The following is a 144,179-nucleotide window of genomic DNA, read 5'->3' on the forward strand; positions in this document are numbered from 1 at the left end:
TACTCCAAAATGGCCTAAAGGGGTTGCTCGAACCAAAGGCAAGGAGAGGTTAAGCCAGTCTAGAAACACATGACCCCAAAGGGAGAAGCATCTGGCCAAGTGAGAACTTCAAGTTCGAAAAGCCGGGTCGTACCCATCTTTCTAAAGAGAAAGTCATCCGAGGCTAAGCGACAGAAGGTCGCCTATCGATTCGCACGGTGCATGCGAGTGCTGCCAGTCTACTTCGACAATCCTGAAGCAGAAGTGGTAAGAAGGTTTCCATGCCCTAAGGAAGAGTGGTTCGGCTACTACTCTCGCTATTTTGGACGACGGGTAGAGGGTCTTCCTCCTCTCCCTGTACAACTTATCCTAAAGAAGCTCTCCACCACGGGTGAGACCCAGTGGGCTGGAGACGAATTATAGTTGAGTGGAATTCATGCAACACGCCAACTACGGTAATTATCTCCAGTTATTGCTAGCCAAAAGGTTGGGAGTGATCAGATGCGTCGCCATCACCCCGTACGTGCTGAGCGACGAAGGAAAGGTAGAGCCCATGAAAGGCGATGACCTCCTGTGGATATGTCGACTCATCAACACTAGCACGGTAAGAGTATAAGTAAGTACTCCACCCTCTCTGCATGATGGAAAATGGCCCGACAGCATTCCCGTTTAGATTCTTGTAGCATATGCATTTGAATATCTATGTAGATAGGAAAATCTTCTACCAACAGAAGATCGTGTATCTGTTCGGTGCGGCGGTGCTAGGAGAAATCCTTAATTCCCCAAACCCTATCATTCTTCCCATACTAGATTACCACCACTCCTTCAATGTTTCTATCTTTATCTTGTTTTAATCTATCCACCCAACTTTGTAAAAAGCCACTATGAGCCGCTACTGTCATTAATATAAAAGGAAAAAAAAGAAAAAAAAAGTTTTTAATTTCCTGAGTCACTACCATGGCAAGTGTTTCTTTCTCCACGTTCAGTGGAAAGAAGGAAGAAGATCTCACCACCGACTTTCTGGATGATTTCAACATTGCTTGTGTGGTTTCCAACAAGGATGACGACGCCTCACGGCTTCAAATTTTTCCTCTACTGATGAAAGTAGAGTCCAAGTCCTGGTACAAAGCTTTGTCCCAAGATACCAAAAATGCATGGGATGTGTTACGTGCTGCCTTTGTGAAGAGGTTTGGTGGAGGCACAACCTCAGAGAAGCTATGGCAGCTACTGATGGAATTGAAGCAGGGAGGTCTGTTAGAGTATGCCACCTACGAGTCCAAGTTTGTGGATTTGTGGGAGAGATGGGTTGCCTCACTGGATGAAGGTGAAGGAGCGCCTAATTTCCTGAAGAAGGATCGTTTCATTGCTTGCCTGTGGTCGCCGCTTAAAGAGAAGGTGAAGGGAAGGTTTCTTGCAACGTATGAGTTGGCAGTAGAAGTAGACCGCCTTAAAGACAAGAAGCTACACATGCAAGCAAGAGTCAATGAGTCAGAGGAATCAAGCTCAATCCGACTAACCTCAGTGATTGCAACATCCATTCATAGAGCCCAACCACAAGAGGCATCAGAGGAGCAACAAGACCTGCTGAGTCGCATCACTACCCAGCTAAAGAGTTTATCTGTGCATCTGGTGCAGCAAGGGCATACACCTGTCAGAAATCCAGAACAAGGAAGAGGACAACAAAGGCAAAACCAAGAGTACCACTGCTACAATTGCGGGGAAGACGGCCCATGGCATGTACTACTGCCCACATCCAAGGAGGCAGATTTTCAATAGAGGAGGGAGACAGAATCAGATCTCTACACCAAGGGCGAGACCACCACCACCCAAGCAGCCAAGACCGATTCCACCGGTCCAAATCCTTCGACCACCTGTACAACAACAACAACCACCACCACCTCTTATTCTACCACTACCCCCACCACCTGTTGTAAATCAAGCAATGAGTGTTATTAGCTTGGAAGCTAAAGGGAAGGCAAAGGTAGAAGAATCAGTTCAAGAGAAGCACAAAGGGAAAGCAAAAGTAGAAGAAGTGGATGCTATGGGAGTGAAGCGTGCCAGGCACGAAGAAACCTCTCAAAAAGAGGAGAAGATGAAAGAAAAAGGCAACTCTAGCAAGCAAGCAGCTAAACCACGACGGAAGATAGACATCGTGGATTTCTCACTAGGTAAGTATGCTAAACCCTATGACTTAGTTCAGGATGTGTTGATGCAGGGCCCGAAGATAACCTGGCTCTAATTATTGCACCTTGCACCAAGAATGAGGAAGCAATGGACGAAGATGGTGAGTACAAGGAAATCAAGACCAAGGATAGCTGGGGCTATCTATGGGAGGGATCTCGACAACATCCTACCAACCATGGATGCCCACATCAAGGGGCAGAGAATCTCAAACGTCTACATAAATGGTGGTGCACAAATATACGTCATGAGTGAAAAAATGATGCACCATCTAGGTGTAGAAGTGAGTAGGTCGGCACCTTGCCGAGCCAAAATGGCAAACAACGTAAGAGTGAAATGCGTAGGCATTGTGAATGCGGTCAAAGTAAAAGCATTCAACACAGAAGTGGAGGTAGACATTTTTGTCATGCCACACGAAGGGGAGGGCTACCCTATCATTCTTGGGAGACCTTGGCTCATGGCTATGGAAGCTAAGCAAGACTGGAGTACCGGAATGATTCAGATGACGGACGCTAAAGGGAAGTCCATATTCTACGACATAAGAGCTGGGAAGCAACGCAACATGATTTTGGAGGCTTCAGAAGATGAGTCCACCAGTGACTATTCATCTACCTTAGGAGATAGAAAGAGCTCAGTCTCTTTTCTTTGACGGAGCATACAAGAGAACAGTGGACCAATCTGCAACTGGCATAGTCATTTTCAATGAACAACAGGAAAGGGTATTCTCCATTGGGCAGCTATTACACTCCCGCTCCAACAACGAAGCAGAGTATGCAACTTTAATTCTTGGGTTGGAACAGTGTATTTCACGAGGAATTCAGCGCCTAAATGTGTTTGGCGATGCTTTGCTTTTGATAAGGCAGATAAACGGCACTTGGGTTTGTAAAAATCAGGTTTTACTTGGTCAACTATGCCAAGTTAAGGATCTTTTAAGAAAGTTTGAAGCAGTGCAATCATTTCATGTCCCTAGAACAGAAAATCAAGAGGCAGATGCTCTAGCCAAAGAAAGAATACAAGAAGTTACCGTAGGAGCAATCGAACTGAAACTACTCCTCTTTCAAGGTAGTGATGCTATGCCATATATCATCAGCTTTCTAGATACAGGAGAATGTCCGAAAGGGTACACTAAAGGCCGGAAACAGTGGCTGGTAAGGAAGGCTACCAGATACCACCTTGTAAACAACCACTTGTATTGTAAGTGCAAGGATCAAATTCTCAGGCGAGTGCCAACCTCCAGTGAGATCACAGAGGTAATTTCAAGTCTCCATGATGGCGTCTGCGGCGGTCATTTTGCTCTAGATATCACCAGTAGGAAGATTCTACAGGCAGGATACTCTTGGCCTAGTCTAAACAGGGATGTATATCATTGGTGTAAAACATGCAAGGCTTGTCAAACGGCGAGTGATTGCACATTAACCTATGAGCCACAGACTCCTATCATCTCATATGGTCCATTTGAGAAGTGGGGAATAGATGTAATTGGTCCTCTACCAAGGGTCCAATTAGGTAAACTGTACATTATAGTGGGTGTAGACTACATGACCCGATGGGCGGAAGCAACAGCCCAAGAGGTAGCAAAGTTCATTTTTGAGCACATCTGTTGCCGTTTTGGCACTCCTCTAGAGATAATATCAGACAGGGGACCAGGTTTTAGAGGCGATCTGGTGGGAGAACTAATGAAAAAGTTAGGCATCACATGGCGACATTCCACACCATACTATCCACAATGTAATGGCCTAGTAGAAAAGGTAAACGTAATGATCTGCAAAATCATCACAAAAGGTGAATAACCACATAGGAGATTGGGATAAACATCTCATGGCCGCTCTATGGGCCTACCGAACGACGTTCCGAACCTCATTAGGTTTCACCCCTTTCCATCTATTGTATGGAAAGGAGGCAATTCTACCCATTGAGGTATAGATAGACAGCTTACGAGTCATGGCTAGCCAGATACAACACCCAATTGTAACTCCACAACCACATCTTGGATCTGGAAAGGCTGCAACTAGATAGGGAAGAAGCAATCAATCACTATGCAGCACAGGCAGAATGACGCCGGCTCACCTTCAATCAAGGGCTTAAGGAAAAGGGCTTGGAGAAAGATATACTAGTATTGAGATACGACAACATATTTGACACCAGGAAGGACAAGAAATTTCAACCCAGATGGGAAGGACCATTCATTGTCAAGAAGCACTATGACAACGGTAGCTATAAGCTGATGGAAGCAGATGGGAGAATTCACAAGACTAGAGTCAATGGATGGAGGTTGAAAATGTATTTCCTTAGGTTTGATCCAGAGTTCATGATAGAGATTCTAGAAGAGGGAGAACCCTCCAATTCCACAACTAAAGATGCAGAGGAAGGGCTAGAAGCATGAATGCCTCTAGCTAGATGGGAGGGCTAATGACGGCTGGTTTTCGAAACCGCGACCGCGAGAACCACACCCTAAGAAAGGGAAGGCATATTACCAAAGAGAAGGAAAAAAAACAAAAAAAAAGAAAGCTCTTTACCATTCACCACCCCTCTAAGCTTAACCACTAGCGGGGCGCCGCCAGTTTGGCCACACCTCTCCATTATCGCCAAAAGACAGACTCTCTCTCTCCTACTGCTCGGCTCCGCCAATATTCTCTCTCTCACCTACTCTGTCGCTGCATCACCGGGCCCAGTGGGAACATAAGACGCTGATGCCTCTGTCACACCCTCTGGCGGGCCGCCACATATATTTTATATACTCTATCTCTCTCTTTCAAATATCCTCTCTCTCCCTCTCTTTTTGCTCATCCACACCCCAGCCCCCGACGGGCCATCATATTATGCCCCATCTCCCTTGTCCACACCCCCTTCGGTCTTATACCCCCCCCCTATCTTCACCTAGCTCTAGCTCTCTCTCTCTCTCTTTGGAGAACGGCCCCGCAGGCCATGGAAGGAATCTCTCTCTCTCTCTCTCTCTCTCTCTCTCTCTCTCTCTCTCTCTCTCTCTCTCTCTCTCTCTCTCTCTCTCTCTCAATTCCCTTCTCCACCACTCACCCTATCCCCTATCCCCTCTCACACTCTCACACTCCCTCTCTCACCGTTTTTTTTCCCTTGGTGGGAACGGCTGCTAGACACACTCTCTCTCTCTCTCTCTCTCTCTCTCTCTCTCTCTCTCTCTCTCTCTCTCTCTCTCTCTCTCTCTCTCTCTCTCTCTCTCTCTCTCTCTCTATGTAAGCCCCCTTTGTTGACTAAGTACCCCCCCCTTTCGGCCGCTGTCGAGCCCGCCGGCGCTCTCTCTCGCTCGCACCCCCGGACCCGGCCCTCGCGGGCGCTTTAAAGCAATACAACCCCCCCCCCCCCCCCCCCCCCCCCCCCCCCCCCCCCCCCCCTACTCCACACCCTCTCTCCCTCACACTCGCGCTGTCCCGCAGGCGGCCGCCCCTCTTACTCGCGCACCCACTCCCTTCGCAGCTTGTACAGGCGCCGTTCCCAGCACCACACACACACACACACATACACACCACACACACACACGCTGCGCACACACCCTCTCTCTCATTCACCATCTCCCCCCCGTCGCTAACAGGTCCGAAAACAAAACAAAATAAATAAATAAATATATTTATATATATACATACACCCCCCGTTCCCACGCACGCTCGGGCACACACCTACACATATACATGTTCACACACGCATCCATACATACACACATGCATATACACACACACAAATGGTAAAAAAGATACAAAAACAGAGGATTCATCGACTACAACACCGTCAACAAAGGAGGAAGACCCGGATCACACGACACCGACAACAAAAAGAACAAATGCGTCGAAGGCATGCCCTGGCCGACCCCGAAAAGATGTACGCACTACACCGACGCACCGACAAAGCTGCCATTCATCGGCATCATGCGACCACGATGCCATCTTTAGTAAATCGTAGGTTATTATCATCATTTTTAGTTTTCACCCAAGCCTTGTAAAAAGATTCCAACTTGTAATTTTCCTCTCTCTAGGTGATGGTCACAAAGGCCCACCTAGAGGTTTTTCATTTTAATAACTCCCAAGACAAAGCAAGGGTCAACCACCCGAGGCCCACCGCCTTACTTTGTCTCCTCACTTAGCTTACCCTAATCAAACCGGATTACCTTGATCTAAGCAACCAACACCTATAAAAGGGCACTGAGAGGTCACTATCGGAGGGGGGGGGCAGCTCATGAGAGGTCAGCACTTGGTAGAGTTTTAGTGGGAGAAATTGGTAATGTTCGCATCACAAGAGGGGGGATTTAGTGTAATGGTTTGTTTGGGAATTGCATGCACCTCTTGACTCTGTTAACCCTCGTGGCTCACGGACACCCTATCGCCTACGACGAACACTGTAACCGTATTATTTATTTAAGTAGAGTCAGGCACCGGGCTTGTCGGTCCAATAGGGAAAGGTAGAGTGATCGCCGATGAGAGGCGCACTCTAACACGAACATGCTAGGGTTAGTTGGCTAAGCATGGGCGCCCAAGTGTGAATGGGGTGAGCTCACATAAAAGCCAATTAAACCTAAAATTGAGTCATTCTTTCATGTGTGCAATAGAGAGTGCTCTTGCTCTTGCTCCATCTCCATCTCCATCTCCATCTTCTTCTCCTTCACCTCCTTGTGTGTATGCGTGTGTGTGTGTGTGTGTGTGTGTGTGTGTGTGTGTGTGTGTGTGTGTGTGTGAGAGAGAGAGAGAGAGAGAGAGAGAGAGAGAGAGAGAGAGAGCGATCGAGCATTGCGACGGCACGGCGGCGACGAGGCGGTTGAGCGCGGCGTAGCGGCGTCTCCTTCTTCTTCGCGGCGAGGAATCCTCTACGGCAGGAGCATAAGGCGGTGAGTGACACACCATTGCCTTCTTTGAGCTTACTAGTTAAACTAGTTGTGTGCTTGGAGCCGTCTGCGGCTCGCACACGGTGCATTGACAAGTCCCTTGCTTCGACACTGCGGAAAGGAGCGCACATTTTTGGCGCCGCTGCCGGGGAAATGCCCTGCACTAAGCCCAAGAGGCACTTTGTGCTTCTTCCATGAGTTGTTTGCAGTAGGAAAGAAGAGGGAGAGGAAGGCGTTATTTTTTCTGCAAGTTGTTAATTCTGTTTTTCTGTTGCACACAGTTTGCATTTTTTGTTTTTCTGCTGCGTACAGTTAGTATTAGTTAGACAGTTAGCAAAATTCTGTTTTTCTGTTTGCACACAGTTAGCATTAGTCACACAGTTAGCATTTTACTGTTTTCTGTGAAAGCTTGCATACACAGTTTTTTGCACACACAGTTTTTTTTGCACACAGAGTTAGCATTTTCCTGTTTTCTGTGAAAGCTTGTATGCACACAGTTGCACACAGTTTTAGACAGTTAGCAATTTCTGTTGCACACAGTTTTCTGTTAACACAGCAAGGTAGTGAGAGAGGAAGCAGGTAGACAGTTAGCTCACTGTCAGTAAGGAGTTAACAGAGTGGTTAACAGAATAGTTAGTGTTTAGCAGCACTGTTAACTGTTAGTAAGTAAGGTAGGTGAGCTGTGAGGTGAGGTGTGGACAGAGAAGTTAGGTGTTGACCAGTGTGTGACGGTCACCTCAACCGCGGCGCGGTCGGCGCCGAAAATTTAACTATATAAAAATAAAAAAATAAAAAAAATAAAAATTTATTTTTTTTTAAAAAATATTAAAAAAAAATCCGAAATAAAATTTTGATCGGGATCATTTCCCTAAGCCCAAGCCCAAGCCCAGGCCCAGGCCTCAGTCCTATGATATATACTAGACTCACTCTTATATATATACCCTACCCCCTCAAGAGGAAATGAGAGTATGTGGGGCAAGTCCTCCACTCTCCTCCTTTCTCTTCCCACTTGCACCCTTAGACTTTCTAATTTGGGCCTAGTTTCCTTTTGGAAATTGACAGTTTTAGGGATTCCGAGGGCATAGAGTGACCAAACGGAGGGCTGTAAAGCACGGCACGACCCTCTGACCGAGACGCTCGTTTTGAGCTATCATACGTTCTATTCTATAGCCGGGTCAAAAAAAAAGGACCAAAAAGTCAAATTAAGGAAAGACTTGGGTTGCAAAACACCCAAAAATACTAGGTGAGCAGCCTTCATGGGCACTCACTGACACTTCTAGGGGATCAAATTCATATGAATCTACGCTCTGGACGAGTGTTAGAGCACGAGAATATTGGTAGTGTCTCCATTTACGCGGGCACCCATTATTCCTCCACCCTAGGTTCGGGACCTTTGGCTGGGACTCAAGGTAGCGCGACCCAAGATCCTCATATCGCGTCTAGTGATTCTTCCTCTGACTACGAAGTCATGGAGGGGTATCCTACACCAAACCCTAATAGTTCAAGTCAAGACATGCATGCCATGGGCCCAAGGCCCGGGTCCAGTGTGTTTAGCCGCTTAAAAGAGACCCTTAGTAGAGCGACTCGCTCCGAAAATGCGGTAAATGAAATAAACGAAGGGAGTGGGGAAGTAAATTCTTCATTCATGCCTAAAATAGACCCTATGCTTCTTGAGAGTGTGCATGTGAATGTTCCATCCACTGCACCTCCTGATCCTTTAGGACTATCTCCCTCTGAGGTTCTACTACCCGATGGTAGGAGTCTTGCCGAAGCACAAGAGATCGAACGCTATATGCAAGCAACAAGGGAGAGGGAAATCGAGAACCTACGAAGGCTAGAACAAAGTCGAGCCCTGAAAGCAAAGGCTCCTATGACAAAAATCATGCCATCCGAGCAACCGAGTGCTCCCAAGGTAGCAGTCACGGAGGGGCAAGCGATGGGGAGCAATAATGCTTCCACTTCGAGGGAAACCCCCAGCACGCCAGGCCTAGATGGGATATTCCTAAACAAAAATTGGGAGTATGACCTACAAGCAGAGGCTTTAACTGATAGGTACACAGGACACACATATCATGTGGGTTGGTTAGATGTTCTACAATCCACCTCGGGTGCTACTAGCATAGATGAGCAACAACAAAAAGTCTGTGATGTCCTTCATAGGATTGTCGAGTTAGAAAGACAGAACACAGGGATCAACATGCCTTCAACAGGCCTAATGCGATTCTTAGATACGGGAAAGGCTAAACAACCGACCCTATCACAAATGGAGACTCCCTCAGTGAGCCCCATTGATCCTCCATATGTTGTTTCGCCAGGGGTCTCAATGCAATCTGAGCGCATAAGTGATAGCTTTACTTTTCCAAGTCTAGCTCATCTTTCTCTGGATGACACCACGGGTACCATGCCTACCCCAACGATGGGCGTGCCAAGAAACACACCATGGACCTCATTTGTTAGTAAAGCACCGCTACATGGTAGCTCAATGCCTGCAATAGTACTTGCAAGTGCGTACCAATCATATGCACCTATGGGTCCACGCACTAATGTAGTCCCTACCTCTCCCATGGTGTCAACAACCTATGCTCCACAACCACAACACCCAAGATCCTATCACCACGGGACCATACCAGCTAGCATTAACATGTCAGATCCGACGTCTGCTATGCCTAGAGCCACACATATGAACTTTGGGCCGCCACATGGCACAACACCGCACCAAACATGGAACCCAAGGGCTTCCTATACGCCAAGCCCAATGCCAATACCTACTCCACATGTAGTCTCTGGAGCGCCTTCACCCATGGTGCCGGCTCACCTAGGTGACTTGGCAACATTTGCTCAAGCTATCGGGCGATCTATTGCTCAGAATATGCGTAACACGCCTGATAGAGAGCCAAGAAGTAAGGTAGTACAAATAGCCAAGCTCACACAAAAATTTAGTGGAGACGGGGATGTGAGAAAGCATATCGAGGTCTTTGAACAAATATGTGATTCTCTAGGAGAACACAATGACCTCCATAAGAGTAATGCTCTAAGCCTAACCTTAAGTGGGAAGGAAGGGAATTGGTATAGAACCCTAAGGGTGGAAGAAAAAACGAGTTACCCTACTCTTAGGAGACTGTTCTTGAAAGAATACATACGAGAGGGAGTGCTTTGGGGTGTAGCCTCTCAGCTCCAGAAAGCTGAACGAGAAGAAGGAGAGTCGGTGAGAGACTTTATTAGTCGCTTAAAGCATCTGAATTCTCGTTGTAATCCAAATGAGCGCTTCAATAATAATCAATTGCTTGATAGATTCATTAGAGGATTACGACATGAGGATATCTACAATGGCCTAGTCATTAGAGGTATCACCACTTGGGAAGCAGTCACCACCAATGCGATCCAATTGGAGGATAATTTAATGATTCAAGGAGAAAGAGTGTCTGTTGAGCCTAAATATTTTAGCTCGCAAGCATCGGGGCATCAACCAATGACCCTAAAGCCTATTGCTAAGGAGCCAAGGATATCTGAGATGACTTTAGCAGATCTCACCAAGGCTATTCAAGAGAGTCTGAGAGACAATCGTGCTCCACAAAACAATCACATGTATCCAAGAAGGGAGCAACAATGGTGCTCAGTATGCTATGGTCCGCATAGTACCAGTGAATGCCCTACTTTTAGAGTGAAATTCAATGGGAATTGCAATGCCTGTGGGAGGTATGGTCATCAAGCTAAGGATTGCATAGTATTTAAGCGTGCGATGGCCAATAGACCAACCTTAGCATGGACAGACACACCTCGAGTGCCTGCATTGATGCCGGCCCCACCTCTTGAACAAACGTCACAACACATGGTCCCTAGGGCCCAAAATGTTGTTCAAACAACACCCTTACCACCTCCAGTGCTAGGACCGCAGCCACCACATCCGAGAATCACTTCTGTGAATCAAGTGGGTTGTGAGTCGTCTACTTCTTGTTTGGAGGGTTGTGAGGAAGATATAGACCCTAATATTGCCTATGGGATGGATGCGCTTGAAGAAAGTCCACAATACTACATGGAGGACTATTGGGGACAAGTCAAACCTGTCTATCAAGTAGCTGCTCTTGCTGCAAGAGGCCAAAATATCAATTACATTGCCAAGAGACCACCTCTTCAATGCTATGAGTGTGGAGGTCCACATCGTGTAGCCGAGTGTCCTATTAGGCTACAAAAGAACGCCACATTAATTCAAACCAATCAAGCGAGCACGTCTACAATGCCAATACTCATGTGTAATAGATGTGGCATAGATCATTTGATTGCCCAATGTCCAAATAATCCAAATGCGCCGAAGATCACGCCCTTAAAATTGATTGAGGTTACTGAGGCGCCATCACAAAGAACACCTGTGGTACCAGTGAACGTACTCACACGATCGATGCTCCAAAAGAAAAATTTTATTCTTGAAGAAAGAGACACAGCATCAATTGTCCAATGTCAGAAGAAGAAGAAAACACGAAGGAAGAGATCGCAAAGAGCAGTGAAGTCAGACCCTAGTTTGAAGACCAACATAGGAACTAGTGACGACCCCGTATATATGAACGACGCTGAAGAGGATTCTGATTCAGGTGAAACCATGGAGACCAAAACGACCACTAAGATAGAAACCAACAAGGAAGATCTTCATGAGCCACAATGGCCAGGATCCAAGAAAAAGATAGGAACTTATCCAAACCCTACAGAGGAGATCGAGCAAGTCAAGCAATTAAGGAGTTTGGTAGAAGATACCCAAAGGGATCTAGAGCCAACACCTAGGCAGATCCAGATTATAGACACAATGTTCCCTACGCAACAACAACCTCAGAAGTTCCATAGACCCTTAGCCATACCTAGTGTCATCCAAGAAGAAAGTGACTTAAAGTCATGGGAAAGTGGGCGTACTCACTTCTTGTTGGAAAGAATGTTTACAGAGGGACTACCTGACCCTATTGAAGAAATGGAGATCCCATCTTCCCCACGTCAAGGGACTGAAGCCCAAAAGATGCCATTAAATATTGCCAAATTGATGGATTTCATGGCTTCTGAAGTTAGAACCACCATCATGTCCAAACTATATGGAGACCCTGAGCTATTCTTAGCTCTTCGAGCTTTTCTCAATGGAGAACTGAAGGTCGGGCTACCACAATTTGCACAGGTGGATGGAGCTAGGGAGACGCCAATAGAGGAGGAACACTTAGATCCACAATCCAAGCTAGATGAGAACCTTGTTATAGAAATACCTGTTAACAAGTTGGGACAATACTTTGAGGGAGATGAATCCAATGCAACCATACCAATCACTACCAAGGGATTAACTGTGAAGGGAATCCTTGATGGTGGCGCTGGGGTTAGCATTGTGACTAAAAATTGCTGGGAAACTATGGGAAAACCTCACCTTGGAACTACAACCATAGTAGTAAAGATGGCAATTGGGTCTATTGTTAAACCTATTGGGATGCTAGAAGACCTCAAGATCAAGGTATTTGGACATAAAATAAGAGTTACCTTCATTGTTATGGATTTCTCCAAGCACACTATGGCATCTGAGATGATCTTAGGACGTCCTTTCATGAGGGAAGCAAAAATGGTGCATGACTGGTCAAAAAACCATGTCTACTTGCAGTTCCAAGATTCTGCCATTCGCGTGGATCTTGTAACTGGTCGAGCACATTCTCTAGGAAACAGGTTTATAATTGATCATAGATCTGACACCACAGTTTCACTCGGCCCCGTTGAAATATTGCTACACTCGTAAAGCGGACACTGATGTTGGGAAAGATTCTCCTTATATGGATGTACTACCTGGGATGACTGAGTCGGACAATGTGGATTGGGTCCACCTAGCAGCAACCATAGACACTTGGGGAAACAGGGGGACGACTTGGGTAACACCTGAGGGGGATGAAATGCCACCACTCGTACCCTTAAATATGCTACAAGTAATACATATAGCTTCTGAAAAGACTCATCCTCATATAACGAAGAAAACATACAAGTGGGTTCCTAAAGCTTCTTTAGCGACCATGGATGATGCTAAAAAACAAAAGCCTCATAAGAAACATCCCACTCGCTCTAAGAAAAGTAAGAAAATGTTGCGATGGATTCCTAAAAAACTATTGGAAGCCCAAGGATACTATGAAGGAAATGATCAAATCTGGGTGCCCAAACGTAAATTGTACTCTTACCTGTCACCTGACCCATGTAAGCCCAATCCTGTAGCTCCAAAACAAATTGAAGATCGCGGGAAGGAAAAAATTACAGAATTCTATACACCCGCTCCAGAGCTAGTTTGGGTACCGAAGAAAGAACGATTTGTTCTACCTAGCTCAGGAAGGGGGGAGTCCCATGAAGCTTCTAGTTCCTCATGTAATGCATCCATAGAGGTAAAAGCTTCTCCACAGCCTCCACCTACAATAGTGGACCTCCATGAAGCTACAAAGGAATCCACACCTCCCAGTGTTCAAGAATCACCTGATGAACCACTTCAAGTTCGATCCTGGGAGAGTACCTTACCACCCTTGCAACTCGATGAGGCACCTAAGGTAATGGAAAACTACTGGCAAAAATCCTCACCTATTACCAACTGGAATAATTGGTTTCAAAGGGTGACGAGCTCATTTCAAACGGTATGATCTACCCAAGGAAGGGGGGAGTGTTTGCTTACAGTCATCATTCACTTACTCCCCTCTCAACCTTCTTCCATGACCTTTCAATCTCCAATCTTAGGGAATGTATATATAAAGCCTTATACTCACAAAAAAGAAAAGAAAAAAAAAAGAGCAAGAGAAATTAGCAAACGAGTATGCACAATAAAAGTCATAACATTGACTAGACCTACACATTCACATCCGGTACACTGAAACAGAAACCTATGTCATCAAACACCTTTGATCTTCATCACTCAAGTGATGAAGGGTAGGTAAAATTAGTACAATAGGAGTGTTTAAAGTTGAGTGATTAGCAAAGTTATTTTTCACACTGACATGCCTCCTAGAGGTATAGTGCTTGTTTTTGGATGTGTTAGGTAGGACTTATATGGATCTCCATCCACATGGCTGAGGACATCTGCTTCGACGAAATGAGCCACTCCATACCTCCAGGTGTACTACTTTCCATCATTCATGTTGGTGGATATGTGTAATTGCTAATAATGATTTTTCATGCTTTGTTTGAGTGCAATAGTTATGATTGTTATCTGCCATTATAGAATGTTAAATTTGTCTTTGCTTAAGTTGATTGAACTCGAGTTCAATCTTATGGATGAGCTTGGAGATTAGGAGACCGTGACTTTAGGTTAACTCATTTCCTTGACCACTAGGCCTAGCTAATAAAATTATCTGAGTATTTGAGACCTTAGGAATGTTTTAGGCAGAGAAAGGCTTGCTCACTTAAACAACAAAAAACACTAGTGCGAATACCAAGGAAATGGAAGCAAAAAAACATAAGTGTCACAAATGAAAAATCTTACGCTGGAAGAGAAATCATGGCTTGAATTGGTACTTCACTCACATGTATTGTCTATGGTACTAGATCCCTAGAGGTTCCCAGTGTGGGCGCTTTTCCTTGAGAAGCAAAAAACCCCGGACATACAAAATAAGCACACACGTCACATGATTGTGACCCAAAGTTAAAAAGTAAAAAAAGAAAAAAAAAGAAAAAATAAAAAGAAAAAAAAATAAAAATAAAAGACTTCCATTGAGCTTACAGTTAACATTTCAAGCTTTTGTTTGCAGTTGTGAGAGCGAGTTGGCTAATCAAAGCTGAAAAGCATAATTAGGGAATCTTGCATTTAGATAATATTCTTAGCTTAGCTAGTACTAGAGTAGTTGTTTTAACCTTAGTCATAGCTAACTAATTGATCGACTCACCCATAAGCTCAAAATTCTTGATTAATTAATTTACTCAAAGTGCAATTTATTTGTCCTTAATGGCCGTCTAACATTTCATAAATCTTGCATTTACTCATTTCCACATGTACTTTACATTCCCCTCATGATTTATGGCAATATAATTCCGCTTGCTAAAACAGTGACTTTGCCGTGCAGATTCAAATCCAGATGCTCTACAACATGGACATACCAAGCTTCAACTCAATAGCTTCCGAGGAAGGAATCTACATCAGGAAGGGGGGCAATGTTAACCCTCGTGGCTCACAGACACCCTATCGCCTACGACGGACACCGTAATCGTATTATTTATTTAAGTAGAGTCAGGCACCGGGCTTGTCGGTCCAATAGGGAAAGGTAGAGTGATCGCCGATGAGAGGCGCACTCTAACACGAACATGCTAGGGTTAGTTGGCTAAGCATGGGCGCCCAAGTGTGAATGGGGTGAGCTCACATAAAAGCCAATTAAACCTAAAATTGAGTCATTCTTTCATGTGTGCAATAGAGAGTGCTCTTGCTCTTGCTCCATCTCCATCTTCTTCTCCTTCACCTCCTTGTGTGTATGCGTGTGTGTGTGTGTGTGTGTGTGTGAGAGGGAGAGGAGAGGAGAGGAGAGAGAGAGAGAGAGAGAGAGAGAGAGAGAGAGAGAGAGAGAGAGAGAGAGAGAGAGAGAGAGAGAGAGAGAGAGTGTGTGTGTGTGTGTGTGTGTGTGAGCGATCGAGCATTGCGACGGCACGGCGGCGACGAGGCGGTTGAGCGCGGCGTAGCGGCGTCTCCTTCTTCTTCGCGGCAAGGAATCCTCTACGGTAGGAGCATAAGGCGGTGAGTGACACACCATTGCCCTCTTTGAGCTTACTAGTTAAACTAGTTGTGTGCTTGGAGCCATCTGGGGCTCGCACACGGTGCATTGGCAAGTCCCTTGCTTCGACAGTGCGGCAAGGAGCGCACAGACTCCAATGGTCGATGTGCACACACACACATTCTTGGTAGCAGGTTTCACATCACCGAGTCGTCTCTAGAGAACGCACCAAGTAGGTTCACTATCTCTCTCTCTATCTCTCTATCACCACGGTGTGCCACCTCGTTGGAAAGAAGATCATTTGTAAATACGGCAAGAAGTAATTCTCCCTCACACCCCTGAGGGCTTCATCATTTGTTCATTCTCTCTATCTTCTCATTCTCTGTGTGTGTGTGTGTGTGTGTGTGTGTGTGTAAGCTCGTGAGATCTCACATCACCGTTGTCCGTGTCCTAGCCGCTCAAAGCTAGGTGGTACCCACTGTTCGCTTTACCGTGATTGGCTTGCGGTGTGCATCGGCTCCCGGCATTTTAGAGGCCTTCGGGGTCCGTGTCTCGCTTTGATCCCGTCAATACTAAGGACAGTGGTGGCTAGTCACACTGCACCATGATTTGGTGATCGATGTTGCCTAAATTGGTGAATCTACACCAATAAGACATGCTGTCTAAATCGATGAATCTGCACTAATGCTGCCTAAATTGGTGGATTTGCATTTAATTTTGTTTAAAATAATGAATCTGTAAATTTGCGGTGTACTGCCTAAATCGACGGATCTGCATGGACAACTGGTGTTGCCTAAATCGGCGAATCTACACCAGGATGAGCATTTACACACTTCCTTTACCGGCAAATCTGTGTGCTTGCGACCAATGGACTAGACAAGACATAAAGGAGAAAAATACTTACTATGTGTTTGACACCACTTTGGAGTATATCAAAGTACTTACAAATTGTTGTTCAGTATCCGAGAGCACCTTAACTCACATGAGTAGCTGCGTAGCTTATTGACAAATCATCTGAATAAAAATTCCTTTCAATATAATTAGAAGCCATGACATTAGTAGTGTTTGAGTATTTAGCTTAGAACACAATGCAAAGAAATGAAATATGAAAAGAGGAATGACGTATGTGATGTACATACCTGAAGGATATTTTGCATCTAAATATGTACATACCTATGTGTGTGGCGAGCATGAGGCTCTTTTAGTACTTTAACTCATGTGTTTAGCAATGTAACTCTCATACTACTTGAAATCCTGTTCTTGTAAACACCATTTTCTATACCATCATGAGGGTGGGGATAGAAGGGTAGGAAAAGAGCGTCCGCATGAGGATTCGATCAATCGACTGGGATAATGTATTGCCGTTTCTTGCGGACAACAAAAGTGATGACGTGGTCGTGCTGGGGTGATTGATGGCGGGAGCCATTGCTCTGTTGCTATGGAAGCTCGGATTATTTTCTCACAATCATGCCATCTCCTACTTCCCTGGCTTTGTCCGCCCTAGTACTTGAAATGTTATGCCTCTGCTTGTCACGATGCAGTTCCCAACAAATTCATTCTCGTCTATTAAAAATACACTTGTTAATTATAGATTTTCGAGCTAACTTGGGGTCAGTTCCCCCATCAAAAACTTCCTTTCTTTTTTCTTCTTTATCCCCTTCTAATACGATTCTAACAATGTCCCTTCGGGTTGATTCCTATGAAAAAACAAATCCTCTTTTTCCCATTCTCCTTCTTCTACAATCTCTGTCTCTACTTTATTCTAATTCACCTTAGTCAAGATCTTAATTAAGTTAATCTTGTTCTAAGTCTATGTTACATCACGATTCAAGTATTTGGGAAAGAAAAAAAAAAACATATAACTTTTGATTGAGAATCATGTAAACACATAGAGTAAACACACAAGCTTAACTGCAATACTTGATCATCACAATTTGCTTCAAGGCCATGATTATTTTGTTCATGTTGCTAGCTCTGATACCACTGCTACAAACGGATAGCACGGTGTTCCTAAAAAATACCCAAAATAGCACACTGTAACCCATAAACGAACAAATCTGCATACTTGACGACTCGCACAAATCCATGATCGAGCTAAACGTGAATAGAGAGAATGAGAGAGCACGTGCAACATACCTCCTAGAGTGGAGTGCTATGCCAACACGATGAGAGAGAAGGGAGGAGAGGAGAGAAGAATAACACAGACACTGATCTCCCCCGTGCAAGAGTGAGCATCTTCCTCTTGCACGTATTTACTTATAGATTTTTGAATTCTCAAAGTGAGTACAAATTGGCCGGCTGGTCATAAATGACCAAAGTTCATAAAGAGCACTTGAATAATAAAATATACATAAAATGCCATATCCTTTCACATAGTCCATTAGATGCTAATTCTTTTTCCACTTGTCAGCTACAATAAATAGTAAAATATCAATTCCATTACATTGCTACAAACTAAGAACGTGGTGGCCCTGCACTGCAAGCCATAAACAAACAAATTTGCATACCTAACGACTTGCACAAAAAATCCATGATTGAACTAAATGCGAACAGAGAGATACAGAGAGCGAGTTAGAGTGAGAGAGCACATACAACGCACCTCCTAGAGAGGAGTGCTATGCCGGCACGACAAGAGAGAAGGGAGGAGAGAAGAGAAGAACAACGCAGACATGGGTGCAATCTCCCCCCATGCAAGAGTGAGCATTTTTCTCTTGCACGTATTTACTTAAAGATTTTTGAATGCTCAAAGTGAGTACAAAGTGGTCGGTTGATCATAAATGGCCAAAGCTCATAAAGAGCACTTGAATAACAAAATATACATAAAATGCCATATCCTTTCACATAGTACATTAGTTGCTAATTCTTTTTCCACTTGTCAGTTGTCAATTCCATTACATACCTCTCCATTGAAAAGCAACTGTCCTTAGTTTTGCAAAGATAAGAATCTGCAAACTATGCTGGTAAAAAATAATGATTATTAGTATTTGTGTTAGGAACATCTCATAATAAAAGAAAAAGATTTATTAAACTAAACAACGTTGTTTATGCATGTCATCATCCATATACTACCTATTCTAGTGTCCCATACCACTAGAATGAGGAGTATATGTCATACGCTGAGATGAATCAGGATATCATCGATCACACTCATCATTCAATAATCAATTCTAATCAATCTCAAGCTCAATTCCATAAATACTATCGTGACAAGAGAAAAGCATCATATACCCATTCCAAATCCAATTTCAAATCCAAATCCAAATATCCTTCATTTTGTATACCCGGGTAACAAAATCATAATGATATTGACCACATCTTGTACGCTGACTAAGTTTCCACCAACTCCCTTGGTGCTACCTCTAATTTGCAAGTTCCTTCTCAATTGTGTTGTCCACAGTAGTAGGTAAGTTTCTCATCATTATGGCTTGATCGTCTTATACCCCTTGTTGCATTGCTACAATACTATCCGCTCCAAGATAAATAAGTGATTGCACCTTGCAACACATGCCACATAGTAATCCATGCAAATGAATATCTGCATCTAAGAAGGATAATTGTAGCCATGGAGCTTGAAACTTTTGATCTGACAGGAAACACATCGATTGCTATAAGTTTACGTAGATTTTTGCTTAGGCAGCTCAAGTCTGACTAGGCCCAACAAAAAGGTTGTACATGTAAGATTGAGCATGGAAGCTACTTGGCACATGGTAGTAGTGATAGAGCCACTAGATATTGAGCAGCAAATTGACAATGGCAATGGGTCTGGTGTGTGAAATATTATGGTGCCCACAAAATTGCGTAATGTGTTGGGCACATTGGTAGACATTGCTAGTGTTTTCAAGACACTTATGTTTGCCAGTTTTCTCCAGTTGGACATAGCACGCTAATGAGTACTCTTGCATATGGTGTAGTGTTTCTCCAAGATGAAATGAATGCTTTCCATGCTAAGGATCCAGCTCCATAGCTTTGCTGCAATCATCGTAAGCCTTGATCCACCTGACTAGCAGCAAAAGGCACTGTGCTTATAATAAGCCAATACAAGCAATTAGCATTGTTGCTTAAACTTAATAGCACTTGTTATTTTTAATAAAAGGAGGGATTTTTTAGGGTGTTTTTCCCCCACTTCGAATGTCTCTGCTGGGAATTGAACCTAGCCCGCACCAAGAAATTTGCAAATGAGCAATGAAGATGCTTTTGAAGATAAGGTGCTGCATCAACCCAATGGCCCAGGATCTCTACTTTCCAATAAGCCTTCACCTCACTTTATTCCATCCTCCCAAATTAATTTTTGTACGAAAGTTGAGTTTGCCTTTTATAATCCATGATTAGGAAGGTGTGTTCAGTGAGTATTGACACTCAAGGATCCTGTTATCTTAATAGAGAATTTTAAGCATGACTTGTGAGTGGAAATTATGATTTGTTTTTAGACACCTCATCTTTGTAATGTATCCTTCCAAGTCTCTCAGTTGGACTATCCCATTCTGCAAGTAACTCTCAATTCAAGTAGGGTTTTACTTTTCCCTTCTCTTGGTTTCATGTAGTCATTGATTTAAAGAAGTGAATATTAACTAGACTCCTCTAGATGACAATGCATTTTATTTTCTCTAGGATGGTTAGCTTGCTATCTATTTCAGCTCTCTTGCTTTTATATGATGTTTAAAACATAACTTTTTGAGCCAAACAACTTTAAGGATTTGAACATGTTTTTTGTTTTGCCCAAGAGAACATTTTAAAGGCAAGTGATTGCTTGCAATGGTCTTTATATTTAGGGAGTGTATATAGAGATGAATCACGATGGTTGGGATGGAACATTAGGAAAATATTTTTGTATAGAATGAGTCAACTATTACAACTAATTACCTTGATTGTCTAATATCATTTTGGAAAATAGAAGAAGGGGAGGGATTCCACTTGGAATTGATTTATCACTTGAAAAGGGAATGGTCTTTATTATTATTATTTTATTTTAAAGATACACCAACTGTCTATCTTGTATGAAGTTGAATAAAATGATGATTTTTTATGTTGACATTTATTTTTAAGAACGTATTTAGCATCTGGCGATTCACAAGCACAATGTAGAACATAGTGTGGCCCACCTACCCGTCTGAGCTTAATGAATGGATACCACCGACTACAAACTTCATGAGAAAGAAGCATGCAAGATACATCCTCTCCTCCTCTCAGTGTTCTTTTATTTTCAATTCCAAAATCCAGATAATGAGACTCTAGTGGCACTGTATAGGATTTTAGAACTCACTCCTTGGTTACTTTCATATCAAATATCTAAATTAGCTTATCATTCATCTATAAAGATGACTTGTCATGAAGCTACTTACATGAGCTAAGTTGATTTGGGATAATCGTCAACATTTAGTACATACTTTAGTATTCTCACCTACTTCAATTTTGTACCCAATACATGTTTTGTAAGTTTTATGTCTTGTCTAGTCCATTGGTCACAAGCACACAGATGCTCCGGTTTAGGCAGTGTTGTATAAATGCTCATCTTGGTGAATATTTTTCAATTTAGGTAGCACCAGTTCTATGTGCAGATCCACCGGTTTAGGCAGCACACTGATAAATAAGACATTTACTGTTTCCAACAATATTAAGTGCAGATTTTCCGGTTTAGGCAGCACAAGTATCGATTTGCTGATTTAGGCAACACATCTTATTGGTGTAGATTTGCCGATTTAGGCAACACCGATCACAAAATCATGCTGCAGTGGCTGGCCACCACTGTCCTTAGTATGATTTTGTTACTCGGGTACATGTTGGAAGATATTTGAAATTGGATTTGGAATGGGAACATGATGATTTTTTGTCGTGACAGTATTTATGGAACTGAAATTGACATTGATGAGAATTGACTTATTGAATGATGAGTGTGACCAATGATATCCTGATTCATCAAGGTATGGCATATAGTGGTTATTTTAGTGGTATGGGATACTAGAATAGGGCTGACAAGTAAAAAATTCATAGCTTCTCTATGTGCAAAGGATAGGATATTTCTTATCATTGTATTATTATAGAGCTCTTTGTGAGCTATAGTCACTTTATGTCTAGGCAGACAATGTGTATTCATTTTTTAGCATTTAGAAATGTATAAGTAAATACGTGCAAGAGGAAAATGCTCACTCTTGCATGGGGGGAGATTGCACCTAGCGCTTGTGTCTATTCTTCTCCTCTCTTTTCTTCTTTCTCGCTGTGCCGACGTAGCACTCCGCTCTAGGAGGTGCACCTGCACGCACTCACAAGATCTCTTGTTCTCTATCTCTCTCTATGTCTATCTTGTGCTAGATTGGCTATGGATTCTCAATGTACACGATTGTGTAGGTACGTGGGTTTACTTGATTTATCATCGATTTTGTGTTATTTGTATGTTTTGCATATGTGCTACGCTTCTGTTTGTAGTAGTGCATATGAAACGCCATACACGAATAGAGAGAGACAAAGAGCGGGAGAGATAGAAAGAAAGCGTGCGGGCGCACCTCCTAGAGTGGAGTGCTATGCCGGCATGCAAGAGGAGAAGTGAGGGAGGAGAAGAATGACACAAATGCTGGGTGTAATCTCCCCCAGTGCAAGAGTGACCATTTCCCTCTTACAAGTATTTACTTTATAGATTTCTTGAATGGTCAAAGTGAGTACAAACTCGCACGTCGGTCATAAATGGCCAAAGCTCATAAAAGAGAACTTGAATAGTAAAATGTACATAAAATATATATCCGTTTGCATAAGCCTAGATCAATCAAGCCTTTTCCACCTGTCAATTGCAATAAATAGTAAAATATCAATTCCATTACACCAATAACCACACTTTCTCTAGTAATAATCTCATCATGAATTATTTACTCACATCAAAATCTTGTGTTAGGACACAGGCCTTCAAGGTGTAAGCATAGGTGGTTGCATCTGGAGAGAGTCCTTCCCTTTGCATTTGGTGAAAACTAGCACAATGAGCTTCCTTGTCACAACTATGTTGGGAAGATCATCCAATCAATGGGTTCTAGCAGATGACATTTCAAATAGAAAGCCCATCAAGTAACTTTGTGTGCTTTCCTATTGAACCCACATTTGCCATCCATACCGACCAAAGAATTTCCCATCATAACATGTTTCTCCATTGATCCCTGACGCAATCTCATTGTGAATTCTCTCCCCCCATGTGAAGGTGATGTGTAAGGCTACAAGCCTTCAAGATGTAAGCATATGTGATCGCATTTAGAGAGTGGCATTCCCTAAGCATCCCAAGAAAATGGTATGGAGCTTCTTTGCCATGTACATCTTTCAACGCATTCCAAAAGATGACATTTTAGACCAAAAATATCATCAAGATCTTTTTGTGCTTTTGTAAGGCCCAAACATTTAACATACATATCGACCAAGGCACTACCAAACAGAACATGCTTCTCCACCAATACTTGACAACTAATCTCATTATAAATTCTCTCACCCATGTAAAGGCCTCGCATAAGCCCACAAGCCACATGCCACGTGCCTTCAAGATTCAAGCACAAGCAATTGCATTCGGAGAAAGTCCTTCCCTTTGCATCTAGCTAAAACAACCATTAGGTTTCTTGCCACATCCATGTTGGGAATATCCTACAATCAACAGGCTCCAAGAGACGACATCTCCCAAAGGATGCTCATCAAGAAATTTTTATGCTTTTGTGAGGGTCCCACATTTGACATACATATTGAATTGTTGGAAGGTGAATATCGAGTGGAGACAATTGCAATAGAATCCTCTCCAACACCAATGTATACACCAAGGATCAATGAAAATGTGTCGGAGATCTCACAAACATCGAAGGGAAGCGAACATTCTAGCACTTGAGATGGAGTCAGTTTTGAGAAATGTACATCGATTTTCATGGAAGCAACATGAAAAATTGGTTTGGTTGTGGCTTTGAATGCAAGGGTGACATATGAGATTTGTCGGGCCGAAAGGGGTACATGAGATTTTCAAGCTGGAGAGCCATGGAGATGATGACCATGTGGGGATGTACGAGATGCAGGTCCCAAAAGCAATCTTTAGTTCTCGGGCAAAAGAATTTTTTTGCTTCAACTCTTCAAAAACATTCCACTTAAAGGGGGCTTTAGCTTGCAATAGATTATTCATAAGGGGTACTATCAAAGAATATGACTGAATAAACGTTTGGTAGAAGCCTAAAAGACTAGGTAAAGTTCTCAAAGCAATGATAATGCGTAGCACTCACCACTCTAAAATAACAACCACTTTCTCAAGATCCATCTTGATTCATCTGTAAAAATGATATGAACAAAGTACTCTATCTAAGTCATACATGAGAATGTTTTATCCACACTAGCATACAAAATCTTCTCTCAAACCTTAAAAGATAGCAAATAAATGTGGTTCATGTTCTTGCATATTCTTGTTATAGAACTATCACATCATCACAAAATCAAGAACAAAAGGACCCATCAATGATCTCAAAACACCATTCATTAACATTAATAAATTTTCTAGAACATTAGTTTAATCAAAAGGCATCATTGAATGCTCTTAAGGACCAAAAGTATTTTGAAACTTGTTTTATATGCATCTTCTCTCAGTCTAAAGTTGTCTTTATGAGAATCATTGAATGCTCATAAGGACCGAAAATATTCTGAAAGTTTTTTTATATACATCTTCTCTTACTCTAGTCCAATATTTAAATAATCTTACTAAATACCGTGACTTCATCACGGTCTCCATATAGAGTGTGTAGAAGATCATCTATCTTTGGAATAGGATATATCTGCTTTATCGTAAATTTATTAAAGGCGTCATCTCCACACATTGTGAAAGAGAAATCTTTCTTCTCTACAAGAAATACTAGAGCAGTGAAAGGTGAAAATTTGTGTCAGATCAATCCCTTCTCTAGAGACTTGGAGATCGCTTCCTTGACTCCATTCTCATCTTTTAAACTCATCCTCAAAGGAGGCCTATTGAATGGAAACACTCATGGTGAAAGCTCTATCCTGTTCTCCACATTTCTAGATGAAGGGACATCCAAAGGCGATTCAGATTTGAAAAAGAATCTACAAAATTTGCTCTTAACTTTTTTTAAAAAGCCTGAGAATATTGATCTTTACCTCGACTATGTGCCATGTTCACCTTTGGAGATACACATGAAATATTAGTAATCAATTAAAGATACAAATACTGACACTCTAGCTTGAGAAGCAACTAATAGGAAATGAGTTAAAATTTGTATAAGGTACTTCTTTCTAGCATGCAACTGCTTAATTAGGCCGTGCTAGGCAAGAAATCTCAAAATCAAGCTTCTCCTCACAGGATGATCTTTTTGAAAGGAAGATCAACAAGTACTTTGAAGTAGTTTCATTTTATCTTTTTCTTGTCTTTGTTGCCAGCTTCCTCAAATATATTATTTTTCATGGAAGGTACAATTATCGGCTTGCTACCCAATGAAAGAATGTTTACAAGTGGCAACATTGGAGGCACAAAGACTTGATTGACAACACACTTGCTTGTCCTTGGTTGAGTCCATTGTTTAAGGCATAGGGTAGTCATAGCCTCACTCTCCACCCAATCAAATGCCAATATATAAGCAACCCTTGATCTAGCTTCACACTGGCCCTTGGACTTACATTACTCCCCCTTGGAGGAGTGTTTTCATCCTCAAAACAAAAGTGGGATATCTCTTCTTAAGAACACTAATGTTTTTCCAAGTGACACCTTCTTCATGTTGGTCTTTCCACTAAACTAATTCTTGATGACGCACATGATGATGAGTACGCAAATCATGATAGTCTAAAATGTGCTCGGATTTATGCATCTAGGTTTGAGGCTCAATGAAATCAACAAAATTTGTTGGTCAAGGACATTGTCATCCCTATGCAAGCATTTACGTAAACAATGTACATAGGAAACTGGATGAATACAAGAGTGTACAGACAAAGAAAGTTTGTAAGCCATGTCTCCAACTCTCTTGAGTATCTTAAAAAGTCCACAATATCTAGGAGATAATTTACATATTGACGTGGATTTGAGACTTTTTGAATATTTTGGCACACATCAAAAATACCTCTTCTCCTTCCATGGAGGTTAATTGCCGATGTTTTCCATCAACGTACTTTTTATTTCTATCATGTGTTTGTCAAACATTTTGATGAGAAACTTTTAGCATATCCATAGGATCTTGGAGAAATTCCTTGACTTGTTGAAGTTTTTTAGTTGCGAAGCCCACTATAACTAGTGATCTAAGTTGAAAACCATACATAAGCATGAAAGGGCTAAATTGAGTCGTAACATACTTTGCATTATTTTAAGAAAACTCTAAAATAGGGAGATAATCTTCCCAATCAGATTATGTTAATGTATGCTCTTAGCATATCCTCTAGCACCTTATTAACACATTCAATCTAACCATCTGTCTCTGGGTGATCTACAATACTCATGTTGAGTTGTGTGCCCAATTGTTCAAACATGGCCCTTCAAAAATGGCTGCTAAACTTGAGGTCACAACCACTCACAATATTTTTGGGCAATCTGTACCTATACAAGTTATCAACAAAGAATTTTGTTAAATTTGTAGTCTTAATCGTGGACTTGGTTGAAATAAATTTGCAAAGTTTAGCCAATCGGTCTAGCACCACCCATACCAAATCATGAGCTTGTACAATGGTTGATAAACCCACAATAAATTCAGATACTCTCCCATTTACCATTGGGAATCTCCAAAGGATGCAACATACCTCCTGCCTTGACGTGATTTGCTTTATTAATATCACATTTTTGGCAATGCAAGACATAGTCTTGAACATAGTCATGTAAACCTGACTAGTAAAACTCAGTAAAAATATCATCGTATGAGTACATAAGTTTTATTTATACATGTGGGCTGTGCATTGGGACTATCATGATATTGATAATGAATTTGGCGCCAAATGTCTGCAGTCGTTCAGGTCACAAATTCTCCACTTGTGGAGTACTTACCCATCGTCCATGCAAAGATTCTTTAATCTCTGCAACTCATCACTTGAAAGAGGAGAACTGGGTTGGAGAAAAAGGATGCACTTTCAGCATTAGAGTGAGAAGGATCCTTGATTTTCACATGGCTCCACACTTTGGAGTATGTTTCATCATGCTCAAATTTTTCCTTAGAGTCCAAAACCTGACTTCAAAGTTCTATGAAGAGAAGAGAGTTGATCTTAGGTATATGACTAAGAACATCAACTACGACATTGTGTCATCTTTTATGATACCAGAGCTTTGTATCATAATCTTGAAGAATCTCAACCCACCTGGCCTTTTGACCTTTCAAATCAATTTGTTGCGTAAACCATTTAACACTTTTGGATAGAGTTGTCTTTTGTAAACCGAATAATTTTTCTATGTAGAATCAAGTATTTTGCTTCCAAATGCAATTGGCCCTCCCTCCTTCAGAAAGACTACTCCAATATCACCATTACTAACATCGTTTTTGAGCACAAAAGGTTTCATAGGGTCAACAATAGCTACAATAGGTGCAATAGCTAGAGCGACCTTGAGTGCATAAAAAATTTGTTGTTGAGGTTTTCCCTACTAAAAGGTTTTTCCCTTGGCTTTCAGTTGGTCCATCATAGAAACGACAAATCGAGCATAGTTTTAAACAAATCGTCAGTAAAACATGCAAATCCCAGAAGCTCTTCCAAAATTTTTGGAGAGGTCCATTTACAAATGGTATCCACTTTGGATTTATCCATATAAATGCTGGAAATTGGAATTACATGCCCCAAATAGTGAATCTCATCTTTCAGAAAGTCACACTTGGATTCTTTTGCATATAAGTTTTTTTTATTGTAGTCAATCAAACACTTGCTTTAGATGTTGTAAGTGCTCTTTCTTAGAGACACTATACACTAGAATTCCATTGAGAAAAATGATGACAAATTTACCCAAATATGATTTCAAGGCACTATCCATAAGTAGTAGCTGGCGTATTGGTTAACCCGAAGGGTATAACCAAAAACTCCTAGTGTCCAAACCTTGTTCGAAAAGAAGTTCTAGGTATATTAGCAAGCCTAATGCATACTTGATGATACCCTGACCATAAATCTATTTTTATAAAAATACAAGCATGTGTGAGTTTATCAAATAACTCATCCACTCGTGGCAATGGATACTTATTCTTAATAGTAACCGTGTTCACACCATGATAGTCTACACATATTTGCATATTATCGTCGTTCTTTTTCACTAACAGAATGGGAGATGTCCATGGTGAAGAACTAGGTTGAACAAACCCTATATTGAAGTAGTCAGCACCCTAACGTTCCACCTCAATAACCTCAAAATGATGCATTCTGTAGGGTGGTTTACTAACAAGCTTACTACCTGCAACCACACCTATGCCATGTTGCACAAAACATGTCGACAGTAACCTTGGTGGTAAGTCTTTTGGAAACATATCTTTGTATTCCATTAAAAGTTCTTTTGATTACTTACAACATTTTCTTGTTCTGGTGACATAGTAGTAGCAAGAGATGGAAGAGAAGAATACCGCATTGAGGAATTGTCATTTATTAAACTATTATAAATATTTGAAAAAAAAATACATAACTAGTAACACAAAAAGAGTTCTTCTATTTCATCTTTAGAAGAGAGCTTTACAAATAAGTGGTGAGAAAAGAACATCCTTTTCCCCCAACAACAACATCTGCACACCATTGGATTCAAACATTAAACTATTGTGCTCATGTAGCTACGCTTTAATGGGGACCCTAACCCGTATAACTATATTCACAACTTGAAATCCAAGGATGAATGATACCCTTGAATCTCTAGCGTTACACTTTTCACTTATGTATCTCACACCTCAGCATGATAGACGTTAATCATGGCTACCTTCGAGCGGTGGGAACTAGGGGTTTGGGGCAAACTGATCCATTTTGATTTATAGTTATTGAAATTCTGTGAGGCACCATCATCTACCAAGATTCTCACCTTGCGACCTTGGATAAAGCCTTTCATATGCACCTACTCATGTGGAGCAAACGTCGATTGTTGCCACATAGAGGCTGTAAGATAGCACTCGTTAGCCGCTTTGGTATGTGGTACTTCCACATTGGAAAAGCAAGAAGAGGACTCTAGGGGAAGCAATCGCACCATGTGCACTGCTTTCGCCCTACCTTGGGCCATAGATTTCTCCTTGGGACAATCCTTTTTGTCAACAGTGCAACGGACTGTGGCTATACTCACCATGCCATCATGGCATCTCCCTGCCCCTGCCTCCTTCCCTCCCCTCCCGTCCCTGCACCCGTGCCACACGTCCTATCGCTCGACATTGTAGCCTCCCTCTACCATTGTCACACGTCCTATTGGGACATTCGAACGATGCACAACATCGCACAGGACATGATGGAAGATGGACAATGTCACCTCTTTCTTTCTCTCTCTCTCTCTCTCTCTCTCTCTCTCCTCCCCTCTCTCTCATCCATGTGCCATCCCCGCCCACTGTACATTATACCTATATTTTTCAAACGTATAAACCAAAACCTTTGAGATAATAGACATGAATCTTTTTTTTTTGTAGAACTCCCAATTGTGGGTAGTATATATATTAATCATAGCAAAAATAATTACAAGAGTAGCCATGCTTAAAACGAGCCATGGCATCATATTAGCATAAAATCCAGACAACATTAGCAAAGTCCAACTTTACAAGGAGCCACCCGCACAAAACCTTGGCAAATAACAATGCAACATACCAGCCAGAACAAGGGATGCCAACCCTAACTGCTTTAAGATCGAACATAACATATTGTTGATGCATAATGAAGAAGTCCAAAAGGAGCATCATGCATGGTGGGTCACCTCACTTTTGGCTCATAAGGAAAAGAGGGAAATGCCAAGCCAATTTTCTTCATTTTTCTCCATTTTTTTGAGGGAAATGATTCCCCCACCCCCCAAAGGTCACCCTAGACCCCCTCCACGCCCTCCCCTTGTCCTCTATCAACAAAATTTGGGCAAAGCAAGTGGGGACCCATATTGGAGCCATTTGTGGTGGAAAAAGTCTTTTTTTTTGTCATATTCATCACCTAGTCTTTCCCCCTTTCACCCTAGCCACCTTCTTGCTGACACACACACTTAACATTATTCAAAATGCAATCATTTTCCACTCCTAATCAGCCCTCTCAAGCTTCCATGGCTGCACTTCATCTTCCTCCTCTTACTAGTGTGTGTATGCACTAGTTAATTACACACAGTATCACTAATATCCTACACATATTGAGGATCCATAATGGATTTCTATTCTCTATTATAATCTCTACCTAATTCCATTAAAATCAGCCACAAAAAACCTTAAAACAACTCCATAGCTTCACCCCTCTCCACCCAATTCTCATTCATCCTCACACACATGTATCTATCCCTCTAAGTATGGCCCATTCCTCTCTCCTTTTCACCACAATTTGTAAGATAGGTGCTAGTCACTTCACAATCTCCAAAGAAGAAGATGAATTGCTGAAAATAATGACCTAGAATCAACCTCTCAAGTGGCAAGGTGAAGGCATCAAGAAGGTCAAGGTTGCGGCTCCCAGGGCATCCCAGTTTGTCCCCCAATTCAAGCCCTTAATTGTAATTTTCACTAATTTTAATGGGGTGGGAGAGGCTATATAAAGAGCCCCCAATCTCAGCCCAAAGATACTTGAGCCCCTCTCCATTGTAGCATGCCCTAATTAGGCTCTTTGTGCACCTCTAGGCTACCATCGATTTGACAGGGTGATAGTGTTTACATTCCCATGATTGTAGCTAGCATGCTTGATTTGTGTGGATGCTTTGTGTGTGTAATCACTCCCTTGGTGGAGGTGTGAAATTTTCCATTTGATTTCCCCTCAATGAATGATTAATGCTCAAGTTTTTATTTTGTTGTGATGAATGCATTTACATTGGCGTGGGTGCGTGTAGCAAGTTTTGTTAAGGCTTGATCAAGGCAATTCTAGTTATACGTGTTTCATCCTTCTCCCACATCCATTATCAAGCACATTTATTCTCCACTTTCTCTTCTCTTTCCTTTGTCCCTTCTCCTTCCTCTCTCTGTCACCCTCATACGTATATTTGCTCTGCATGCATACTTGCAACCATTCGTACTGTTAGCTAAGAGAGGTTTTGGAAATAGGCACCCCTTCAAACCTCTCACTCCAATAATTCATTCCTTGGATCCTTGTTGGTGGCTCTCTTCCTCTCTCTCTCTCTCTCCATTAAGGTTGGTTGAAGATGTGTGTGAGCACAACTCCTTCCATATACTCAAGGTGATTCTCTCCCATAAAGATGTCATTCTCAACAATAGAGCATCAACTCTACTAGCTCTTGGTCGCGTCCTAGCCACATAAAATGCTAGGTGGTGCCCCTTCAATACCCCCTCACCATGAGGCATCCAAGTAGTACCTTGGTGTAGAGGCCACCGGGTGCGCTTTGTGTGTTTCACCTTCTTACAAGGGATGCCCAAAAGCAGAGCCCCAAAATTTCAAACTCAAAAGCTTCAACTCAAAAGCATTATGCCCAAAAGCTGCCAAAAATCAGCCATCATAATTTGCGGAGATCGTACGAACTACCACGTCATCAGCTCGGGAGTGGCTAATAAATCCGAGGCAAGGACACAAAGATTCTTTGATAAAAAAAAACTAAGAGAGGTTCTTTGGGTTCTTGGTTTTGCTTGGGTTCTTGGTGGTTCTTCCCTTGAATTTGCAGAGCCGAAGCACGCACAGAGCTCTGATACCAATGTCAGGTGCAACAGAAGTGTTTAAGGATTTAGCTCGGATCTAGTACTCAACACAAGCACAAGGTTACTTTACTTCACTTGAAGAGAGAAACTGAACTGAAGACTATGAAGGGGAGAGAGTGAGAGCGAGAGACAACATTGCATGTCAGGTCCCAACCACCCTAGTCGGTTTTGCATGTTCATTCCTTGGCATGACACAATCACAACAAAAGCATGAGCACGATTGTCCATCAAGCATTGGCATTTCCGTTGTGGTTTGCCATAGTTGATAGCTTTAGGTCAAAAAGTCACGATTAGATCACACTTTTGGCATGTGTTTGGTGAACAGTTTGGCACTCCGTCACATTGTTCATCAACATTCCATGTTCAGTCATACTCGACATGGAACGCATATGTTTATGGTTTTGTGTTTGAAGTGGTTTCAAGAATATTCCTCGGCGGAGATTTATGAAGAAGATGAACCCAAGATCATAGACGAAGTTGAAGCATTGTAGCCCAAGCAGATTATCTTGTCTCGCTTTCGGCGTGGCCCAAAGAAGCAAGCATTACAGACTTTCATGAAGTTCAAGTATTGCGCGGCCCACGCAGCAGAGTGGGCCGGCGAAGCGTACTTCATAGGATCTCAAGAGTTGTTGGCGGACTCTACGGACTCCATACAGCTCGGTACCAGTACCTCACCATGAAAAGGGGGGGATGTCTTGTGCACATCTAACCCTATGTGCATGTGGACAAGCTATTCCTACTTCTAGGGTTTAGGTAGCCTAGAAAGTGTTTTGGAAACCTTATGAGCCTGTACAGAGGCCGTACATGTCCAGGCACTTAGAGTAGCTGCATACCCTCAGATTGCACAACCCAGAATCATTAGCATCAGTACCTAGTACCAAGCATAAGCAATTTCCACCGCATGAACCCAGTTTTCCCCAAGCTGCATGTGAGCGACCTCCTATGGCATTATTAATAATAAGTGACATTATTATTATTATTATTTTCAAATCGTGGGAGGCTGTAGGAGTGCTCGACCCATCTCTTGGCACCTATATAAGCAAGGCAGGGGGCGCCCAGTAGAAGGCGAAAGAAGCAGTGTCACAAACGGGAGTGCATAGCAATATAAAATAGACTCGGATAAATAGAATTTATCACTTAATACTGAAGCCAGAGGATATAGAGAGAAATAGATAGGGAGCGAGAGAGAGTGAGAAGATCGACACAGTACTGGGGAACAGAAGATGGGATGGTCCCCCCTGTAATAGTATCTTTATTACTGAGGAGAAGTCTATACAAGCACTTGAACCGAACGTATTACCACGTTCGTTCTAGAATAAGACTTGATGGTTCCTGGAAGCCTCAGCTTCCTATTCCTAGGGCAAACCCTATTCCAAGGAACTTATGTTGCTTATTCCAAATCCTCGAGAACCAAGGTTCTCGCCTTTGGATCTCACATTCCAGACTCAGGGCACGGCATCCCTGCAACTCTTTTCCGACTCTGTTCCCAATCACCTCTTCTTGTAGAACAACTCTGCTTTCCTGGACATGAAGTCCTTCCCTTGGGAATTTCAACTTCCGGATCACATCTTGAGAGTCTACCACTCTCGGATCCGTGGATCTACTTCCCAAACTCGGGTACGAAACCCTTGGGCTGATCTGGCTCTAGTTCCTCATAGCGCTTTTATCCTGCAGAGGCTCGTGCCTTCCTCTGCTCATACCCCCTCACAAAGAGGAAGTATACCTGCAATCAAATACTCAGAGATCATAACATGAAAATCGTTACCTTCACAATCTCGACGCTTGAAACGCAGCTCGGTTCTCAAAAAGCAATTCCCCGAAAGAGATCTCTACACAGAAAATCCTCTCTTCCAATCCTACACACAAAAGGGGTGTGTTCTCGGGTTCCTTCTCGTAAATCAGGGTGTCTACGACGTTTATGGACTGAAAACAGAGAAAAACAGCACCTTGATGCGATGGAAACACGCTCCGTAGGCACTTCTTCATGAGGGAACTCGCGCACTGGGTCCTGGCGACATCTGGTACACTTGGGGCAGCCATGGGCATCACCGGCAAGGTCTTCTTTGCGGATGAAATCTGGAGCAGCATCTTCTTCTTGCAAAAACTGATCTTTTTCTTTGGGAGAGGGTGTGTGATGCTTTTATAGCTCCTTGGCCACAGCAAAGATAACAGAGCATTGGCTGCTCGCGTAGAGATCGCGGCCAAATTTTTTTTTTCCTTTGTTTTTTTTCTTGTTTTTTGCGCTGTAAGAGAGAAAAATCGCTCGTTGGTTTATACTGCTTTATTTAATCATAGGCTTCCCACTTATTAAGTGGACGGCCGGTCACCTTTAAAAATGGTTTGAATCTGTCCAAAAACTCAATAAAACCTTATAAGTCAAAAACAATGCTTTCACAACACTTCCCAGGCGTCCCTGGATGCAATCACATGGACAATTGCAATGCAGACATAGACTTCCTCACGGGAAAGCATCTGCTTTCCCGAAAAGCAATTTCGCTTACTTAGAAAGCATCTGTTTTTCCTCAAAGTTTCCTCTGAACCCATCTTCATTCAAGTACTTGCTTTTCCTTGTGCACAATTCTAACACAGTTTGGAATTTCCTCTCGACTATGGATTTCATCTTTCCGATGCACCTGTCACCCACCTTGTGATGCATCAGGAATACCCATCACCTAGTCACTTCCTACCAAACTTACGGTACAATCTCCTTCACAATGCTCTATGTCACCCATCCTATGACGCATCAGAGATGTCTTCTTGGATGGTCAGATACCATTTCCTGATGCTCCCTGTCACCCATCCAATGTGACGCATCAGAAGTACCCATTCCTGGTGGCCTTACAAATATTCCCGTTCTCAGTGCTCCGGTCATTACTATGAATGATGCACTAGGAATACTCTGTACTCGGATGTCTCCAGTGAGAAAAACCCTCTCACTTAAAATTCCAATAATTCATTTAGAATTATTTTTCTTGGTGTTCCAAGCGAGAAAACCCTCTCACTTATAAATCCAATAATTCTTTTAGAATTATTTTCCTGTCAGATAAAGCCAATTTATCAACAAGCACAGACACAAGGAGGGCATGTAACAAACTGCTGACGTGTCAAAGCCCTGAAGAATGGAGTCAACTTGCAGATGCCGGCCGAGGGGCCTAAACCCTAAGAAGAACAAGTAACAAAAGAAGAAGTCCTATCAACTTATGGGGACCCCGTCCGATGGGGCCCCAAGTGACATAAAAGGAAATAAAGCAAGACCCACACTGTTAGGTGCAGCAGAATGAATGTTTGCGCTTTGCTCAAGATGAGTGCTCCATAGTGTGCTCAAGGTTCCTTTTTGTTCTTATGGAAGGTAGAGCCTTCCGTTCTTAATGAGAGAATGCTTTAAAATTTACCTTTTGTTTTCCTGAAAAATTAGGGATCTAAGACTTTGGATGACAAGGATGATGCCCATGATGATGAGGAGGAGGAGGATGATGATGGATCCTTGGATGAGGAGGAGGAGAAGGTGAAGAGAGAGATGGTCTACTCTACTTGTATTTGTAGTCTACATCTATGATTCCATGTTTGGTGGTTTTATTTAGGTTTAAGGCTCCAACTTGTGACACTTATATAACTATTGTTTGGTCATAGATTTCTTTTATTTATGATCAAGGATTGTTTTGGGTTTGAATGGTCCGAAGTATGTGAAAAAAGCTAAAAAAAAGAGCGTCATGGTTTATTTGATAAAGAGGGTCGAATCAAACTCGTTTTGTAATTTCAAACTTGTATACATTTGACATTTGATTGTCATTTGAAAAACTTGTGTGTGTGTAACATTTTCTGAAGTTTTCCCTAGCCTTCTGTGAAGTTGTAATTTTCCCTTGACCCTTACTTTAGTGAAGGGAAAAACTGCAAAGTTGCTCTATTGGATTGGTTGTTCCATTATTTTGGTCAAAATATTCTACAAGGATAAGATGTTGCACATTAGTTGTGGCTCTAAAATCATCTTGTTACACACATAGAGCCAACATAAAGCAGTATTCTTTGCCACCTAATTATTGGCCCATTGCAAAGGGGATACATGTCTTGGTCCTCTCATAGGTGCTTTTTGCATGTTGTTCATCATTTTGTTCATCCTTTTTAGCATATCTTCTATGGCTGAGAGTGGTGCTGCAGCAGCCGTTCCCACTTGTGCCGGTTTTGTGGATGTTGTTTTCTTGCTTTGATTATCCTTAGGGACATCTTCTTTGTTGAAAATTTTGCAATTGTCTCCTAGGTCAATAGCATCAGACACACAAGCTTCTAGGGTTGTATGCTTTTTTCTATAGAGTATAACATGGAGTTCCTTGTTTAGCAGTCTCTCTAGAAACAAAGATACAAGTCGTTCTTCTGGAGGTATCTCCATCTCTGGGCATCTGGCAATGTATTGTTTCATTTGAGTTACACAATCCCTAACAGACTCACCATGTTTCTGTTTAAAGCTGTAGACATGTTTTTGTTTAAAGCTGTAGATTTGAGCTACCGTATTATGTTTGATCCCTGTTTTGGAACATGCAGCTACAAATCCTTGAGCTAAGGTGTTCAAGTCCATGATTGACCTTGGTGGAATGTTTTGGAACCATGTCAATGCTTTTCCTTCTAATGTCATTCCAAACCCCTCGAATTCAGTATGGAAATCGAATATACGTTCTGCTCTTAGCACTTGCTTAAAGCTTGCTAAATGGTCGTATGGATCCCCTGATCCACTTTATTTTCTAGCCCATTTATGAAAATCAGCTGGTCTGACGCGTCTGTTTGGTTCAACTCCCGGTCTTGTTCCGAGTCCTTCAAACCAGTCTGTTGGAAATAGTGACTCATGTAGCCCTGGATTGGCCTTAGTGTCACCCGGTTTTCTACGTGATGAAGTGGTTTCTGGTTTCTTCACATTACTCTTAGATGATCTCTCACGGTGTTCATCTCTTGAAATTGTTTCTGGTCCTTGTCCCAATATCCAATCCCATATAGAATACCCTTGGTATTTGGTTTGTTCTACCTCCTCAGGAGTCATCATAACAAAGTTGTTGTTATAACAATCCCTAAACAGGTAGGTTGGGAGGTTTGCTGATCCCTTATCTTTGATCTTAAAGATATAGATGATTTTCATGGCCGTTAATTGTCCTGGTTTGGCATGAGAGGTCCACAGAAGATCTTTTATGTTTCTATCTTCTCAACAATAGACTCCGATCCTAGGATTATGCGTACTAAGCCGTTTCAAAGGCTTCAAGTCTACTTGATCGTATCCCTCGAAATCTAGAATTGGTGGTCCTTCTTTTGCTGACATATATGGGATTATGGTATTTACTTCTAACCCCCATTTTTCTATCACGTCAGGGTTTTCAACTTGTAAGTACTGAGTTCCGTTTCAATCCATGTACATTTTTCCTTGTTTGTTTGCCCTAACCTCTTCTTCGAACTCAATACCATGGTCATCAATGCGAATAACATACTCCTCGTTAGGGTCCAAGTAAACCTGGGCTCCATGAGGGTTAGTCTTGTAAAAAGATAGTATATGCTTATAGCGCACTCTCGTTCAAGTTTCAGAGTGAGTCGAATAAGAAGACATTTCGGGTGTTGAATTTGAAAAAGTGTCTGAGACTTCTTCAGGAATTGTGTGCAAAGAATTTCCTTGATTCACGCTTTCTTCGGTAGATATTCTACTGGAGGTTTCTCCGAGTATGTCCCGATTTCCTAGTACACGACCACATCTAAGATTCATATAGACTTATAAAGCCTTGGATAGAGTACTCACCTTTGGATAGACTTGTCGTCAATTTCCAACTGGTTCAATTGCAACTTTCTATCAAGACACTGATTCCTTGTCTACAACCTGATTCCTGTATAAATTTGATCAAGTTAGCTATTCTTCTATAAAGACAGTAGAGTTTTTGCTATTCTCCTGATTGGTCTCTGTGTATCACTTCAGATCGAGTTAGGAGAGTCAAAAATTTGGATTTCAGATTCGACTCTCGACTTTAGCAAAAATCAAAGGTTTAATCTGCAACCTATATACTGAGTGTATTGATACCAATTTTGATATGATTGAACCCAAAATTGTCCTGTGGCTTTATATTGTGTTGTTCTATCACTGTATAAGTTCAAAAGTAAAAAATGATGTCTTTGGATAGCAGAAGTAAATAATCGCGATTATTTACTTTTGTCAGTTTTTTGCACTTTTTTGATTGGTTTGGCAAGTATACAACTTGTTAAAGTCCCTGGACAAGTTTCAACAAGTTTGGACAAAATTTGATCAAGTTTATCAACTGTTTGGTGTCCGCAGACTCTGATTTTGAGAATCTGGCTTAAGTCTCAATTTTGGGATCCAAATTTCACCAAAATAGATTTGTGAGGTCTATTTGATGTGCTTGACCTGGTGGTATACTCAAATATACAAAATCATCAAGTTTTGAAGCAGAAGTAAATAATCGTGATTATTTACTTTAGCTAGATTTTTGTACCTTTTTGCCCCAGCTTTGACACAGATCTTTTAAGCACCTTAAGTTAAGGTTACTAGCCAAGTTTCATCAAGTTTGGATAATTTTTGGTCAAATGGTCATCAATTATTTGTCCGTTGACTAACTTTGCAGTTTTAGTCACAATTTGCAATTTAATGATCCAAATCTTACCAAATTTGGTTTGTGGGATTATTACAACATGGTGAAACTAATGGTATGCAGAGTTGGTCAAAAAGTCAAAAATTAGGACAGAAATAAATAATTATGATTATTTACTTTTGACAATTTTTTGCAAATTTTTGGTCAACTGAGCATGTACACTTGTTTATCACATCAACATAAGCCTATGAATCAAATTTCAACAAGTTTGGATATATTTTGTCCCAATTTATACTCAAGATTCAAAAAGTTAGTACAAATTTTAGTTTTTACCCAGTTTTTTGCCAGTTTAGTGATCGAAATCTCTTGGGCCTTTACAAAAGTTGTTTGTACACATGCAATGAGTCAATGCTATGAGCCTTGGCCAATTTAGAGCAAAAGGTTAATAATCGTGATTATTGACTTTAGGCTTAAGATGAGCCAATTTTCTCAAAGAAAGTCTTTATATGGTGTATTTTAAGCCTATGAATCAAGTCAAAACTTAATTTGGCCTAAAATGTCAAGAAAAAGTAAATAATCTGAGTTTCGGCCAACTCTTGAAATTTTTTACCTTGAAGTGTCTTTGAGCTTACCAACTGGTTCAGACAACTCTTAGGCTTACTCTCCAGTTGGATTGAGTGGATTCAAGTCTTTTCGAGCTATTTCTAGCCGTAGACCTGAAATTCTGCAACTTCCAATAACAACTCACACTTGATTCTTTCAGAGAGAGCAATGTTTTGAAATCCACCTCGGATCCTACTTACCCTACTCCTAGATTCTCATGCAAAGGGGTTGTGGAACACTCGTTTTCTTGTTTTTTTACGATTTTCAGAGCGTTGATCTTAAGACTTGTCTTGTCTACCAATCATTCTCCAAATCCTAATCTAAATCTACAATCCTACAGTCCTAAAGGTACTCAGAAAGTACGATTACTTCCAAGATACCTCTACACAGCAAAAGACGCCAATCTTAAGCTATGCGGTTTCTAAAAGAAAGTTTTTGACTCTAGGTGAACCTAGAGGAAGTTAAAGGACAACTACACAAGATGCTCGTGTTTTTTATTAGTTTAGGTCTCTTCGATCCCCGACAACGGCGCCAAATGTGGGACGCATGTCTAACCTCACCATCCTATCTTATTGCAGTATTAGCAAGAACCACGATTAATTTGTCAAACCATGGGACAAAGCTGACTCGACTAGTGCATAGAGGCTATAAGAGGTTGTCAACCTCTTGGAAAACAACTAACAACTCGCATCTAACTCAAGCTACACTCAAGTGACTAAAATCACCAAAAGCCAATCGCTCATCGACAAGAAAATCACATCCGTTACAGCATCAAATGACATCTAAATGTAACGAAACTTCTAGGACAAGTTTAAAAGACCTAAGCACACATGCCTATGGCCTCAAACCCCACTTTAGGTCAAGTTTCAAAATCGTGATTATTAACAACAGTGGATTTTTGACCTAGTCGTTTTCGACCCAGAATGCATTTAAATGCTTAGCAATGATGCCCCAATACCCCGCCTATGCTTAGTTTTTGATTTAAAAGTGTAAATCCCTAGTTATGATGAAATTAGGCCGTGAGTTGGCGACGCCAAAAGCTACGAAATATTGCGAATGGCTTACGTCAATGCGTAGAGCTCTTACCTGTGGTTGTAATACAACAAACATATTCGCAATGTGACAACTGGAGAGGGAGTAGGAAGCGGGAGAAGGAGAGAAGTGAGCACCGTTAGATGACGCTGTGTATTTCTTATCCAAAAAACTTAATAAAAACTTACAAAAATTGGATTTTATACCTTAGCCAAGGTTTTTGGATGGTCAAAACTAATAATCTGGAGTTCTACCAAAGCTGGGTAATGACTAGCTGATACAATCTGGAAGCTTGTAGCCCCGGCTCATTAATTACAAAATTTATCCGAGAAAATAGGATTTACAATATTCCCAATTTATCAAAATAATACATGTTTTACAAAGAGAACTCCGAAAAATGGTGTCCGTGTTAGCTTGCTACTAACATTCCCCCCTCCTCGCCTGTTTCGTCCCTTGACACAGCTTTATGGGCTGAAATAGTCTTTGGGTTGACGGTTGGCGAGGCGGTCTTTTAGCGCATCCAGTGCCTTTTGGTATCTGATTCTTCTTTCTTTGTCTGGCACTTGCAAAAATTGCATTGTTATTTTATTCTTGAGCTCTACCGCTGAGTATCCTACAAACTTGGATGTTAGGTTGCTGATCACCGGCGCAAATATCTTCGTTCGCTAGGTGAAGAATCCAGTGTGGAAAGCTTTTTCAAAGGCCGACATATTATTCGATGGTAGAAACATGCATTTGACATAGAATCCGTAAAGGATTTCTTCTGAAGGCTGTCCATGCAGATTGTAGCATAAGCCTTTGTTTTCTTCCAAGAATGATAGCCATGGGGCCCCTGTTTGCTCAGGCTCATTAAAAACTTGTATACATGTTAGTAGCATTCTGCAGATTTTATACAGCATGGCACAGGAGAGATTTCGTAGACTCTTGAAGAAAGACATGGCGCCCATTAGGGTTTTCACCATGTATTGCTCTGTTGCTTGGCCTCTCTCTGGAGCTGGCAACCTGGGGAAGTTAAGCCAAGTTGGCCTCTTCTTTTGTAGTGCTTCATGCGCTTCCCATGTCCTTACTCTGGGTACATGACAAAATGTTGGATCTCTTTGGAGGGCTGCAGGTGCTCTTGTGAACAGAATCAGGTATCTTAGATTCTTGTTTAGCCAGCTTAACCTCCACTTCGGGTAGTCTTTATCTGCACCATCTTCTTGCATATCTTTGTACAGCCTTTCTTTCACCTGTAATAGTTCCACTTTGATGAGAGGGTACGACAAGGATTGTTGGTACCATTGAGCGTTGATCTAATTGGGAGTGATTGTTAATGCCATTCAGCATTGATCTAATTGGGAGTGAGTTGAGTGACATTGATAGAGTGTAAAACTCTCAACTCCCAATCAGTAGCGGCTTTCCACTGCTCATCCACCTCTAGGGTGATCTTCTCTTTCAATGCGTCTTCTTCATTCTTTGACAGCTGGACCATTGGCACTGTGTCTTCATCTGTTATGTTAATATGAAAGTCTTCATCACCACTTGGCTCTGATGTGGACTGTGTCTCAAGTTCAACAAACGAGACCGAGGGTATGTCCATCTGTGGCGGCTCTGAAGTGCCTGCCTCTTCTTGCATGTCTGGTTTCCCATCTCTTAGGAGTTGATTAATCCGCTTTAGTTCTGGTATCTCCTTTAGAAGGTCCTCTTCTCTCTGAATACGCATGAGTGCCAGGTCCCGGCGCTGTGATTGTTCTAGCTTTAATTCCAATTCAAGGTCCTTGTTTTTCTTCTCGAGTTCCTTATACGCTTCATCAGTTTCTATGATTTGCCGTAAGAAAATGGCTTGATCATTGATCCTTTGTTCCGAATACTGCAGAGAAGCATTGGCAACATCTAATTGCACCTGAATTTTTTGAGCTGAGAGGGATGTCGTAAGAAGTTCATTCGTAACTTCTGTCAGCTGCTCATCTTTTGCTTTGTAGACATCAGTTAGTTTGGTGAGCAGATCACCTAACTCCTCCATTTCCTTTTGTTGCCTATCTCTGGCTAGCTGATGTTGTGCCGTTCTATCTTCAGTTCTTGCACCTGCCTTTGGAGATCAGTGATGAAAGTCATCCGATCTTCTAACTCTCCTTGGAGAGCATCAATTACCATTTCAAGATCCTTGGATTTTGTGTTGTGGTTTAGAGCTACTGAACGGAGTCTCTCCGTCATTTCTTGCTAACTTGGACTATTACCTTGTTACTTGACGACCACTCCTCCTGTCGCTCCAACTGAGATGTGCTTCTTCTTGCTGTGTCGTAACTGCTGGTGGTTCTTGTGTGGAGGTAGATGGTTTGTCTTATTCTTGGCCATCTTGAGGCTTTGATGCCTTGGCAGTTTGTGGTTGAGTAGAATTAGAGGGTGTGGGCTCCGAACTTGTTGTCTCCTCAGGTGCCGACCTTTCTTCCTTCTCTGGCTCATGTTCTGTCTCCTTTGCAGTGGTAGAATCTTTTTCTTCATCTGCTTATTTACTTGTCTCTTGTTCAGATCCAGTTGCCTTTTCCTCTTTTGGCTTTGGAGTATCTTCTACTGCCTTCTTCGTTTCAGGCTCGGCATATTTTTCTTTTTGTTCGTCGGGGTGTCAGTCTCTTGTGTAGATTTTGTTTGTTGGATGGACTCAGAATCTTTCTCTTTTTCAAGCTCCGCAGGTGATGGTGACAGGCTAGGCATGGGATGGTCTTGTTGTTCTATAGGATGTGAGGTGGGTAGGGGAGATCCATAACTTTGTTCTTGTTCAGTTGTTTCCTCGGCTTGCCTTTGGTCTTCCGCTTCCTTGGCTTTGTGAGCAGCTTCCTCTGCCTCCTTCAGCTTTAGAGCTTCAACCTCTTGGTATAGTCTTTCTAACCGTTGTGTTGGATCATCCGCCTGTTTCCTTGTATGATGCTTTGTTTGAGGGCCTTTAAGTCCAGCAGGTACCCATTTTTCTGGGACCTTCCCTTGTGCTTGCCTACTGCGATGGTATGTCTGTTTTTCTCTTTCAAAGCGTGCTTGTTTTTGAACCGACTCTTCTTGGTGTGTGGCCACAACTTGAAGAGCCTTCAATCTTATCTTTGCTCTTCAAAATTTCCTAGGAAAAAAGAGCTTGTACCTCCTCCATCAGGTGCTCAACCCTTAGCTGTACACTTGGATGATCTGACATGTCTTGCTGTCCTACACTTACTTGGGGGGCATTCCATCACTTGCAAGCACCCCAATTAGGTGAGGGACGTTTTAAAAATGTGAAACAAGTATCAGTGGCTCATCCTCTCGTCAAAGATCTTGTCTATGTGGAAAAGATCTACAATGACCATATAGGAAGCAAGCCGACATTATAGATCATGCTACATGAGGAAACTGCTACAACTGTTCAACATTGTGGCATGATATTTCCTCGTGCTCTTGTTCGGTATAGCAAAAGACCTATGTTAATCTTCAAGCTTTGGAATGGAGGTCATCTTGAGCAGTGGATTCAGGCATGTCATCATGATGGAAGCAAGCCCGCAATCAGAGAGTTGCAACACATGTCTGGAACTATACAGCAGTTTACAGACAACATTTTGCCAATTTGTAATGCTCTTCTGTAGACGATTAAATTTTTGCATAGTCACAAATTCATTCACAATGATCTACACACTAGAAATATTCTACTTCATTTTGGTGAGCGAGGAGTGTATGCTGGCATTGCGGATTGGGGGCAAAGCACACCATCAAGCACATCTGCAATATTTTCCAAGCTGCCAAATCTCACCTCTCAATGTAGAGCTCAATTTGAATGAGATTATCAATGGATTTCCCCTGAAAATATCAGCACCAATCCTCCTCCATTCACCAAGGCATCTGATATATATAGTCTCTCATATATTCTTAGACGCTTGATTGCGTGTATTCCAGTGCCCGATGAGGTTCTCAAGCGCGAATTTTTGAGAAATGTAGATAAACATCTTGTTAGTGGAAAATCCCCCAAACCCTTAGATAGACCTAAGATATGGGATTTAAGCCTTTTTTTGAATGGACGACATAATGTTGGCTATCATATTGTAACCGAATCTGGCTTCAGGCCTGTTGATGATTAAACCATTAATCAACTTTTTTGACATTAATGGTGTGCAATGTGTGGTGATATTTAAAGTGTTTCATTAATGGTGTTCAAATACATTAATGGTGTTCAAATACGTCTTTAAAGTTATTCAAGTTGAGGTTTTAAAGTATTTCAAGTTGGATCACTCAATTCTCTAAAATAGCTCTCTTTTCCAATTGTTAAGACCTATTTCACTAAAGTTTCTTATTTTGCATTTCAGTTATGGAAGATATTGCTCCCGACCAGAATGCACAACATCATAATGATCCTTTGCTTAATCATGCATTGGCTCAACAAATTTACAAAGAGGAAGAGATTTGGGTGGCTCAAGGAGATCTCAACGCTTTGGCTGCAAACCAACAAGACGAATCAAAACTTCAAGGGGAGCCACTGAACTACAGGCAATGCAAACAGCTATGCCCGAATCACTTCGTACGCAACACATTATTTTGAGTCAGTGGAAATGCTAAACCTTCCGCTCCCTTGAAGGTTTCAGATTTGCAACACAGTGTCCTCGCAAGAAATATCCTTTCAAGATTTATCCAAGTGTACAGACCGCCACCAAACAAAATCAAGTGGCAATTTACTTTGTACAACAATGCCATTGCTACTATGTATTGAGGCTCAAAGTTGATTGGAACAATCATCCCACTATAGGAGGTGTTGGCAAAGGACACCCAGTTGAGAAGATTCATGCACAAGAAGCTAATCAAGAAGATCCTCCTTGAAAGAGAGGATATACATACTTGCCCAAAGAAACCACAATCATTGAGCAGCTTGCAACCCAAGGCGTGGATTTGGCAAGTCAAGGAGAGACCCCAGCCATGCTGTGCGCTCGTATAGCAGTTCTAGAAAGAAAGTTGTCATGGTACAATCATTAGATAAATCTAACCTAAGTTACTTCCAGGTGTGAACATAGTTCAACACACAACAAGTAAATCCTCACTGTAACTATCTAACTTAAGTCACTTCTAAGTGTGAACATAGTTCAACACAAAGCAAATAACTGCTAACTTTACTTTTATTGAATCAGTTCCAAGTGTGAGTTTCCTCTACACAATGCAAGTAATCATTAACTACCTTACTTAACTTACCTCGCAATGTAAGATATACTTCACACAGAGCAGATAAAGACTAAAATCAACTTCAAAACATAAAAACACATTTTATTTAAAGCTCTAAATTTTTATTAAAAAAATTTATAGCATTAAAACTAATTTTTTAATATTTTTCTTATTGTTGAGGCTCACCTATAGATGAGAAGAGGAGAAGAGAGCTCAATGGAATGAGCAACACAAGCCATTTTCACGGTATATAAAGAAACTTATTTCGATCGTAATATTATTTTGATTGAACTAATATATAGATTAAAATATTATTCAATCGAAATGCTAATAAATTATACGATATGGTAGTTTTGCTAATGTGACACCGTATAATATGGCCGAATAAAAATAGGTATCGTATAATACGTCCATTTAAAGCGTATTATACTTACACCATATAATGTACAATTCAACTTAGAATTATCTATCTAGTCGCAGACCCTCAATAAGACACGCTTCCTGGCTGTCCACTTGATCTCGAAATATCCTCTTCCTGGATCCACTTAAGAAAAATGGCCTCTTTAGTCGCAACTAAAGCAAGAAACCATTAGACAAGTGTTATTAGGATTACCTACACAAGTCCTTATGTCCCCAATAGTGGTGCCAATGTTGCGGGAGCAAATTACACAACCTATAAAGTGCATGCAACACTACCTAGATCAACATAATGTCAATCAAGGAAACATATGACACGATAGGTGCATGCAAGCAATCTCTTTAGCTTGTCAGGCTGAGACAATCCCACACATACAACCCTCTGGAAGGCTAACTAAACCACAATCAAGAGTCTCACTACTCTCAACTACACCACCCAACCCACATACACACAAACAAAAGGAAACTCACCAAACCATGCAAGAATCGTACGAAATTTAAGGAGCACCATCCCCTCTCTAGGATACACCTGTCTCAAAGCCTTTACACTCAAAATCCTCACTCCAAACCCATATTAAAAAAAAACACGTATGAAGACAAAGCACAATTTTGAAAGTGCTCAAAACTAAAATATATGACTACCTATGCGTAGCTTATGTCGCCACAATTCTAATGACTACTTGCATGCAGAAAACAGACATTTTTGATACACTTACGACCACAAATAGCTCGTAGATGCATGTTGCGTAGCTCTCTCCGAGCCTATCATGATGGTGTAATGGAATATGTGATGAGCAAGGGGGAAGTAGCATCAGGATGAAGCTCATGCTCTCTCTCTTTCTCTCTCTCACACATAGTCGACGGTAGTTCAAAAACTTGATTATGATAACGTTCTCTTTTCAAAATGACCTAAGCACCTTATATACTAAGGCTACCATAGTTTAAACAAAAAATAGAGTTCAAAGGGTCAAATGGCTTTGTATTTACAATCTGGAACTTCCATCACACCCGGGATTTTGCAACTAGAATAACTACTCATTACAAATGATGTATGATTAACCATAATTCACATTATTTCATAACTCTCAAAAAATAAGACTTTGGTATGGAAATTGAGTTATGTCATACTGTTGACCCGTGGGTCAACAAGTTTTCAATAGAATGGCTTCTTTAGGCTTGCTTTATTTAGTGAAAGGTGGAGTAGGTACTTGTGCAGTAGCTGGTGATGGTGGAAAATAATATTTCTATGTTGTAGGCAAGTTGGAGGCTCCAACTTCCTCTTGATCTCGTTCCATCTTCACTTCCTAATATATTTTCTCCAGCTCTACAGGGGGATCTTTTCCATACAATGGCTTCTTGGTTCAAAGCTTGGTGCGAGGGTTCGATTGCCAAAATTCCTCAAAGTCCCCTTGCACGCCTCATTCCCTTTCAAAGTCTTCTTTCTCTCATTCCGACCTAGCTTCTCTTTGTGATGGTTCTTTGATGATTATAAGCCTTGCACACACATGGAGAAAGAGAGACACACACGCCTTCCACCTGCCATGCATTGCATCAATTCATTCGTTAATAAATGTGAGATACAAAGGTTATTTAAGTAAGCAACGGTTGATTTCTAGGACTTTGCAACTTTCCAAATCCCATGACCTTTCCATATCCCTAGGCTCCTAAGCCCACATTCCCACATGGATACACTTTCGGATAGTCATCCCCCAACACAGGCACTGCCTGATGGCTTGAAATTTTCTCAAAATTTGACTCAGTTCCCACAATCCCTTGCTCCATAATCAAACTAGATAGGGTAGACTATGCAGAGCAAAGTGCCTCGAACTTAATCCAAGATTCACAAATACACCTCCTAGATCCATCAAGTCCCATACATGTGCAGTACCATATAGTGCATCTCCTCAAGTGCTGAATTTTTTTACAACATGCCAAGGCTGGGAGCCTCTCATATATAGATACATCCAAATCAGCTCATACAAAATAGACTTATGGAACCAAAACTAAATTAGGAGTTTCTACTCCAAAGAAAGAGTGTAGGCAACCATTCGGCCTTGGTGAAACAATTCCACACAAGCTCCATCGGAACATCCTCTTTGAAATTTTGCATATCTAGTAATTTTCCATTTGCAAAATATTGCTCTATGGATTTTTGATAAATCTACTACACTACTGACTTTTTGCACTGCAGACTTTCCATACTTCCAATGAAATTTTGCCAAATCCATATAAAAAAAGTCAGAACATACTCTTGTGTAGGCCACATTCTGCTTAATCCATTTGTCAAATTTGCTTGAATGTTATGAACATCCATAAAAATCAAGTAAATAAGCTGCTTATAATCCACAGAGATCCTCTTAACCAATTTAATTGTAATCCAATCTATAAACAATAAATAATGATAATTATGTATGTTGTAACACCTTCCTCTTCCAAAAATCAACAAGGCCAAAATTTGCAACACATGAAAATCTAAATTTTAATAATCCACCATCCACATCGTTTGACAGTCCATTTGTAAGAGTCCATTTCTACTGTCTCATCAGCTTTAAAACACACATCTTCTAAGAAAAGTATGTTTGGATTGACAAAAACTTGTCCCACATCAATTTCAAAAAGCACATCCATTGAACTTAAGATTGAAGTTTCATCGTACTGTATGTTAAACATCATTGTTTGCTCCATAAACCCTGTTAAACCTATTTCATACTTCTCAAATACTTACTCTTGACAATCCACTTGTTGAATGCTCTCAGTGAGAATTCAGCTTGATCCATTCTCATCCAGATTAATTCACTTGGTTAAATTATCTGTACCTAAAACATATTCTTGCTTGACATCCACTTGTGACATCAAAATCTATCCTTCAAAACATCCAGTATCAATATTCTGATTCTCATGATCATATGTAACATCTTAGACAATGGTCTGATTTTTCGTCCGAATTTTCCATCTATCAAAATCAATATTTGTAAACTCCTCTGGTATTCTTGCAACACCTGAAATGTAACCATAACATTTTTCTATAACAAACATGCTTTTATGTCCAAGAACGGATGCTCTTGCTCCTCCATATTCCTCTTGAATAAATGCATACTATCGGAAATTCCTCCTGTGTGGATCTTTCTGGTGGAAATTCCTCTTGAACATATAATTTCACACTTCCACTTCATGAGCATGCTCTAGTGGTAGGGTAGGGGTATCTAGGGGTTCTTCTATGCTTTTTGGGCCAACCTCCTTATGCACCTCCTTCTCCTCCATCTTTGGTATCCCCATTTCACGGATTAATGGAAACATACAAACCCATCCATCATCATTATCATCACTTGAATCCCCGTTGAACCCATCCTCATATGCATCCCTCAATATCTCACATGTTTTTTTCAAAATGCAAACCTTCTTTCTACCAGAACATGATTTCCTCCTCTCCCCTTTGTAATCATCTAACCATTTATATGCATTTACAAGGTCATTCTCAAAATCATATAACTTCTCTAAAGCTCTTTTCCTCTTCTTATAGCACGATTCTCCATGTAGCTTCCCAATTATTTTATGAAACTTCGTGCGCACAAATCAACCATGCACCACTTCCAACATGCATCTTCCTTTGAGCACTTATTAACTACACATAAACGATTCTCCAATTCATGCTTCCAACTCATGCAAACCTCACATTTCTTCTTCTTCTTTTTACTCCCCCATAAAACATACTTCAATTAAAATACCACAATCATGTTCAACCCTCAAGATTAGTGTACCACACCAATCCAAGAACGATCAAACTTGCTAAACGGAGAGCCACATATATTGCATTGGGACCCAAAAAGTCCATTTAATTGGCTGCGTAAAATGATGGAGATATTTTTGTTTAGCGATGTATTTTATGTGTTTGGAAAATTAGTAAAATATACCGTTCTTGAATTTTTTTGCTTTGAGATGTTGGATTATCCGCTTCCCATCATGAAATTATGCCATGTTGAATTTTCCACCACTTCCAAGTTTGCTCCAAATAACTGATTACCCCTCAAAAAATGACCCCCCCCCCCCTCCCCCCCCCCCCCCCCCCCCCCCCGGCCCCTCCCCAACTATGTCATGCAGCAGAATGTTTTTTGGGCGCAAGGATTATTTCCACCCCCAAAATCGCTGACCATTGTGTATAATGGGAAGGGATTCTTCTCACCCTTTGTTCTTTTACACTTCTTGTCGCTGCAAAATCCATTGGTTGTCTGAAATCTAGATCGCAACTCCGCCTTGCACCTCCAATTGTAAGAATTTTACTTGTTGCAAAAGATCTGCCTCTGGGTGTATGCAAGCTAGAGTGTACCCACTTCCCGCAGTTCGCACCCAAGCGTGACCTCTGCAATGCGGCTAGCTCATCGAGTTACCCTTGTGCCCGAAACAGGAAATTGTCACGCGTGGCATACTTATAGAACTCGGCAATTTACTGGTAAGAAGCTCCACGTAACTCACCGAGTGACGTGGTCATGCCACAAAGGCGACGTGTTATTTCCATGTACATGCACACACGGCATCGCCACGTAACTCACCGAGTAACATGGCTATGCCACCATAGGCAAGCCATGTAACTTGGCAAGTTACGTGGCAAAGCCTACTAGATTGATACATAGACTATCCACGTAACTCGGTGAGTTACGTGGAAGTCTTCTTGTAATAACTCTCAACAATGGCGTGGCATACACGTCATAAGTCCATGTAACTCGGCAAGTTACGTGGACACGTCTCCAACCGTTTGCATTCCACACAACTCGGTGAGTTATGTGGCACTCGATGTGACTTGCAGAGATGATTGAACATGGACCCACATGCGTGCATGGACTTTTTTAACGAGAATCATACCAAGTGTATAGCTCAGAGAATGTCTCGATCAAATCTATGTCACTCCTTGTCTCTATTGAAACTCTTTTTCTCTCTCTTTCTCTCTCTCTCTCTCTCTCTTACTCCTTGTCTCTATTGAGACTCTTTTTCCCTCTCTTTCTCTCTCTCTCCTCATACAATGTGTATAAGAGTCTCTCTACCACATGATAAATATCATATCATTTTTTTAAAAATTATATACAATTCATATCCAAAAATACGTCTATTTCCAACCTTCAGGGGCGCTACCCCCAAATTCCCTCGCCAAGGGGGGACTAAAGCCGCCCCCCCTTGGATCCCCTTGGCGACAGAAAGAGAGAGAGAGAGAGAGAGAGAGAGAGAGAGAGAGAGAGAGAGAGAGAAAGAGAGTTTTCTTTTCTAATTTTAGTTGATAAAAATCTAGTTGTCCATATAGACAACGAGCTAGTTGTCTAAGTATACACCAATCTTGTTGACCATTGGAAGGACATGGGTCCTATGGGCAAGGCCACCCGCACGGCCAAACAGTGTGTACGCTAGGGGGAGGCTATAAGATAGCACAATTGGGTGGAGACTAGCACACACATTACCACCATCCTTTCATTGGTATCAGAGCTATTTCTGGGAGGAGAGAAAAAGCGGATTGCATGTGCATGCGATGTGCTTTTTCTCTCACACGTTTTGCAGACAGCAACGTCTCCATTGTGCAGCAAAAAGAAGACAGTTACGTTTTCTCATGCGCAGTGCGTGCAAACAGATAGCGACAACCGACCGCCACCGCCCCACCTACGCCGTCCACAATGGGCGACCAAGGCAAACTCGATCGGAAAATCGACGGCACCGAGGCTCCGAAGGCTTCCATTGGTTGCATGCGTAGGAAGACCTTCTTAACCCTTGCGTAAAGGAGGGTTGAACCCACCCCATGAGGGTAAGAGGCAAACACTTTTCCATCAAGCTATTGACCCTTATTATGTAGAACAAGAAAAGATAACATACTTGTACTGAAATGAAAGGAAAACTAGAAGGAAAGGGAAAGATTCAAACTTCAAGGAAGTAGCTTCATCCTTTCTTTTCACTTCTTGGAGGAAGGCAAGTTTTCCTCCAAAATTTCTTTTTTCCTCAAGGAGGTAGCTTCAAAGTGAGCAAACGCCTTCACAAAAATGATGAGTTTTTGTGAAGAGGCAACAAAGGTGTTCTTACAATGAACGGCACGTGAAACGCTCCAATTCCCACAGGGCGAGGTTCGCATGCGACGCAAATCGCGGAGCATACAAAACACAAAGACTTCAATTTCACACAAGGTACAAGTTGACGTTTTTTTTTTTCTCTCTTTGCATTAGTGTGTGTTTACCATGGCTAGTGAGGATTTACCACCTACACACACGTTTGATTTTGAGCACATAGATCAAAATCAGGGCACCACGGGTGCGGCTGACACTAATATGCATGATGGTGATGATCTAGGAGATCACTGTCTCATAGATATGGATGCTTTCAAGACTTTGGAAAATCGCCAAAGCGTACTTGAACACAACCTCTCTGTACTCAATGCAAATGTTACCAATCTTACGGAGTTACTTGTGAAATTTATGAATTCACAGATGGCTCAACGAGCCACAAGTGGCACGGTTCAAGGGAACCAAGCTTGCATGACTCAAGGAGTCCAAGAGACAAGTGTGTCAGAAGATGCAGAAGGTAGCAATGCATTACTTAAGAATATCACCATTCCTGAGTTTCACAGGGAACAACGTGATCGCAACAAGGATGTGGTCAATACGTTCTTACACAAATGGAGTGATATTCATAGATTGAGATACACCCCGGATATAAAGACGGCTGTGGAAACAAGTCTATCTCTTAAAGGCAAGGCCTATAAGTGGTAGATGACATTTCCAATAGATGCCCGTCCTTCGGTGTTGGGGGGATAAGTGTTCGAAACTTGAGCCAGGTCAGTGCCGGGCGGCTGGTTGTGGAAAAATTGAGAGCAAAAATTTGTCGCACCGCACAATACAGCAGCTTTTAATCACTTGGTAATGCTAACGACGCACAAAACTTGCTCGAAAACCGGTAACATCGATGAATTTGATGCATAATTATGAAGAAGTGTTGTTAACGACACCGTTAATTGATACTAATGACGATTTAGGAGCTTAAACTCCCCTTACAAAATACTCCGGGCCGTTAATGGCTCCGCGACTCATAAAAAAAAACAATTAATTTAAGTTCCCTGCCGATGAACAAAATCCTAATGTGCCGGTTCCATTTGATTGACTTGTCTTCTAACACTATCTTGGCTTTTCTTTAGCACTAGACTTTCCAATTTCCCTTCACGGTCGGCTTACTCCGAGTTCTCAAAACTTGTCCTACTTGCTATGCCAAAGCTTGGCTTTCTTTCTCAAAGGCTGCTTACGATCCTTGTTTGCCCTGTCCTTGCTTGAGCCGGAGATCAAGAGAGAGGGAGAGAGAGCTCGCCTTGAATTGGTGAATGAGAGAGAGGACTAGCCCTTGCTTGTGTGCCGAGGACGAGCCGAAAGCACCAGATTGTGCAAGCCCGAGAGAGAGAGAGCACGCCTTTCTTCTTGCACGCTTCCCCCACTTTCCTCAACTCCCTTCCTTTCCTTTGCTTTGCTTGCCGAGCACAAGCCAAGAGCACCTTTTTGATTTTGTGCAAGCTCAAGAGAGAGAGCACGCCTTGCTTATCTCCTCGCCTCGCCTTCTTGATTCACTTATAATTCTCAAGCTCCTTCTCGCATGCAAAAAAAAAAGACCCCCCTTTCATGCAAAAACGGTGCTATTAATAGCTCTCTCCCTATTTTCACAACGACGGCGCCGTCATTGTGGGAATAGGGGCAATGATGTGGCAATGGGTAGATGGAGCGACGCGGAATTTGACGGGAGTGGGGCCGAAATTGTGCGCCCTGGAGTGATCTCCAACACTCCTCTCTTGCTCGCTGTCTCTCGAGCGTTAGTGTGGCCCGTGCGAGCAAGATACTCCCCCCCTTCGTCGCTGTTTGTTGCCTGCAGCGCCATGCTTTTTTTTTTCTTTTTCCCCCCTTCACACTCAAGCCCTCCCTTAGTTATTTGGGCGGCCTTTAATTTGGTGGGCGGCCGGTCTAGTGGGCGACCATAGACTATGGGCCGTTGGCCATGGGCGGCCATAGTAAAGGGCACCACATTTGGCATACATATCATTCAAGTGTTACCACACAGTATAACTTTCTCGAGTAGTCATTGACTAACAATCTCATGAGGGATTCTCTCTCCTTGGGGTAAATCCCGCAATCAATGCATTCCAAGAGACCACATTCCGAACACGAAGATCTTCAAGTACTTTTTGTGATTTCGTAACGACATCACATTTAGTATACACATCGGCCAAGCATTGCCCAAAAAATATTTTTTCTCCAACAAGCCATAGCAGTGTTGGCCTTTCTGCGCAATGATTGCATTCCAAAACCCGTACGAAAGTCAAAAAATCCCAGATGGCACTCCGGCCGAGCCGACTAGACTAGCACGGAATCGACCCCTGGTGAATCTTTAACGACCAATATCTTGGCAACCAGAACTCTGATCGCTAATCTGTAAAGACCAATGCACTCCACAAAGTAAGCACTTCAGGCCCGTGCATTCATTTCTATTCTGTCACACCAGCTACAGTTGCCCAATCCGACATCTGGCATACATTAATCATTAAACTTGATCTATTATCAAGCCCGGATCACTGCTCAATAATCATGTAGGATTCAGACATGCATTTTTATGGTATCTTTCTTAGCATGGGAGCGGAGCTGCACGACATCCACCCCCTCTGAACTTGCACAGCCTCTGGTTTGTGCCAACCGTACTTATAAAGCATCATCAAGAGCATCATCAGACTCATCGTCTGATGCATGCATAACATTGTCTTCAGGAGGTTGATCTATGTTGAAGTCTCCAATATTAATCTCACCATCTCGTTGCTTAAACAACTTAACTCTTTTCCCTGCAATAGGCACCTTGAGCTCAATGCCATCAAGCTCGCATAACTTGTAGGTTGCATTATCATAAACATGAAGTACAACATATGGTCCAAACCATCGTTTAACCATCTTCTGCATAGCAGTGTACTGGTTCTCCAGGCTACTGTCATATACAAGGACCCAATCACCATCTTTAATAGCACGAGGTTGTAGTCTGTGCTTACCATCAAACGCTGCTTTGTTCTTCAACCTTGCTTCCTTAAGCATTACTTTAGCCTGTTCAATATCTTCTTGTTGCCTCTCAAGCTGGCGAATGCGCAATGCAAGAAAATCTTCTGTAGACATACCTTCTTCCCCTGGCATTACGGTCTCAAGAGATAACCGCTTCCTCTGTAGGCATAATGGGTTTTTGCCCGTACATTAGCTCAAATGGCGTAAAACCTGTAACAAAACTATGTGTAGTTCGATCAGCCCATAAAGCAAATGGTAGGAGTTTAGGCCAATCAACAATATGTCCTTGGCATGCCTTTGCTAAAGCTTTCACAATAGGCAGATTCCCTCTTTCACTTTTGCCATTACCCTCTGGATTGTATGTTGTAGTGAGAGCCAATTTAATGCCCAAGAGAGCAAAGAAATTCTGAGCTTCATCTGCATCCAACTCTCCTCTATCAGCAGTAATTCTACCAACACATCCATACCTGGAAATAACATCCTCAAGCAAGAACTTGCATACGGAACTGGTAGATTTGGTATGCAAAGCTCTGCCTTCCACCCGATTAGTAAGATCCTCTCTAGCAAGAACAATATACCGCATCTGCCAGACACCTACTGGCATGGTAATCAGGTCCACCACCCACTTGTAGTGCATAGCCAGTGGATAGGTGGGATGCAATCCATCTTGATGTCGTACGTTAGAATACTGTTGGTATATTAGGCATGTTTCCACAAACTGAGCCACATCTTTATACATACCTTTCCACCAGTAACGATCCTTAATCTTGACAAAAGTTTCCCAGACCCCTCTGTGTCCAGCCCATAAGCTTTCATGAAACTCTTTGATAACCTGCTGTCGAGTCGCTTTATCACAAACAACTTGGCTGTTTCCACAAATGTCCATCCTTCAAAAAATAGCCGTAAGCTTTCTTCCTGATCTTTTTGTACTCTTGATCCATCCACCCTTCATGCTTAGTAAGAGTGCTAAGGTAGTGACCAATCAAAAGCCATTCTCCTTCATAGAACTCTTCAGAAAATACCTCAAAAGTATGAGAAATATTTCCACAATTTGCATGTAGTTAAGAAGAAAAATAGAACTTCAAGCCAACATCATCACTTGTGGTCAACATCTCTTCTTCATCTTCAAATCTAGCTCTTGATAACATATCTGCAACAGGATTATCTCTACTTGCAATATGACAAAATTTAGGATTAAGAGATTTAATATAGGCTATCCATCGTAGCATAGCAATATCCGGGGTAGAGCAATTTGCAATCATCCCTATCAGTGGCAAGCAATCTATCTCTACCACGACTGAAGCTCCAATAAAGTATTCTTTATCAGACCTTAGAGCAATAGCAACGCCCCAAAGTTCTTTCTTAACCTGTGGGTAGCCTCTTTGGCAAGCATTGAGCACTTTTGCTCCAAATCGAACCACATACCTGTTCCCTTCTTCCTCATCTTGACCTATAGCCCATCCAATACCTGTCGGGCTAGTGTCAACTGTTAAGATTACTGGCCTTTCGCATTTGCAGTTGACTTTCCTCAAGATCGGAGCCTCAAGGAGCATCTTCTTTAATTTCCTCATAGCTCGTGTGTGAACTTCTTCCCAAACAAATCTTTAACCTTTTCTCAACAGTTGATAAAGCACTTCTGCAACATGAGAAAAATGTGGCAACCAAATAAGATAGAAAACACATGCACCTAGAAACCGATGAACTTCAGTAACCGAAGAGCATGTTTCCTTCATCTTTTGAATAGCTTCAACTTTAGCCGAACTTGGCCTTCTACCTTCTGGACTGCACATGTGCCCTACAATTAGAACCTCTTTGGCACCAAAAGTTGATTTTTGCCCTGAAAGTGTTAAGTTAACTTCTTCAAGCCTGGATAAAATAGCATCACAGTCAGCAATATGTTGAGCCACAAACTGTCGGCACCCCCTCTGATCTTTTACCTCATCTTTTGAGCCTTCCTCACAGCCCTTAATTGGTAGATCATCAATGAAAGGCATAGTAACATGTGGGATAAAGTCCCTTAATACCTTATTCATGCCGTTCATCATATGAGCTACAAAATTAGTAGCACCCCGTTGTAGAGTGCACATCCTTACCAATCCGAGAGGTGTATGCATCGTAGTAAGATCCTTGCTCTCCAAAGCTAACTGAATTTGATCATATCCAGAATAAAGATCACCCATAGAGTAAATTGTCCTACCTGCAAAAGCCTTAGCAAATTCATCCACAATTGGGCCGGTACCCACATTGCGGATTGTTACCTTGTTAACAGGCTACATATCCTGTATAAACCTTAAAGTACCATTTTTCTTCGGAACAGTGAACCATTGGTTAGAGTATGGCGCACATGATGGTTCCAAGATTACCATTTGTATCTTCTCATTAAGCAAATTGATAATCTTTGGCAAGTGAGCTTTAGGAACTGGAATAGGACGTAAGCTCCATGGCATGTGAGGAACAGTGAATATAACCATAGGTGCAACAACACTTGGATCCACACACCCAATCTCACTTGGCTCAAAAGCAAAAGCTTTACCATGTTTTTTGAGCATACCTTGAAAACACTTGATTTCCTCTTCGTTGAGAAAACCATCTTCTCCAACCTTCAGTTGCTGCAATGTCTCTTTAGTGAATTTGTGCCCAATGTTCTTAGGAATCCTGAGCATAGGCTGTCAAGAAGCTTCTTTAGTTACTCCATCACTTCCCTCTGGTAGAGGTGTAGCCACATGCCTCACTTTCTTTGCAATTCTTTTGTACTTCGTCTCTACCTGTGCTTCAACTTCTTTATCCAATTCATCCTCCATATGCATAAGTGCCACGTATATGTCCAGCTCTTCGTACATGTCCATTGAGTGCACTTTAACAACTTCAGTTCCACTTTCTAACCTGTTCTACTTGATATCCTCAAGCTCTGACATAGTATCAACATAAGAGATCTCTTCGAAGATTCCTGAAATCACATCATCCGGTTCTAGCACATCACATCCCTGCAAGTCACTTTGAATGCTTGAAACATATTGTTTCTCCCACTTAGTTAAATCATTAAATTTCCTGAAGATACTGAACCCTCATATGTCAACCCCAAAAATCCTGAAGAGAAGGTTTCTCTTTGCGATAACTTCTCCTCACTTGCACCACCATAGTCCCGCTTTACAGTGGCACCCCAAGAAAATCCTGAGAAAATCTTTGTTCTTTAAACTCCTTACGTATCTTTGGCATTGGATGATCACGTAAACTATCTTTGTTTCTAGCATGATCAACACATACAATTAGAAATTGAACCGCTTTCTTACAATCTCGGCTTCAAACCCTGGCATAGGCCGAGCCATCATCCGAGCCATCATCCAGCACCTTAGTTTCCATTTGCACAGCTGTAATGTAGGGCTGTCCCATAATCAATGGGTTGGAAGAATGCTCTTGTATAAAAACGTTTTGCGAAAAAAATGGCAATTGTACCACCCTAGACGGACGACATGGGAGTGGATGGCCATGAAACATTGCAAGGGTAGGGAAAGAGTTTAAAAACCTGCCCCTCCAAAGTTTCATGGCCATCTTAATCCATCTCGGCGGGCTACGGTGGCACAATCGCCAGTTTTTTACCATTGGACCCTTAACGAAGCCAAAACAAAAAAATTGGCGATTGTGCCACCCTAGATCAATGAGACGAAAATGGATGGCCATGAAACATTGCAAGGGTAGAGAAACCACCTAAAACCCTGCCTCAATAAAGTTTCATGGGCATCGCAATCCGTTTCAAGGGTCTACGGTGGCACAATCGCCAGTTTTTACCATTGGGCCTTAGCGAAGCCAAAACAAAAACATTGGCGATTGTGCCACCCTAGACCGGCGAGACGGGAGCAGATGGTCATGAAACATTGCAAGGGTAGGGAAAGCACCTATCCTCGGGGGGAAAAACCTCCTAAAGAGGGCAAAAATGCTCCGGAGGTCCTAGTGTGTTCACATACATCACTACCACATGTATATGGTAGCAAATCCCCCCTGGAGTGATGCAGTGAACAAGAGCCAGCACATGAGTAAAGGGAAGTGCCATGCCCTGAGGACATGATTAGTCCACAAAGGGGAGTAAGCCCAAAGCTTTGCGGAAAGCTTCAAGCTTCTCACGAGACAATGCCTTTGTGAAAAGATCTGCAAGGTTGTCCTGTGTTGGCACATAAGCCAAGCTGATCTCTCCTGCTGAGAGCCTCTCCCTGACATAGTGGTAATGCACCTCAATGTGCTTTGTGGGAGCATGAAAAACTGGGTTCCTCGCAACTGCCAATGCGCTCTGACTGTCAGTGTAGATAGTGTTGGCAGTGTCTTGTCCAACACCCAAATCAGCCATAAGGCGTCTGAGCCATACACACTCAACCGTAGCTGTGAAGACTGTCCTGTACTCAGCCTCACAACTCGAAGTGGCCACAATAAGTTGCTTCTTGCTCAACCATGATTATATACATGAACTGCCAAGCATGAAACAAAAACCACTTGTGGACACTCCAATCTGAGTCCAAAAAAGCATGTAAGTCTGGCAGCACTGATCCCCCGTTGGGATAAAACAAGCCAAGATGTAAAGTGCCACTAAGGTAGCAGAAAATCCTCTTGACAGCCTACCAATGCTTACACCCAAGGCTATGCATAAATCTGCTGACCTATGAGACTGCAAACTAAATATCTAGCCTCGTGTTGCATACATAAATGAGGCAACCAACAACAGTTTGGTAAAGAGTGACATCAGCAGGATCACCAGCATCATGTAGACTCAACTTCAAACCTGTTTCCATGGGAGTGGCAATAGGTTTGCAATCCTCAAGTCCAAACTTACATTGCAATGTCTCTATGTAACTTCTTTGACACAAGGCAATACCACCATCACACTGCTTAAACTGTATACCCAAGTAATGCTACAACATCCCCAAATCTTTCATCTTGAAAGTAGCATTCAAATCAGCCTTAAATTCAGCAATATGTCTCTCATTTGGTCCAATGATCAACAAATCATCGACATAAAGAACCACAATGAGAAGTACATCACTATCACACTTTACATACAATGTGCTTTCTGTTGGACTGTTACAAACGACTCATTTAACCAAATGAGTATCAGCTTTCTCATACCAAGCACGAGGAGATTGCTTCAACCCATAGAAAGCCTTCTTATATCTACACACTTTGTCCTCTTGTCCTTTTATGAGAAAACCGCAAGGCTGCGTTACATAAACTTCCTCAAATATGTCACCATTCAAGAAAGCAGTAACAATGTATGATTGATGTACATCCCAACCAAAATGAGCTGCCAATGCACATAGAAAACGCACAGTAGTCATACGACAAGTGGGAGCAAAAGTCTCTTCATAATCTATGCCTTTTTGCTATGCATAATCCTTTGCAGCAAGTCGAGCCTTATGGCGATCGATCTCACCATCCGGCTTGCGTTTCAACTTGTAAACCCACTTCGTACCAATGGCCTTTTTGCCAGGAGGCAAATCACATGAGGTCCATGTGTCATTTTCTATAAGCATCATATTCTAATTGCATGGCAGCCATCCAATTTTTTGAATTTTGTGCTTCATCAAAAGAGAGAGGTTCCTCAACATCATGTAAGCTAGACACGGCCAAAGCATAACAATCTGATGCATAAGATGCATGGCGAGAGCCTGAGAGAGTACGACTAGACAAAGGTGCATCCAATTTACTGTCACGCAAAGTGTGCACCAACCATTTTGGCATACCTTTAGCCTGCTCATTTTCAGCCCTTTACTCATGAAGTACATCATGTACATCTGCATCAGTAATAGGCTGTTCTATATTATATTTAGAAACCCCCATAGGCTATACATTTGCCTCATTGGAAATTACATTCGTATTTCCACCATTGAAAAGAGGCAACAAAGTGTCATAAATTTCCTGTGAGCTTACATTACTGTCTCTAGTACATGACAGCAAGGGCTGAACAGAATACATTTGACAACCTTATCATCCAATTTTCTGCGCTGTGTTTGTGGCATCAATGCATATGCCAAACAGCCAAAAACACGCATGTGCTCAATAGAAGGCTTTCTATCATGCCATGCTTCATATGGAGTAATAGACTGTAAAGCTTTCATAGGACACCTCTTTAGTACCTAAGTGGCACACATGATGGACTCAAGCCAAAAAGAACGTGGCAAAGCTCAACTTTTGACCATACATCGTGCCATTTCCGTAAGTGACCTGTTTTTCCTCTCAGCAACACCATTTTGCTGAGGTGTATAAGGCACTGTACATTGGTGTTTGATCCCACGACTAGCCAGAAATGCATTAAATTCATGAGACATATACTCCCCCCCTTGATCGGAATGGAGGGTGCCCATAGTACATTTCGAGACATTTTCAGCCGTAGCCAGAAATTGTTTCAAGCACCTAGAGTAATCATCAATGAAAGTCACGAAGTAAAGGTTGCATGGGCCCACAAAACATCACTATGCACAAGTTGCAACCTGCATGTGGCCCGAACTGAACCATCCTTTGGAAACTTAGAACGCTGCATCTTACCCAAAATACAGTCTTCACAAACATGTTTGACAGGTGCTTCAAGAGGCGGCAAAGAAGCAACCATATCAGATTTCTACAAACGCAGCAAACTGGCAAAATTCAGATGCCCAAAACGTGCATGCCAAAGATTTGTATCTGAAATAGACCTTGAATCTGCAACAGCATTTGGAAAACTTTGTCCACACTTGTCATACAAATTGAGCTTATACAGCCCACGGCACAAAAGGCCAGATGCAACAATTTCATCACCAAAACTGAGATCATGAACTGTACATCTCTCATCCACAAATTTGACTAAAAATCCAAGTCTAGCAAATGCGGATACAGATAAGAGATTCTTCTTGATCCCAGGTACATAAAGTGCATCAACAAGTGTAAAGGAGCTGCCATTTGTAGCAGTAAGCACAATCTTTCCAACTCCCCGAACCGGATAAGAGGCATTGTTGGCACAAGTGACTGAATTCCCATGAGGGACAAACTCGAGAGAGGTGAGCAATTCACAATGTGAGGTAATGTGCTTTGTAGCACCATTATCAAAATACCACACATGTGAATCTGTAGCAACTGACAAGCATACATCATGGACAACAAGATTGTAAGTGCACTCTGCACTAAAATCCCATTCTGCATCCACATCAACATCATAGTCTCCTTTCAGAGAAGACTCAACAATGGCTGCATTTGTAATGGATCCAACATTTTTAGTGGAACCACCCTCTTTCTTCTTAGCCTCTTTGGCCTTCAACTTAGGACACTGCTTGATCAAGTGATCATTAGCTTTACAATAATGGCAACGCATCTTCTTTTTGCCCTTATCACCATAATTTCCAGACAAATTGCTACCAGTAGAAGCATTAGGAACAATAATTTTGCCACCCGCAGCAGAACCATAAGTAGTGGCTGCATTGCTGTTACCACCCTTTCTTTGAGAAGCAATAAAAGCCTGTTCAACTGCACGCTGCCTAGTCCTATTTTTTTTGGAAAGTGACTCTTGCAACAACATTGTGCATAATGCATCAGACTGGACAACTTCTGGATTTCCTTGGGTCATAAGTCTCCAAGTACTAGCAAAAGTCTGGTAAGAATCTGGTAAGGTATCAAGAACAGTCTGCACAAGGGAACTATCTGAAATGGCTTCACCTGCAGAAATAAGTTTCTCATTGATATCCTTGACACTAGCAAGGAAAGTGTCCATATCATCTTCCTCATGCATAATCTTCGACTCCAACTCTTTATGCAACAAAGAAATTTTAGCCTCATTGCGACTTGCATAAAGCCCAACCAAATTATCTGAAGCTTGTTTTGCAGATTTTGTTGAACCGATGTGAGGAACAATGGTGAGCTTCACAGACAACGCAATCAATGCATGAGCCTGCACATCCTTTACATCCCAACGAGCTTGTTCTGCCGTAGGCAAAACAACTCTAATAGCAGCAATCCTTGCAGCAAGACCTGCAACATCCTCAACATCGCTTGCATCCTCAGAACCAGGACGTACATCAATGCCTTGCACAATATTCTAGATGCCCTTTGACACAGAAACGTGTTGCATCATATAAGCCCACATAGGGTAATTGTCCCCATCCAACCTGTCCTCTGTAGAAAACATCTTGAACACATCTGTGTTGTTGTTGTCAGCCATGGTAAATGTTGTACCTAATGTGAAAACTGTCCGAAAATAAGAGAAACGAAGCGGGAACAACACGTGCTATATAGCACAAACCATAAAATACTGTAAGGCACATGTTATGCAGAAAACGGCACTGACAAAAATTCTGCACAAAATGATGAAATAGCTTGTGCAATATTGTCTGTAGTGGAAATGGAGGCCGAAATGAGCCCGAATAAAAAATCTAAGCAGATCGAGCTCTATGCGCTGATGGGGGCTTTTCACAAGCCAAGCTCCCATACCCCTCTTCTCTCTTCCCCACCCCATGGAAACCCCCTCTTAGGGAGGGAGTGATAAAAGGCATTGGAAAAGTAAGAAAAAAAATAAAGTATGAGTATGTAAATAAGTGAGAAAGATAAAATAGGCCACCTCGTGCCTGCGGGGCAGCCCATCCCCACCCTGCCTCCTTTTTCTTCACTGTTGTCCCACCGTGTATCCCTTTTCTTCTCGTCCACTCAAAAGGTCAACCCCCTCTCTCTTCCCCTTGTCCTTTCTCCTTTCTCTCTCCCCTCAAGCTACCCCACCCCTGTCCTCACCAATAATACATTCTAACTCACATGCCACCTCTCCTATCTTCCAAAACAGTATACCCCACCCCCCTTTTCTCTCTCCCCTACACTCTCCCATGATCCAAATACCCCCCTCTCTCTCTAAAATTCGAAATCTCTCTTGTCTTGTAGCCAGATGGCCTCCCCCACACTCACACACACTCAGTTTCACTGAAAAAAGTGCCCACAGACCCATCCCCACCCAGTGGTTACCTGATTTTTCTTGTGTTCACACACATCTACACACAGATTCACCTCTGAACACACTCCCCTCTTTGCCCTCTTGTAATTACTTTATTCTCCATGTCACCTCTCCTTTTTCCATTCACACATCTCTCTCTCTTAGTCTCTCTCTCATGAGACTGCTGTTCTAGCACATATACACACAGCCAGACAAGTGGGGCCCACAGTCACATGGCCTGTGTAGATAATGATTTCTTCATTTCTAAATTCTAGAATTTCTCCCCCCTCCTCCCCTATATAAGGAGGGTCACCATCACACTAAGACACACACAACATCACCAGAGAGTACACTATGCATTGTGTGTGCCTAGCGCACACACACACGCACACCCACACCATCACCATCACCGCAGTCACCATGCTTGACTTGAGCATGACCTCTACACCCTTGGGCTATGGAAGATGAAGGGCATCTAAATGAAGGATGATGGCCATAACCCTCGTGCGAGTCTTCGCCATCAGCTCCCATCTATCCGCCATGTGCTCTACCACTCTCTCCCTTCTCTTTCCCCTACCCTATGCTCCCCATTTCATCGCCTTATTCTCTAAATAAAGCTTGAGGTTTTGTGAGTATGTTTCTTGCAATGTTTTGCCCATGTGAGGTGTGCGAAATCGCCACCTAGTCTTGTGTTTGGAGTGAGCTTGTGTATGTGTGAAGGGTGTGCGGATTCGCCATCCTTCTGGTGCCTAAGTACTAAGCCGTTATACTCTCTCTCTCTCTCTCTCTCTCTCTCTCTCCAACTTGATCTCATTCCCCTTCCTCTTCACCATTACTTCCAAGCATCCATCTCTCTTGGATGAAAACTTTGTTATGGTGGTGTGTTGTTTGCGTCCTAGCCGCGCAAAGCTAGGTGGTGCCCCCCCTGTTCGCTTTACCGTGATAGGCTCGAGGCGTGCCATTCGATCCCCGGTGTTTTAGAGGCCGTCGGGGTTCGGGGTTCGCTTTGCTCCCGTCAGTGCTTACCCAAAATTTTTGTCGACCTGCGAATGCTTGCCAAAGCTCACCTAAAATGGGAGAAAGTGAGCAGGCATGTGCTGGAGCAGCTGGCGACTAAGCTCGTGAGGATGCAACCTGCTCTGATACATTTGGTCTTTGTAGAAGCCTTGGTTGTTGACCAGTTCCTTCACCTGCATTCATCACTGGGTAATTCAAGTTAGGTCTCCCTGGCTCCCCACGGGGCCAAGGACAATTATACATCCCATGTCCAGACTCTCCGCAATTCCAACATTGCAAGACTCTCCTAGGTCGTGGATCTCGCTCTTCAGACTTCTTTGCTTGTCCCTTTGGACCTACAGCTTGTGCAAGGTGAATTGACAGGCTGCTTAAAGATTCGTTTAACTTCTCTATTACTTCCGCCGTTACCTCAGGAAGCTCCCTCGATGTTGATGCTTGTGACTTACCTTTGGGTCTAAGACCTTCTATTGGAACCTCTCCCCTTAAGCACTTGAGTTTCCTATATTTCTCAGCAGCCCTAGTTTCAGCTGCATCAAAGGTAGCACGTGCACCCGCCTCAACTTTTACCTTAAGTTCAGGAAAGAGTCCGGCTATGAACCTCTCCTTCTTTAGAAATTCTGCACCATCACCAGGGTTAGCAACGTTTCGTATCCATAGAGCCCAAAGACGTAGAAACTCTTGCTTGTACAAGTAGTACTCATCTAAGTCTTTTTGCTTATGAGAAACAATGTCTTGCCATAATTTTTGAGTGTTTTGGGGATCAAAGAAGTATTTATTGAAACGATTCAAAACTTCTGTGTAATTCCCCTTAACTTCCTCAGGCAAAGAGTCAAACCAAGTGCTAGCATCTTTCCTAAGGACTACCTCAAACATTTCTACACGTTCTTGATCAGTTATTATCCTCTTGATACGGCAAAACATCTTGAAATTCGCTAAAAATAATTCAGCATCCTCTCCAGGCTCTCCAAAGAAAAGAGGATACCCAGACATTTGGCGTTGGCTTTCCATTGAATTGATTTCAAAGTGACACCCGTTTTTGTTTTTCTTTCTTAAAAAGATTTACACAATAATGTATCTAGCTTGCAATCTATTCTACAACAAAATAAAGATATTCACATCAAACGACCTATGATAATCAATAAGAGGTAGGATGACAGGGTTTGGTGATGCGAGAATTTCTCCTACTCTTTGGGCACCAAACATGAACACCATACGTTGTTGAAAATGGATTTTCCTACTAATTGCAATGTTTATTCTAATGTGTGGAGTGAAATGGAAGGGGAAAACCTCTATTCTTGGGCCATTATCCATGGTCTATGCATGACCTAATGCTTAAAACAAAACAAAAATATAGACGTCCAAACTAAGGTCGTACCTAATGAGAGGCAAAATAAAAGGATTTACTGAAGCGTTTATCTCGGTCAACCTAAGAGGACCTAAAATTCTACGAATGACACGTTGAAATTGCAACTTAGTACTAACGATTATGTGTACCTTTTGCCTTGCAATGGGAATGAAGGGATCATACAAATTTTTGTGATTCATGCAAACTACTTGACTATGCTAAAGGTTCATTCTACACAAAAATACACAAGCAGTCCTCAGTGGGGGCACCAATTTGAGGCGGTCCGGGGCGGGCAACAAGAAGAGCGACCTCTAGACACCCTTCAAGGCTCCCGTGCTACTCAATGGGGCTGGGGCACAACACAACACAAACCAAAACAACAAACCCCCAGCCAAATCCCAACTACACAAGGGGCACCACCTAGTTTAAAAGCGAACTAGGACGCAAAAGAGGAGAATCGTTAGAGCAACCCACAAACAAGCAAGGAATTTACACTAACCCTAACACCAATGGAACACTCTCACACACTAAAACACGAGAGAGAGAGAGAGAGAGAGAGAGAGAGAGAGAGAGAGAGAGAGAGAGAGAGAGAGAGAGAGAGAGAGAGAGTGCTCGGGCTGCTTTGAAATGTATCGGCAATGATCAAGCAAACACAACTATATATTTAAGAAAGAGAGAGAAAGGGGGAGGGGGTGCTTGTTGCATTAATACCTTCTTACAAATCTGTCATGACAAATCAAAGTGAGATTAGTATTTGTTCACATAGCTTGCGTAAATTTCACCACAACACATCACAAAAAAAGCCACCCCAATCACTGTCTTAAGGCCAGGGGAGTCCTCTCCACCCTGTCGCCCTCTTACAGTATGTGGGATTTATGGCTAGATTGATGACAACACCAGAGACAAGCTATCAAGAACTTAACAAAAAACACCAAGACACTTACGCATCATTGTTGTCCATTACTTCACGTTGGAAGGGAGACAAAATATCCAAGCTTAGTCCAAATCCACCCTCCTTGATTCAGCAAATGTTGGGCTTACACTAGTAGGAGAAATGATAGATTTCCTACTCTCAATTGAATTATCACTCTCTCTCTTACAATGGCATAGAGTTCCCTTGCTAATCCCCTATTACAACACATGCACATGCATAAGACAATGAGCTTCCACTCAAGAGCTCCTTCTAGAGAGGTTAAGCTTGGCTTCTCAAGCTATAGCATAGTGCTCTTGCTTATGGCTCCCCTTTTTTGTGCTAGCTACACCCTCCTTTTATAGCAATTTTGAAGGCTAGGGTTACTCCTCTAACCATGGTTGGGTTAGATTTTCAGCAATTTATCTAATTTCTTTTGCTTGGAATTATCAAGAAGTTGGTGGGGAAAACACTTCTCCACTCATCATCCCCACCTCTCTCACCACTCCTCTCCGCACCCTACTCACCTTCTCCTCAACCTTGAAGAATAAGAGAAACCATGGTGAACTCATACCTCCCACACACAATTCCATTCCAAAATTGACCACCTAGTCTCATTTTTCCTCCTCCAAATTACCCATATCTATCAAAAAAACCACAAAATTCAGCCTCTTCTCTTAAAAGACAGCATCATGGTGGTTGATTACTCAGCTTCAATTACCTTGTCTCTTAAGGAAGGTCAAGAGTGGAGAAAAAATGTACTGTCAAAGCTAGTGGACCGTCAACAAGCGTCAAAATTGGCCCTACTCAAGACACTTGGAGCATCAACCTTGTAAGAAATCCACCTTTTCTTACCTCTTAAGAGTTTTTCTTCCTTATTTGTATCCTACATGGATACTCCCATTGTAAATATCCAATTCCATTTGTAAATTAATACTAACTCTACTAACACTAACCCACTATGAAAAGTCCTATCACCTCCATTTCTCTCCTCTCTCTTTCCCCACCAACTTCTTGATAATTCCAAGCAAAAGAAATTAGATAAATTGCTGAAAATCTAACCCAACCATGGTTAGAGGAGTAACCCTAGCCTTCAAAATTGCTATAAAAGGAGGGTGTAGCTAGCACAAAAAAGGGGAGCCATAAGCAAGAGCACTATGCTATAGCTTGAGAAGCCAAGCTTAACCTCTCTAGAAGGAGCTCTTGAGTGGAAGCTCATTGTCTTATGCATGTGCATGTGTTGTAATAGGGGATTAGCAAGGGAACTCTATGCCATTGTAAGAGAGAGAGTGATAATTCAATTGAGAGTAGGAAATCTATCATTTCTCCTACTAGTGTAAGCCCAACATTTGCTGAATCAAGGAGGGTGGATTTGGACTAAGCTTGGATATTTTGTCTCCCTTCCAACGTGAAGAAATGGACAACAATGATGCGTAAGTGTCTTGGTGTTTTTTGTTAAGTTCTTGATAACTTGTCTCTGGTGTTGTCATCAATCTAGCCATAAATCCCACATACTGTAAGAGGGCGACAGGGTGGAGAGGACTCCCCTGGCCTTAAGACAGTGATTGGGGTGGCTTTTTTTGTGATGTGTTGTGGTGAAATTTACGCAAGCTATGTGAACAAATACTAATCTCACTTTGATTTGTCATGACAGATTTGTAAGAAGGTATTAATGCAACAAGCACCCCCTCCCCCTTTCTCTCTCTTTCTTAAATATATAGTTGTGTTTGCTTGATCATTGCCGATACATTTCAAAGCAGCCCGAGCACTCTCTCTCTCTCTCTCTCTCTCGTGTTTTAGTGTGTGAGAGTGTTCCATTGGTGTTAGGGTTAGTGTAAATTCCTTGCTTGTTTGTGGGTTGCTCTAACGATTCTCCTCTTTTGCATCCTAGTTCGCTTTTAAACTAGGTGGTGCCCCTTGTGTAGTTGGGATTTGGCTGGGGGTTTGTTGTTTTTGTTTGCGTTGTGTTGTGCCCCAGCCCCATTGAGCAGCACGGGAGCCTTGAAGGGTGTCTAGAGGTTTCTCTTGTTGTTGCCCTCCCCGGACCGCCTCAGTACTTGGACCAGTACGCCTTAGTTAGGGCTTGGTATAGCAATTTTCGGCATCAAATTCCGACTCGTATGACTCGTTTTAGCCTAAAACCAAATTTTCCAAAAATTGTCCGGGGAGGCACCGGGCTCGAGGCTGTGTGGGAGCAAGTTCCAGGCCACTCTGAGCCACCTTTAGCAGCTAGGGGGTGCCCTCTTGCCTTGTGGGAGTTGTACGGGAGTTTCCAAGCTAGAGAGTGGGTGTGAGAGCTAGTTAAACTGACCAACTGGACACTTGGTGGGTAGGCAACTAGACTTGCCAATGCATTAACTGAGTGCTCACTCAGATGCTTATAGCAACCCAGATCAATTTTCAGCCTTGAGGAGCCTATTTAAAGGTATGCTCACACACACACACACACACACACACACACACACACACACACACACACACACACACACACACACATGCTCACACACACCCAGTACACACACACACACACACCTACACACACCTTGGGGAGGTGCTGCCGGCACACACACAGTTTTTGAAGGAGAAGCAAGGAGGGAGCTGCTACCGAAATTCTCATCTGAAGGATTCATTGGATCAGAAAAATCAAGAGGATTCTCAGCCCCTAATCACGGTAATCATGGTTTAATTCCTGCTCTTCTTAATTCTCATCATTATTCTCCAAATTCCTTATCTACTATGCTTAATCTTAGCTATAATTCCCAATAGCTTCTCTCTAAGTTTACATAGCTATACTCCATTACATAATCCTCATTCAATTAGCTAATTTATGTAGCCATTTATCATTCTTAATCAATGATTAATACATGATTATGAGAGATTTCTCTCTCTAGGCAGCATAGTTAATAAATTGTCAACCGATAATAATGTATATTTGATGAAATTCACCCTTTTTTCACTAAATAGTAATGTAATTAATTAGATTCAAAATTTCTCTCACATTAAGATGCGATTAAGGAAAAAATTAATCCATCATTAGGCCAATAAGAAGAGAATTTTCTATCACATATGCATGCGATAATTCTGCATCTTCAAATTGCACTAGGAAAGTGATTGAGCTTGCTTACTTCATCTCTCTTATAAATCAATTAGTAAAATTCTGAATTTCTTAATCATCTAAGTCAAGTGATTAACTTCAGAGCCGGTTCCCATAGGGCAAGTAAAGTATTACCCATAAAATTGCTAGGTCTCGAAGGAAAAATCTAACCCCCTTGCATAAGGAGGATTCTTCAATGATTATAATCTGCCATTTGGTTTGTTATGATGCTCTCGGACCTTAGCTCTTTTTCTTCAAGTTTATCATTTAAAGTAGTGAGTATAAAATGGCACCGGTTAAGAGAACTCGCTTCGGTGGTGCCCACGACCGCGAGGCGGGAACGAGCAATGTGAATGGAAAGGGAAAAGCTCCCATGGACGAACAAGCACCGACCATCTCATGGGCCATTGACGAAGAAATGGAAGAGGTAGGTCACAATTTCATTCAAGTTGTTTAATTTAACATTGCACACGTTTAGCTAGGAAAGAACATATTCCCAAACATGTTGGAGAAATCCGACGGAAACCTCTACATTGAATTCATTTGTACATTAAAGTCTAAAGTAGGAAAGAAATGATTGATGGGTATGCTGTTTGCAATAGGAAAGAATGTCTGCTAGGAAAAATTTAGCTCGACATGTTCATTCTATTTCCAATGTTGAATCAATCCTGATCCCCCTACTCATCACAAGGGGCAACTCGCGACGATTTCGCAGTAGCTAGAGTTACTAGCTTAGGGCCTTACCCACAACTTACTTTCTATGCGGTGGGAATGTCCATGTCGTGCTTTCTATGTGGTGGACATACCTAGTTGTATGGGCAGCTAGGCGACAACGGAAGGAGTAAACTCTCGCTGGAGGGGGGATGTTGTACCTCCAGAACATTGGAATTTAATGAATAAGTTTGAGTAGAATTTCTATCTTGGTGCCGCTTTGCAATATTGGTTGAAGGGTTGTCTTAACGAACCGTGTGAATTGGAATTTAATCAAGGAACTTTTATGTTGAACAACCATTGTGGTAGAAATTAGGACACACAAGGAAGTGTGAGTGTGGGGGTGGAAAGTGGGGGCTTGGCTCGGGTTGCCAATGCCTATGAGAAGGGTGGTCCCGATTAGTCGGGAACTCTCCGTCTCCATAGTGTTTAAATCGACACTAGTATTACTCAGTTTCCCCAAGAGCCATGAAGTCTCAAGTGTACGTGCCTCTGAAAGCTATGGGGAAAAAGGCACTCGGGATTTCTCTCCTCTTGGAAGGTGGGTCTTAGGATCGCTAGATAGTTAAGTACGCCTCCCCTGCGAGGTGGAGCTAGATCTCGTTGCTAGTAGGCTCGAACTCAACTCACTTTGTGATGAGAGATCGTCCGCTAGTTGAAGCCTGAACCACTTTGTTTGCTTCCGCTGTAGATCTAATGGCCACCAGATTTACCATCAGATCCGTCGTTTGATACAACGGGGTGGGGACCTCACACCTGGTATCAGAGCCTAGGTTAGACTGAGAAATAAGGTCGTATTGTTTGAATATTTAAAAGGAACTAAAAATATATAGGTAGTTTATCCGAATTCCTTGCATTGGTGTTACAGTAAGATCCCGTGCTAGAATATCGAAAGTTCCAAGAGTTTGAGCTTATTTACGAGCAAGCTTGACGATCCCCAGTTTACCAATTCAGGCGAGATTTCATGGAGATATTGATGAAGGCTCATACACCACACTCCACTCGCATCGGTAGAGGATGGGGACTCGATTGGACACTTGCAGGAGGGATTTACTACATCAACGCTCGGAAGCTAGGATGTCTGGCTACCGATTTGAAGAAGATACGTTGGGGAGAAGAGTTGAGGGTGGTGGAGATATTCTACTTGCTGCCTACTAGATTGGACCTGACTGTCTCAGACGACACCAATCAAATCCTCAACGAGTGGCTTTTGGAGAATGTTGAGCCAGCAGAGGATCACACCCACATTTTTGCTCACTCATCATTTTTGTAACCATTGATTGTAATAAATGTCTTTCCGACATTGATTTTGAATTGAGCCATTCATTAAGTAACGGGACTCAATTGAGTTTCCATCTTGTAATCCCGAAGTAATTTCACTTGCTGATGTAATTATTTAGAGATGTTCTCACCTCCAAGGCTGAGGTATATAAGCCAAAGTTTTGTAACCTAAGAAAATTCAGATTATTAATCAAGGTGAGTTTTTGAGCGCCATTGGAGAAGCGACACCGCCATTGTGTTAGCAACGGCGAGAGCTACGCACTGATACCAAGAGTGCGCGCTATCGGCTTCTATGTGTGGTAAGTTCCTACGAGCTTCGGTGTGAGTTTTCTTCCAACTCGTGTGTCGGAATAGAGCGTGCAGCATATCTATAGAACCACAACGAGTAGAGCTACACATTAGTACCATCGGGGTCAAGTTTCGGTCACCTGTATTTTTCGGCCTGTCTTCATACGCGTTTACCGCACGGAGTGGTTATAGGTTGATTTTGCAGTTCAAGTCTTAAGGGTGTTGTTCTTACCTAGTGTATAGACTTCCCCTTGAGTTTGAGATCGATTCAACGATTCTAGATCCTGTTTCGTATAGCATTCGTTCATAGTACGGATTTCAGTCACTTGCGTATTTTAGAACTTAGATTTGATTTCCTTAGTAGTGATTGTCATTAGAAGGTCGAGTAGGTGATTTGAAACCCACCTAGTTGTTTCCATGCGCCTGCGGGTCAAGCTTCGTCCTCGTCTGACAAATTCTGTTGTTGGTTGAGTTCTCGCTATTTAGCTTTCGCTAGCGGCGTAACCGCCTTAACATTTGGCGCCGTTGCCGGGGACGAGAGCCCTAAGTAGGTGACCTTAGACTAATCCTACGAGGTGAGTCGTATAAACTACTTTGTATACTTTAGTTAGAAAAGATCTAGGAGTGGTGGACTCCGAAGATCTCGAGAGATACTAGGAAGTGGGGTATTCCTGGGTCTTCCGTGTTGACAGTATTTTTAGTTTAGCTTAGATTTGTTTGTTGTTTTGTTGGTGTTGAGTAGTTGTTGATAGAAGAAGAATTTGCTAGTCCGTGAGTGACAGTGGATATCTTTAAAGTCACAATTACCAAACCCATTTTATGATTAGGAATAGCTTAGGTAGGACTTCATTTGATCCTGATCTAGAGCTAATAATCATTGGAGTATTTGCTTGATGTGGTTGATTGCATGTTATATCACTAAACCGTCGAGTTAGTAGTGAAACTTGCAATAAACAAAAGTCATAGAAATTTTCTGTGTATCTGTGAGTTGCTGAGCACTAGAGAAAGCTTTAGGAAGGATTCTGTGCCAAAAAACTGGAAATCTGCAACTTTAGACATCATACGCGTATGATGTCTAAATGACCAAACAGAGACCAAAACAGAAATTTTGACTTTACTAGAGTGTTCAAAAGGGGGGTTATACCCTAATTTCAACTTAAAACAAGAGCATTAACACTCAAAGAAACCCAAAAAGACAAGTCGGAGTCCAAGAAACGCAAAGAATAGGAAATTTTGGATTCAGATCTTGTTTTTACATTCAAACCTGACAAAAACACTTGAAACTCAATCATAAACATTGGAGAAGGCTTAAAACCAAGAATAGTCAAAATCTGGGACAAAAGACATCATACGCGTATAATGTCTTTTGGCACATCCACTGCTTATTTTTTATATCTGACCTGACAAGATTGTTACAAGCACTGTAGGAAGCATAAATATCAAGTTTTGACCTAAATTGATGAAAAAGACATCATACGCGTATGATGTCTTTGACCTAATTTTGGACATATTTTGATACTTTGCTAACACAGATCCATTGTAATAGCTGTCTAGAGGTTATATTTCAAGTTTCATCCCATTTGGATCACAATTGACCCAAAAAACAAGTCAAAAGCGGAAAATTTCCAAGAAAAGCCTAAATTAGCCATAACTTGCTCAAACAGAGTTCAAACTGAATTTTGTGAGTGGAAAGAGAATAAGGGGGCTACTGAGAGTGAGCATAACCAAAATAGTCTAAATCTGTGAAAAAAGACATCATACGCGTATAATGTCTTTTTCAGCATAACTGCAACAAAATTCTCACTTGATGAAACAAAAGTTGTCCAACTGACAAGATTAAACAATTGACCAAGTATCAATCAGTTTGGATCAATTCTGACCACAAAAACTTGGGGAAAACAAATTGCCGAGACGGAAAAGTTAAAGTCCTTTAGGGGAATTGATGAATTTGAGATCGGGCAGGAACCTCCAGAATAACCAACCAAAACAAGGGGAACCAACAAGTGTCATATCAACCGAGGGAAGTGTAAACCAAAGTTGGGTGCAACCATTAGAGCCGATCTTTGAAGGAAGTGTCTCTGATACTTCTTCGGAGAGATCTTACGAGATTTTCACCGAACACTTGGAACACTTGAACCTGAACAACAGAGAAAATATGGCAGCAGGATCATCAAACCCTTCCGCCACAATGAAGCTATTGTTCATAAAATACCAGTACGACAATGAGCAAGGTGCCAAGATCTACAAAGATGGAATGGACCGCTATTGTGTAAAGATAGAGGAGAGACCTAGTGAGTTCAAGGACTTAGTGCCTGTGAGCTATAGCGGAGATAGATATCTAGATGACGAGGGTACCATGTACTTGGTAGTCCTAAACCCTAACATTGTGGACAAGTGGGGATTGATGGGCACCAAAGCCAAAGTAGATGAAGAACTTGAGGAGAAAGCACCAATAATGAACTTCCCTGATGCGAGGTTAAGAAGAGAGAATGAAACTACAAGGATCAACACTGATAACATCTATGTGGGGCTATACAAATATAATAATGGGGAGCAGGATCTCTATTATAGATGTGAAGAACCCTACACTTGAGAGTTGACATACCAAAAAAGACTTTATGTCTTTACCTACACAGAGGGATCGGAAGTGAAAATTGCCGCTTACGACAAGTATGGCAGGCAATACTCAACAATGGGCAAGAAAGAATTAGAAGGATATACATACTTTGGGGGACCACTACATCAGTATTATGTTACTTCTAGCTCACAAAGACCAGCACCAACAAATGGAGGGCAAAACCCAATGACGACAGGAGGACACAGAACTCAGGCTGCTGACTCTTTCAGTCAACCTCAGTACTCGAAGCTCGGACCAATGGGATCATTACATTCCAGAGAGTCAACGGATACGAATCGAGGTAGTGCAGTTCCAATCCCCACGTATACCACTCCAGGTCCAAGGTTCGAAGCGGAACCATCACATTTACCTCCTAGTAGTAGATTCAGGGCGGGGGAACCGACAAGGGTAACCCATGAAGTCCATGATTCTAGAGAAAGCTTTAGCCGGGACATAGGAGCAATGAGATTGGTAGCAGACCATAGACGTATGAGACCATCTCAAGTAGCGAAGTGTATGCCAAAGAAGTATGGTGGTTCAAGAGATCCGTATGCACATGTGTCACTCTTTAAGCAAGTCTTAAGAGCTGAGCAGATAACAGATTTCCATACACAATACGAGGGATTTGGTCTTACTCTAGAAGGTACGGCATTGACATGGTTTCAACCACTGAACATAGGGGGATTCCATGACATTGACCATTTGCTAAGAGAGTTTGCTGAGGAATTCTCAAAACAAGGGATTAAGCACAATACGGTCTCACAAATATATGCTTTTAAACAGAGAGAACACGAAAAAGTGAAGGAAGCTTCACTTCGCTTCAAACAATACATTGAGAGATGTCCAGTACGTGAAAGACCACAAGATGACAGACTATCTGTTCTCTTTATTGAGGGACTGAGAAACGACACTCTCAAGAAGGACTTGCACTTGAAAGCTTGTACAAGTTTCGAGCAAGTAACGAGAGAGGCATTGTACTTAGTGGATAACTGTACGGTTTATGGAGAGGTGTCAGCGGATACAGATTTTGCATCCAGTAGCTCCTCCTCCGTAGCGAGTGAGACTACCACTAAAAAGAATGTTCAAACAACAACCATGCCAAATGTAGAGCAAATGATAGAAGATGCTCTAAAAAGGATGGCACCATACCAAAAACCATTGCCAAAACCAATGAAATGGTGTGCTATAGAACAAAAATGGACAAACCATCCAACAGAGGAGTGCTATTACAACAAAGGGTATGTAAGGGAGCGTCAGTATGCACCTCCTGCTCAATTAGCACCACCTCAAGTACATCCAGTACCTCGATACCCAACGAGAAATGTGCCAGGACCTATGGGGATAGAAAGACCGCAACCGGTATTGGGACAACAACCACCTTTACCAGGAGCAAGACCAGTAGGCATTAGATATGCACCAACCTTAGAGAATCAGGAAGAACAAGCCCTAGTGCCTGTTCAAGCCTATTATGAAGAATCTGCTGCACACATGTCTCCAACTGTGTATTACCCACCAGAAGAACCCAAACAACCAGAACCATGGGGCATGATTGGGAATGTTGGAATACCAACAATTACAAGTGCTTCTGATGAAGAGAGATACAATTTGGACGCAAGAACATTGATGTTCATAGCTCATGGAGGGTTAACAGGACAAAGACCATCCTATCCACAAAGGACGAATCAAATGGGACCAAGACCAGCACTAGGACCCTGTTACAAGTGTGGAGGTGACCATCTGATGAATGTTTGCCCACATACGGAAATCATTAGAATTAACGCTTATTGCACTGAGTGTGGGGTTACTCACTTCATTGAGGATTGTTCAAAGAATCCAAACAAAGTGCAAAAGACGACATTGAATATGCTAGAAACTATTCCTACCAGCAGTGGGTCTGAAAATGAAACTCTGATACCAATGCAAGTTGTTACTAGAGCTCAAGATAAGAAAACCACTAGAGAACCTGAGAATGGAAAGTTAGCGACTGAAATGGTTAGTCCAGGACCGCGGAGTCAGAAAAACACATGGAAAGCTAGAAAAGCACGCATGAAGTTGAGAAAAGAACGTGAAGATGCTATTCTAGCTGAGGAACTAAAGCGAACTAAAGATAGATTAGAAAAACTTGAGAGTCAAAACGGGAAACGAGAGATGAGCCCGGAAAGAACGAAACAAAAGAGTATCAAAGAAACAACGAGCTTAAGCTCAGGGGGATCAGTGCTAGTCGACAAAGTACACGAACCATTGGACGCACTGATGAGAGCTTACGAAGCTAGGTTAAAGAACAACCAAACACAAGAACAGAGGTGGATGACATACCCAAACGCGGAATTGGAAAAGCAGAGACTTGAAATGTGCCAGAGAATGATCGAGACTGCACAAGCCTTATTAGAACCACCAAAAGAAACAATGAATTGTGGAAAGGAAAACCCAATTCAGCAAGAGACTATCGTTTCACGGGTAGCTGAAAAGACTCCCAGTGCACAAAAGCCTGAAAATACACACAAGGATGACCGCATAGTGTTGAACACAACCGATCAGGAGATAGAGAGTTTTCATCCAGTCATACAGAGGTCTTACGGAAGAGATGAGGATTACAATGAATTTTGGAAACAAGTGAGAGAGGCAAACTTTGCAAACGAGCTAAGTTGCCAAGCTAATCAGACAAATTGGGAAAAGGACATCAGGAACCCTCCCATAGTGGAATTTGAGGCAGGATCTCAAGTGGACTTGGATCTGCAATCTTACTGGGGAGATGGGGGCTCTGTTAGAACAATGGAGAGCAAACCTCACTCACTGAATACCTTACCTTCATACTTAGGAGAGTATGAAGCAAAATCCGAGACTAGAGCACTTCCCTCACGAAGAATCTCATCAGAAAAAGTCATGGACTCGCAAGGATTGATAGAGATCTTGTCAACACCAGTGACATGCACTATCACTCTAGCTGAGCTTTTGAGGCTAAGACCACATATGTGGACCACTGTAGGAAAATGCTGGAGAAATTCGGGATAAAAGACCCAACATCGAGACTGAAAGAGGGTATACAAGAGCTGAGTAAACCACAAAAGAACGCTAAGCCTGTACCCTTAAACAAGGTCGGAGAGTATTGCGAAGGTGAAGAGGGGAATACAACCTTACCAGTTGAATTCCAAGGAGTAAACACGATGGCAATACTAGACAGCGGAGCTGGGGTAGCCATTGCTACAAAAGAAATCTGGAAAAAATGGGGGAAACCAGCAATAAGGAAGACTAGGTTGAAACTCCAATTAGCAGATGGACACATGGAGAAACCTATGGGGTTATTAGAGAAAGTTGTAGTGACTTCTTGCGGCATTGAATACGAACATACTTTTGCTATTGTCGATTTTGGCAAGGAGAATAACTATGATATCATATTGGGAAGACCATTCATGAGACAGTTGAAAATGGTCCAGGATTGGGGCTACGATCACATATACCTGAGAAATATGGAAACCACTACACGTGTGAACCTGAAAGACCATAGCTACAAAGATGTGAACCGAACACCGGTAGAGGAGTTTGATTCAGCTACTTTGGCGGGATCCGAATTTCCAGCTTGGTTAGGTAAACCAAGGAGTTATGGATGTGTGGAGCTTCGAAATGTGGAAGTCTGAAACGAGAAGAATGTGTTTTAGAAAGGGCTATCGAAGACAAAACTTATATAGGAGAACCCTTTCCAGAGGACACGCTTGAACCATTAGAATGGACACACATTCTAGCAACCCTAGATGTTTGTGCAATTCCGGATGGTCCCACAATGAAATTTTGCGACAAGGACGGGTACGACGTGGTTCCGTATTTCATGTTGAGAACTGTACTCGAAAAAGAAACTGAAAAGAACGATACACTGGAAAAGGAAGATGAAGAGGAGGTATTTCACGACATTCCCGATCATCCTGAGCGGGGAAATGAAGCAGACAACGAGTCAACGGACAATTCAAGCGGAAACGAAGAAACTATAACGGATGTCCGATTTTATGATTTTCCGAACCAAACTAAACAACGCCAGAAACGCTATAGAGCAAAGAGAAAAACAAAGGGGGTTAGAACCAATCCGATGTCTAGAATAAAAGGAAAAAATCAATTCCTAATGCTAGTAAAGGCGGAAGATTGTGTTAAGGACAAGATTTCTGGAAGAATGAGAGGCAATGATCAAAAGAGCTTACGAAAAGACAAAAAAGGCTCAAGAAATCAAGTTCAAAGGAATGGAACGAAAACAGAAACAAAAAAATCAGAAAAGAACAAGCGCAACAGAGAACACACGGAGTCCAAGTTAGAACGTAGAAACAAGTACAGAGAGCTCAAGAGAACTCTGAAAGAAGTTTGGACGACAGAAATTGAGAGTGGAGAGGAAAAACGCCAAAATCAAGGAAAACATGGATGTTCCCTCTCACTATAGGAAATTCACAATAGAGGATAGGAAGGTGATATTAACCCCACCTATTCGAGAGAGGAAGGAGAACGAATCTTATGACGGACCGGAGGATGCAAAAAAAGTTGATTTAGCAGCTCCAGGTGAGCCACCTAGACCGGTGTACATAGCCACAGATTTGTCTCCAGGCGAGGAAGAGAGACTTTTGAGTCTTCTCAGAGAGTATAGGGATGTGTTTGCATGGTCTTATAAGGACTTAAAGGGAGTTGACCCATCGATATGCCAACACACAATCCCACTGAAACAAGACGCAAAGCCTAGCAGACAGAGACCATACACATATAATGATACGTTTGCTAAGCGAATCAAAGAAGAGATAGATAAGCTAATGGAAGCTGAATTCATATACGAGATTGAACACACCGATTGGGTATCTCCAATTGTGGTAGTACCCAAGAAGAACGGAAAACTCCGAGTGTGTGTCAACTTAAAGAAAGTGAATGCTGCAACAATCAGGGACAATTATCCCTTGCCGATAACTGATCATGTTCTAGAGCGTGTATCAGGGAAAACAGCATACTCTTTTCTTGATGGTTTTTCAGGATATAACCAGCTAGCCATAGCACTGGAAGATCAACATAAAACAGCTTTTGCAACGGAGTGGGGAATTTATGCTTATCGGGTTATGCCTTTTGGTCTAACCAATGCTCCCGCAACCTTCCAGAGGCTGATGACGCATGCTTTCAAAGAATACTTAAGGTTGTTTCTAGAAATATACATGGATGACTTATGTGTACATTCTCTTCTGAGAGATGAGCATCTAGAACACCTAAGAAAAGTATTTGAGAAATGTAGGACATATCGCATTTGTCTCAATCCTGAGAAATGTGTGTTTATGGTCCGACAGGGCAGAATTCTGGGACATATTGTCTCACAAAACGGAATATCCACGGATTTAGAGAAGATAAAAGTTATAGTGGATATGCCTAGACCAACCAATGCGAAACAAGTACAGAGCTTTATGGGACATTGCGGATATTATAGACGATTCATTTACATGTACGCTATAATAGGCCAACCACTTTACAGGCTAATAGTGAACTTTGAATGGACAGAGGAGTGTGAGGAATCGTTCAAGAAATTGAAAGAGGCACTCATTACTGCTCCAGTCTTGAATCACCAGATTGGGAGAAGATATTCCATGTGCATATAGATGCTTCGGCATATGCAATAGGATGCATTCTGGCTCAGCCAGAAGAAGGAAACATGGATTTTCCTATCTGTTACGCCAGTCGACAGCTCAACAATGCAGAGAAGAATTACACCACAACAGAGCGAGAGGGATTAGGAATGATATATGCTGTGAAGAAATTTCGGCATTATCTTCCAGCCAACAAGTTTGTGTTTTTTACGGATCACCAAGCCTTGCTCTACCTAGTGAATAAACCATGCAATACCGGGAGAATAGTGAGATGGTTCATTATCTTACTGGAATTCGACTTCACGGTAGTAGTAAAGAAAGGAAAAACACATCTTAGAGTTGATCATCTTTCGCGATTGACGAATGGAGAAGACCCTATAGGAGTAGATGACGACATGCCAGATGCGTACTTGTTCAACATAGAAATGATACCGAAGTGGTCTCAAAATGTCGTTAACCTATTAACCTATGGAGGAGAGTTCGATAGAAGAGAATACAACCAGAAACATATTGCTATTCAGCAATCCAAGAATCTTCAATTGGTTGCAGGAAGGTTGTATCAATTGGGAAATGATCATGTTTTATGACTATGCATCAATCCTGAGGAATATAATATATATCTGCGCGAAGCACATGTTCATGAATGTGCATTTCATTGTTCAAGAAGGAACACATATAGGAATTTGTTACAATTGGGAGTCTATTGGCTAGGAATGAAAGAAAGCGTACATGAATATGTCACTGTATGTATTGTATGTTCATCAAAACCGCCGGCAGAGTATTCGACATTATATCAGATAATGATCGCTCCAGAATGGAGTCAGTATATTGTTGAATATCTCACAAATAGAACTTTCCCAGAAGGAACGTCAAAAGCTCGTCAGAAATCTGTAGAGACAGAAGCTAGAGATTACGCTTTCATAGGAGATCAACTCTATAAGAGAGGTAAAGACAACCAGCTTAGGATTTGCGCATCAGAGTCTGAGTATGTGATAATCCTGGAGCAAGCTCATGGAGGAGTAGGTGGAGGCCATTTCTCAGGTGATAAGACAGCAAAACTTGTCTTAGCCGCAGGAATATGGTGGCCAACATTACATATGGACGCTGAGGAATACGTTAAACGGTGTGATGACTGTCAGCGGACCAAAGTACCACTTAAAAGAGATGATATGCCGCTTAGACCAATGATGGGGACAAGAGCTTTTGCAAAATGGGGGATTGATTATGTCGGACCCATTTCACCTCCTGCATATAAGACTCATGCACAATACATCATTGTGGCTACAGACTATCTAACAAAGTGGGTCGAAGCAAAGGCAACTCAAAAGCAGATGCCAGGACCACGACACAATTTCTATATGAATACGTCTTTGTACGATATGGATTGCCAATAGAAATTGTGAGTGATCGAGGCACACATTTTATAAATGAAGTGATAAAGATCCTTCTAGATGAATTCATGGTAATCCATGGGAAATCAGCCCCGTATCATCCACAAGCAAACGGACAAGCTGAAGCAACAAACAAAACCATATGCACGGTCCTCACGAAGATTGTATCTGAGTCGAGAACTGACTGGGACCAGAAGTTGCATTCAACATTATGGGCATATAGGGTAGCATATAAAACATCAATAGGAACGACCCCATATAACATGGTTTTTGGGCTAAATGCTATCTTACCAATAGAATTCTTGATTTCAACCTTAAGGGTGGCTAAGGATCTAGAGTGGACAGGGCACGAGCTTTCTGATAGAATAGATGACCTGGAAAAGCTAGACGAGCTTCTCCTAAAAGCAGTAGCTTCTATCTACGCTCAAAAAAGGCGACAAAAAGAATTTTTTGATAAGCATGTGCGGACTAAAGAGTTTAAGGTTGGGGACTATGTCCTAGTTTACACTCTGAAACAGCATGCTAAGAAGCTTAAAAAGCGAGGGATGGGACCTCTAGTGATTAAAGATCTATCACCAAGTGGAGCCGTCAAGCTTGCTACATTAGACGGAGAAGAAATGCCCAATTGGATTAGTGGATGCAGAGTGAAAAAGTATCTTTTGCCGCTAACCCAAGACATGCTTCTCAAAATACATCAAGAAAATCTGTGTGTCCAGAAAAAGAAAAAGATTGAGGAGGAAGCGCAAGCCGAGGCGAAGGAAAGAATGGAGAAAAGAAGACTACTGCGTCAGAAACAGCGCAATGAAGGAGCAATACGAATAAACGCAGTCAGTATAACAGAAATGGATAATGACAAAGAAGAACCCATCATTGAATGCAAAGTAGGAACCAACCAAATCAAAGCCAGAGCACTATTGGATTCAGGAGCTCAAGCTAACCTACTTTCACTCAGTTTGTATAGACAATTGACAAATGACACTAAACTACAAACTGCCAAGCAAGAGTTAAAGAGTTACTCTGAGAATTCAATCAAAACTGTCGGATGCACAGTTTTACATATACAGATTAACCATTATGTGTATCCTCATATGTTTTACGTGGTTGAAGACCAAGCTACACAACATCCATTATTGCTAGGACAACCATGGCAGAAGCAATACAATGCAATGATTGACTAGAGTTCTAAATCAGTGCTTATCAAATACGAAGGTGAAAGTCAATCAGTTAAGTTCACCAAAGGATCAGAGACAACTCTAAGGGAAGAATCCAAGAACAAAGGTAAACAACAACCAGAGAAAAAGAAGAAGCAATGGCAACCAAAAGTTTCTATACAACCGGATTACTCTTCGACGAGGAATTCTCAACAGTGGATAAGGAAGACAAGCAATAATATAACAACTCAACCTTGGGAAAAAACGGAGTCAAAGTTGGTATGGAGACCAAAAAAGGTTGTGCCAGAGAACACAAAGGTGGAAAGCAGAGTCTTCAATACCAAACAACAGAGTGATTCCAGACAATCAAGGACAGTGAAACAGATCTGGATTCCAAAGAAGTTCATGACAGCACAAAGCTATAGCAAGCAAATTTGGATCCCAAAGATTTGTAAACAGGAACTCTCTTCAGCACATTCAACGGAAACTCCTAGGTATTTCAAGGCGAGGAAATCAACACACGGAACAAAGCAGGTTTGGATCGCAAAGAGTTTGTGGCAAGCACAAGCAAAGCGAAAGCAGATTTGGATTGTGAAAAAGAACAACAGGGTAAAGAAGAATCCATCGACTGATTCTACTACCAAAGTGCCAAAACCAACCCAAAACCCGACCACCAATCCTTCAATCAAACAAAGAGCATCTTTATTGGAAAGACTGTTGTATCATCGCTCTACACTTGCATTGGGAACTTATGACCAAAACAACTACAATGCTTCGCCCACAGACACTTCATAGTCGTCCAAGAGGACTCAGACTAGGAGGGGGGGAGGTATACAGGTATACAGGAGTTACAAAGCAGCTACAAGCGCCAAAAACAAAGAAAAACAAAAATTATATTACAAGGGCAGTGTCTTACATGATTTTGCAATTTTTATGTTTGATTGCGGATATTGATAATATTTATGCCCTTATATACCTTGTTTTGCAACAAGAAGAGATCACATGATGAATTTGGGTCTCTAGACGTGTAAATATCACTAAATAAGAGTGTTTTTGGAGCAAAAAAGTGAAAAAAAGTGGTAATCCAAGTCCAAAATCACAAATAAGTGTATATTCATATACACAGGGTTACCAGCTATTTATTGTGTATGTTTGGAATTTTTTGGCTTCAATTTGCTATTTTCTTTTATTTTTTATGATTTTCTTGATAAAAGTAAAAGAAAAATAAAAAAGCAGGTGAAACGAGATCGGAAAAAAGAAAAGAATAGACGGTGATGGTCCTAATGACAAGGGCAACCCATGGTAAAAATTGGGTACAATTCTGAAAAAGTTGCGGAAAGCCCGAAATGACAGAATTTTGGCAAAGTGGACAGATTTCTCAGAAACAGGTCAAACGGAGTCCAAATTGAGAAATTTCAAATCCTAAAGTGCATTTCATGACGAGATAGGAGCACATGTCAAATTTGGTAACAAGTGATCCGGGAAGTCCGAAGTTAAGTATTTTTCACATCACTTTCAAGCTCATTTCCACTATTACCTTCTTGGAGAGAGCAAAGAGCACACAGGAGCATCCGACCTTCTACCGCCTTCTACGACTGCTATGAGAGCTCAGAGGACACCAGACATGAGAGGTAGACTCGTTGCCATAAGCTTTTGATGCTTATCGTTAACTTTTGTCGCGAAAACTGACCAAAACCAAGAAACAAGAGCAGACGGGGAATGGGGAGGAACGCTAGGTAGGGGCACAACCGCCTAACCAAACCTTGCAAGAACTTAGAGGTGGGTTACCCTAACATAGAAGATGGGTTTCTAACACTCAAAGCTCGAGAAAGAACGACTTGAAAAACCCTAGGTCAACAGAGCCTGCAAGAGGCAAACAGAAAAAAAGTTATCGAAACGACACAAAACTTCTCAGGAAGCTTAACAACATCGAGGGCAATGCAACCATGGAGTATCTCCGGGTTTGGATCACCAAAAGTAGGTCGGAACAACCGATTCGGCTGCGGACACACAAAGCGTCATTTTGGAATAACGGCTAAAATTGACGACGAAATGACATGAAACTTCACAAGCAGCTTCGAATATACATGGATGACTTATGTTTGCAAGCAAAACCCAAAAGGAAGCTGATTCACTTACCGATGGTGAAAAAGACGCTTTCGAGCAACCAAATGGAGAAAGATGGAGAACGGGGAGCCAAAGTCAAGTTCAACCAAATAGGTGGCTTCACAACATATCCAATGAGCTGGAAATGCAACTCTCGAGAAGAAAAGTTGAAGAAATTCAACTCCAAGGCAAAAAGACGACTTCGGAGACTGAAATGCCTATAAGGGGGCTTTTTAGCTAAACTAATGACTTTTTAAGTTGAAAACTAGTTAGCAGGGCTTAGGGCACTAGCACAAAGCATTCTTTGCACAAAAAGACCAACATTTCAAGAAAAGACATCATACGCGTATGATGTCTCACAGCATGATTTTCACATCCATTTCAACATTTGAGTGCATAGCCTCATTCCACATGTTAATCACATCCTATGAACCAAGTATCATGAGAATTGGAGTTAGAAAACCCAAGGAAAACCAAAAAGACGCAAAGTAAGCCATAAAATTGATTTTTGGTCCTAATTTTGTCAAAATAACTCCAAACTCATTGAAACTTTGTAGGATTGTTGATTAACACATCTATAAGCTATCTGGAACCAAAAAGCACCATTTTGACACAAAAGACATCATACGCTGTCGTGCTGTGACACGTACATAGTGGGAACGCATGCTACAAAATCTATCTTGTATTTTTTTTTAGATACATAATTATATTTCCTATAATGTACATATGCATATGTAAGTATAAAAATAAGCTTTCTATCTCATCTTATTATTTATCTCAAGGGTAATGTATTCTTACTTTACCATCAAAAAAATACTATGGGAAAAGTGTCAATAGCTCCGCCTCTTTAACTTGGGGCAAAAAATCATTGATTCTTTATTTCTACTATTTCATTATCATCTCACACCCTAGCTAGATCCTATATCTAGGGTAAACTCCAATATATATATATTCTATATATTTTTTATACTTTTCTTATATTTCTTTTTAAATAGCTACTAGGAGAGAATCAAATCCTAGTGGGACACTAGGTGGCATGATTTCAAAGATACACTTATTTTAATGCATTATTGCAAGCATGATTACAAAACTTTGTCAAGGAGCAATGTCATGATTTCATATGGCATGAGGTGTCCTTTGGAATCAAATGAAAGTCTAGGCTAAGGGGACCACATGAAGACTTTTGCGGCCAGAAATGGACCCTATTTTGATGAATTTTTTACACAAGGTTCCAATCCGAATTGGAGAATGATTTTAAAATGAAAATCGTAGCTAATGAGCTGAAGTTTCTGCCCATATTTTTACTTTTTTATTTGGAGCTACGGTTGAGGAGATATGATCAAAATACTGGACCCCAGTCTGCCCACATCATGCAAGGACAGCTCATTTCCAACTTTTCCAATTCCTGTTCACACTGGCTCCTCTCTTCTTGTGTAAACCCTTGTGGGTTCCCTTCACCTATAAAAGGGGACCTCTTCTTCCTTGGAAGGAACTCAAGCATTCAAGCCATTGATGAGAGGAATTCTTGAGGGAGTGAGTAGTAATGCCTAATTGTACTTAGCCCCATTAACATAAGCCCAAGCCTACGCTTTCTCCTAGAGGAAAACTAGCCATTCTTGTACGCCATCCTTGGAGGATCAACTCTAATCAAAGAAGGTGTTGTACTTGGCGTATCAATCAACGTTGAATTCTCCCCTCTTCTTCTCTCTCCCATCAATAATGGTGCCGAAGGGTTTCAAGTAAGATGTGTTCTACATTGATGTTTTCTTGATTTCTTGTTGTTTTCATTTTCATCTCTAATCCAACATATATATATGTATCTAATCTCATCTCCTTAACCAAACCTATCTCTCTCATTCTTAGTAATTCATCCTCTCTAGGTTCTCTTTGCTACAGGTACATCTCTCCCCGCAGTATCCTTATTGCCTACGGGCAAGAATAGGGCTTGGGAGGGAAACTTCTCATCTCTTCACTTCTCTCGTATCTACATTTCTCACATACTATCCTAGATGAATAACCCACATGATGATCATTTCTATCGCTTTCACTCTGTACGATCTATTAGAATTAACGTATGGATTAGCCGTAAAATACACTTTCAACAACGTATAGTGTTTCTCTTCGGCCCTGAAAGGCTCAATGAAATACTTCTATCACCGGATCCCATCATACTACCTCTCATAGACTATAATTTTTCTTTTGATGTAAGCGTAGTTATCTTGCTATGAACCAAGAGGATTTGTACACACAATTAATCCCAATCACTAGGCAAAATATATATATTATGGTAAGCACAAAACTACAATTCCAAAGAACAATTCGTAGCCTATTTGGTCAGCCAAGATTGAATGCCATTAACTCATCCATTAACCCTTTCATATTACCCATGATACGATATGACCATAGCCTTGATGTTTTCATCTTCGTATTGTTTTGACATTCTCTTTTGCGTTCTTTCTTTGTGTGTGTGTGAGTGCAAGAGAGAAAGAGTGAGTCTTCTTTGATTGCACTTCTTTCCAAACCCTAGTCTTCATGGCATCCATGGTTTAACTCCTTCATATAGTTTTTGTTGAGTTCTCTCACAAACTCTCACAGCCATAAGCCCGGTGCTTTCCTGGCAAGACCGCAAATTTCTCGACATATTTTTGGTGAACCCGACGCGAAACTGCTAGGGTGAGAGTTTGTGGGTAACCATGGGTGATCATGTTGAGCAACAGGGTATGCATTTTGACCCAGCAACAATGCAAATGTTTCGAGCATTTGCAATGTTCATGCAACAACAACATGCTACTGAAAGAAGGGAGATTTCAGCAACAAAGGCCATACAAGCGGTCGTCAACAGAATGGATCAGTTCAATGGCAAAGATGTAACCAAGTACTTACGCGAGTATGTGAAGGAGATGGAGCTGCATCGCGTGTCAGAAGGTGAGATGATTCAAAGCTTTGAGCTAGTTGTTGCTCCAGAAATTAGGGAGCATGTTAGAGCAATTAAAAATGGGCATGGGAGAAATTGGGAAGAACTCAAAGTAGCTTTAAAGGAGGAATATTTCATGGAGGACTCGGAGAGAGTGACCAAAAGGACATTCTTAGAATGGGTAGTCAAGCCAAAGCAAGGACTATCAATAACAGAGCTACTTAGGGAATTTGAGCGGCGCTATGCACAACTCACTAGGACAGAAAGGGCCACACTAGATGCAGAGAAGACAGATCTTTTCTTACAAGCTGCAGGTAAAGAGTTTCAAGAAAATTTGGAGCTTCTTCTTGAAGATAAAGATGCTGAGCAAGGACTAAAGACCGACTGGAATGAGGTTGAAGGTGCTGTCTCACTGCTTGCCAAACGACAAAGAAGAAGGGACAAGATGGTAGTAAACACTACAAGTCCTTCCACCTCAACTTCTGACAAAATGGTAAAGCCTACTTTTATCGCTCCTAAGTTTGATGAGTCCATGCTAGATGAGCTTGTGAAGGGAATGCGTGACTTGAAGGTGAAGTTTGCAAAGCTTGAAGAAAAAGGCCAACCATCAGGGCCACTTCCTAGGCAAAGACAACAACCCAAAGAAAGGGTTTGTTAATAGATGTATTTGGTGTGATAGTACAAACCATGTAAGAAGGGATTGTGATGATTTTAGTGATGCTTTGTCAAAAGATGTTGTCTTTTTTAAGGATGGTAAAATCCACTTAAGAGAGACAGGTCTACCCTTGAGAACTAACTTTGGGAAGGGGGGAATGCAAACCTTAGTTGAAGATATGGCAACCAAGCATGCCACCTCTTCAGTTGAGGCAGCTACTTATGGAGTAAAAATTGAACATTTTTGTGATGAAGAGGTGAGTGACCATCATGGTCAAATTTGGCCAAATGTCATGCAATTAGCTAAAAAGGGAAAGCTTACAAAAGAGATTCTACATGAAGCAGGTGATTGCATACGTCTAGAAACGGGATGGAATGATCCAGTGGACTCATTGTCAGTGCATGCCTACATTACAAAATGCCAACAAAATGAGGCAATTGTAGAAGAGAAGCGCAGACGTGAGAATGCTGATGAAGGACCATCAAAAAGAGCTTCTAGAAGTGGGGGAAGAAGCGACTCAATGCCTTCTCAAACACCCTCAACACAAGGAGCATCTCCACCTAAAGTACTCATGGAGGAGTCTACAACAGGAAAGAAGAAAGAGCCAATGAAAGGTAAGACAAAAGGCCCAACTTATAAACTACAATCTGATATTGAGGTTGCTACAGATTTAAAGAAAGTCTTGGAGGAAAGGATCTTGAATAGCAAGATTGAGTTTACTTTGGGAGAAGTTCTTGGCATTGCAAAGCGTGAATTCCATGAGGAGATCATTGACATCATCAAGAGAAAGAGGCAAACCCTTGCTGAAGTTTCTCGTCCACAGGTTGAAGGGAAAACCTCAAAGACACAAGGGATGCAACTGCAAAATAAGGAGAATGATGGAGCTGTGGTAGGATGCTACCAATCTAGTGGGAGAGTGAAGCAAGTGCATTTCTCAAATGATGATGAAGAAGTTGAAGATATTCCTAGGAGTTACTATTCACGAAGTCATTGGGCAAGGGCTACTACAGAAACTTTGGTCAAGGTAGGTGATCTTGAAGAGCCATTTGTTGCCTTGATTGACCATGGTTCAGAAATAAACATAATGTCAAAGAGTCTCTACAACAAGTGCAAATGGCCAATGGACACAGATCATGGTTGGATGGTAAAAGTGGCAAACAATTCATCCGGTGAATTGTATGCAGCATGTCCAGGTGTGAAGGTGACAATAGGTGATGTAAAGATTGACCAAAACTTCTTTGTACAGGATACATCTTCATATCATCTCATCCTTGGACAGCCCTACATTGTGGGAGTTCGAATGGAAACAAAGGTAATGGACGATGGTTCAGCATATGCTAGGATACGTAGCAAAGATGGTAAACGTGCTGTCCAATTTCTCACAGTTTGTGTAAACCATGAAAGAAATCGTGACAACCTCAGAGAACACCCTCTACCAAAGGTGAGCAAAGAGTTTCATGATCATAGAGAAATGATGGGTTTTGGCCAAGTACCATTGTAAAGCGGGATTGCAGTGGTACAGAAAGAAAAAGGGTCTCGCCTGATCCAAAAATAGGTGAAGCATTTTCAAAGAGCTCCTTGGTAACAAAGAATGGATCAGTATGTTTTACAAAACTTGAAGATTTGAAGAGATGTGATAAGCAATATGTGCATAATGTACAAATGTGCATGAAAAAGAGTGGGTTGCTAGAGCCTACTGAAAATGTTTTGGGTTTGTGTGAACAAGTTTCTTTTGTAGATACTATGGGTGAGCTTGATGCTATAATGAGGTCTAGTTTGCATCTTGAAAATGAAGTTGTGGAAGTTTGCTCTATGGAAATGTATCAAGTAATAGAAGCCTTTAAAGAAAGCCAAACAGTAGGCCCAGAAGTCCATGTTGAAACTAAATACAAGAGTGTAGCAAAGAAGGTGAAACCAGTAGCTTCACCCTTACCACCCGACAACAGGGAGAAGATTGAACAGGCTTCTTTACAACCAAGTTTGCGGAATCCTAAAAAGATCGGGCATACCTTCACAAAGGAGTCTTTTCAAGAGTTGCAGATTGGTTGCGAGGAGTTTCTAACACAGGAGGAGACAAAGTGCTTCAAAGAAATGCTTTCAAAGCATGGTAAGGCTTTTGCATTTGAGCCACATGAGATAGGATGTGTTGATCCTTATATTGTAGCTCCGATGGTAATTTTCACAATACCTCATGTGCCTTGGAATCTGCGGCCTATTCCGGTTCCAAAGGCTCATTTGCCAAAGTTGGTAGAGCTACTGAATGAGAAAATCAAAATGGGAATCTTGGAGCCTTCTTGTGCTCCATACTCAAACAGGTGGTTCACAGTTCCAAAGAAGAATGGTTCTCTACGCTTCATCCAAGATATGCAACCAGTGAACAAGGTTACAATTAGAAATGTAGGAACAGGTCCAATTGTGGATGAATTTGCAGAGGCGTTTGCAGGGAGGGCAATCTACTCAATGGGGGATCTCTACTCAGGGTATGATCAATTTCAGCTTGCAATCGAAAGCAGAGACTTGACAACCATGAGGACACCTTTGGGTTTGGTAAGGATGTGTACCTTGCCACAGGGAGCAACCAACTCGGTTGCACATATGATGAATGGGATGAATAAGGTCTTACGTGACTTTATTCCTCAAATCACAATGCCTTTCATTGATGATTTGCCTATCAAAGGATGTGAAGAAAATGACAAAGATGAAGCTTTGGATCTCAAGGGATGTCGCAGGTTTGTGGTAAATCATATAAATGATTGTGATAAAATTTTGTCTAGGTTGGAAGAAGTGAATCTTACATTGTCAGGGAAAAAGTCTATGTTTGGTGTCAAAGAAGTGCTCATTGTGGGGCACATGTGCGGGCCATATGGTAGGAAACCTTGTCCATCAAAGGTAGATGCCATCCAAAGAATGAAAGAAACATGCACTAGCATCACTGAGGTTAGAAGGTTTTTGGGAGCATGTGTCTTCTATGTTATTTGGATTCCACATTATGCACATGTAGCTGATCCTCTTTATCAGCTGCTTAGAAAGAATCAAAAGTTTAAATGGACAGAAGCACATGTAAAATCCATGAAAAAGCTAAAGGAGTTACTCCAGTCAGCAATGACTTTAAGAAAGGTAGACTATGAGTGTCAAAGGCCAGTGATTGTGACAGTAGATACCAGTCCTACAGGGATTGGATGGGCAATAGGGCAAGATGACAAAGAAGGACACAGGTATGTGGTAAGATTTGGAGCAAAGGTACTAAGTGCTCGCCAAAGAAACTATCCACAGATAAAGAGAGAGTTATGGGGTATGGTTACAGCCTTGAAAAGTGGGAAAGAGTACCTAATTGGTGCATGTGTGGTTGTAGAAACAGATTGTCTACCACTTCTTGGGATGATTACAAGCTTCTCAACACCAGACATTGCTATGTTGCGGTGGATTGCCTACATTAAGTCCTTAAATCCCGAGTTTAAGCACATTGCAGGTAAAGACAATACAGTGGCAGATATGCTATCAAGGGCAAGGTATGAAGATGAGTCACAAATGATTGATGAGGGAGATGATGTAGGCACAAAATTCTATTCTATCTCTCATGTCAAAGGTAACAATGTCTGCATGACTAATTCACTTGAATTGTTCTTGAAAGATCTTTATGAAGGTGATTGGCTTTCTATTGGAAGGTACTTGAGTACTCTAACAAAACAGGATGATTGGTCTGAACAAGAATTCAAGAGAATACGCAGGAAAGCATATGGGTACTTTTTAAGGGATGGCTACTTGTGGAAGCATCCTAAACAAAAGGGTGCTACACCACAACGGGTTATATGTAAAAAAGAGACTCAAGTAAAGCTCATGCAAGAGTTTCATGAGAGTCTATGGGCTGGACACAGGGGTGTGTGGGCAACCTTCTCCAAGTTGAAAGAAAAATACTGGTGGAAGGGTATGTATAAAGATGTATCTCAGTTTGTAGAGTCATGTGTAACTTGTCAAATGTATTCAAATGTTCGACATCGTGATGGATTGCACCCTACATATCCACTAGCCATGCACTATAAATGGGTTGTGGATCTAGTCACGATGCCTTTAGGACTCTGGCAGATGAGATACTTGGTTCTTGCACGAGAGGACCTAACTAACCAGGTTGAAGGAAGAGCATTAAGAGCTAAGACCACAGAAGCTGTGTGCAAATTCCTTCTTGATGAGGTGATTTGCCGTTATGGTTGTGTGGGAAAAATCACTGCAGATCGAGGTGAACTGGATGCCGAAGAAGCAAGGGAGTTCTTTTCTAGATTAGGGATCAAGCTTTCTCTTACTACAGCTTACAACCCTGAAGGCAATGGAAAGAGTGAAAGAGGGCATCCTCCTATCATCAAAGCTTTGGCCAAGGCTTGCGAAGGAAGAATTGGTGAGTGGCCAAAACTGTTACCATATGCTTTATGGGTTGATCGTACAACACATAGCTCAGTAACTGGCTACATGCCTGCGGAGCTAATGTATGGTCAAAAGCCAGTGATGCCGATTGAAGATACAATTCCTACATGGAATGTACTACCTTGGCAAGAGGGGCTTAGTAGGGAAGATCTCCTTGCACTACGTATAAGGCAGCTAGAGAGAAGACCTGGAGACATTGAAGCTGCAAAAGAACGACTCAAAAATGCAAGGTTGAAAAACAAGGACTATTTTGATAAGCGACATCGACTCAGGAGCAAAGCAATTGACAAAGGTGACTGGGTTTTAGTGTATGATAGTAGCCTTGATAACCAGCATACAGTCATGCGTAAGTTCTCAAAAAGATGGTTTGGACCGTATGTTGTAAAGCATGTGCATGAAAATGCTACTTACAGCTTGTCTGAACTAGATGGTACAGAAGTAAAGATTCCCATTGCAGGAAAAAGGATTAAAATGTTTAAGAGAAGAGGAGACAATGATCTCGAAGATATGGATGAGGAAGAAGAGAGAAACACAGGTGAAGATCAAAGTGAACATGAAGCCCTGGAATCATCCAGTGAAGAAGAAGACAAGGAAGATGTACAATCTTACAAAGAGACAATGTGGCACATACCGGAGGATGTGCAGGTTTAGAGGGGGTGGATGTCGTGCTGTGACACGTACATAGTGGGAACGCATGCTACAAAATCTATCTTGTATTTTTTTTTAGATACATAATTATATTTCCTATAATGTACATATGCATATGTAAGTATAAAAATAAGCTTTCTATCTCATCTTATTATTTATCTCAAGGGTAATGTATTCTTACTTTACCATCAAAAAAATACTATGGGAAAAGTGTCAATAGCTCCGCCTCTTTAACTTGGGGCAAAAAATCATTGATTCTTTATTTCTACTATTTCATTATCATCTCACACCCTAGCTAGATCCTATATCTAGGGTAAACTCCAATATATATATATTCTATATATTTTTTATACTTTTCTTATATTTCTTTTTAAATAGCTACTAGGAGAGAATCAAATCCTAGTGGGACACTAGGTGGCATGATTTCAAAGATACACTTATTTTAATGCATTATTGCAAGCATGATTACAAAACTTTGTCAAGGAGCAATGTCATGATTTCATATGGCATGAGGTGTCCTTTGGAATCAAATGAAAGTCTAGGCTAAGGGGACCACATGAAGACTTTTGCTGCCAGAAATGGACCCTATTTTGATGAATTTTTTACACAAGGTTCCAATCCGAATTGGAGAATGATTTTAAAATGAAAATCGTAGCTAATGAGCTGAAGTTTCTGCCCATATTTTTACTTTTTTATTTGGAGCTACGGTTGAGGAGATATGATCAAAATACTGGACCCCAGTCTGCCCACATCATGCAAGGACAGCTCATTTCCAACTTTTCCAATTCCTGTTCACACTGGCTCCTCTCTTCTTGTGTAAACCCTTGTGGGTTCCCTTCACCTATAAAAGGGGACCTCTTCTTCCTTGGAAGGAACTCAAGCATTCAAGCCATTGATGAGAGGAATTCTTGAGGGAGTGAGTAGTAATGCCTAATTGTACTTAGCCCCATTAACATAAGCCCAAGCCTACGCTTTCTCCTAGAGGAAAACTAGCCATTCTTGTACGCCATCCTTGGAGGATCAACTCTAATCAAAGAAGGTGTTGTACTTGGCGTATCAATCAACGTTGAATTCTCCCCTCTTCTTCTCTCTCCCATCAATAATGGTGCCGAAGGGTTTCAAGTAAGATGTGTTCTACATTGATGTTTTCTTGATTTCTTGTTGTTTTCATTTTCATCTCTAATCCAACATATATATATGTATCTAATCTCATCTCCTTAACCAAACCTATCTCTCTCATTCTTAGTAATTCATCCTCTCTAGGTTCTCTTTGCTACAGGTACATCTCTCCCCGCAGTATCCTTATTGCCTACGGGCAAGAATAGGGCTTGGGAGGGAAACTTCTCATCTCTTCACTTCTCTCGTATCTACATTTCTCACATACTATCCTAGATGAATAACCCACATGATGATCATTTCTATCGCTTTCACTCTGTACGATCTATTAGAATTAACGTATGGATTAGCCGTAAAATACACTTTCAACAACGTATAGTGTTTCTCTTCGGCCCTGAAAGGCTCAATGAAATACTTCTATCACCGGATCCCATCATACTACCTCTCATAGACTATAATTTTTCTTTTGATGTAAGCGTAGTTATCTTGCTATGAACCAAGAGGATTTGTACACACAATTAATCCCAATCACTAGGCAAAATATATATATTATGGTAAGCACAAAACTACAATTCCAAAGAACAATTCGTAGCCTATTTGGTCAGCCAAGATTGAATGCCATTAACTCATCCATTAACCCTTTCATATTACCCATGATACGATATGACCATAGCCTTGATGTTTTCATCTTCGTATTGTTTTGACATTCTCTTTTGCGTTCTTTCTTTGTGTGTGTGTGAGTGCAAGAGAGAAAGAGTGAGTCTTCTTTGATTGCACTTCTTTCCAAACCCTAGTCTTCATGGCATCCATGGTTTAACTCCTTCATATAGTTTTTGTTGAGTTCTCTCACAAACTCTCACAGCCATAAGCCCGGTGCTTTCCTGGCAAGACCGCAAATTTCTCGACAATGCGTATGATGTCTCTAGAGCCATTTTTTAGCCCAAAATCTATCCAAAATTCATAAATCCACTGAATAAGCCTATCTAAAGCCATATCCAAGCTTATAGAGAAATTTGGTCCAAAAATACACTAAAAGACATCATACGCATATGATGTCTCACTATGTGATTTTGGCACCTCAGGGCTTCAACCACCAAGCAGAAGTGATCTACATGCCATTTGAAGGTGAACCACCAAGTTTTATTCAATTTGGATCATAAAATCCAATTCCCTTTCAAAATTTTGCCAAGAGCCTGATCTGGACTAAACTGGCCAAAACTTGACTAAATGGGATCCAAACTCAAATCTAAGCATATGATACTCATGTATACACTATCAGCTACAAGCACAACCAATATGAAGTCATTTTGACACAAAAGACATCATACGCGTATGATGTCTCCAGCATGATTCTGAGCCCAGTTTGCATATTTTTTCACCTACCCTGCATCCTTAGGCCCTGAATAGCTCATGTTTCAATTTTCAAGTCATTTGAATAGTTAAAAGCTTCATTTCGGCTTTCAGTACTAAAAAGACGCTAACTTCTGAAATTGGAGTTACAGGATCCATGGATTCCGCCAAGTTATCGGCAACGAAGAGAAAAAGACCGACAATCAAAGATGCTCTTGCAGAAGCGGAACCCTTTGACATTCCAGCAGAAACCCTCAAGCCAACCAAAACTTGGGTGGAGGAAGCAGTACTGGAACAAGAGGGAATAAAGATCTACCAGGGGACTTTCAGAGATCCTCAAGGACAAGCGATGGATATACCGATGATCCCACAAGAATTGGTAGATTATAGCAGGTCAGAAAACATTAGCAGGTACCTGGAAAGGGCAGACTTGCACAGATTCTTCACCTCGAAACCATCAGGTGTAGATACAAGAAGAGTGTATGAGTTGGCAACCTCCATTCAGAAGGATGGGAAAGCCACATTGACAGCAATAGATGGAGAGAAAGTAGAGGTACAGATCACTCCACAGCTCATTGCAGATGCATTGAAGCTAAACAACAAAGGGAGCTCTGTCAGGGAAAGAAGGGAGGCTATAGAGGTTTATGGGTCCAAGAAACAGAATGCAACTTATGGAGATATGGCAGACCAAAGAGCGGCAACCCTTTGCCGACTGTACAACCAATTTCTCCATATTTGCAGTAAAAGACCGCAAAAGTATACGACACCGCCCCATGCCATTGCAACTACCATCACATGGGCATTGAAGAGCAATATGCCAAAAGAGGTGAATTACGCTCAACACATCCACGAGCAAGTAATTGCCATGCACAACGAGAAGCCAAAGTATATAGGAGGAGCTGAAGTTCTGACAAGAATAGCTTATGAAGCTATTGGAGCCAGAGATCAATGGCCAAAGGTTCCCTCCCAGAATGAGTGGCTTAGAGAAGCCGATGAGGAGGAAGAACAGCCTGAAGTATCCAAGAGGGCGTTCACAAGAGCACGCAGGAAACTAGAAATAGTTTCAGAACCTGAAGAGAATGTGGATGAGCCGATTATGAAGAAAGCAAAGAAGAAGGTTTCTCCCAAGAAAACCAAAAGTCAGAAAGCGGCACGAATGGAAAGACTAGTGGAGCAGTTTAGAGCGGAAAGAGCTCTACAGGGGGACTTTGAAGAAAAGTGGGTGCCAGACCCCACTAAAGTTGGAACTAGCTCAGCCAGGCCACATGTTGATCAATATGATCAATATATTAGAGCTTATGAGGAGTCAGAGGCAATACTGGAGCAGCAACCTGTCGAGCCATACACTGAAGAGGAAGTACAGCTTTTAAAAGCTGAGCTGCAAAAGGACGACAAGGGGAAGAAGAAAGTAGATGAGTCTACTGAACCTCAAGAGAAAGACGGGCAAGCAAACAAAGGGAAAGCCAAGATGACTGAGGACAATCAGCCCTCCTTTACTGATGTACCCAGCCCGAAGAAGACGGAAATCATTGTGGAAGACACCACAGTAGAGATGGACACGGCTGGTATGGAAAAGCCGGAGGCCGGGACCAAGGAAAAGGAGATAGATCCAATTTAGCAAAAGAAAAACGATTATGAGGATCTGGTAGCGATAGGGTACACTGAAGAAGAGGCCCTTGAGGCGGTTTATGGGATCACCCTACAAAAACGAGATGATCGGAGAGGGACAGAGGAAAATACAAAGAGTACAAAAGAAAGTGATGAAAAACTGAAAGAGCAGAACGTACTAGAAGAGCCGAAGCCAGTGGAGGTGGTGGCCAAAAAAGCTTTAGAGTTGACAGATGAAGATGAAAAAGACATGCACATGGTGCATGAACTGCTCAACAAGATCAAAGAAAGATCCAAGGCAAAGGAAGCAGAGATTGAGATAGCCAACAAAGGGAAGCCCAGTTGCAGAGGAAATTAGAGGATGCTATGACTGAATCTGAAAGTCATAAAGCATCACTCTACGATGCGGAAAACGAGAGAGACGGCTTGATACTCCAGCTAGTTGAGGCCTCAAGAGAAGTAACAAGTGAACAGGAAGCAAGGGAGCGGATGGAAGACGACTTGGAGGCGGCTAAAGATGAGCTCATTGAGCTAAGGGAAAGAGTCGAGCTCCAAGAAAGAACAATCACTAGACTCAGGACTACCCCTAGAGCTAGCAGAGCAGGAACCGAACAAGAGGGAGCTCTTGTACCAGCTCTGGAAGACCAGGTCCGAAGCTTACAAAGAGAGCTAAGATTAGAGCAAGTGCAAAGGTTGCACATTGCGGAGGGATCATTGGCAGCAGAGGAGAGGCTCACTTTAGAAAATCAAACACTAAGAACAGAGAATGAGACCCTCCACAAACAGCTCCAAGATCTACAAGAGCAACAAAGAAGAGAGACAGAGACACCACAAGAAGAATCAGGTGGAGCAGCCATAGAACTACCAGAAACTGGAGAGGCAACCACAATTGAAGATCCAGCCCCAGTTCACGAGGTGACCTCAACTTCAGGAATCTCTGAAGAAGAAGAACAAAGGCTCCATGACCAAATAGAAAAGTCAGCAGAGGAGAGTGCCAAGGCGGAAATGGAATGGGAGAGGAGACTCCTAATCTCCATTAGACTTCAGGGATTAGACACAAAAGTGCTCCATGAAGAGTGGATGCAACCCAACTTGCCTTTCCCTTTGATGAAGTTTGAAGTGATAAAAACGAAAAAGAGAATAGAGGAGGAGCAGTATGTCGCTCTTTACGAAGGCGACATCACAAAAGAGGAACAATCAAAGAAGATTGTAGATTCGCAGCCTAGATGGAGGAAAGGTTGGTTGAACAAATACCCAGCCTATCTCATCTACTTGGTGGAGGCACCAAAGGAGATTCGGGAGAATGCAACCTTCTGCCCGGTGCCAAGAGTCAGAAGCTGGAAAGAGCATGGCAAGATTGTAGAAAAGAAGCCAAATTGGCTTAATTACCCCAGGATGCCAGGACCAAAGGCAGAAGAGAGAATAGGTAAAGCCTACATGGTGAAAACCCTAACGGGCACCATCAAGCTCTTTACTGGCTCTCCTGACCTTTCGTGTCAGATGCTCAAGAAAATTTGCAGGACTCTCTTAGCTTGCATTGAAGTGTTCGCGCCAGATAAAGCCACGACCTCGAGTCTACTATCGACGGCCGACACAGTGACTGATATGATGTATGATCTTTCATTGCAGCCTTCTCCAAAAGTGTTGCACCTCCTATACCAAAGGATTATGTTTTTGCCTAGCTTCCACATGCAAACATTCGAAGAAGCTTTCTACACCGGCTTTTTCACCCACGAAAGCAAAATATTCGGCCCAACCTTGACCATCGGCAACCTGCGATACGAATCACATTTGCAGATGCTCAAGACGACAGGACTTTATTGACCAAGCATAAAGGTCATGTCAGGGATGACATGAACGCGGAGGGGGGGAGTGTTGAGCCAGCAGAGGATCACACCCACATTTTTGCTCACACTCATCATTTTTGTAACCATTGATTGTAATAAATGTCTTTCCGACATTGATTTTGAATTGAGCCATTTATTAAGTAACGGGACTCAATTGAGTTTCCAGCTTGTAATCCCGAAGTAATTTCACTTGCTGATGTAATTATTTAGAGATGTTCTCACCTCCAAGGCTGAGGTATATAAGCCAAAGTTTTGTAACCTAAGAAAATTCAGATTATTAATCAAGGTGAGTTTTTGAGCGCCGTGACTGTGTCTGAGAGAGAGTGAGAGAGAGAGAGAGAGTCTTATCTACTTGCTACGCGAGCTACGGAGCCGCCATTGAAGAAGCGACACCGCCATTGTGTTAGCAACGGCGAGAGCTACGCACTGATACCAAGAGTGCGCGCTATCGGCTTCTATGTGTGGTAAGTTCCTACGAGCTTCGGTGTGAGTTTTCTTCCAACTCGTGTGTCGGAATAGAGCGTGCAGCATATCTATAGAACCACAACGAGTAGAGCTACACATTAGTACCATCGGGGTCAAGTTTCGGTCACCTGTATTTTTCGGCCTGTCTTCATACGCGTTTACCGCACGGAGTGGTTATAGGTTGATTTTGCAGTTCAAGTCTTAAGGGTGTTGTTCTTACCTAGTGTATAGACTTCCCCTTGAGTTTGAGATCGATTCAATGATTCTAGATCCTGTTTTGTATAGCATTCGTTCATAGTACGGATTTCAGTCACTTGCGTATTTTAGAACTTAGATTTGATTTCCTTAGCAGTGATTGTCATTAGAAGTTCGAGTAGGTGATTTGACACCCACCTAGTTGTTTCCATGCGCCTGCGGGTCAAGCTTCCTCCTCGTCTGACAAATTCTGTTGTTGGTTGAGTTCTCGCTATTTAGCTTCCGCTAGCGGCGTAACCGCCTTAACAGAGAAGGTCACCAATGTAATCTGAGCAAACAGAGTCAGAACTTTTGGAGTACGAAAAGAAGAATCCCAACTTGACACTATAGTTTATTATCCACTCAAGGATGAGTATAGAGACTACTTCACGAACAAAGTAGTGCATCATGTGAACACAATCCCCTAGGCGTATCTTATACGCAATCCAAAAAGCCATGTAATAAACTGATTATCAGTTATCCTAAACCTTGAGGGGTTCGATTGTAATAAATTTTCATCAATAAAAGTGCTTTTTGTCTCTGAATCTCTGTCTCTTGACAAAGTGGGATCTTGAATTTTAGTTAAAGTCTCGTGTCTATTTTCAAATCCAAGTAATAGGTATCAAGAATCTTGTATAACCCATGTAGGCACCGCCTGTTGCTCTATACTCGGCAGCGCAAGAGAAGAAGCTCCTCCTTAAACAAGCCCAGCTTCCACTCTTTAAGGGCGAGGGGGAAAATGTGGAGAGAGATGCAGAAGTGTGGATGGAAGCCATGGACGATTACTTTGAAGCTGCGGGAACCCAACCTGTGAATCAAACTATGCTTGCGATGTTCCGCTTGTCTGGTGATGCCAAGATATGGTGGAAGCAACATTGCAGGGACCTGGATATTAAGGGATCTTCCCAATCCTGGGAAGACATCAAGGCTGCAATAATGGGGCGTTATTTACCACCTGCCTATAGAACCTTGAAGATGAATGAATTCTTTTCACTTCGGCAACTGACTTCATCTGTCGAAGAGTATTATGCAAAGTTTGTCACTCTTCGGAGATATGCTCCTAAGATGACCTTGGAACAATAGGTGGCGAGGTTCTGCCAAGGGCTAATCGACCCTTTGAATACACGGTTGGAAGCTCTCAGGCCTACAACACTACAGGATGCCTTATTGAGGGCCAAACCTCTAGCTCTTGAAGTACAAAAGGTTAATCAGAACACGAGGAATCATTGGGCAAAAAGGGCAAGGACGACTGCTTGGAATAACAGACCAGTCAATCAAGCATATGACCAGTGTCCTATTGTGGCTACCACCACAACCATGGAGTTCCCAGATGTTCGATACTATGGTTGCGGCGCGTTTGGGCATTACAGATCCAAGTGCCCCAGGAACATTCAGGCAACCAGCGCCAATGTCATACCCTTGAATGCCCATGGGCGTGGCCAACCTAATGGAAGAGGAGGATGTGGAAGGATGAACAGAGGACGAGGGCGTGGAGCTACCGCCAGAGTAAATGCAATGGTGGTACAACCAATTGTGGGTGATGAAGCAGTAGAGAGAGCAACCCTGCATGCTGCAATTGATAACCCCAATGGTTGCGAGCAATACGCAGTCATTCATATGCCAGGATCTCTCAGAGGTGAACAAGTTAACTTTCTTATAGATGGTGGTAGTACTCTTTCATTTCTTTCACCCGGATGCATGAGGAAGCTTAAGCTAGATAAATATCCAACAAGCAAGCTAGTTGTAGAGTTAGCAAACGGCAAGGAAGTAGTATCTCAACATTCTGCAGGAAAAATCGACTTTGATTTAGGGGGACACCCAACTTCTGCCCAATTTTGAACCCTACCCTTAGGATTCTTTGATGGGATACTAGGGATGGAATGGCTAAAGAAAAATAAGGCCCATATCCATTGTGCACAAGGAAACTTTACCTTTACAGATAACTTGGGTAATGAAGCCTTAATCCAGGGGGAAAATGGGAGACCTAGGGATACTCTAGTTAAGGCCAGTAGACTCTTGAAGGGACTAAGAAAGGGGCAACAAATTTATGCGGTAAAGCTCAACAAGGTGGACCAATCAGATACCTCACTTCGACAAAACTGGTTGAGGGAGTATGATGATGTATTCCCTGAAGACCTCACCAATCTTCCGCCACATAGAGAGGTTGATCATGAGATTGAGACTATCCCTGGATGTGAACCTATCTCAAAAATACCTTATAAAATGTCACTTCCAGAGGCCATCAAACTCAAGGAACAACTTAGTCAACTCATTGAGCAAGGATTCATTCGACCCAGTACTTCTCCTTGGGGTGCACCAGTTCTTTTTCAGAAGAAGAAGGATGGAACCTTAAGGCTATGCATAGATTACCGTGGACTGAACCAAGTAAATGTCAAGAACAAGTATCCAATTCCAAGGATTGACGAACTCTTGGACAGACTCCACGGCGCCAAAATATTTACAAAGATAGATCTAAGGTCAAGATATTACCAAATTAGGATCAAGGAATCAGATATTCCAAAGACGGCATTCAACACTAGGTATGGACACTACGAATTCACAGTAATGTCTTTTGGTCTAACAAATGCTCCTGCAAGCTTCAATCGACTTATGCAGGATATTTTTAGACCTTACCTGGATGATTTTGTCTTGGTTTTCTTTAATGAAATTCTGATCTATTCTAAGAATGAGGCAAATCACGAAGAACATGTTCGCAAAGTACTTGATCTTCTTCGAGAACACCAACTTTACGCTAAAGAGAGCAAGTGCACCTTTTGCTCACCAAAGGTCAATTATCTTGGATTTGTCATATCGGCTGAAGGGATTTCAGTGGACCCAGACAAAGTCAAGGACATCGTTGATTTGCCTCAACCATCCACCGTCAGCGAAGTAAGAGGATTTCTTGGAATAACGGGATGGTACAGGATTTTTGTCAAGGATTATGCACATATTATTGCACCTTTGACGGAACTCCTGAAGAAAGGAATGAAGATCGAATGGAAGACCGAGCACGAGTCTAGCTTTGCTAAGCTAAAAGAATTCTTGGTCTCAGCTTCTATTTTAAAGCTTCCAGACTTCAGTAAACTATTTGAAGTAGCGACAGATGCTAGCAAATTTTCTCTAGGCGGAGTTCTTACTCAAGAAGGAAGACCGGTGGCGTATACTTCACGAAAGCTGAGGGATCATGAAAAGAATTATCCTACTCATGATCTGGAACTTTTAGCGGTTATACATGCGTTGAAGTTATGGAGACATTATCTTCTTGGGCGCAAGTTTCAGCTAGTGACAGACCACAAGAGCTTAAAATGGATTTTTACTCAACCTATTCTCAATATGCGACAATGGCGATGGATAGAGCTATTACAGGAATATGACCTTGACATAAAGTATATACCAGGGAAGGAAAACGCAGTTGCAGATGGTCTTAGCCGAAAATCCTTTCTCGGAGCTATCTCTATTCCAAGTAACCCTATCTGGGATAGAATCAAAGAAGCATCCTTGGTAGATCCAGAGTACCAACGTATAGTATCATTAGTTCCGCAGAATAAGATGCCTGAAGCTAAAGATTACTCTCTTATGGGAGGATGTCTTTACTACAGACATAGACTCTGTGTACCCAGAGACCCAACTCTAAAGAAGGCTATTCTATACAAAGCACACGATAGCCCTACATTTGGACATCCAGGCTATGCTAAGACTCTTCATGCTGTCAGAAGGAGTTATTTCTGGTCTGGAATGAAAGGAGACATACTTCGCTATGTGAGGCAATGTCTTTCTTGTCAGCGGATAAAGGCCGAAAGAATCAAGTTACCAGGGCAACTTCAACCTCTTGAAATACCCCAGATGAAATGGGAATGCATCAATATAGACTTCGTTACAGGATTACCTTCTACAGGAGGTTATGATTCTGTTTTCATGGTTGTTGATATGCTCACAAAAGTGGCTCATTTAATACCCGTAAAGACAACCTTTACTGCTTCGGATATTAGACGGGTATTCATCAGGGAGATTTTTAGGTTTCATGGGTTGTCCAAGCGTATCGTCAGTGATAGAGATGCCAAGTTTGCATCAAAATTTTGGACTTCTCTTTTCCAATCTATTGGGTCACAATTAGCCTTCAGTACAGCGTATCATCCGCAAACAGATGGGCAAACTGAGAGAGTTAATCAATTCATTGAGGACATTCTCAGGGCCTATTGTTTGCATGAGCCAAAGAAGTGGTTATAATATCTTCCTTTGGTAGAATATGCTTATAATTCTTTCGAATACAGAAGCATTGGAATGTCACCCTTCAAAGCTCTTTATGGACAGGACTGTTTAGCACCACTGAAATTCTCAGATCCAGCCATCAGGGTAGAAGCCTCTAGAAAGATGTTAGAAGATATGGAAGCTCAGACTAGAGCTATTCGCCAAGACATTCAGGCAACTCGGGATAGACAGAAGCATCATGCAGATAAGAACTGTTCGGATAGAACTTTCAAAGAAGGGGATAAGGTTTTTCTATGAGTCCGACCAAAGAAAAGCAATTTATCACTAGGCAGATATAAGAAGCTAAGCCCAAGGTATTGTGGACCATTCGAGATCGTTAAGGTTGTAAGTCACCAGGCCTACAAGCTAAAGTTACCTACAAACTTGAAGGTTCATGATGTATTCCACATCAGCTTACTCAAACCCTATATTCCTAATCCTGATCAATTCTTGGACTCAGATCAGATAGTCGTGCCAACACAAGGAGTTCTCGAGCTCCAACCTGACTATGTACTTGAAACAAGGGAAAGGAAGTTACGCAACAGAACTATCACAGAGCATCTAGTAAAGTGGAAGGATTACCCTGAAGAAGATGCAACTTGGGAGGACGAACCAACGCTCATAAAGGATTACCCAAACACATTCTTGAGATGAGGACATCTCAAATTCTTCCCGTTGGGGAGGTTGTAAGGTCTTTGACCCGTATCCCAAAATTGAAAAAAATGCATTTTTAGACCCCGGGGGCTGCTAAATATGGCAGGTACTCGGACCAGTATGCCTTAGTTAGGGCTTGGTATAGCAATTTTCGGCATCAAGTTCCGACTCGTATGACCCGTTTTAGCCTAAAACCAAATTTTCCAAAAATTGTCCGGGGAGGCACCGGGGCTCGAGGCTGTGTGGGAGCAGGTTCCAGGCAACTCTGAGCCAGCTATAGCAGCTAAGGGGCGCCCTCTTGCCTTGTGGGAGTTGTAGGGGAGTTTCCAAGCTAGAGAGTGGGTGTGAGAGCCAGTTAAACTGACCAAATAGACACTTGGTGGGTAGGCAACTAGACTTGCCAATGCATTAACTGAGTGCTCACTCAGATGCTTATAGCAACCCAGATCAATTTTCAGCCTTGAGGAGCCTATTTAAAGGTGTGCTCACACACACACACACACACACACACACACACACATGCTCACACACACCCAGTACACACACACACACACCTTGGGGAGGTGCTGCCGCACACACACAGTTTTTAAAGGAGAAGCAAGGAGGGAGCTGCTGCCGAAATTCTCATCTCGAGGATTCATTGGATCAGAAAAATCAAGAGGATTCTCAGCCCCTAATCACGGTAATCATGGTTTAATTCCTGCTCTTCTTAATTCTCATCATTATTCTCCAAATTCCTTATCTACTATGCTTAATCTTAGCTATAATTCCCAATAGCTGCTCTCTAAGTTTACATAGCTATACTCCATTACATAATCCTCATTCAATTAGCTAATTTATGCAGCCATTCATCATTCTTAATCAATGATTAATACATGATTAGGAGAGATTTCTCTCTCTAGGCAGCATAGTTAATAAATTACCAGCCGGTAATAATGTAGATTTGATAAAATTCACCCTTTTACCACTCAATAGTAATGTAATTAATTAGATTCAAAATTTCTCTCACATTAAGATGTGATTAAGGCAAAAATTAATCCATCATTAGGCCAATAAGAAGAGAATTTTCTATCACATATGCATGCGGTAATTCTGCATCTTCAAATTGCACTAGGAAAGTGATTGAGCTTGCTTACTTCATCTCTCTTATAAATCAATTAGTAAAATTCTGAATTTCTTAATCATCTAAGTCAAGTGATTAACTTCAGAGCCGGTTCCCATAGGGCAAGTAAAGTATTACCCATAAAATTGCTAGGTCTCGAAGGAAAAATCTAACCCCCTTGCATAAGGAGGATTCTTCAATGATTATAATTTGCCATTTGGTTTGTTATGATGCTCTCGGACCTTAGCTCTTTTTCTTCAAGTTTATCATTTAAAGTAGTGAGTATAAAATGGCACCGGTTAAGAGAACTCACTTCGGTGGTGCCCACGACCGCGAGGCGGGAACGAGCAATGTGAATGGAAAGGGAAAAGCTCCCATGGACGAACAAGCACCGACCATCTCATGGGCCATTGACGAAGAAATGGAAGAGGTAGGTCACAATTTCATTCAAGTTGTTTAATTTAACATTGCACACGTTTAGCTAGGAAAGAACATATTCCCAAACATGTTGGAGAAATCCGACGGAAACCTCTGCATTGAATTCATTTGTACATTAAAGTCTAAAGTAGGAAAGAAATGATTGATGGGTATGCTCTTTGCAATAGGAAAGAATGTCTGCTAGGAAAAATTTAGCTCGACATGTTCATTCTATTTCCAATGTTGAATCAGTCATGATCCCCCTACTGATCACAGGGGGCGGCTCGCAACGATTTCGCAGTAGCTAGAGTTACTAGCTTAGGGCCTTACCCACGACTTACTTTCTATGCGGTGGGAACCCACGTCTTGCTTTCTATGCGGTGGGAATGTCCATGTCGTGCTTTCTATGCGGTGGACATACCTAGTTGTATGGGCAGCTAGGCGACAACAGGAGGAGTAAACTCTCGCTGGAGGGGGGATGTTGTACCTCCAGAACATTGGAATTTAATGAATAAGTTTGAGTAGAATTTTTACTAGAATTTCTGTCTTGGTGCCGCTTTGCAATACTGGTTGAAGGGCTAACTTAACGAACCGTGTGAGTTGGAATTTAATCAAGGAACTTTTATGTTGAACAACCATTGTGGTAGTAATTAGGACACACAAGGAAGTGTGAGTGTGGGGGTGGAAAGTGGGGGCTTGGCTTGGGTTGCCAATGCCTATGAGAAGGGTGGTTCCGACTAGTCGGGAACTCTCCGTCCCCATAGTGTTTAAATCGACACTAGTATTACTCAGTTGCCCCAAGAGCAGTGAAGTCTCAAGTGTACGTGCCTCTGAAAGCTATGGGGAAAAAGGCACTCGGGATTTCTCTCCTCTTGGAAGGTGGGTCTTAGGATTGCTAGATAGTTAAGTACGCTTCCCCTACAAGGTGGAGGTAGATCTTGTTGCTAGTAGGCTCGAACTCCACTCACTTTGTGATGAGAGATCGTCCGCTAGTTGAACCCTGAACCACTTTGTTTGCTTCTGCTGTAGATCTAGTGGTCACCAGGTTTACCGTCAGATCCATCGTTTGATACGACGAGGTGGGGACCTCACAGTGGATGTCGTGCGGCTCCGCTTCCATGATGGGAAAAAGAGCAAAGAGAAGCAGAAAAGTCTATTTGAAGCTCACACATTTATTGAGCAGTGACCAAGGCTCATGAACAAGCAAGGAGATTCAGAAAGAGTATTCTTTATGTGATTATGAAGGCCTAAGCGTAGAGAGTTCACACTTGAAGAAAAGGTTTTACATGTGAAATGGCTCTTAGGACATACAAGGCAACTTGGGTAGAGGAAGACATGTGGTCAGTGGTAGAAAGGAAAGTGTGTGAGAGACTTCACACCTCTGCATGAGGGAGGCCGAAAAAGTCTTAGTCTATAAAAGTTTTGTAAAACAGGTTTTTGGTAAAGACGGACCACAATAGGAGAAGGAAAACGGCATTTTGAGCATTTTTGTGTCTCACACATAGAGGCTAATTCTGCATCGATTAGGAGATATTGAAGCTTTTGTTCTCTGCTGTATCAGGGAAGGAAGCCATAAGCTTTGAGCACTCTAAATCTTTTTCCAAGCTTCCATAGCCCACTCTAATCCAAGCTTCCATAGCCACTCTAATCAAAGGATCCATAACCCAAGCCGTAATCTCTTTCTCAAGCTATAATTAATCATTTTCCTGGGATCTCTCTCTCTCTCTCTCTCTCTCTCTCTCTCTCTCTCTCTCTCTCTCTCTCTCTCTCTCTCTCTCTCTCTCTCTCTCTCTCTCTCTCTCTCTCTCTCTCTCTCTCGATCTTAAAGTACCAGAGGAAGAACGAAGGAGACAGCTATTATCAAGGCAAGCTCGGCAAGCCAATGAATACAAATTAACATGATGTAAGGAGTTTAAATAATTTAAGCAGTGGTACTGTTAATTGTCCGCTTTGGGTAATCAAGCTGTTCAAGTTGTCAGTTTTAAGCTTTGTCTACATTAATTGTGTTTGTTGCAACTCTCTTCCACACACCTCTCACAGCGAGAGGCCCCGTACCTTCCCGGCTCACTTTCGAACACAAATCCCCAGACAGCGCCAATGCTCTAGTTGAGAACAACAGATCTATTTTGGGATGGGTTTGATAAGCCCTCTCTTAACACTTACCTCCACGACCCTTTGACCATGGCTTTATTGGCCAATCTTGCGATTGGGGCCTTGAGATCATCCCAAAATTCTTTATAGAACTCCACTGTCATCCCATCCCAACCAGGAGACTTTTCCTTGCCAAGGGCTTGCAATGCTAGTGAACATTCGTCTTCGGAGACTGCCCGTTCCAAGCTATTAGCTTCCGAATGGGGAATTTCCTTTTTGAAACTCTGAAGTAAGGTCCCTCTGGCTTCTTCCACTTCTTGGGACTGGGTCTCTGGCCGTCCAATGATTTGACTAAGATAGCTCAACATCAGACCAGCCATTTCATCCTGGTTATGGACTGTTGTCCCTTTCTCATCATCGTGCGAGTGGACGTGGCCCCGACTCTTCTTGATTTTTAAAGCCCTAAAAAAGTGAGCTTGATTGGAGGCTTCAAGTTGAAGAAAAGTCTCCCTGGAGAGAATCCTTGCCTTTTTTATATCTTCTAATTGCTCATTACCAAGGTTAGATTTGGCTTCGAGCCATCATTTGTGCTCCTCCTCAGTAGCATGCCCATTGGCTTTTATGGAGGTACAATTGTACCTCCGTTGTAAGATGCAAAAGGTGTACCTCCCTAGATTTCTTGATTCGGGGGCCCAAGGCTTTGATTTCTTTCTAGATGCTCCAAGCAAAGAGGTCCCCCGCATTGTGTTTGTTGAGGTCGACATCTTTTTTGAGCTTACCCAGTGCTTTCTTGGTTAGATTCCTGAAAAGAGGGTCTTTGAATAGGTGTGCCCCTATTATTAACATTTTTTTCTCACCTCTTGGGGTCTGCTCCTCCTTTTTATTCTTCTTAAAATGTATGTGCAGAGGAATTTGATCCAAAAGGCTTTTTGTTGGGACTACATTCATCTCCACCGACGACGGTATCCAGTCAGCTTGGTGCAAGCAATAGCATTTGTCCAGCCTCGAGGTAGTTCGGGCATACTGGAGGCTTGTATAGGTGAAACCAGGCGTGTTGTTCCATGGGCCAACTTCCCATAAGTCAACCATTGCCCACTTTTTGCACAAACATTTCCATTTAGGCCTTTCTGAGCCAGCCAGCATACAGGAGGATCCTATTCTATCCTTGCTCTTTTCTACCATATTAATGTCGCCAACCAACGGCCACTCCCCTTCAATAGGAGATCACTAAGATGCATCCATAGTTTATCTCTATCTTTTGCATTTCAAGGGCCATACACATTCACAATGGTGAAGGGATGCCCTTTCCATCTGATTCTAATCCCCAGGATTCTGCCGGATGGGTGGTTAAGAACCAACTTTGGCTCCAATTCTCTGTCCACAATGCTGAGGACGCCACTGAAACCGATACTTCCTTCTCCATAGAATACCAATTTCTTTCCTAACACCTGCTTTCTCTTGCTATGGGCATCTAAGTGGTGTTCCTATATGGCCCAGCAGTTGACTGTCTTCTCCTTTTTTATCTCCTCCCAGAGTAGGGTACTCTTCTTACGGGTTTTCAACCCCTTTACGTTTTAAGACTAGATAGTGAGAGACTCCATCATTAATGAGGGGTTCATTGGGATAGAGGAATGAATTCTTGAGCATCCGAATCATTCTCCACCCCCTTCTCCTTGGTATCGGGAGAATTCGGGGGTTCCAAGTCAGGGGATTCCTTTTCTTGCAGTGCTGCAGATGGATTGTGCAGTGGGACAATGAACCCCCCTCCTTTCGAAGGGGTGAAGGATGAGTTAGATCCTTCCACCTCAAGTGTTCTCACGACTTTAAGCACTTTGGAGTCTCTTTCCACTGCCTTTACTCTTTTGGCTCTTTTCAAACCATGGACTTGGACAGCCGTCGCCGTTGTCACTGTCATTAATTCGGGGGTAGCAGTGGGAGTAATGATCCTATTATTGCACCTTCGGAAGTTTTTTGTATGGGAATCGATTCCTCCACAATATTTTCCTATATCTTAATATCCATTTTCTCACATACCATATCTCCTTTATCCTTCCCTGCATTTGTCCCTTCATTACTGCCTCCTTGCTTCTCGAGTCCTTCCATCGGGGATTCCATTTTATTGGGGCGTGTGCTGTCGGAGCTATAGTATCATTAGACTTCAAGGGGCAATCCTTGGCGAAGTGTCCAAAGTTGTTGCATTTAAAACATGCCCCAAAGTATGTTCCAAAGTTTAGCAAATAGTAACAAGCCCAGCTCTAACATTGATAACCATGCTCTTAGGTGGCGTTTTAGACGCATCCCATCCTATACAAACCCTGTTTGAGGTTCTGCCAAACCCTGTCTTGCTAGGTATAAATAAGGGAGTGCCCAATTGGCTAGCAAGCATCCTGAGATTTTCCCATAGCCAGTTAGGCAGTCCCACAAACTCAACCCAGACCGGATGAAACTCTTATAGAGATTCAGCTGAGTCGAACACTGGCTCCCAAGGCACCACACAAACCGTAGTCCTATTAAATACTAGGGGCCCTTTGTCCAAGATCTTTTCCACGCCGGAGGCCTCTTTGAATCTCACTAAACAAAAACCTTTAGCTAGGTAAAAAGTACTTTCAACTACTCCTCCATGACCAAGAATTTGAGGGCCCTGAAGCCATTGGATCATCTCAAACCTGTTCGGGATTCTTCCACTGAACCCAAATACAAGCGTTAGCTTAGCTTGCCTGGCTAACTGTTTTTTGATAAGTGTTGGTGAAATCGCTACAGTAATAGCCTCGAAAACGGGCCACATGCTGTGGCAATGACTTTTTTAAACCAGAAAAGGCTCAATCTGCCAACCCGTCTTCTACCAACCCACTGTATTCTGTTTGGGAGCAAGTTCTTTTGTTGTTTTTAGGGCCGGACTCAATCATTTTGTTGACTTCCATGAGCTCTTGTTGAAGTCTAGCTTTTGTATTCTGCAGGTTTTTGATATCTCCTTCACTTGGCATCCCTTCTGCTGAGCCTTTTCCATAATCCTTAGAGTTAGTCCCCTTGAGTATGCTAGCAAACAAAATACCTGGCCTACAATTAGTAGATGCACTTGATGCTTTATTTACATTCGCACAGATGGGACCCTGAGGAACCCCGTCTTTGAGGGTTTTTACCTCGAATTTGAACCCTTGCACTAAGCCCATTTTCTCTCTTGTTTCCTCAGAGGGAACTTTTTCAGTCGGGACAGTTTTAACCTCTTTTATGGTTGAAGCCTTTGGCGAGTTGGGGCTGGACATTTCTGTATCATGCAGCATTCTCAAGACCGAGCCACCGCCTACATCCATCGGCACGGCTAGCTCCATTTCGGATATTTTCCCCACCGCTAACATCCGTGAAAATTTGACAATTTCCTCACTTGCGACAAGAGCATTGAGTTCATTATCAAGTGACGTAGACGTACAACCCTTGATTAAGCTCAATCCTTAAAGGCACATAGGCAAAGAGCTTGCTTGATTGTTATAAATCTCAATTTTTAAACATTGTCTTCGTTACACAATTTTTTCCATATGTCATTGCTATGCAAAAATAGAGCACCTCGACATGCGTTCGGGTGATCTATTTTTTACAAAATAACTCCCAAACACTATCTTCGCTACACAATTTTTTTCATATGTCGTTTGCTACGCGAAAATAGAGCACCCAAACATGGGTCCGGGTGCTCTGTTTTCACATAGCAATGACATAACTCCAAAAAAAATTTAAGAGTCAACACGACACACATTTTGATGTATAAATCTTTTAAACACAATAATTTTCTTATGTAACTCAAAAGGGTCTAAGACCTCCTTTGTTGAGAGAGAGAGAGAGAGAGAGAAAGAGAGAGGTAAGTGAGCATAATTTTGTTGTATTTCTTTTATAAAACCTTCACATCACCCTCCTCCACCCTACCTTACAAGTCCAAGTAATATTGCATTTTAGTATATATATATATATATATATATATATATATATATATATAGAGAGAGAGAGAGAGAGAGAGAGTTATCGTGGGGCTCTTATTTTTTACGTTTCTCAGGATGGTCATCATGGTCTATTAGGGTGTGATACCACACTATCAATGTTTGGATGTGACTGGTAGCCTATTCAAGTAGTGGGTTTGTCCTAATAATCAATATCTAATTCTCCTAAATGATTTTCTCATGTTAAACTGATCATTTAATATGGGGAAGTGCTAGGGGAGAAAAAGCTAGAATATTGGTTAAGCTAGCAGACCGTCCACAGTAGGGATCCAACGGAGGGAAAATAGGGATCCAAAGGCGGGGCCATCTGCAAAAGAGCCATGTGTTACAATGGGCTAAAAAGACCCTAAGGTTCAGCCCATTAAGACTTCCAAAATGCTAAGGTTCCAAAAATTCAAAGGTTGTGTCCAAAGGTCAACCTTAAGGGAATTGGATGCTTTGTGTGTGTACAGAAAAGTATTTGCAATCCCTACTTGGGAGGGGGCGAGCCTTGCATGTGGGGGATGAGAGAGAAAGCCACACACACACACACACAAGCTCCCTTTACACAAAGGGAATGAGGGACACATGTCAGCTCCCTAGGCCAGATACCCACAAGGTGTACCCAATTCCTATTGGATGGCCTTGGAGGTGGACCAATGAGAATTAAGCTAGAGTAAATCTCGTTTAATTAATTTAAAAACACTTAATAAAAGAACCAATGAGAATTAAGTCCTCTAGAAGACTATTGGACAGTCTCCCAAGGGGTCCAATGAGCATTCAGCAACCCAATGGCTTGCCTGATTCCTATTGGCTAGGAGGCAAAGGGGCCCAATGAGAGTTTAGTTGAATTATTAAATTACCTAAAGCTCTCACAAAAGGGGAAAGGGGGACACATGTCAGAAGGCTATCACTTATGCTGCTTAATAGTCATTGGCTTGACCTGGGGAGGGCCAATGAGGGTAGAGCAAGAGCAAATAGCAACAGGGCTCGCCCAAGAGAGAGAGAGGGGGCTGATTTTTGCAAGGCATTATCACACACACTCTCTCACACAGTCTATGTGAGAAGCAAGACAAAGACTATCTCTTGCCAAGCTTTAATGGAGAGCTCATCACCTACTCCAAGCTTGTGAGATAGAAGCCTACATTGACACACTCTTGGCATGTGGATGCAAATCCAACCAAGAGCCAAGCTTCAATGCATGCTCATCTCCTCTACCATGCTAATTACTAAGCTAAGCTATGCTAATATGAGTGATTATGTGAGGAGATGTACATCTTTCTCGTAAGAATACTCCTTCTTCCTCTCAATCTACTCTCATATCCCGCTAGCTCTCACCATCTTCGAAGGTGTGTGAGGTCTTGGGTTTGAGACCGTGAGGGAATTGATTTTGTGTTTGATAAGTGTTTTGCTAGGTGCATGAAGTTTCCATCTTCATTTCACTAGCTAGTCTTGAAGGAACACAAAGAATTGTATTATACAATGTCTCTCTTGATGGGAGAACCCATAATACAAAGCGTTTTCGAGGGGGAGCCGGCTCCATGAAAATCCGGTCCTCAATTGTTGTCAATAGCTTAATTTCTCTCACTTTTGAAAGTATTGTTCATGCTATCTAACTAGGTGTTATGATTTTTGTTGCTCTCTCCACCCAAGCACTCTTGTTATTCTCATTAGGAAACTCTTCTAATGAAATTCTCACTATGTTCATGCTATTTTCCGCTACACACAAGTTATTAGGCCATTAAATGTTACATTGGTATCAGAGCACAAGGTTTCTCTTTTCTTGCTCAAGAAGGGAGGTCCTCAAGCTAGCTATAAATGGTTGGTATTATTAATTGCATGTGAGTAAGTAGAATAGGGATTTTTTAGCCTTGCAATGCGCCTGCCTTCGTGCAGTTAATGGGGCATCATCGTCGAGATCTATGGTCTTAATAGTGGAGTCCTACGGGGCTTGCCTACGGGTTAACCACTATTGAGCTATTAGAAGCTTGACAGGAGCCGGTGCTGTTTTGGTGTTGAACGACCCTCTCTTCTATTCCTTGCAATTAATGGTATTCGAGCCACGGGTACAGTAGCTTGAGTTCTTTTTCTAAAGGGGTAAAGAGGAGTAGAAACTAGGTCTTGAAGTGCCAAAGCACACTTAAAAAGTTTACACCTAAAAATTGTTAGAATGGCATACAATAGTAAAGAGAGTGAAATTAATGTTGATAACTTTGATTTTGCTAATGAGCAAGCTACTAATGATGCCCCGATGCTTGTTAACTATCTTGTTTCTAGGCTTCAACAATCCATGGGCAATCCATCTCTCCAAAGTGAAGTGCAACAGCAGCTGCGTGCTCATGGGATTCTCCAAGCTCCTCACCATGACGAGAGAACACCTAGGAAGCCTCCTTGTGAGACTTCCACAAGAGGTCTCTCTCCGATTTGGGAAGAAGAAGAGGATCCATACGAAGGGCTCAAGAATTTACTTCTTGATGATGCATCTCCTTCCCAAAGGAGAACTCAAGAGCCTCCACCAAAGGAACGAGAAAGAAGTGAGTCTCCCACCACCTCGGCGGAGATGGCTCCACGAAGACGACGGGCTAAACGCTCTCCATCACCACCAAAGCGGAGAAGACCATCACACTCTTCTCCACACCATAATTCAAAGAGGGATGATAAAAGCAAGAGAAGAAAAATGCAAGAAAGAGGACACCCTCTTCTCCATCTTCTTCATCCTCTTCCTCTTATGAAAGCCATGGTGAAGACAACAAAGATCAAGGCAAGAAAAAGGTGAGAAAGAGGTCACCCTCTTCTCCATCTTCCTCAAATTCTTCACCTTCTGAAGAAAGTGATGGTGCAACCTTTAAACCATAAAAAAGAAGAGGCCATAGGAAATCCTATGCCGCATGGAAGAGGTCGTCCAAGCACAATAAGTTCAAAGAGGGAGGGAAGAGTATCTCTTTCCTTACCTATGATGGCACCTTTGGTGCTACGGACAAAGTCTTGGCCTTTATCCAACAATTTGATGCGGCGTTCGGAGATGAGGGCTTCACGGAGTCCTCCAAGCTATGCCATGTAGCTATGCACTTTCAGAAGTCCGCCAGGCAATGGTGGTCTAGCCTACGGGCCAACGGTGAAGCTCCACGAACATGGAAAGCTTTAAGAGCTTCCATTATGAAGCAGTTTTTGGCCACCGATGCCAAAGACAAAGTACTCACCGAGTGGCGAAGCTTGAAGCTCTCTCCCTATGAATCCATCCACAAATATGTAGACAAGTTTTGGGACCTACAACTCAAAGCCACTATCTTCAAAAAGTTGGATTTTGGAGAGCAAAAGCAACAATTTTGTGCGGGCTTAACCGAAGAAATGGCGGAGTATGTCAACTCCCAAAGGCCACGCACCATATCGGCGGTAATACACCATACTATGGTGGCCTCTCAAATTAATTTCCAAACCGGGGCTAAAAGAAATAATAAGCCCACGAAAAACAATGGTTCCAACGAGCCTAAGGGGAAGGACAATGTCCAAAAGTCTCCTAAGGGAAACTCCAACAAAGCTAAAGAGAAGGGTGTTTACAAAGGTAAAAACAAACTCTCTCCTGAAGAGCTTGAGCGTTATCGCAAGGATAACCGATGTTTCAAGTGCGGTGAACAAGGGCATGCGTACCGCGCTTGTCCCCAAAAGAACACCCGCCATGATCCTTTTAGAGCTACCTTGGTCGAAATTCATGAGGAGGAAACTCACCACAAAGGATATCCTCTATATTGCCATGTTTGGGGAAAGGTAAGAGAACATGATGCTTTTATTCTCTTTGACCCTGGTTCTACTCACAATTTTATATCTAAAGAGTTGGCCACCAAGCTTGGCATACAAGCCTACGAGATGGGAGATGTTCTACCCGCAGACAGTGCTTTCAAGGGGCAAGAAGCTTCAGTCACTCCCTTAATCGGGAAATTGAGGCTCCATGTCCAAAGTTATGTGGAAAAAGAGGACTTCTTTATCTCTCCTCTCAAGCATGAGGATGTAATCCTAGGGGCACCATGGTTTGATCGCCTGGCTGCCAATGTTAAATTCCCTGAAAGGAGAATCTCCTTTAAGTTCAGGGAAAAAGATATGTATATAGATGCGAAGGAAATGAGTAACACTATACCCATTGTACATACACCAGCTTTTAACAAGTCAATAAAGAGCTCTATTTCCGTGTACATGATTTTTGTTAAAGATTCTCAAAATGAACCTAATGCTTTAGCAAAAGAAAATAAAAGCAACCAAAAGGAATTAGAGTTATCCAATTTTCTCAAGGGGTTTCAAGATGTCTTTATTGACGGCATCCCTTGTGAGCTACCTCCTAAACGAGGTAATGATGACCATGCAATTGAACTTCTTCCAGGAAGTTCACCACCTAACAAACCTCTTTATAGAGTTTCTCAAGCTCAACAAGAGGAGATTATGCGGCAAGTGCATGAGTTAGTTGAGAAGGGCATGGTTAGGCCTAGCCCATCTCCATTTTTCTCACCCGTGCTATTAGTGCAAAAGAAAGACGGCACATATCGCATGTGTGTCGACTATAGAGCACTAAATAGGATCACTATCAAGAATAGGTTTCCCGTTCCACGGGTAGAAGACCTATTTGATAAGCTACAAGGATCAACCTACTTTAGTAGGATTGACCTAAAAAGTGGCTATCATCAAATAAGGATAGTTGATCAAGACATAGTAAAGACCGCATTTCGCACCACGTTTGGTCTCTATGAATACATTGTCATGCCTTTCGGCTTGACCAATGCACCAGCCACATTCAACCGCTTGATGGAGAAGCTATTCAGGCCTCACCGAACCTTCACTGGAGTGTTCTTTGATGATATTATCATCTACTCTAATTCATTAGATGAACACAAGCAACACCTCCAGGTAATATTTCGAGTTTTAAGAGAGAATAAACTTTATGTTAATCGAAAGAAAAGTGAATTTTTCTTGCAAGAGATTTAGTATTTAGGTCACATTGTCTCTCAAGATGGCATCCAAATGGATCCATCAAAGTTAGAGGGAATAAAAGGATGGCCTAAACCAAGAAATCTTCATGAACTTAGAAGCTTTATAGGAAAGTTCTCACTAATTGCGGTACCATTACATGACCTAACAAAGAAAAGCGTTAGGTATACATGGTCTGCTAAGGAGAACAATGCTTTTGAAAAACTTAAAGAAAAGCTTATCTCTCAACCTGTGCTTACACTACCGGATCTCTCAAAACCATTTGAGGTTCAATGTGATGCTTGTGGTGATTGCCTTGGAGCTATTTTGCTCCAAGAAGGGCACGCCATAGGCTATGAGAGTCGAAGGCTCGACCCTATTGATCAAGCTCTAGGCATTTATGAAAAGGAACTCCTTGCAGTTCTATATGCCTTAGACTCATGGAAGCACTATTTATTGGGGACTCCTTTCATTCTGCGGATGGATCACCAAAGTCTTAAGTACTTCATGACGCAGACTAGGCTCTCCAACAAACAAATGAGGTGGGAAAATTTCCTTTTGCAATTTATTTTTATATTGCTCACATTGCTGGCAAACATAATCAAGTAGCCGATGCACTCTCAAGACGACCGAGAGTGAATGCGGTTTCCATAGCAACTCACAATGATCTATCTTCAATGATAGATGAATATGCTATTGATCCCGATTTTAGAGATGTGATTTCAGCCCTTGCATTAGGGAAGAAAGAAGAACCATTCACTTTACAAGATGGTTATCTTCTCTATGGAAATAGACTATGCGTTACTAACTCACTCCGTGAGAAAGTAATGTATGAATCTCATGCTCCTCCTTATGCGGGGCATAGAGGGATTCAGTCTACCTTAAAGGGAATTGAAACATATTTCTATTGGCCTACCATGAAAGTGAACATACAAGAGTATGTTTCTAAATGTGTGGTATGCCAAAAGACAAAATTTGATAGAGGGAAGCAACTTGGATTGCTTCAACCCTTGCCAATCCCTAATTCACCATGGGAGAGCATATCCATGGATTTTATCTTTGGATTGCCTAAGTCTATCCATGGGAATACGAGAATATGGACGATAGTAGACAGGTTTAGTAAACAAGCTCATTTTATACCTGTCAAAAAGACTATCAAAGCCCATCAAATGGCAACCCTCTTCATTTCACAAATTTTCAAGTACCATGGCTTGCCAATGTCTATAGTGTCGGATAGAGATCCTAGAATGACCAGTAACTTCTGGAAGGGTCTCTTTGAGAATTTAGGGACAAGGCTAAACTTCTCTTTGGCCTATCATCCACAAACGGATGGCCAAAGTGAAATAGCTAACCTAACCATTCTCGATCTACTAAAAGCCTATGTAACGGAAGTAGATCAAAGATCCCAATGGGAGAAGTACTTACCCTTAGTGGTGTTGGGGTATAGGCGCCTGTGCCTTGCCCGGCCGCCCAGAGTCTGGGCGCCCACTGACTTGCATACCTTATACATAGCATAAGTGTATAGGGGGCTGCTCACTCTTTGAGTCTCCCCACCTATATCTTTGTGTCGTGTGTCTCCTTCTCTCTCTCACTCTCCGTCTGTGGTGCTCCCCGATCCCCTTCAATTGGTATCAGAGCTTCTAGGCGATAGCTCGCTTGCTCTCGACGGTAGAGAGATTAAGAAAGCTTGGAAGCTTTGTGAGAATGCAATGGGAGCTTGTGAGCTCAGTTGAGAGTGATGTATGCTCTTGTGGAAGCTCAGAAAGGAGTGTGGAAGATTGCGTGTAAGTGAAGGTGCTGTCCTAAAACTGTGTGCGCAGCAGCACAGTTTTCAGATTCGTTTTTTTCCTTGTAGAATGCAGATGTGAGAATTCTGTCCACAATCCGATCCGTTTCGACGTGGTCTACAACTTTGCAGAAGAAACTTTTTGCAAATTCCTCACCGTTTTGCTGATATTCAGCTTAGACTGACTGTATACAGAAATTCCAGATTTTCTGTTGTCGCATTGTGTGCGAGTTTGATGCACTTTTGGAAGCACGGGAGATGCTTGATGTTGAGTGCATAAATTCTGAGCTGAAGATGCAATTGCAGCTTGTGTTAAGCTTGTGGTTTGAGGGTTTTTTGGTAGACTTGGGCAACGAAGTACGGAGGCGTTTACACACCACCGAAGCGGTCTCTTGAGAGACGCACCTTTTTGGAGCACACAGGTGGAGCTTCTTTCACTGGTTTTCACAGGATACTTTGGCAATGATTTTGTGCTTGGATTCATGGTCTTTGCGGATGGTTTGCATATGGTTATGGCGCATGGTTGATGCCCATTATACATGCATTTTGACGAGCACTTTCAAGTGCCGGTGAGCTCTCTTGAGAGCATTGTTTTCGCATTGATCAAGTTTCCGGATTGCAAATCTTTTGGCGTTTGCTTATGCGCGGTCACTCCGTTGATGTATGTTGAGTGTAGTTTGATGCGCATTGATTGCTCATTGTATTGAGCTTGCAGGACAATGGTTATTTTGTGTTGATAGCCATTGTGCGTCGAAACTCTGGCGAAATTTTCCCAGGAGTTTTATGCCTATCATTTATGTGATCTAGGTAGAGATTGCGGGTTGCACTCAGCATTTGCGTGCGGTGTTCTCTGCAGGTGGGAGATTTGTGCGTGTGTATGCATCGATACCGCACAGTGTGGGCTTGGTGATTAGCTCACAGATTGCAGTGTGATACTAGAGCATGTGAGGCTTGTATTGACATTGCGGGAGCTCTATTTTGGAGTGTGTCTCACAGGTTTTACATTGTGTTTCTGGCCATATTTGTAGACAATTTCCAGGTGTTGTTGGTGAGGTGGTTTTGCTTTTTAGTTTGCTACATTGTGCTCATGAAAGAGACAGGTGATCGATCAGATTGTGACCTCTCACAGATGCGCATGTTTGATGGGTCAGACTTTGCGGCATGGAGAGAGTGTATGCTTGATGCATTGACACAGCGAGGGTTGCATCGACCATTGAGTGGTGATGCAGGTAGACCTTCAAACATGTCTGACAATCAGTGGCAGGAGCTAGAGGAGATGGCACTATCTACGCTCTCTTTGCACCTTGCGGAATCTGTATATGCTCTTGTTATGTATGAAACTACTTCGAGAGCACTTTGGCGCAGATTACATGATATGTATGATAGATCTGAGTCATCACGGACTCGTGTGAGACATGTACATTCACGAGCACGCCGACAGGTGACATGTTGGTATTGTGGTCATTCTGGACACGTTAGACGGCGCTGTTTTCGTCGTATGCGACATCGTAGGAGACATGGAAGTCTCAGAGATGTATGTAGTGATGCCATGGACTCAGTTGCTTTGACAGTTGATGTAGATGTAGTGTCAGAGTATACTAGTGACGGGGATGTCACTTTTACCTCGAGCTATGCACGAGATGCTATACATGTGGATAGTGCACTCCCTTTGCAGTGGTTGCTCGACGCAGATGCTATGTTTCATGTCACGCCGCATCGTGAATGGTTTTGTAGCTATTCTAGCGGGATGCTTGGCAGTGTACGTTTGACCGATGGATCGGTGCATGCGATAGCAGGTGCAGGAGATGTGAGACTGTCATTACCGAGTGGTGCATCTTACTTGTTACGACATGTGCGCTATGTACCAGATTTGACAGTGAGTTTGATCTCGATTGGTCAGCTTAGAGATTGTGGATGTCAGATTTCGCTACGAGAGCGAGATTTTGTGATGCATTTGGGTTCGCTAGTGATTGCGAGAGGTGCCAGGAGTGGTACAGGTTACCCATTGCATGTGGATCACGTGAGAGACGGTGTTGTCTCTGTGATCATGCAGCCAGGTAGACAGTGAGAGAGCAGGCGAGTCTCTTTTGCTCATGGGTTGCAGGGTACTTTGCATGGAGTGCAGAGTAGTGAGCTCGTTGTGCACACAGTTGGGGCACGACTTGAGCAGTCACATAGAGAGGTGACAGAGTCAGACATGCATGCTTTGCTAGTGACTGAGCAAAGCAGAGAGTCAGTTGTGCGAGATACTTCTATGCAGGATAGACAGGTAGAGCGGTCGTGCTCTAGTGAGTCACGCCAAGAGGAGGTTGTGCAAGAGTCTATGCATACAGAGTTAGAGCATGAGAGCTCTAGTGAGTCACAGCAGATTGAGTGGTCATGTTTGCAGTGGATGATTGCATAGGAGACTGAGATGTCAGCGATTATGCAGTCATTCCTTTCTATGCTCGACAGTGAGCATGGGGATATAGTTGTGCAGGATATGTCTTCCAGCAGACACCTAGAGCAGGCTGGTTTGCTCTGAGGTTGCACAACAGCTTGATGCGTCTTTTGCGGACAGTCAGGAGATGCATGTGGCTGACACGCCTTGTCAGTCAGAGATGCCTATTGCCAGGGATATATATGTTGATGCATGCTCCGTAGAGCTAGCAGGGCCCGCTAGCATTGCATCGGCATTCGGTGGTCTCATGTATGAGATGCTGATCTTGAGACCGGATATCGCAGCTGTAGTGGGAGCATTTGCAATTGGGGTTGTCAGTCGTTTGTTGACTGATGATGGCATAGTGCACGAGGGAGATATGCAGGTATTGCGTACATACTTGCAGTACGTGTGCGGTACGTCTGGTGGTGTATGGACTTACACGGGAGCAGGACAGCCGGATGCACACGATCACAGCCAGCCAGTGGGCATCGGTTGAGAGCGGTTTTCTCTCGCCTTTTGTAGTCTTTAGACTAGGTTCTCTTGCTTAAAGGCACGGTCGCCTTTAAGTGAGAGGTTGTTGGGGTATAGGCGCCTGTGCCTTGCCCGGCCGCCCAGAGTCTGGGCGCCCACTGACTTGTATACCTTATACATAGCATAAGTGTATAGGGGGCTGCTCACTCTTTGAGTCTCCCCACCCATATCTGTGTGTCGTGTGTCTCCTTCTCTCTCTCACTCTCCGTCTGTGGTGCTCCCCGATCCCCTTCAAGTGGAGTATGCTTACAACAACACTGTACATACTTCTACGGGAAAAGCACCTTTCGAGGTAATTGAGGGAAGATAAAAAGTTCCTTGCTACTTCAGGTACATGGGAAGATCTTCGCTGCAGATGAGTATAGCCAAGACCTACAAGAATCTTTTCAAAAGATTAAGGATGCTATCTCTATCTCACAGCAAAGGCAAAAGGCTGTTGCTGACAAGCACAGAAGAGCCCAAGCCTTTAAAGAAAATGATTGGGTCTTATTAAAATTTCCTAAGGCTCGACTAAGGCACACGACGGGCAAGAATCCTACGGGACACCAAAAGTACTATGCTAAACTAGCAAAAAGGTACTATGGCCCTTTCCAGATTCTTAGGCCAATCAATGAGATGGCCTATAAACTCATGTTCCCCAATCACTGGCTCATACACAATGCTTTCCATGTGAGCCTATTTAAGCCTTACAAAGGAGAGCCACCTCAAGAACCAACTACTGAAGACCCACCGGAGATCGAGGACCAAGAAGAGGTGTTGCAGCCCGATTCCCTTCTCCGACATGAAGACAAGGTATTAAGAGGCAGTAAGACTATCCGAAGGTATTTTATTAAGTTTAAAAACTATCCTTTTGAAGATGCTAGATGGATGCAAGGCATACAGTTATAGGATAGCCTAAACCTTGTCAATGCTTACAATGCTTCCCTAGAGTAGGCAAATGTACAAATGTTTAAATGAACATAGTTTTTGTCTTATAAGACTCTCTTTTTCTTTATTGTGCACAAAAATGAAGTAGTATGCATGCTTAGATCAAGTTTGCGGAAACGACATCTCCCAAACACCAAGTAGAGCTTGTCACTCTACTATGGAAGACTGATAGGACTAATGTGCAGACATTCTTGCGGCAGCCTCAGGCTCTCAAGCGCCAAATGGACTAGTCATCCATTGTGGAATGATGTCGTAGGGTAACATAGGGATCCTCTACCCGCTAAGAAAAGGACTCATGAATATGCTTTATCTTCTCTACACCATAGTCGAGGACGACTATGATTTCAAGAGAGAGGTAATGTCATAATAATCAATATCTAATTCTCCTAAATGATTTTCTCATGTTAAATTGATCATTTAATATGGGGTAGTTCCAGGGGAGAAAAACCTAGAATATTGGTTAAGCTAGCAGACCGGCCACAGTAGGGATTCAAAGGAGGGAAAATAGGGATCCAAAGGGGGGGCCATCTGCAAAAGAGCCATGTGCAACAATGGGCTAAAAATACAATGTCATAATAATCAATATCTAATTATCCTAAATGATTTTCTCATGTTAAACTGATCATTTAATATGGGGAAGTGCCAGGGGAGAAAAAGCTAGAATATTGGTTGAGCTAGCAGACCGGCCACAGTAGGGATCCAAAGGACGGAAAATAGGGATCCAAAGGGGGGGCCATCTGCAAAAGACCCATGTGCAAAAATAGGCTAAAAAGACCCTAAGGTTCAGCCCATTAAGACTTCCAAAATGCTAAGGTTCCAAAAATTCAAAGTTGTGTCCAAAGGTCAACCTTAAGGGAATTGGATGCGTTGTGTGTGTACAAAACAGTTTCTGCAATCCCTACTTGGGAGGAGGCGAGCCCTGCATGTAGGGGATGAGAGAGAAAGCCACACACACACACACACAAGCTCCCTTTACACAAAGGGAATGAGGGACACATGTCAGCTCCCTAGGCTAGATGCCCACAAGGTGTACCCAATTCCTATTGGATGGCCTTGGAGGTGGACCAATGAGAATTAGGCTAGATTAAATCTAGTTTAATTAATTTAAAAACACTTAATAAAAGAACCAATGAGAATTAAGTACTCTAGAAGACTATTGGACAGTCTCCCAAGGGGTCCAATGAGCATTCAGCAACCCAATGGCTTGCCTGATTCTTATTGGCCAAGAGGCAAAGGGGTCCAATGAAAGTTTAGTTGAACTATTAAATTACCTAAAGCTCTCACAAAAGGGGAAAGGGGGACACATGTCAGAAGGCTATCAGTTATGCTGCTTAATAGTCATTGGCTTGACCTGGGGAGGGCCAATGAGGGTAGAGCAAGCGCAAATAGCAACAGGGCTCGCCCAAGAGAGAGAGGGGGCTGATTTTTGCAAGGCATTATCACACACACTCTCTCACACAGTCTATGTGAGAAGCAAGACAAAGACTATCTCTTCCCAAGCTTTAATGGAGAGCTCATCACCTACTCCAAGCTTGTGAGATAGAAGCCTACATCGACACACTCTTGGCATGTGGATGCAAATCCAACCAAGAGCCAAGCTTCAATGCATTCTCATCTCCTCTACCATGCTAATTACTAAGCTAAGCTATGCTAATATGAGTGATTATGTGAGGAGATGTACATCTTTCTCGTAAGAATACTCCTTCTTCCTCTCAATCTACTCTCATACCCCGCTAGCTCTCACTATCTTCGAAGGTGTGTGAGGTCTTGGGTCTGAGACCGCGAGGGAATTGATGTTGTGTTTGATAAGTGTTTTGCTAGGTGCATGAAATTTCCATCTTCATTTCACTAGCTAGTCTTGAAGGAACACAAAGAATTGTATTGTACAATGTCTCTCTTGATGGCAGAACCCATAATACAAAGCGTTTTGGAGGGGGGACTGGCTCCATGCAAATCCGGTCCTCAACTGTTGTCAATAGCTTAATTTCTCTCTCTTTTGAAAGTATTGTTCATGCTATCTAACTAGGTGTTATGCTTTTTGTTGCTCTCTCCACCCAAGCACTCTTGTTATTCTCATTAGGAAACTCTTCTAATGAAATGCTCGCTATGTTCATGCTATTTTCCGCTACACACAAGTTATTAGACCATTAAATGTTACAGGGTTCCCTCAACAAGCGCTCATGTGTTGATGTGGTTCTCCCCAAAGAGGAGGCAACTCCTTGGAGGTATGGATTTGCGATGGAGGATTTGGTTTGGGATCATGGTGAGTGATAGAGACCTTTTGAGCACACTAATGAGAAGCTAGTCTCCTTTGAGTACACTATTTACATTTGGCAGCGGATCCTTGTGAGAGAGCGGATCCTTGTGAGAGACTCTCCATGCTAGTTGATGCTCCAGTCTTGGGAGCACATCTCTCCACCTTTTTAATTACAATTCTCGCTATGCATAGTGCCTTCAAGTTAGCCGTTAAATATGTTACTTTGTGTGGATGATTGCACGTGCAAGACTCCTTGTTGGAACTTGGATTGCGCGTTCTAGCCACAACCAAATATATGAACGATGTATTGCACAGCACGAGTTCCTATGCAATTGCTTTTGGATATGTCCATATGCACATCTAGTTTGGTAGGCGGCATGTTGTTTGCTCATTAGAGCCGATTTTCATGATGGGTTTGTGATATGGGGGACAATGGCATGGCTATTGTGACACACACTTTGTTTCATGGTTATCCTGAAAATCTAGTCTTTTTCCTTACATCTTTGGGTTATAGATGAGGGACTCTTGATACGCTTCCACCCAATGCACATCAACTTGACGTCCATCCATACATACATGTACATATACAAAGAATAATATCTACCTATCTCTACAATTCGTATGTGATCATGGTGCATAGAGAGGAGAAAAGCCCTTGGGGAGGTAGCTCATTTTTTACAATGAAGTTTGGATGTGTTGGGCTTGGCCATGTGTTATATCTACACACACATATATGGACATATATGTGTGTGTAAAAGCGCGTACACACACACACATTATATATACATATACATACATATATATAAATATATGTACGTATATATTTTTTGCAAATGATATTGTGACATGTCTCAATTAACAACCATTTTGGATATTCATGATAGAAAGAAGCCATTACATCCTCGGGGGTGGGTCAAGGAACTGACCGGCCTAGGAGAGGGCATTTGTGTCTAATTATACACGAGGTGCCCATACCCTTGTTGAGAGCTTGGTCGCATGGTCTGATACCCTGTCCTTCAGTCGGTAGCTAGCCGGTCAAGTAGAGAGAGAAGGCACCCATTAAAGCTCAGTCACGTCACATAAAAAGTCAAAACTTTTTGTTCTTATGCCCTCGAAAAAAGCAGGATTCTCATTTAATTGCAAAAATCGCCTTCGATGGAACATAGCCACCGGCAACCATCCCGCCACAATGTCGAGCTATTTTCACGACCCTCCCCAACAACGGTTGACCTGCCCTAGCCAATGTAATCATGAGACTTTGCACTACCGGCAAATGGGGCAGGCGGGATGCATAGCGGGTGCAGGCGACCAGGTCCTGAGCTGAATGTGCACTCAGAGTTGGTTTCAAAGTCCACATAGACCTTTAGACGGCTCCAATAATGTGGAGACTGCTGGGTTATGATGCAAGCAAAGTCCTCTCCCATGGTCCTTGATCCCACCGCCTGGGCTTCCTTAAAGCTCCCGTGCCCCTTAGTGCTGAGGCTCATGGTCCTGCCTTCCTTTTCAAATCACTATATGAAAACAAAAAACCCCATTCGTGATATCACTCTCCTGTCTCCACTTTCGCATTATCAACCTATAAAGTCAAACTTCATACGGCCCAAAAGGTTATTTTCTAGCATCATAGCATCATAGCATAATGCTAAAGTTCCTTGTTGGATTGAGGCGGAAAAGGAAGTTTTCATTTGCAGCAAGAAGCGCTCATGTGTGCTTTTCGTGGAGAGGCATGAAATCCTTGACTTTTTTTGCACACATAAGCAGCCACTATTCCTTGAAGACACTAATAGGTGATTGGAGGGTGATCATACGATGGACGTGAATGTGGGTCACCAACCCTCGTCACTATCTCACACGGGGTCAGTGAGGAGGGATCTACAATCCAAATTTGGGTGCACGGAGCGGCTTTGATCTCAGTTGTCCGATCGCGCGGTGAACTAGGGGGTGATCTCGAGGCAAAAATGTCATGCCAACGGCAAAGCCCGGTGGTCAAGGACCAGGCACAAGGGACCGGTTGCGAGTGTGGATAGGGAATGAGGCCCAGTGGGCTATTTAAAGGGAGGTTGGGAGGCTCATTCCAAGGCAGTCCCACCCAGGGCTTTACACTGGTATCAGAGCAAGGTCTATTCTAGGCAAAGTGGGTTGAGTTGTAGACCTCCACTTTAGCATGCACATGCAAATCGAGGAGATTGGAGGTGGGCATGGTCGCCTGCTAAGCGAAAGAGTCAAAGAACTGCAGCGTGTGCAGAGAGGCTTGTGCCGAGGAGGGAGAGAACTCGACCTCCGCCATCTCTTGTGCAGTCAAGCTTGACGGGTTCGCACTGCCCCTGCGGCCGTTTCACGTCATGGGAGGCGGCCCCCAAACACAACACAAGGGCCGTTGTGTGCTTCGCAGGCCTCGCGGCGCTGTTGTTTTCCATTAGCGATAGTGTTTGCTTCTCTATTTACACTATCAACGCCCTAAGGCCTTTGACCTTGGGCAATTCACTAGAAAAAAAGGCATAAGGGTGCATACCCACCCCGTTGGCAGTATTTCCACTAATATTGGCCATGGTTTGATATAATCTCGTCGACAAGGGGCAAGGCACTTCGTCGGCAGGCCGTCGATTTTCTGCAGCCCTTCCAAAATTGCGGCAATTACAGAGGTCGCCGTTGTGACACAAAATGGGTTGCAAGGATCATGGAAGAGCTACCGCATAGGCCATGCGGCTAGCAAGGTAAGTCGGCCCAAGTCAGTAATGAGGTATGCATTTGTTTTTGAAGTTGTTTGATAAATTTGTTCGAACATGAAGAATGATTATTATCCCAGCAAGGCTGTTGTACAAGTTATCACTCTCCATTCATTTGCATGGTTTTGCTAGCATGAATGGTCATTACTTGCACATGCAACTACATTATGCCTATAATGTGCATGTTGCATTGTTACTTTGAAATTTACATAACCTTCGGGCAAGCAAGGCTCGCATGCAAATCGAGGGGAGTGCATTTTAGGCACCCCAAGCACAAGCACGGCTTGTGACAGTTGTTTTAAGCATTACAATTTTGCTGGCATCGAATCAATGCTTAACTATTGGAATTAGGGTTGCAGAGAAACGCACACAGCTTGGAGAAAACGAACGAAGCTCAAGGCACACAATAGAGAGTGTGTTACTTAGTATGCAATCATACCAATTGTTGGAATTAGGGTTGTAGAGAAACGCACACAACTTGGAGAAAACGAAGGAAGCTCAAGGCACACAATAGAGAGTGTGTTAGTTAGTGTGCAATGGAAAGATAGCCTAGAGTGATGGACGTATATACAATGCTCGGGGGAAAAATCATGCTAAAGAGGGAAAAAATGCCCCGAAAATCCTAGTGTGTTCACACACATCACTACTACATGTATATGGTAACAAATCCCCCCTGGAGTGATGCGGTGAACGAGAGCTGGCACATGAGTAAAGGGAAGTGCCATGCCCTGAGGACATGATCAGTCTACAAAGGGGAGTAAGCCCAAAGCTTTGCGGAAAGCTTCAAGCTTCTCACGAGACAATGCCTTTGTGAAAATATCTGCAAAGTTGTCCTGTGTTGGCACATAAGCCAAGCTGACCTCTCCAGCTGAGAGCCTCTTCCTGACATAGTGGTAATGCACCTCAATGTGCTTTGTGTGAGCATAAAAAACTGGGTTCCTCGCAATTACCAATGCGCTTTGACTGTCAATGTAGATAGTGTTGGCAGTGTCCTGTCCAACACCCAAATCAGCCATAAGGCATCTGAGCAATACACACTCAACCGAAGCTGTGAAGACTGCCTTGTACTCAGTCTCACAACTCGAAGTGGCCACAGTAGGTTGCTTCTTTCTCAACCATGATATACATGAACTGCCAAGCATGAAACAAAAACCACTTGTGGACACTCGCGTGTCAAAACAACCAGCCCAATCTGAGTCCGAAAAAGCGTGTAAGTCTAGCAGCAATAATCCCCCCTTGGGATAAAACAAGCTAAGATGTAAAGTGCCACTAAGGTAGCGGAAAATTCTCTTGGCAGCCTGCCAATGCTTAGACCCTAGGCTATGCATAAATCTGCTGACCTGTGAGACTGCAAACTGAATATCCGCCTCGAGTTGTATACATAAATGAGGCAACCAACAACAGTTTGGTAAAGAGTGACATTAGCAGGATCACCAGCATCACGTAGACTCAACTTCAAACCTGTTTCCATGGGAGTGGCAATAGGTTTGCAATCCTCAAGTCCAAACTTACATAGCAATGTCTCTATGTAACTTTTCTGACACAAGGCAATACCACCATCACACTGCTTAAACTGTATACCCAAGTAATGATGCAACAACCCCAAATCTTTCATCTTGAAAGTAGCATTCAAATCAGTGATCAACAAATTATCGACATAAAGAACCACAATGACAAGAACATCACCCTCATGCTTTACATACAATGTGCTTCCTGTTGGACTATTACGAAAGCCTCGTTTGACCAAATGAGTGTCAGCTTTCTCATACCAAGCACGAGGAGATTGCTTCAACCCATACAAAGCCTTCTTACATCTGCACACTTTGTCCTCTTGTCTTTTTATGACAAAACCGTGAGGCTGCGTTACATAAACTTCCTCAAATATGTCACCATTCAAGAAAGTGGTAACAATGTCTGATTGATGTACATCCCAACCAGAATGAGCTGCCAATGCACATAGAAGACGCACAATAGTCATACGACAAGTGGGAGCAAAAGTCTCTTCATAATCTATGCCTTTTTGTTGTGCATAACCCTTTGCAACAAGTCAAGCCTTATGGCGATCGATCTCACCATCCGGCTTGTGTTTCAACTTGTAAGCCCACTTCGTACCAATGGCCTTTTTGTTAGGAGGCAAATCACATAAAGTCCATGTGTCATTGTCTATAAGTGCATCATATTTTGATTGCATGGCAGCCATTCAATTTTTTGATTTCTGTGCTTCATCAAAAGAGAGAGGTTCCTCAACATCATGTAAGCTAGACACAGCCAAAGCATAACAATCTGATGCATAATATGCATGGCGAGAGCCTAAACGAGTACGACTAGACAAAGGTGCATCCAATTTACTGTCACGCAAAGTGTGCACCAGCCATTTTGGCATACCTTTAGCCTACTCATTTTCAGCCCTTTCCTCATCAAGTACATCATGTACATCTGCATCAGTAATAGGCTGATCTGTAACATTTTCAAAAACCCCCATAGGCTATACATTTGCCTCATTGGAACTTACATTCGTATTTCCACCACTGAAAAGAGGCAACAAAGTGTCATAAATGTCATGTGAGCTTACATTATTGTCTCTAGTACATGACAGCAAGGGCTGAACAGAATCTTCCACAAACACTACATTCCGTGAAACCAGAGTACGTTTTGTTTGCGGATGATACAACCTGTAACCTTTGCTTTCAGCACTATAACCAACAAAAATACATTTGACAGCCTTATCATCCAATTTTTTGCGATGCGTTTGTGGCACCAAAGCATATGCCAAACAGCCAAAAGCACGCATGTGCTCAATAGAAGGCTTTCTATCATGCCATGCTTCATATGGAGTAATAGACTGGAAAGCTTTCGTAGGACACCTGTTTAGTACATAAGTGGCACACATGATGGCCTCAAGCCAAAAAGAATGCGGCAAAGCTTGACTTTTGAGCATACATCGTGCCATTTCCGTAAGTGACCTGTTTTTCCTCTCGGCAACACCATTTTGCTGAGGTGTATAAGGCACTGTACATTGGTGTTTTATCCCATGACTAGCTAGAAATTCATTGAATTCATGAGACATATACTCTCCCCCTCGATCGCAATGGAGGGTACCCGTAGTACATTTCGAGACATTTTTAGCCATAGCAAGAAATTGTTTGAAGCACATAAAAACTTCAAACTCCGCTTTAAGAGGAAATACCCATGCATTCCTAGAGTAATCATCAATGAGAGTCACGAAGTAAAGGTAATTGCCCAAGGATGGAGTTTGCATGGGCCCATAAACATCACTATGCACAAGCTGCAACCTGCATGTGGCTTGAACTGAACCATCCTTTGGAAACTTAGAACGTTGCATCTTACCCAAAATATAGCCTTCACAAACATGTTTGACAGGTGCTTCAAGAGGCGGCAAAGAAGCAACCATATCAGATTTCTGCAAACGCAGCAAAATTCAGATGACCAAAACATGCATGCCAAAGTTTTGCATCTGAAACAGCCCTTGAATCTGCAATAGCATTTGAAAAATTTTGTCCACATTTGTCATACAAAGTGAGCTTATACAGCCCACGGCACAAAAGGCCAGATGCAACAATTTCATCACCAAAACTGAGATCATGAATTGTACATCTGTCATCCACAAATTTGACTACAAGTCCAAGTCTAGCAAGTGCAGATATAGACTAAAGATTCTTCTTGATCCTAGGTACATAAAGTGCATCAACAAGTGTGAAGGAACTGCCATTTGCAGCAGAAAGCACAATCTTTCCAACTCCTGAACCGGATAAGAGGCATTGTTGGCACAAGTGATTGAATTCCCTTGAGGGATAGACTCGAGAGAGGTGAACAATTCACGATGTGAGGTAATGTGCTTTGTAGCACCACTGTCAAAATACCATACATGTGAATCTGCAGCAATAGGCATGCATGCATCATGGACAGCAGGATTGTAAGTGCACTCTGCACTAAAAGGCCATTCTGCTTCAACATCAGCAACACAGTCTTCTTTCACAGAAGACTCAACAATGGCTGCATTTGTAGTGGAACCAACATTTGCAGTGGAACCACCCTCTTTCTTCTTAGCCTCTTTGGCCTTCAACTTAGGACACAACTTGATCAAGTAATCATTAGCTTTACAATAATGGCAGCGCATCTTCTTTTTGCCCTTGTCATTAGAATTTCCCGACGATGTGCTGCCAATAGAAGCATTGGGAACAGAAGTTTTTCCACTCACAACAGAACCATAAGAAGTGGCTGCATTGCTGTTACCACCCTTTCTTTGAGAAGCAATGGATAAGAGTCATTGTCAGATCTCGAGTAAGACCCAACTGTTAGCATTCCTTGGGTGATTGTTCTTAAGATCGAACAGATCTACCGAGTGGAGTACACATTGACAGTAATGGACAAGCAAGAGTCTTGTCATTATGGATGTTTAGAGTGTCATTTTTACACTACATGTTTTCCAATCGATGCTCGCGTCCCACAGAGTCTAGATGCAGCAAACCGTTGTGACAGCATGGCTTCTCCATAAGAGCTAGGCATTTCACTTGTGTTGATATCCTGCTCTCTCTATAGCACTATGAGTGTCTATGGAAACACAATTTTGGGGTAAGACCCAGCGGGTGTTTACTCAAACATCCCATAGGCATTGAGGATAACATTTTGATCTATTCCTGTTATACTTTCAAGGAATAAATTCCACAATTCACCACGTGTTAGCGGACAAATTCAACTTTTCAAGTTGATTTCTCTCATTCTGTACATGGTTGACTATGTTGGTTACAGTTACTTGCTAGTTGAGTTGTTTCTACAAAGGGTCTTACCAAGGGGTTTGACTATGTGGATTATAACCAACGGGTTTGGATTCCGAAGGAAACACGCAGGGTTTTCAGTGCAATGTTACTTGGTTTTTTCACAAGTGAGTGACATGATCCTCTACATTTGAATACGCGTAAGTAAACATTAAGTTCAACTCTCCAGGTAAGCATCTATTGATTTGGTGTTATTCCATTTTTTAGTATGTTTTGCTTGGGTTTTTCAAGTCGTATAAGTACGCTTGAATGTTTCAGAGACATGCCAAGGGCATGTCAAAACAAAGCATTTTGGGCCATCGTGTCCCATATTTTTTTTTGCATTATGCTGTTATGAATCCACGTGTAGGGTTCAATTTGGCACATGTTGTCACATGGGATACAACATGGTCTAGGAACTCAAGGAGTTTGGTTTAGCCAGTGTGGAACAATGATAATGAGGGTCCCTCTCACTCACGTCGCGGAGTGTTCATAGTTCCATCCACACACAAGTACAATTTGTGCTTGATGGATGTCGCTTTCTCTGCCATCCTTATTTGAGACGTATTCCACATGTGGTGAATATGAGTCTCTTGGACTCACACTGGCGCCTAATTCCTAATGATGTGTTGCGATGAAGTCCCTATGTGTTGTCGCATCCGTTTATTAGACCATTTGGAGCACACCGTATCAGGAACAATTTCAATGTCAAAAATTGTCGGGTATTAAGTACAAACTTGTTCTGATTACAAGTGTTGTGAAACCACCTTAACGGAGGGTCGTTTCTACATAGAGCCAAGTATGCTACGTTCATGAGAATGTCTCATGGTTGGTACCTAGGTGGGACTGGGTTGTCACATTCTGTTATGGTCCAACTTTTGTTGCCAGGCTTTCCCGTATGTACGGTGGAAAGTCTCGTCATGGAATCGCGGTTCGGATAAGTTTGTGTTAAATGCATGCACACTAGGTGTTATGGGCCCTAGTGTTTAACACTGATTTATTTAGAGCGGCATAAAAATTCATGGACTTTATTATTTCTGCACCTTTTTGCACTGCAAGTGCAATCTCTACTACAGATTTATTATGCGTTTACACCCTGCCCTACAAGGTACTGGCTCAGGATGGGTGCCTGTGGTTGGATGGTCTAAACTCTATGAGCTTACTCCATTCCAACCCGCTTTCAACCTAGTTAGTTATCTCCACTCCATATCAAATATATGGCTGGATACTCAATGGTTGAGTCATAGTTTATTGTCAGTCGTGGAAGACTATCTGTAAGTGGTTGGGGGAAAGCACCTCACTCTTACTGCTTCTATTTATCTCGTGTTGGATGGGCAACTTACAAGTATTTTTGCCTAAAGGATCTGCTAAGAGAATATGTTAGCACAACGCATTCTGAATGGGTGATTCTCTCCCTATACTTTGCTTTGGTTTTTAACTTTGAACACCTGTTCTGGCGGGGTTGGATACGGATTCAATAGTTTCATAAGTCAAAGACTTAGTAGGCGTGTTGTCAAAGCATGTTGGCATCATGTCACCTTCATTAGGGGTGAACATGTAGTTATGTGTGTTCCAAAATGTTTAGAAGTCTGACATGAGGACACTACCTATTCTGTCCCTCAGTAGCTATAAGCTTTTCAAGATAATCACACGAATTTGAAATCAGCCTCACAACTTCATGGCAAGTTGCGCCAAGGTTTTCGTGCATTTTTCCAATATCTTCAGAAAGTGATTATGTCTTTTGACACCTTTTAGTGGTGGTTACCATTTAGATACAAGTGGTTGCAAAAGGACAACAATGTTGAAAATCAAGATGTTGCTCTTGGTTTCATTGAACCTCCTCAGTGCACCAAGTATCAGGCATCAGGACAATTGGCCCGTGTAAGGGATACCAATAAGGAAAACATCAATGTTCTTACAAAGATACTATCACTTGTGTTTTCGAGGACGAAAACGCTTCTCCAAGGGGGAAGTAATGTCATGCCAAGGGCAAAGCCCGGTGGTCAAGGACCAGGCCCAAGGGGCCGACTGCGAGTGTGGATAGGGAATGAGGCCCAGGGGGGCTATTTAAAGGGAGGTTGGGAGGCTCATTCCAAGGCAGTCCCACCTGGGGCTTTACAGAAAATGGTGCCCCAAGCTCACCTCTAGTTCACCCACCTCGCGGGGTGTGGGTTGAACCCAAGACCTCCCGATTGCCACACGAATGCCCTACCATCATGCTAGCGCATGTCATTGCCCATGTTGGCATGGCACATGATCACACCCTAGTTTGATCGCCCCTAGTTCACCCCTACTTCACTGCATGATCCAACGATTGAGATTAAACCCGCCTCGCCCCCCAAACCTTGGGCCTTAGATCCTCTTTGAGCCATATGGCCATGCCATATAGTGACAGGTTCATCAACGGCCCTCAAAAGAGATTGTGCTCAGGAAACCTACTCGTAGGAGGGTTTTCTTACATCTAATTGTATTTCCCATGGAAAGGCGTAAGATCCTTGTCTTTTGCTACCATAGGACGGTTTTCTTGCATATTGTCATATTTCCCATGGAAAGGAGTGAAACCCTTGTCTCTTTTAGCATACATCAGCAATCACCCTAATATTTGCGTTGTAGCCATTTCTATCACTATTTCTTGAAGGCATTGATTGACGATTGCATGGTGACCATGAGATGAACCTCAACGTGGGTCGCCAACAACCCTCGATAGAGATCTAGGATGTTGTGCTCATGAAACCTAGCCCTAAGCTCCTTCTCTTCCAAGCTATCAGTCTATATGTGAATTCTTGCAACTATGACCCCTACATTTAGTATGAAAGTGAGTTTTGACATCTTGTGCAACTTCTAAAGCACTCTCTCATTGATCTGCTTTGATTGGGATGAGATTTGATGTGAATACAAGGCGTCAAAATAGCTTTCTTTTTGTTTTTTTGCAAAACTCACAATTGTGAGTGATTGTATTAGAATGTCACAAAGAAATATACAAATCAGCCTCAAGATCATGCCGAGCCTTAAGGTGCAAAAGGTTGCACCAGAGGCTAGTTAGAAGTACGCAATATCGTACTATTACTAGAAGCCCTTTACACAGCCCACCTTGATCGGATGGTGAGGGTCACTCTAAGCCAATCATCTAAGTCTTGCCTTTTACACGTCACATATACTAACTCCTCACTTTCTTGTACAATCTCTGAGAAGCTAGCCACAGAGAGGGTACACTATAAAAAACACGACAGTTCTTGACCTTCCAGATATTAATGAAGAAACAGTATCTGACAATTTGAGTACAGATTAGAAGTGCAGGACATCAGAATTGTTTCCCATCGAGATGCAAATCCTTCTTGAAAACCCATATCTTCCAGGTTCCTTGTACACATTTGCACACCTTCCTTTCCAAGCCTCTAATTTTCGGGCATTCCATGAAAAGGTGGGTGAGGTCTTTGCTAGCCAATCTGCACCCTGAACATTTATCGGATCCGATACCACATGCCTGAATCTTTACGCCTATTGGTAAAGCCCCCCACATCACCTTCCATAGAAATACCTTCATAAAATGAGGCCACTATGGATTCCAAATGTTCTTCGTGACATCAACCCATCGATATTCCTATCTTCCACTATTTGTTCAAAGGGGAAAATCAATCTACCTTGTGCATTAATGCAGAATGTTGTCAAGGCCTTCTACAGCTCTATCAACAAGAATCTACGATGTGCCATTGAGTTGGAACTGGGCATCCAACTGGTCAAAGGATTTCTAGCACTTGTTGTTTCCATCCCAGAAATGTATTAGCAGATGGAGTCCTTTATTGTTCATCTTCAGAAATTTCTCTCCAATAAGAGTTCAGAACTACCCTAGGAGCTTTAGACAACCAAGGGGATCAGTGCGAGATGGAGTTCTGGAAGTACCTGGTTAATTCCCCCCATTCTATTACACATGTTGCTCTATTGGAGTTTCACACCAGGTCTGATGTGATGCCACCCAGTCTCAAGATAGACCACCTTGAGGCCAAAAGTAGTTTCTCGTGTATCTCGATCCCTTTCCACTGACCACATTTAGAGAAAAGTTTTTCCTTGTCTATCATATCCTTGGTCATGATAGCCCAAGACTGGTCTTGTTTTGCGATTGAGACCACCAACTTGGCACATAGGTCCTGAACATGAACAACAGGCTTGAGAATTTTGAGGGGCAGTTGTCGTGTGTCCTGTTTCCTTGGTTTATCCTTCTGATCACTTCCTCGATCATTTGATCAACGTCCGACACAATTGATTTTTGCCCACCCAATTTCATTGTTGACTCACTAGTGGTTGAAGAGGTACTACTCATTCCCGGAAAAAGAAAAACAACAAGAGTGAGCATTTCCTGTTACCCAAACAAAGGTCACTTTATATTCCTATCGTGCACACGGGGACCATAAACAATGCACAAACACACATGGCTTGCTCTTATACAAAAGCTAGTGACATTCAGTTTCATCGTGTGGGCTTTGATTTTATCTTTGGATTGCCTAAGTCTATCCATGGGAATACGGGAATATAGACGATAGTAAACAGGTTCAGTAAACAAGCTCATTTTATACATGTCAAAAAGACTATCAAAGCCCATCAAATGGCAACCCTCTTCATTTCACAAATTTTCAAGTACCATGGCTTGCCAATGTCTATAGTGTCGGATAGAGATCCTAGAATGACCAGTAACTTCTGGAAGGGTCTCTTTGAGAATTTAGGGACAAGACTAAACTTCTCTTCGGCCTATCATCCACAAATGGATGGCCAAAGTGAAATAGCTAACCTAACTATTCTCGATCTACTAAAAGCCTATGTAACGGAAGTAGATCAAAGATCCCAATGGGAGAAGTACTTACCCTTAGTGGAGTATGCTTACAATAACAATGTACATACTTCCACAGGAAAAGCACCTTTCGAGGTAATTGAGGGAAGATCAAAAAGTCCCTTGCTACTTAAGGTACATGGGAAGATCTTCGCTGCAGATGAGTATAGCCGAGACCTACAAGAATCATTTTCAAAAGATTAAGGATGCTATCTCTATCTCACAGAAAAGGCAAAAGGTTGCTGCTGACAAGCACAAAAGAGCCCAAGCCTTTAAAGAAAATGATTGGGTCTTATTAAAATTTCCTAAGGCTCGACTAAGGCACACGACGGACAAGAATCCTACGGGACACCAAAAGTACTATGCTAAACTAGCAAAAAGGTACTATGGTCCTTTCCAGATTCTTAGGCCAATCAATGAGATGGCTTATCAACTCAAGTTGCCCAAGCACTGGCTCATACACAATGCTTTCCATGTGAGTCTATTAAAGCCTTACAAAGGAGAGCCACCTCAAGAACCAACTACTGAAGACCCACAGGAGATCGAGGACCAAGAAGAGGTGCTGCAGCCCGAGTCCATTCTCCGACATGAAGACAAGGTATTAAGAGGCGGTAAGATTATCCGAGGGTATCTTATTAAGTTTAAAAACTATCCTTTTGAAGATGCTAGATGGATGCAAGGCATACTGTTAAAGGATAGCCTAAACCTTGTCAATTCTTACAATGCTTCCCTCGAGTAGGCAAATGTACAAATGTTTAAATGAACAAAGTTTCTTTTTGTCTTATAAGACTCTCTTTTTGTTAATTTGTGCCCAAATGTTAAGAAGTATGCATGCTTAGGATCAAGTTTGTGGAGACGACGTCTCCCAAACACCAAGTAGAACTTGTCACTCTACTATGGAAGAATGATAGGACTGATGCGCAGACATGCTTGCGGAAGCTTCGGCTCTCAAGCGCCAAATGGACTGTCATCCATTGTGGAACGATGTCGTAGGGTAAAACAGGGATCCTCTACCCGCTAAGTAAAGGACTAATGGCTATGCTTTATCATCTCTACCTCATAGTTGAGGACGACTATGATTTCAAGAGAGAGGTAATGTCATAATGACTAATATCTAGATCTCCTAAATGATTTTCTCATGTTAAACTGATCATTTAATATGGGGAAGTGCCAGGGGAGAGAAAGCTAGAATATTGGTAAGGCTGGCAGACTGGGCCAAGTAGGGATCCAAAGGAGGGAAAATATGGATCCAAAGGGTGGTCATCTGCAGAAGAGCTATGTACATGAGATGTGCTCCAAAGACCTAGGGTGCATCACATTAAGACTTCCAAAATGCTAAGGTTCCAAAATTCAAATGGTAAGTCCAAAGGGTTGAAGCTTAGGAAAATTGGATGGTTGGTGTGTGTGCCAAAGTCAATGCATGTTCCTAATCATGAGGGGGCGAGCCCTAAAGGTAGGAGGATGAGAGAGAAAGTTGGAAACACACACACACACACACACACACACACACACACACACACACACACACACACACACACACACACACACAAGACTCCATTTGGTCACAAAGGGCATATAGGACACATGTCAGATGCCTAGGCCTATTGCCCCAAAAGTGTGCTCAATTCCTATTGGATGACCCTTGAAGTGGACCAATGAGAATTAGGCTAGAGTAAATTTAGTCTAATTAATTTTAAAACACTTAATAAAAAGAACCAATGATAATTAAGTCTCTTGGATGATTATTAAACAGCCCATGAAGGGTCCAATAGGAATTAAGCAGCCCAATGGGCTACTTAATTCCTATTGGCCAGAGGGATAAAAGGTCCAATAGGGGATTTAACTTAATTAAATCAATTAGTTTAATTGATTAAGCTCTCTCAAAAAGGGAAAGAGGGACACATGTCAGAAGACTCTCAATTATACCTCTAATTTCCTATTGGCTAAGCTTTGGGGGGTCCAATAAGAGCCTGTCAATCTTCCTCTCAATCTACTCTCATACCCTGCTAGCTCTCACCATCTTCGAAGGTGAGTGAGGTCTTGGGTCTGAGACCGTGAGGGAATTGATGTTGTGTTTAATAAGTGTTTTGCTAGGTGCATGAATTTTCCATCTTCATTGCACTAGCTAGTCTTGAAGGAACACAAAGAATTGTATTGTACAATGTCTCTCTTGATGGGAGAACCCATAATACAAAGCCTTTTGGAGGGGGGACCGGCTCCATGAAAATCCGGTCCAAGAGTGTTGTCAATAGCTTAATTTCTCTCTCTTTTGAAAGTATTTTTCATGCTATCTAACTAGATGTTATGCTTTTTGTTGCTCTCTCCACCCAAGCACTCTTGTTATTCTCATTAGGAAACTCTTCTAATGCAATGCCCACTATGTTCATGCTATTTTCCTGCTATTTTCCGCTACACATAAGTTATTAGGCCTTTAAATTTTACATAATTAGCATGGTAGAGGAGATGAGCATGCATTGAATCTTGGCTCTTGGTTGGATTTGCATCACAAAGCCAAGAGTTGTTGGTGTAGGCATCCCTTCTCACAAGCTTGGAGTAGATGATGAGCTTTCCATTAAAGCTTGAGAAGGAGAGAGAGAGAGAGAGAGAGAGAGAGAGAGAGAGAGAGAGAGTCTTCTTGCTTCACACATGAGCTTGTGTGAGTGTGTGTGGAATAATTCCTTTGAAAAATCACCCCCCCCCCCCCCCCCCCCCCCTTCCTCTCTTGGTCGATCCCTCTTGCTAATTCCTCTTGCTGGCTTCCCATTGGACCCCTCCAAGCTTAGACAATAGGAATTAAGAAGCATTGATGGGGGCTTTTCACAAGCCAAGCTCCCATACCCCTCTTCTCTCATCCCCACCCCATGAAAACCCCCTCTTATGGAGGGAGTGATAAAAAGCATTGGAAAAAAGTAAGAAAAAAATAAAGTATGATTATGTAAATATATAAGAAAGGTAAAATAGGCCACCTCATGCCTGCGGGGTAGCCCATCCCCACCTTGCCTCCTTTTTCTTCACTGTTGCCCCGTCGGGGTCCCTTTTCCTCTCCTCCACTCAAAAGGTCAACCCCCTCTCTCTTCCCTTTGTCCTTTCTCCTTTCTCTCTCCCCTCAAGCTACCCCACCTCTCACCAATAATGCATTATAACTCACCAATAATGCACCTACTCACATGCAACTTACCCTATCTTCCAAAATAGTATACCCCACCCCCTCTTTCTCTCTCCTATCATATCCCATGACCCAAATACCCCCCTCTCTCTCTAAAAGGCGCCATGTCTCTTGTCTTGTAGCTAAATAACCTCCCCCACACTCACACACACTCAGTTTCACTGAAAAAGGTGCCCACAGACCCATCCCCACCCGGTGGTTACCACATTTTTCTTGTGTTCACACACATCTGCACACAGATTCACCTCTGAACACACTTCCCTCTCTCCCCTCTTGTAATTACTTTATTCTCCATGTCACCTCTCACTTTTTTTCATCAACCCATCTCTCTCTCTTAGTCTCTCTCTCATGAGACTGCTGTTCTGGCACATATAGACATAGCCAGACAAGTGGGGCCCACAGTCACATGGCCTATGTAGATAATGATTTCTTCATTTCTAAATTCTAGATTTTCTCCCCCCTCCTCCCCTATATAAAGAGGGGTCACCATCACACAAAAACACACAACATCACCAAAGAACACACTATGCACTGTGTGTGCCTAGCGCACACACACACACCCACACCATCACCATCACCGCAATCACCATGCTTGTCTTGAGCATGACCTCTACACCCTTGGCTATGGAAGATGAAGGGAAACTAAATGAAGGATGATGGCCATAATCCTCGTGCGAGTCTTCGCCATCAACTCCCACCTATCCGCCATGTGCTCTACCACTCTCTCCCTTCTCATTACCCTACCCTATGCTCCCCATTTCATCGCCTAATTCTCTAAATAAATCTTGAGGTTTTGTGAGTATGTTTTCTTGCAATGTTTTTCCCATGTGAGGTGTGCGGAATCGCCACCTAGTCTTGTGTTTTGGAGTGAGCTTGTGTATATGTGAAGGGTGTGCGGATTCGCCATCCTTTTGTGATGCCTAAGTACTAAGCCGCTATACCCCCTCCCTCACACTCTCTCTCTCTCTCTCACTTGATCTCATTCCCTTTCCTTTTCATCATTATTCCCACGCATCCATTTCTCTTGGATGAAAACTTTGTTATGGTGGTGTGTTGTTTGCGTCCTAGCAGATGAAGCTAGGTGGTGCCCCCTGTTTGCTTTATCATGACAGGCTCGAGGCGCGCCATTCGATCCCCGGTGTTTTAGAGGCCGTCGGGGTTCGCTTTGCTCCCATCATTTGGTGCCCCCACTAAGGATCTTTTCATGAAACCCTTCAGTTTACAAGACTGAAACCCTTAAACTATTGTGAATGGATGAATGGCTAGCAGGATTTGCTAATTGGACGACAGAAGAAGAAGAGCTTCAAGCACAACTAGACGAACTCCGCATCTCCATCGAAGCTCGAGTGCCAGGCGTAACGATAATTGATTTGCAGTGGGAGAGGCAACCAACACGCCAAACCCAGTGGATATACATAGGCCAAGTGCCAAGAAGAAGAAGGAGAAGGTCGAAACCATGTCCGCAACCTACAACCAACCCACAACAACAAAATGGAAGGAGCTCTACACAATAGAGAATCAACACTATTCTACTTTGAGAATCGGGTAACTCAAGTCACCGAGGTAATTATCACAGTCAGTTTTCAAGTCGCACCTGATGCTGCAGCACAGATAACGGAAGCATTGGCTCACACTCTCACTAGAGAAACTAGGGATCTACTGAGTTTGTTTCAAGAAAGAACACCACCCTCTCCCACAAGCTTGGACAGTGACTAAGCACCTCTAAGCTTCACATGAATCAGTACAACCTACCTCAAGACAGATCACACATACAAGCACGTGTACGCTCAATCAAGGTAATACTGGATTTGAAGGCTCACTACCAGCACGTCATTGACACCATGCCGGGTGGGGAGCGGTTTTTGGAGGTTCTGGCATCAGATCAACCATTTGTCTTACCTTTGGTACAAGGCAATGTACCGTTTGAAGTTTTAATCTATGTCCTAGTATAAGAGGGTATACACGCCTCCTTGTAAAGAAGAAAAAAACTTTTGCAAGTTAAGCAGTGTGTCTTTCTAGCTCTCTCTCAGTAATCATGGCAAGTGTAGCATTTCCAACATTTAAAGGAAAGAAGGGGGAGGATTTGGTAACAGACTTCCTAGATGACTTTGAAGTAGCATGTGTAGTGAGCAACAAAGATACGGATGAATCCCGGGTTAGAATCTTTAAGCATCTCATGAAGCTAGAAGCTAGATCATGGTACAATGCACTTCCACAAGCAACCAAGGATGACTGGGAACCCTTAAAAACCTCTTTTAAGAGGCGCTTTGGGGGAGGTACCACTTCAGAAAAGTTGTGGGACAAGTTGAGAGACTTGAAGCAGGAGGGTCTTTTAGAATATGCCACCTATGAGTCCAAATTTGTGGATTTGTGGGAACGGTGGGTTGAGTCACTGGCTAGGGGGGAAGCTGCACCCGATTTCCTAAAAAAAGATCGGTTCACGCATGGCTTATGGCCGCTTCTCAAGGAGAAGGTGAAAGGTAGATTCCCGGCTACGTACGAGTTAGCCGTTGAGATTGCTCGCCTTAAAGACAAGAAGCTGCGAATGAAAGCCAAAGAAACCGAGTCAACAGAATCAGGAACATCACGTCGACCAGCAACTACGACAACCACCATTCCACCACCACCACCGGCTCTTGGGGTAAGAGATGACCAACAAGATATGTTGGCCCATATTACTGACCAACTGCAGAATTTGTCTGTCCACTTAATACAACAAGGGAGGAGTCAAGAAAGAGATCAAGACCCTGGAAAGAGCACGACGACAAAACAGGGAGTATCATTGCTACAACTGCGAAGAAGACGGTCACGGTATGTACTACTATCCCAAACCACGACAAAACTATAATAGAGGAGGTAGGAGGAACCAATTGTCACCCCCTAGAGAAAGAACGCCCCCACCCCGAGCACCACCCCCACCAACACAAATTCTACGTCCACCCCAGACACCACTACAAGCATCCATCCCACCTCTTCCACCAGCCCCACCACCTGATCGCCCTGTAAACATCATAAGGCTAGAAGAGAAAGGAAAAGCCATAGTAGTGGATCCACCCAGAGCAAAGGAGGGGGACAAGGGTAAGGAGAAGGTAACCTTTTTAGAACCACTTGAAGCCATGACTGTGAAAAGAGCTAGGAGGGAGAAAGCTACACAATCAGATGATGAGAGAAGCATGAGAGGAGAAACTAGCAAGAGACCATCCAGGACACGACGGAAATTGGGCATCACCGACTTCCAGCTAGGGGAAAGTTCTAAACCCTATGATCTAACATTGGATGTGGCAGAGCAAGGACCGAAGATTACATGGCCAGAGCTGCTATATCTTGCACCAAAATTAAGGCGACAATGGTCTAAAATGGTAAGTACAAGACGCTCCAAAACAAAGGTAGCCGGAGCAATTTCGGGATGCAACATGGAT

Source organism: Adiantum capillus-veneris, chromosome 17 (genome assembly GCF_014529385.1).
Source record: "Adiantum capillus-veneris isolate H3 chromosome 17, ASM1452938v2, whole genome shotgun sequence".
Lineage (NCBI taxonomy): Eukaryota > Viridiplantae > Streptophyta > Polypodiopsida > Polypodiales > Pteridaceae > Adiantum > Adiantum capillus-veneris.